At 37.1% G+C, this 124127-nt stretch overlaps 3 protein-coding genes and 1 pseudogene across 7 annotated transcripts; 2 read left to right on the top strand and 2 right to left on the bottom strand.

The window, feature by feature from the left end:
* Positions 1 to 5957: 5957 nt before the first annotated feature.
* Positions 5958 to 34095, bottom strand: GLYATL3 (glycine-N-acyltransferase like 3). Its single transcript, XM_004044163.3, has 6 exons — positions 33976 to 34095; positions 22016 to 22121; positions 18341 to 18448; positions 16486 to 16612; positions 12254 to 12380; positions 5958 to 7544 (listed from the first exon to the last, which is right to left on the bottom strand). The coding sequence occupies exons 2-6, from the start codon at positions 22091 to 22093 to the stop codon at positions 7118 to 7120; spliced, it is 867 nt and encodes a 288-aa protein (XP_004044211.2). The 5' UTR covers positions 22094 to 22121; positions 33976 to 34095; the 3' UTR covers positions 5958 to 7117.
* A 6815-nt stretch (positions 34096 to 40910) lies between these two features.
* Positions 40911 to 69466, bottom strand: CENPQ (centromere protein Q). Of its 3 annotated transcripts, none has more exons than XM_004044162.5 (9): positions 69320 to 69466; positions 62480 to 62599; positions 61737 to 61791; positions 60582 to 60702; positions 59906 to 59974; positions 51606 to 51735; positions 45544 to 45663; positions 45331 to 45408; positions 40911 to 41873 (listed from the first exon to the last, which is right to left on the bottom strand). In XM_004044162.5, the coding sequence occupies exons 2-9, from the start codon at positions 62579 to 62581 to the stop codon at positions 41742 to 41744; spliced, it is 807 nt and encodes a 268-aa protein (XP_004044210.3). In that variant the 5' UTR covers positions 62582 to 62599; positions 69320 to 69466; the 3' UTR covers positions 40911 to 41741. The 3 variants fall into 3 exon arrangements, with proteins under 3 accessions (XP_004044210.3, XP_030868130.1, XP_055248045.1); XM_031012270.3 differs by having other exon boundaries at positions 62480 to 62621; positions 69320 to 69401; XM_055392070.2 differs by lacking the exon at positions 69320 to 69466 and adding an exon at positions 68011 to 68098.
* On the top strand, positions 43296 to 45083 carry LOC129534185 (tigger transposable element-derived protein 1-like; annotated as a pseudogene).
* On the top strand, positions 69181 to 102400 carry MMUT (methylmalonyl-CoA mutase). Of its 3 annotated transcripts, none has more exons than XM_004044160.5 (13): positions 69181 to 69670; positions 73274 to 73697; positions 74722 to 75089; positions 76539 to 76696; positions 79018 to 79189; positions 81044 to 81292; positions 83826 to 83937; positions 84968 to 85083; positions 88003 to 88118; positions 90794 to 90925; positions 92406 to 92553; positions 97153 to 97320; positions 100914 to 102400. In XM_004044160.5, the coding sequence occupies exons 2-13, from the start codon at positions 73313 to 73315 to the stop codon at positions 101040 to 101042; spliced, it is 2253 nt and encodes a 750-aa protein (XP_004044208.2). In that variant the 5' UTR covers positions 69181 to 69670; positions 73274 to 73312; the 3' UTR covers positions 101043 to 102400. The 3 variants fall into 3 exon arrangements, with proteins under 3 accessions (XP_004044208.2, XP_055248043.1, XP_018885476.2); XM_055392068.2 differs by having other exon boundaries at positions 69445 to 69551; XM_019029931.4 differs by having other exon boundaries at positions 69469 to 69605.
* Positions 102401 to 124127: the final 21727 nt, after the last annotated feature.

The following is a 124127-nucleotide window of genomic DNA, read 5'->3' as shown; positions in this document are numbered from 1 at the left end:
CAGGGGGCAATGGCTCATGACTGTAATCCCAGCACTTTGGGAGGCTGAGGTGGGCGGATCATGAGCTCAGGAGTTCCAGGCCGTCCTGGCCAACATGGTGAAACCCTGTCTCTACTAAAAATACAAAATTAGCCGGGCATGGTGGCACATGCCTGTAATTCCAGCTACTCGGGAGGCTGAGGCAGGAGAATCCGGGAGGCGGAGGTTGCAGTGAGCTGAGATCGTGCTACTGCACTCCAGCCTGGCGCCAGAGCAAGACTCTGTCTCAAAAAAAAAAAAAAAAAAAAAAAAAAGGAAAAGAAAGAAAAACTGAATGGGGATCCAAAAGTAGGGAGAATGTGAGGAGGGATAATGTTGAAAATTTACCTATCAGATAAAATGTTCACTATTTGGGTATTGGGTACATTGGAAGCTCAATCCTCCCCAGTATGCAATATACTCATGTAACAAACAAGCATACGTAGCTCCTGAATCTAAAATAAAATAAGAAAAATCTGCATGAACTAACATGAGAAGATACTCAAGCTATATTGTTGAGTTGAAAACTAAGTTGCAAAGCAATATATGATGCGATTCCACTTTATAAGTGACAAAGTATATTTATGTGTTTTTATTATGTAATATGCACACACAAACACATATTGAGAGAATTCTAGATGGATATATGAACTATTAACAATTGTTATTCTTGGAAAGTAGCAGGCATGAGAGATGAGAGACTACAAACTCACTGTATACTTTATATGTATGTAGTTATATACTGTTCAATTTCAATTTTTGTAATAAAGATTTATTTCATGACATTTTAAAATAACTTTTTAAATTTTACAATAAAAGCAATGTAAAAATAAAAGTAAAAGATTGATAGAAATGTCAAATATTTAAAAGATTTAGAAGCATCATATCTAATATTCTATTACATGAATATTAGTCTATTACATGACTAAAAGTCTGAAATTTTTGAAGCAAATAACAAAGGGCCTTATATTCTCAATAGGTAAACAGTCTCTTGTAGTTAATCGTTTAAAAATACAGCAAGAATCTAGCAGGTATACAAAAATAATTTGTATCATTGCAAAAGAGTATTAAAAATGATGACAATAATCTTGCTAAAAATCGAAGACCCATAAATTCCAGTAAACATAAGTGCTCCCCTCCCAAACAAATTAGCAAGATCTTGTTATCCATCACTTACAATGTAAAACAACTGCTTGGCCAGGTGTGGTGGCTCACGCCTGTAATCCCAGCACTTAGGGAGGCCGAGGCGAGTGGATCACGAGGTCAGGAGATCGAGACCATCCTGACCAACATGGTGAAACCCCGTCTTTACTAAACCTACAAAAATCAGCTGGATGTGGTGGTGCATGCCTGTTATCTCAGCTACATGGGAGGCTGAGGCAGGAGAATCGCTTGAACCCAGGAGGTGGAGATTGCAGTGAGCCAAGATCGCGCCACTGTACTCCAGCCTGGCGACAGAGCGAGATTCTGCCTTAAAAAAGAAACAAACCAACAACAACAACAACCACCAAAAAAAAAAAAAAAAAAGAAAGAAAAAAAGAAAGAAAGAAAGAAAGAAAGAAAAAGAAAAAAGAACTACTCAGCTCTGGGACAGTGAGGTCAAATGGGATAGGTTGGCACAATCATTTGAAACAAATGTTACACATTATATGTTTAGATTTAAAAATGTTCATATCCTTTGATGTAGTAGTTAAGCTTATAGGAATCTGCTGAAAGGAAATAGTTCAAAATGCGGCAAAAATTCTAATGAAATGTTTAGAAACAATTCAAGTGCGCCCTCTATTGGGAAATAATCTGGAAGTAAAATCTGACATCTAGTGTTCACTGCAATAACTACATAGTATTAACTGAATGTCTCGTAGTCCTATCATAAGCAATGTCTTGTAACAAACAGTGTTTAAAACCTAAAGCATATTTTGCCTTGGAAACACATACACCTGTTGGTGGAAGGGAAAATTGCACATAAATTAGTAAGAGGAAAATTCAGACATCAGCTATGCGTTTTGTAATTTTTTAAGTCACTAGAGCAAGATTAAGAAGTGAACAAGTTGTCTCAAGGAAAAAATTTCCTCAAGTGGTGAACAAAATTGGGACAGTCCTGGGAACACATATGACACTAGAACCACTGAGGTGGGAGGGGGTAAGGAAAAAAGGAGACACTAGGAATGACTATCTTCCTTCTTTTATTCCATCCTTCAGGGCCAAGATCAGAAAAAGCAAAGTGTTATTAACGATTAGGTTTTATTGTTGGAGCTTGGATTGAGAACCCTGGGCTATGAGAAGCTTAGGAAATGTTAACTAGCCACACTGATGTAGAAAAAAAAATCTGTATTTTACGTTTCTACTATCTTCATTTTCCCCACTGAAACAAATAATTTTAATCCAACCATTTCAGGCAAGAAGGAAGAAATAATATTTGTACCCCATGTTTTGTTACTCCATCTGCTACCTTTTACTTTCATTGTCATTTTTTCCTTGCCCCTAGTATTTATTGAGGTTAGAAAAAGGATACAAAATTTGAGGTGTATCAAGGACAGCTTAAGGAAATTTAATATATATTTATATCATGTTCTTTCTGAAAATTCAAATCACTGAACAAAACTTAGTGACTAAAAAAATGCAGAATTAACAGAATCAAATCTTGTATTAATAAATGAGATTCTATTTTAGAGGCTGTATAAATGTTCCCCACAATTGCACTTCCCTCTCTTGCTCCCAAAGTTTGAGCAGTTTGAATTCTCAGTTATTCCCCTCTGTGTCTCTTCAGTGAATCTTAGGCAGACTGAATACTCATTCTTGCTAAAATATACAGATGCTTACAAAACCTAGTCAAGATTTATCCCAAACAGAGAAACACACGTCTCAGGAAGCTGAGCATGTTGCCTGTACTGACTCCCTTTATCATTATATCTAACCATAGCCACACCATAAAATACGTGCCACCATTTACCAACTTTTACCTTTAATAAAACCCATTAAACTGTCTTCAAAACTATTTACCTACATACTTGCTCCCTCTTTACCTTCAGAGTTGAATTTCAAATGGATTACACATATTTTCTGTAATTGTTTTTGCATTTAGTGTTATTATGTACATCTTTTCCGTATCACCAAACCTAGTTTTCTAGTATTCCATAAAATTTCATCGAATGCTTGTACTATATTTAACCAGTGAATTACTTAAAATATTTAGGTTTTTTCACCTTTACACACAATGCTGTAATAAACATCCTTTTATATAAATCTTTGCATACTTTTATATTATACCAATATGACAAATTTTAAAAAGTGGGATTTTTATGTAATGGAAATATGCATTTTTTTTCCAGATTTCAGGCCTGTGTTCTATTAACGAATATTCCTTATTGCAGTATAACATGCATACAGAAAAGTAGATATATCATAATTGTATAGCTTGATAATCATATGCTCTAGGCCCTGACTCACAGGGGGCGAGGAGGAGGTGGTTAATCATGCAGATTTGCCTATGGAAAGACTGAGCCCAGCAGGGAAGGGCCTGGCTAAGTCAGGGCTGGAGGGAACATACTTGTGTTACCAAGTGGAACACAGCTGTGTAACAAAGTGTTACAAAGTGAACACACCTTTGTAACCCACCCAAATCAAGAATCAGAATATTACTGGAAATCCAGAAGCCATTTCATGTCCAGTTTTACTTACTATCCTTCTGAAGGGTAATTCCTTCCTGACTTCTACAGATATAGATTCATTTTGTCTGGTTTTAAACTTTATAGAAACAGGATTATGCAATATGCAGATTCTGGCTTCTTTTTGGTACATATGTTTAAAATATTTGAGAGAAATATGGAATGAAGATGTTTCATTCCTAATGTGTTCTTGACCTCTCAGCATAATTTGACACCATTCACCATTCCTCCATTTTTAAATTTTTCTTCTTTCTCTTCCATGGGAGTCATCTCCTGGCTTTCCTCCTATCTTCTGGCTGCTCCTTCTCCTATTCCAGAGCCTTTCTTTTCCCTTGCCTTAAATAGTTGATGCATTTAAGGTTCAGTCCTAGACAACCTCAGCTAAATTCATGGCTTCTGTTATCATCTATATACTTCTAAATCAATACATCTATCCCAAATAAATTCTCTGAGATTTAGACTCAAATATCCAACTTGGTCCCATCACTTGCATGTTTCAAAACTCAACATCCCAAAACTGAACAAACAATTTTCCCTGCTACAAATTGCTCCAGATCTGGGATTTTTCCAGGGTTTCTGGTCTCAGTGAAAACTACCACCAGCTGTGGCTTTCACAACGTAGAAGCCCAGTAGTCATCCTTGACATTTCTCTCTCAGCATACCCTACAGCCACTAAATTATTAAGTTCTGACAACTCTTCCTTTTAAATAGTTTAAGTAACTGTTCACTTTTCACCATTATCATTGCTAGCATTCAGATCCAAGCTACCACCACCTTTTGCTTAGCTTATAGCCTCCCAACTAATTTCCAAACAGATTAATGCGCTGCTTAAGGCTTTTTTTTTTTTTGGTTTTTATATTACATTGAAGAATTTCCTTGAATCAACAAATAAAACCTATGTTAATCAAGCCTCTTCCTACTTCTTTTTGTTGAGACACAGTCTGGCTCTGTTGCCCAGGCTGGAGTGCAGTGGCGCTATCTTGGCTCACTGCAACCTCTGCTTCCTGGATTCAAGTGATTCTCATGCCTCAGCCACCCAAGCAGCTGGGCTTACAGGCATGTGCCACCATGCCCAGCTAATTTTTGTATTTTTTAATAGAGATGGGTTTTTGCCATGTTGGCCAGGATGTTCTCTAACTCCTGGTCTCAAGTGATCCATCTGCCTTGGCCTTCCAAAGTGCTGGAATTACAGGTGTGAGCCCCCACGCCTGGCCCCGTTTCTACTTCTTGAGTTTTTCTCTTCTCCTTGTCCTCTCCTTACTCCAGACTTTCTCTGCACATGCCTTAAAAGGGTCAGAAACAGTGTTAAAAGTTGAGCAATTATATCCAACATAGTTAGCTGGAAGATGAAAGTAAGAAAATAGTATAAGAGCAATTTGGTAGGAACAAAAATCTTTCAAATATGGGGTCTGTTTTGGAGGTGCGGGTGAAGGTAGAAAATTCAGAATGTAACGAGATAAGGCAATAATTATTTACAAACTGTTCCAAGCTGCTTAAGAGGCCAATTAGCATAATGACTAGTAGTATAGGCTTTGCAATCCAACAAACCCATGTTCTGATCATGATTTGGCCACTTAGAGCCTGCATGACTTTGGTGACTCATAACACCTCTAAGCAAGAATTCCCACAACAAAGCAATACCTTATCCCTCACCAGGATTAAGTTATATACATCTCATATTTGGTATAGTTATTAGCACATAGTTAAATGTTAAATGTCAGGCAAATTATCATTAGGAAGAAAATAAGGCTATAATAATATTGCCATATATCAAGCAGGAGTAACTCATGCTTAAGTGATGCTAAAGATAGTTAGCGTCCTTAGGGCATATTCTCCTAAGAGGTTTATGGACTCTGGTTATTTGGTGCTTTCCTCTCTGGATCCAAGGCTAGATAAGTTTCCAGGTAACCGTGGGCTCAGGATGAACTAAGCATATATTTACTCTTACTGAGTCCTATTTTTTTAATTAAAATGTGCTTTACTTCAGCCAGTTTTCTTCCTTTTCTCAAAATAAATGCCTAAAAGTTGGATTTTCCCTTATCTTTGTAGTCAGAATTTTGTGACCTCCTTGGGGATAAGAAACCAATATTTTCTATATAGCTAAGTCAACATTATCAAGACAAGGCAAATCCAACTAGTGTTAGTGCCTGCTTTTATTATAAATGGAGAACACAGCTGGTGATGCTTATCTCTTTCTTTACTGCCCTTGAAAGCTATACATACACAAGCAATTGGAACCCAAATTAAGAAATAATGACAAGAATAAAAGAAAACTAAAATTAATATTTTAATTATGTAAGCATTTTAATTTTCATTATAAAAAAGGATACATGATTTAGTGAAAATAACAGATTGGAATTAAAATGGCAGCATTCTGGCTTTGCCTCCAGTACTGATTATAAAGAATATAATCTTGACAAAGTCATTTCTTTTCTCTGGTCCTCAAATTTTTCACATGTAATCAGAGGGTTAAAATTTATTATCTTATCAAAATTCTATGAGTATATACCTATACCTATAGAAGAAATGAATAGAATGTATATATGTGTATGCATATATGTTATATATTCATTTGCATACCCCCAAACACCCCTATATATAAATCTTAGCTTTATATGGGAAAGTAGACTATAAATAAGGGGGCTGAAATAGATTATAGGTAAAGTCTAGTCCTATGGTAACAGCATTTGTTTATAGCATCAAAATGCCCATATTGTCATTCATCCAAGGCAAATAAGCAGTGGGAAGCTGTTAGAAATGCAAATTTTTGGGCCCTACCTCCTAGGAGAGGCATAGTGATGTGTGTTGCAACCTGCCCTCTGGGTGATTCTGATAAACACTAAAATGTAAGAACCACTACATTTGAACTTTCCCAGGGCAGTGAACTACAGGCTAGAGTCCTAGGCAGAAGTAAAGAGCAAGTAATTAAAGGGGAAAAAGGAGGTTACTCTACAGAGAACTTGGTGGCAGAGGTGTTAGGAACAGAGGTTGAAGAGACATAGCAGTGGGGACAGGGGAATATGATGGCAGCAGGGAAGCAGTGTGGCTTTAAGAATACAGAGCAGAGGTCCAAGCAGCAATCAAAAAGCAGTAGCCACGTGGTCCTCTGTTAAATCATTTGTTCTCATGCAGTAATTTCTCCTAGTACACTAAAACTGCTGGCTTTAGAACCTATTCTCCTACAGTGGATCCTACAGGAGGACAATCGTCCTCAGTCTTCAGCCACAGCTACTCTTCACCCCCACAGCTATTTACTGGAGAAACCTGAGATACGAAAAATTAAGGCTTCTCAAGTGGATCCTGTATATATTCTCCAGACCCTTTCCAACAACTCAAGAGTCCCCTGATTCCCATTTTAACTCTCCCCTCGTTGGCAGCCAAGAGTGTGTGTATGCTCAGGGAAAGTAAGAAAACCACTGCAGTTTTTCACTGGGCTAGAGGTGAGGCAGGCCAGAGAAAGTCGCAGGGGTGAGAATAAGCCTGTGGAAGCGACAAGGCAAGAACTCAGCATAGAGACTCTTCAGGAGGCTTATAGACGCCGTGTTGTCATCCAGGACGTTCCCCTGAGAGGGGAATCCCCGGCTTTGCAACTTCCTGGCCAGCGTGAGGGCCACCAGCCGGCTGTAACCTTTCCTGCGATGTTCTGGCAGGGTGTAGCCATGGCACATGGTGGCAAACTGGTCTGTGATGGACCAGGAGACCGGGTTTCCCTTCTCATCCCGGACACACACACTAGGGAAGCAGGAGATGAGGTTGGCGATGTACCGGAGACATTGTTCATTGCCTCCCCGCGACCAAGTCCGGTTGAGTAGATCCGCATCGGCAACACTCAGGTAGGTTAGTCGTGGGGAAGGCCCCTTGCTAGACCAGAATGACACAAGAACAAATAGGACCTCAGACTCATGTGGTTATACATAACTACACATTTTTTTTTTCGAGACACAGTCTTGCTCTGTCGCCCAGGCTGGAGTGCAGTGGCGTGATCTCTGCTCGCTGCAACCTCTGCCTCCTGGGTTCAAGCAATTCTCCTGCCTCAGCCTCCCAAGCAATTCTCCTGCCTCAGCCTCCCAAGTAGCTGGGATTACAGACACCCGTCACCATCCCAGCTAATTTTTGTATTTTTAGTAGAGACGGGATTTCACAATGTTGGCCAGGCTGTTCTCGAACTCCTGACCTCGTGATTCACCCCTCTCGGCCTCCCAAAGAGCTGAGATTATAGGCGTGAGCCACCATGCCCGACCTATAACTACTCTTTTCATATTGGTTCAAACTGAGAAACCATCCCTGAGAGGGCACCTAAGATTTTCAGTGAGTTAGAATCCACCATTCCCGATTTACAAACACCTTTCCGGGTTTCATTTCTGAGAAGACAAAACACTTATTACACCAAATTTAAGTCGTTGCTTCTAATTTTATGTTCACTTGCTTTTGCCTTCAGCACAGGTTAAGGAAAGTGTTTCTGTTGTTAAATGAATTAAGTTTGGCCTGCAGCTCCCTCCATACCTTGAGTCCCCATGTGTTGAACTGCAACCTAACTTGACACAAAACCAACCCTAGGACTATAATGAACGGCTGAGTTTGTTATATAAGCCAATCACAGGCAGGTAAGTGAGCAGACCATGGCCAAATATACCTAACTGTTGCCAATCAGAGGATTTACCTACTTTGCTTCTGTGTCTGGCGTATAAAATCTCCCACTGGTGGGTGTAACTCTCAACTTCTCATTCTGAGTGCTGCCAGATTCATGAACTGTTCTTTGCTCAAATAAACGTTGCTGATTTTTTTTTTTTTTTTTTTTGAGAGCCTTGCTCTGTCTCTCAGTTTGGAGTTGCGGTGGTGCAATCTCGGCTTACTGCAACCTCCACCTCCCCGGTTCAAGCGATTCTCCTATCTCAGCCTCACGTGTGTGTGGGATTACAGGTGTGCCACCACGCCTGGCTAATTTTTGTATTTTTAGTAGAGACAAGGTTCCACCATTTTGGCCAGGTTGGCCTCCAACTCCTGCACTCCAGTAATCCACCATCCTAGACCTCCCAAAGTGTTGGGATTATTACAGGTGTGAGCCACTGCACCCAGACTTACGTTGCTAAATTTAATCTGTCTAAAGTTTTTCTGTTAACACTTTCTGTAAACAACAACAACAACAACAAAAACCCTCAGAATTGCTTTTATTTAGTCCTGACTCTGCTGAAATCCTCTCTGAGGCCTTGGTAAGTCCAGATTCTTGAAGCCCTAATCTTTTGCTCAATTAAAAAAAAAAAAAATTTAGAAGAGAACTTCTGTGGTTATGCATCCATGGCCAAAAAAGAAATAAAATCTCTTAATATGCCAAGCATATCTGCATGCTTTAGAAATGTTTGTTCTTTTTTTTTTTTTTTTTTTTGAGAAGGAGTCTCGCATTGTTGCCCATGCTGGAGTGCAGTGGCTCACTGCAACCTCTGCCCCCTGAGTTCAAGCGATTCTCCTGCCTCAGCCTCCCAAGTAGCTGGGATGACAGGCGCGTGCCAACATGCCCAGCTAATTTTTTTATTTTCAGTAGAGATGGGGTTTTGCCATGTTGGCCAGGCTGGTCTCGAATTCCTGACCTCAGGGTGATCCACCCGCCTCAGCAAGTGCTGGGATTACAGGTGTGAGCCACTGCACCTGGCCATATTTGTTCTTTAAAACTGTCTCCTAGGCCTGCTGTTTTCTAGGTTAAATAGTACCAACCTTCAAATTTTCCATTGGCAGCATTTGTATAGGCCACTAGCTTTCACTGTATTTATTCTAATAGTATGAAAGTTTTTATTAATTTACTATATAAAGCCCCTGATATTAAGATAAAGAAAAACAATTGCTGCAATTTCTAAAAACTGAAATGGATTACTTAGTTGAAAGCCTATGAGGCTGACAGTGCGTCAGAATTTGCTCTCAGTCTTAAAGCTATTAATATCATAAGACTATCCCCAGTGACCGGTGAGAGATAATGTTCTTGTCATCATTTTTATAAAGTAAAAATTTGTGTTTTCTTTTAATTAGAGGTGTGTAGTGTTATTGCACATTTCAGGCATATTATCAGCTATGGAACTGGGCCAGTCATCTATCCACTAAGCAGGGGGAAAAAATTAGCTGGCCTAATGGAATTTTCAATTGAGTTTTTGAAAATGAACTTTAAAGCAAGAGCAAAGAAGCTTCAGGCAGAAATATCACTGCAAATAAAATCATTGCTAAGGCAAGTGTTTCAGGAGTAGTTGTGTTAGAGACTCTGACCTTGTTTCCAAAGGGCTGGGTGTTCAAAATAGAGTTCACGCAGTTGAGTAATGACTTAGGTGTTAAAGGCAAATTGTTTGCATCAGTGTTGTGTGGGAAGTTAAGAAAAAAAAAAGACAAAATGTCTAACTGTATGCAAAAGAGATCAAGTTAAAACCCCATTTCAAAAGGCTTGACTGGACAGAGGAAATTTTTAAATAATACCTCAGGCATACAATAGTAAACAGATTATGGGATGCTTCAAAGAACAAATAACCTGGTTTCTTCAACAGAAAAGTAGTGCAAAAAATAAAGATGAAGGGGAACTTATAAGTCAAAGGAAACTTCAGATGTATTAAAGAGGTCTATGTATGAACCTTGTTTAGATGTTGATTCAAAACAAACTTAAAAATATTACGACAATATCAGAAATATGAATACTGTTATTTTACTTTAAGGAAATGTGCAGAAAAGACTAACATAGAAGGCTTGAGGCCATCGCCCTTAAAAAGTCCTAATTGCAAGATTGACCCTTGGTTGGCGTCTGGGAATGTGGAGCTGGAGGGGGGCTACCATTTCCAGGACTCACATAAATGGCTCACTGTGATTAAGTTGTGCAAATAGTGTGGGTTTTGCTGAACATTGGCTTTCCTTCTGCGAGTCTAGGAAATCGGTCTGTGCTAGGCAGGGGATGCTGCCAATAAAATCCTGGGCACTGAGTGTCTAATAATAAGTTTCCGTGGTAGACAACTTTTAGCAGAGCACAGTGGCTCATGCCTGTAATCCCATCATCTGGGGAGACCCTGACAGGAGGATTGCTTGAGGCCAGGAGTTTGAAACATTTTACACATATCATTACAGGTCATTGCTTAGGGACTGAGCACATTCTGTGTGACTCCACTGAGAGAGAACTCTTGGAAGCTTGTGCCTGTCTTCCTCTGGACTTTACCCAATGCTCCCTTTCCCTTTGTTGATTTTGCATTTTATCTCTTCATTGTAATCAATCATAGCCATGAGTATATTTGCTGAGTCCTGTATGTCAACATAGTGAACCATAGAACCTGTGGGTGTTCTTGGGGACCTCGGACACAGGAGTAATATCCGTATAGTGGGTGTTTTTTTTTAAGACTCATTTTTTAGAGTTACATGTTAAAATACTTAAGGATAATGTCTGGGACATTTTCCTCAAAATAATCCAGGAAGTGGAAAGAATATATAGTTGTATGAATTAAATAAGGTCAGCTATGTATTGGTGGGAGGTTCTTTATACTATCCTTTAAACATTTATGTGTGTTTGAAATTTTCATAATTAGAAATACAATAAAAGAAAATCCAGTTGCTTTCCTATGACTTAAAATGTACATTCTTAAGGTTTAGTGCTGTTTTGCTCAACAATTTCTTCAACATTCACTGTAGGAGTAAAGAAAATTAACATTCATTGAGGTGGGTGATTTTTAATTATCTTGCTTCAGTCTCTTGCAAAACAACGTGTCAGGAAAATATTATAACAATTTTTTTAATATTAACTGGCTTGGTTTAATCATTCTACAGTATATACATTTATCAAGACATCACATTGTACCCCATGAATGTGTACAATTATTATGTGTTGATTTAAAATGATATTAATTTAAAAACCACTTAAAGGAACGAATTCAGAAGAAATTGAGACTCAGAAAGGTAATTAGTAAATGACAGAGCAGGGACTCCAAAAGAAGAATAAATGCAGATACAAACTAATCAGTGTTTTGAAAGATTGCATCTGGAGTTGGACTTGGGATTCTTTCTTGGCTCTATAATTTACCCTTGTGTGTTACTTCATCTCTGTTTAAAAAGGTGTGTGGGGGTGGGAGGGGCAATAATAATAGTCCTACTTCACAGGGTTGTGGAAAGAACTAATGGGATAATATATTTAAGATATGTAGTCCCTGACACATAAGAGCGCAACATAAGTCAGCTATATACCCCCATCCCTGAAACAGCAAAATCAATAACAACTTTGGACTCAGACAGTATAAATTATTTAGAATTATTTGAGGGATAAGGACACCAAGGAATGCTTTTTCCATGGATACTATGAAAACACAGGAATTCTGAGTTCATTTATAACTATGGACAAATATACTGATTTGATTTTCAATGAAATTATGAGCAGTCAAGCACAGGAGAGAGGAGAAGAGTAAACACACACACACACTCACACACACACCCCCGTTTGTGCTCAATGGTTGAAATCCAAAGTGCCTGGATATTCCATAGTGATACTAAGTACCCCAGTTACTGCTACGTGTACTTCTATAGCAGTAAGTCCTGCCCCAAATGCAAAAACTTGGTTTACATACAGGAAACTGGTATCTGGCAGAGTTGAAACAGGAGAAAAATGAACAGCCTTGAAGGAAGTTAGCTTTACATTCAACTGCTTTGAATCGGCAACCGCTTTGGAAACATCATATAACTCACTCTGCAGCCCTGTGTATAGAAAGACATAATTTAATATGTGGGCATTTTAGTTGAAAAAGCAAAAAGGAAATTTGTTGCAGTAATTTTATACTGAGAATCATCAATACTAGCAGTTTGCCACCTTGTATTATCCTAACCACTGTATATTTACATCTAAATTATTACAGCTATTGTCTAAGTTTCAAATTTTTGTAGGAGTTTCAAATTCCCATGATGTTGCCCATTGGGACCACTCATCACGATCTTCATAGAAACATATGACGGGAATATCTCACGGGACTTTAGAATTTCTTGGGAGAATAATGATACTTTGGACTCTCGGACTAACCTTAAGCTCCACGAAATAAAGGATGACATTTTAGAGCTCTAAAAGTCTATGAAGTATACAAGAGCTTAGATTTGTTTGGCGTGGCAAACCAACTTCAAAGACTCTCTATTACAGCTTGCCATTACAGAACGCAAGGTGTAACTCAGTGTTGGTGAGATTTACCCTGAACTTACCTCACCCAGATTCCACTTGTCATAGTTATTTGATAAATCTTGATTCAGTAGGTGTTGTATATATATAAAGCACTGTACTAGACAATGTTCATAGTGGTACACAAAAATGGTATGGTTTCTATTCTTTATTTTATTTAGAAACAGGGTCTTGCTCTCTTGCCCAGGTTAGAGTGCAGTGGAATGATCACAGCTTACTATAACCATGAACTCCTGGGCTCAAATGATCCCCCTCTTTCAGCCTCCTGAGTGTGTGCCACCACTTGGCTGATTTATTTTTTAAGTTTTTGTTTTGTTTTGTTTTTGTAGAGATGGGGTCTCCCTATAAGTCCAGGTTGTTCTCAAACCCCTGGCCTCAAGTGATCCTCCTGCCTTGGTCTCCCAAAGCGCTTGGATTACAGGCATAATCCACCATGCCTGGCCCTTCCTGGTCTTTGTTCTTAGAGAGGTTATAGTATGATTCCTTTCTCCACCTTTCCAAATCCCCATCTACTCTGTCCTTTCCAGTCTGTGTCCTGTTGGATTGAATTCTCTGCAAACTGACTTCCCCTCTTCCCATGACTAATGGCTTGTTTCTTCCCCTCTGGTAAGGCTCTTCAGTGTGGGCCTGGGACTTCTTGAAGAATGCATGAGTGGGAAGGTGTATTGAACACAGTGTGGTATCGGAGCCTTGGCTCCTCCCTCAGGGAGTTAAGCCTCAGAAAAGATAAGTAGGCTTTTGAGTTAATGTTATTAAAATTACAGATGCTGTGGCTAGTATCTCATATTATAACACTGAATTCCATCTAAGTAATTCAAAAGACTATGAGAAAAAAGGAGGCAGTGCCTACTTTTCAAATGTATGTTCTTAAACACATTATAGTTTAATTTTGGTCTCAAATTTTTTAATCTACCTGTTTTCCTTCAATCCCTACCCCCACTCTTTGATTCTTTCAGTTTATTTGTTTAAAACACCGAGGTGTTTGCTGTGCAGTTTTCACAGTCTTGGATTTTGTTGATTGCCTCTTCATGGTGTTCTTGATCATGTCCTTTTGTCTTCTTTACAAGTTACGACTTTTAACAAATGATTTTCTCCTTTCCCACAAGTGAAAGGAACTTCCCATCTTGCTCTGCCTCTTTCTACCTACCTTTCATGAGAAGAGTGGCTAACTGGATAAGCCAGAATTCAGGACATTTATTAGACTAGTTACCAATAAGCAGGCTTCTGAAACTCTCAGGTTAGTACACATGTAGATAATCTTTTTCACGTCAGTGCAACCAGTAGTAAGCAGAAGAGCCTGGCCTGTGTGGGTAGCTGTATACTTTTTCACTTCCTGCTTTCATATGGCAAACTAAAGGGATTTAGCTACTCTGGGTAGCTTGTTGGGTTAAACATGATTTAATATTGTTCATTAATGGCTCTCAGATTAAAAATGACAAAGGCATTCCTATGCAGGATATGTCATTCCTCTGGACATCAAGTCCTGAAGCAGCTCCACCACCTAATGCTTGATCTACCCAGTAGCCAAACTAGTATCTGTGACTGGAGCCTGCACTGTGGCAAATGTTGATCATGTATATGGCCCGCAGGTAGGCTTTTTGAATTGTGTTATGGAAACAGAGAGGATTTATGACATTTTTGGATACTCCAATTAAGAATAGTAAACATACCAATGACTTCTTAGAAGGTATTCAGTATTCCAAGAACATTACAGCTATTACCACAGAAGTCTGTAGTCAAAAGACCACAGGAGAAGCCAAAGGTAATATCCAGGCTGACTTATGTGCTAAATGAGGGACCGTTACTACTCCAGCTATATTAGGTGATACTAATTCACATTTGTCCCCACCAAACCTTCAGAAAGAATGATTGGGTCAATTTAGATGACTATAACTTACTCACAGCTATCAGCTCAGCCTTCTGAAAAGGATATTGGAAATTATATAACTTTTTTCTGTATAATGATGGATTGAGGTGACTTAGTGATAATAGGCCTCTAGCACCAAGATCCATCCAATTATTACCATGATTTTTCACACCAATGAGGAAATTTATTCATTTCCATGTTAGAGTAATACCGGTCAGAACATTTTTTCCTAAATTGGCTGTGGAAGTGATAGAATCATGTCTCATTTCTAACCAGCGTGACTGGGGCAAATCCGTAAAGGTGAGAGATAGTTTAGAGCTTCCTGCATAAGGTCTTTTTGCGCATTTATGAATAATTTTTTTTTTTTTTTGAGATGGAGTCTTGCTCTGTCGCCCAGGCTGGAGTGCAGTGGCGAGATCTCGGCTCACTGCAAGCTCCACCTCCTGGGTTCACTCCATTCTCCTGCCTCAGCCTCCTGAGTAGCTGGGACTACAGGCGCCCGCCACCACGCCTAGCTAATTTTTTTGTATTTTTAGTAGAGACGGGGTTTCACCGTGTTAGCCAGAATGGTCTCAATCTCCTGACCTCGCGATCTACCCACCTCGGCCTCCCAAAGTGCTGGAATTACAGGTGTGAGCCACCGCACCTGACTACGAATAAATTTTATATGACATCTGAAGTCTTTGGGTTATGACCTTGTGTTAATCATTACTTGTAAATTTTCCAGGTGGATAGAAGCTTTTCCTTATTGGAGGACCTCAGCTTTCTGTAGTTGAAAAAAAATACTAGACTTTAGATTTCCAATATGAGGTTCCCTACTTTCCTGTTAAATGATCAAGGAACTCATTTCACTGGAACAATCATAAACAACAACATTATTGCCTGTGCCAACACCTAATCATTATGAAAAGTTGGAAGAGTAAGTGTACACTGATGCGGAAACTATTCATCTAAACTATCAGAAACCCTTAATCTTCTTCTCTCCTGGCATAAAGTTCTGCCCCAAGCCCTGATGGCCATGCCGTTATCTCCTCACAGCTCATATAAACTCTTTCTGTATAAAATCATTTTAGCAGCTTAGTCAGTATGGTAAGATCCTGTCTCAACAACAACAACAACAACAACAACAACAACAACAACAAAGGGCCCTGTATGGTGCCACCTGTAGTCCTAGCTACTCAGGAAGCTGAGGAGAGAGGATCCTTGAGCCCAGGAGTCCAAGGCTGCAGTGAGCTATGATCACACCACTGCATCCAGCCTAGGTTGCAGAGCAAGACCTTGACTCAGAAAAAAAACAGTCATTTGAGGACATTTTTTGCAGATCAATCGATTATTTCTTTCCAGAATCATCTGCTTCAGAAAAAATAAAAGGCCTACCTATTGGCTAAGACCTAAATTATAGTTATTTTAAAAATGTGATAGAAAAGGATTAAAACCGATGAGGAAAAATATTCTCTGGTTCTCACTGATATCCATCCATATTACAGTAATAGTAGAAAAAACATGTCACCTAAGAACAGCTCCATTTAAATGGTCTCTTTTTACACTGAAGGCCATGCATGCCTCATTAGAAGTGACAAATGAGTGTTCTTACAACACTAGAATATAGAAATGGTAAATGCATAAAATGTATGTGTATGTATTTATACATACATGTGGGTATAGATAATTTATATATTTTCATATATATGAAATATCTATATCTATCTGGATATATGCTAAGGAGGAAAAAAAAGACTGTGTAATATAAGTCTTGCACTTGACCTCACCTTGTATTTGAAAAACTTGGTCCCAGTTAAAAACATCACATTCTTCCAATAGCTGTCGATAAGCCCTGACATCCTTGTAGAACACAGCATAGGCATTAGTATAATGATCAAGGTTATCTGTCTCAGCCTAGGACAGAAGACATAATCACAAAAACATAAGTGTATTATCTGGATAATCCAAATCTTAGGTAGATTAGGTACCGTTAGCTGGACATGTCTAGCTAATTTTTATAGGTGGCTAACAAAATTAGCCCCCTATAAAGCAAATGGCTAAATGGGAATGGGGCTAATATGCTGTAGTGAGGGGAAAATGAATTTGTGTAGCTTTTGCTTGATTCTTTCTTCTGGGATTAGGAAAGAGTTTTTCTTTTTCTTTCTTTCTTTTCTTCTTTTTTTTTTTTTTAGACGGAGTCTCACTCTGTTGCAAGGCTGGAGTGCAGGAGAATCACTTGAACTGGGGAGGCAGAGATTGCAGTGAGCCAGTTCAAGTGATTCTCCTGCTTCAGCCTCCTAAGTAGCTGGGATTACAGGTGCACACCACCACACCCAGATATTTTTTGTATTTTTAGTAGAGATGGGGTTTCACCGTGTTGGCCAGGATGGTCTTGATCTCCTGACCTCATGATCCGCCCGCCTAGGCCTCCCAAACTGTTGGCATTACAGGCATGAGCCACCACGCCCAGCTGATTTTTTCTTGATTCTTTCTTCTGGGATTAGGAAAGGTTTTGTTTTGTTTAAAAATTTTAAAAATTATTTTTTATTTTTTAGCAACAGGGTCTTGCTTTGTTGGCCAGGCTGGAGTGCAGTGGTGAAATCATAGCTGACTGTAGTCTCGGACTCCGGGGCTCAAGCAAACCCCCTGCCTCAGCCTCTCAAGTAGGTGGGACTATAGGCACGAGCCACCACATCTGGCTAGGAAGGTTTTAAGACATCTATTTCACATTTTTCTAGGATTTTGTTTATTTATAAAAATAAAGAGGGTATATAACTCAGTGGATTCACCTCCAAGAATTACAACTCTCAGAATCTTCCTAATGTGGTCAGGACGGTACCTCTTTGGCCACATGAGCTTCTCCTTGGTCTCGGGGCGGAATGGGGCAGATGTAGTCTTCACTCTTCTTCCAACTACCCACATGACCAAATTCATCAGTCATAAGGAATCATTCACCCAGGGAAAAAGCTAGTATCTATAAGTCAGCCATTTGTGCTTCATCCTTCTAGAGATCATGAAACACTAAGGAACCACTTTATTGAACATGTTTGGACTAGAGGTTTTTCAAGTTCCTGACACTCTGAAGCCAGTCAAATTAGAAACTAATGCTGAGGCTGGGCATGGTGACTCATGCCTGTAATCCCAGCACTTTGGGAGCCCGAGGTAGACGGATCACCTGAGGTCAGGAGTTTCAATTCAGCCTGGCCAACATGGTGAAATCCCATCTCTACTAAAGTGTCTACTAAAAATACAAAAATTAGCCAGGCATGGTGGTGGGTGCCTATAATCCCAACTACTCAGGAGGCGGAGGCAGGAGAATCGGTTCAACCTGGGAAGTGGAGATTACAATGAGCTGAGATCATGCCACTGCACTCCAGTCTGGGTGACAGAATGAGAGAGAGAGAGAGAGGGAGAGAGAGGGAGAGAGAGCGGGAGGGAGAGAGGAGGGAGAGAGGGAGGGAGAGAGGGAGGGGAGGGAGGGAGGGAAGGAAGGAAGGGAAAGAAAGAAAGAAAAGAAATGAATGGTGAAACAGATAGTGTTGTAAGCTAATGTAAATGGCTACTATGATTATAAAATACCATTACCTAGTTTTTCTTTCCAATTCTTATTATTTTTAAACTTTTTACCTTTCAAAACTGTACCTCTCTTTGTCGTCGGGTGATAACAGCTTTGAAATCCGGCCATGAATCCAACACCACTTCCTTTTGAAAGGGGTTCCCACGATTTATGTTCATCACCGCTCCATAAACCTGAGTCAGATAACCCAGAGACAAGCCAATCATACTATTAGCTGTTTCACTCACATATTATCTTCTTTACCTCTTGTTCTACTGTGTAATCATGTCCACGAGAGGGGAAATTATAAATATATGTATACATACATTCAGACACATAATAGACACGTATATTAATTTTTCTATTATTTTATCAGTGCACTTGAAAACTTGTAAAAAGTCTATGAAATCCTATAAAAATTCTTTCCAAACCTAGTTTTTTATAGGATAGCAGTGAGAGGTACCAAATTCATAGGCTTACTAGGTGGGTACTTGGCACATAGGTCAGCAGTAAATACTTGCTGAATGAATCAGGATAACATATGCACTTAGGGTTCATGCATATTTAAAAATTTCTGCAAATAATTTTGATGCTCAGCTTCTTTTCAAGCCCAGTATACTACTTGAAAATAACCTGTGAAATGCAACTACTTCTTCAACCCTAAATTACAATTAGACATCATTAGAGGGTGACACCAACTCAAATTAAAACAAACAAACAAACAAAAACTGCACTTTAGATTTGATGGAGCAAGGCTCTATAAGCATTCCCTGAGGGCTATAACGATGTCTCATTCATTATTATGTCCATGGAGCCTGACATAGATGATTGAATGCTTGGTGACTCAACCAAACTGGAATAATATTATAATTCTTTCTGTGGCCTTTCACATTTTTTCTTTTCTTTCTTTAAAGTTTGCCCTTCTTTTATTATTATTATTATTTTGCGACAGTATCTCACTCTGTCATCCAGGCTGGAGTGTTGTGGGGCAATCACAGATCACTGCAGCCTTGAACTCCTCAGTCTCGCTCTGTCACCCAGGCTGGAGTTCAGTGGCGCGATCTCTGCTCACTGCAACCTCCGCCTCCTGGGTTCAAACAATTCTCCCACCCCAGCCTCCTGAGTAGCTGGGACTAAGGCAAGCACCACCACACCTGGATAATTAAAAAAATTTTTTTTGTGGAGATGGAGTCTCATTATGTTGCCCAGGCTGGTCTCGAACTCCTGGGTTCCAGTGATCCTCCCACCTTGGCCTTCCAAAGTATTGAAATTACAGTCATGAGCCACCATATGCAGCCACATATTTTTCTCTACTAAGAAAGATGACTGTCCTACAAAATAGCTTGCATATGTCACATGTATGCTTGTAGAGGTTGGACAAAGTTGGTGGTAACAAAGACTGCTGAACTATAGGAATCCTTTTTACCACCATTCACATCAACAGTGAAATGAATAAGTACATTGTGGCACATTGGTACTGTAGATTACAAAACAGCAATGAAATTAATTTCACAAACATAATGTTGAGCAAAAGAAGTTAGATATGAAAAAGATACTTACTGTGTGATCCAATTTATGTTACATTCAAAACAGGCAAAACTAAATTATGGCTTTGGAAGTCAGGATAGTGGTCACTTTTAGGGAACAGGGAGAGGTCGTGGTTGGAAAGGGGCATTGCAGGTGGGAAGGAGTGACGTCAAAAGTAATTTTCTTTCTCTGTAGTAGTGGATGTTATGTAGGCATTTGCTTTATGAAAATTCATTGAGCTACATAATTAAATTGTGTGCACTTTGTAGCTAGCATGTGTTAGATTTCAATGGACTTTGTTTTGCTTTGTTTTGTTTATAAGGACATTGGAACCTACATTTACCTCCCTTATCACTTTTTTGTTTAATTAAAAACAACTTTTTTAAAGAAATGGGACCTTGCTGGCCTTGAACTCCTGGGCTCAAATGAACCTACTGCCTCTGCTTTCCAAGTAGATGGGACTACAAGCTTTCTACTGCACCTGACTTTATCACTATTGTAATCTAAATCACTCATTTTCTTCAATGCCTAGAATTGTACAACTTTCTTCTATATTACCCAATCTGGACCTCATTCACATATCCTCATAGAAGGAGTCTTTCCAAATTGGGTTCGGCTTATATTATTGTGTAACATGGATCACCCTTAGTGAAAATTCAAGATCTAAAGTAACCTGGAAGGGTCATGTTTGTTCTGTTAATCATTAAATTATGTGGCTGCTCATCTTGCATATACAGAGTAATGTTTATTAATATAGTTTCACATGAGGAAACTATACATTCTTATTCAAGAATGTAACCTAAATATGATTGGAATGCTCAGCATCTTAAAAGGCAAAAACCCTTTCAATATTCAGATTCAGAAAGAAAAAACATAACTTATTTGTATAGGATTTGGAACCAACTGAAATATTTGACACTGGTTAAATACAAACTCTTCCAATAGCTATTTATTCAAAGGGTGAATGTTGAGTTGAGGGGGTGTGGCTAGAAGGATGTCAATGTGTTGGGGGAATGAGACGAGAACTTATGAAGGAATTTTGGAAGGATATTTAATCACTTAAAAACTAAGCTGAGGTTACAAAATCCATAGCCAAAAACTCCAAAAAATAGAGGAAGTGTAAATAAATGAAACTATATTTTCTTTAATATTTTAATTCTCTAACACCTTTTATTATCCTGTAAAGGTCACTGAAATTTTTTTCATTATCTCTGGAAAAATAATTATTTGGACATATTATTAAAGCAAAGTAGCCTACCATTTCATTCCATTAATTCACTTCAGTGTCAGCACTGATCTTGGAAAAATTTGGGTCAGATTGTCAATTTGGTACATTTTATTTTTTAGCCAAATGATTCCAAATTATTATTCACATTTTCGTTACCACATACAGTTTAAGCACAATCAATAAGGCAAGATGGCCAGATTTAATTCACACAGTATAGTGCATTAGAGGACTCCTTCTAGATCACTTTTGTTCAAATTTTAATGTACATAAGGATTAAATAGGGTCTTTGGTAAAAATGCAAGTCTCTGTGTTCACAAATTCTTATTTGTTTTGTTATCTCATGGGTGATTTGCATGCCACTCACATTTGAAAACCAGGCATAGGGCAGTCTCCTTGCTCAAGAAATTCAGCTCTTAAAGGCAATTTCACTGCATTTATAACAAGATCTAAACCTCAGTTCTATTATTTTAACTAGATTGTGTTCTTAACTGCAGTGCCACCTAGTCCATACCCTTCTGCTATTTAAAATACTTTAGAACTCAAATTTATTTAGAAATAATCTAGAAATTACCTAAATTTCCTTAGGAGTCATCCAGGTGACTATGAAAAGTGTAGTTTCCAGGTGGTGAGAGGAAAGGGGAGGGAGAGCATTAGGACAAATACCTAATGCATGTAGGGCTTAAAACCTAGATGATAGGTTGATAGGTGCAGCAAACCAGCATGGCACATGTATACTTATGTAACAAATCTGCACATTCAGCACCTGCATCCCAGAACTTAAAGTTTAAAAAAAAAAAAGAAAGGAAAAAAAAAGTATAATTCCCTGGGCCTTATCCACAGTCTATTCAATCTGTCTCTAGCAGGAGGGAGCTGGGAAGCTGTATGTTTAACAAATGCTCCTAGAGAGTCTTATTATCAGAAAAAAAGGAAAATAGCCACAAGTTTGACATTATTTTACAGATTAACACAATAAAGAAATAAAATAAAATTATTAATTTTATGGTACCTTGAGTGATTCAGGAAAGCAACTCTTCAACATTTTCTCCAGTATCAGTAATTTGGTAGAACAGTTTAGCACCAACATCTTTTCCAGAGCTCTTGCAACTCCACACCTAATTAGAAACTTGAAGGTAGGCATTTAATTTTTGCCTGTTAATATTTGGATCTATTTAGGAGTATTCTTGTAATTCTATTTTCATTGGGTATAATTCTGACTGCCATTGCTCCCCCTGAAGAGGGAAAAGGGAAGATGGGGAGGCACTGGGATGGGTAAACCGGAGAATACATGGGAAGTGTTAATGACCTAATCCCAAACAGATGTGAGTATCTATCCTTGGTTAAGTCTATTATATACATTGATTGTACTCTAAACTCTGTCTTCAGAGCATGTATAACAGTTGTAATTTTGTATTTATTTGTGTTTTATTTGATCTAAATCCATCCTGAGTAACCTATAAGCTGTATGAAGGTAGGACCGATGCCTTCTTTGTGCTCCACTGTATCCACAGCACCTGCCAAAGGACCTGGCACACAGTAGGGACATTCTAAATAGTTGATGAATGGAAAATATGAAGCTCAGGGTAAGAACCTTGAGCTAAGTTGGAAAACATCTTTTTCACAATGTGGGGAAAAGACTAGAGAAAGACTTGAGTGGGTCGGGTCGTTATGAGGAAAAACTGGAGAGAAATACCTAGACTGAAGATGAAGAATCAGAAGTGGTCAAAGGCTGAGACTCATTTTAGCCTGATAAAATTAAAGAAAAAAGAAGGGCCTAAATATAATGCATGCAAAGTCATCTGTTCTCATGCAATTAGATTTTCTTTTAGATTTGGGGGCTTCACCTCGCCTGCTTTGTTCCCAAGAAAACTTTTTCTGGCATTCCAATCAGGGATGGACTGAATTAAAGAAAAAAAATATTTCCTACATTCAATGTAGCAGAGCTTATCAACTTACATCTGGCAGACAGGCACTAGGATGGCAAAGAGAACTCAGCTAGACAGGAGAACATGGTGCCTCTGGGGTTGTGGTGGAGAGCTGGGATCATTCCTTTACAACATATTTTCCAGGTAAAGAAAATTCTACTCAATTTCTCTATGTGGCATACCCCTGTGATTACAAGATACCCTGAATATTCAATTGTAATCTACCTAAAATCTGCTGTAAAATTCTATCATGAGGTTTATGTGAGCCTGAACTTCTGGAAAGCATATGATCAAGCCCTGTGGGCTCTAGTTCACTGAGTGGTACACTTGAGGTGTCTGTGCTGTCTGCAGGAGTCAGAAGAGATTGCAGGGGCCAGGGCAGCACCCGAACATTAAGAGGCTTTTGAATCCCAGTATGGACCAATATTAGAAACTTTGAAAAGATCTAGTTTCCAGACTTCAGGATGGCAAAGAAAGAAGTACAGCCATCATCTCTTCACTTTTTCATCTGCTTAACTTTTCACTCATTTGTGTCATCTCTAAATACAATTTTAACTTTGTAATAGATACTTATTTGAAATACATTTATTTATTCTAATTCAATATATCCTAATAGAAAATGAAACAAAATTATTTCAAAGGGCAGTGGAATGTGAACCTCTTAATCAGGTTTGATGTCTAGAGATCTTTTTATGCCTGAATACTGAAGTAGCTAATGCAAAGAGTAGGAATTAGAATATTTGTTGATAATTTGCTCCTTTATTACCTGGTTTGTTCCCTGAAGGATCTAAAGCCATTTATGAAAATACATAGGCTGGGCATGGTGGCTCATGCCTGTAATCCCAGCACTTTGGAAGTCCGAGGCGGGTGGATCACCTGAGATCAGGAGTTCGAGACCAGCCTGACCAACATGGAAAAACCCCGTCTCTACTAAAAATACAAAATTAGCCAGGTGTGGTGGCACGTGCCTGTAATCCCAGCTACTAGGGAGGCTGAGGCAGGAGAATCGCTTGAACCTGGGAGGCGGAGGTTGCAAGGTTGTGGTGAGCCAAGATCATGCCATTGCACTCCAGCCTGGGCAACAAGCGCAAAACTCCGTCAAAAAAATAAATAAAAAAAATAAAGGAAGGAAGGAAAGAAAGAGAAAGAAAGAAAGAAAGAAAGAAAGAAAGAAAGAAAGAAAGAAAGAAAGAAAGAAAGAAAAAGAGAAAGAAAACACATAAATATATATCAAGAAAAATAAGTTTAAATTAAAATTTGGCAAAGGAGAAATAGAGGGACAAAGTAATATGGAGTCAAAAGTGAGGTTAATATGCAAAGTATGGAGCATGGAACATAATCCTATGTATACAATTGATCATCCTTAATCATGAATTTCATATTTGAAAATTTACCTGCTCGCTAAAATTTATTTGTAATTCCCAATTCAATACTCGTGGCACTTTTACAGCCATTTGCAGTCATGCATAGAGCAGCAAAAAGAACTGGGTTTCCTAACTCACATGTTTCCAGCTAAGGTTGAACAGGGAATGCTCTGTCTTCTTGTTTGTTCTCATATTGTAAACAAGTGCCCTTTTCATGGTCTGTTTAGTGCTAAGTTTTTCAAGTTTTTGTGCTTTGTGTTGATTTTGCTGTTTAAAAATGGACCAAAAGCATAGCACTTATTGGTTGTACTGGTGTTTCTAAGTGCAAAAAGGCTGTGATGTGAATAATGGAGGAAATACACGTGTTAGGTAAGTTTTGTTTGGACATGAGTTACAATGCTCTTGAATCAACAATGTATATTAATGTGTCTTTCAACAAAAACACATATAAAACAAGGTTACTATTGACCTGCTGATGAAAATACCATAACCAGAGGCTGACAGGAACCTAACTGTATTTCTACTTGGAACAATGTTTCAGTATTGACTAAGTCAGTGTCTGGTATCATTTTATTGAGAATAACTACCACAATGAGAATCAATTGTACTTGCAGCAGGTGAGAGGCCACTTTTGACACTAAACTTTCTAACATAAAGAGAAACAAATATGATTAGTTTCATGATTCAATTTGCCCAGAAAATTATCCTCCTTACACTCTTTCTTCTAACATTTACTTGTTTTTTCACTTATGCCATCTCTAAAGTCCAATACTCTAGCTTATTTTTATTTATTATTAATTTATTATTATTATTATTGACACAGTCTCGCTCTGTTGCTCAGGTTGGAGTGCGGTGGCATGATCTTGGCTCACTGCAACCTCCACCTCCCAGGTTCAAGCAATTCTCCTGTCTCAGCCTCCTGAGTAGCTGGGATTACAAGCACACACCTGTAGGCAGACCTCCTGAAACTATTGCTATGGAACAAAAGATGAAATGCTCCTGATTATTGTAAATACAAAATTGCATGCAGGATTGTGTAAAGACAATGCCAGGTTGGACTGCCAGAATGAGCCAACAGCACGTGATGTGCTTCCCCTGCAGAGAGCCTATGAATGGACATGCATTCAGGGAGGTTTCATGTCACCAAGATTCCTATCCCAGAAAAGCAGATGTTCATAGCTCTGGGAAAGGAATGCAACCATTATGGAGAGCCTATAAACGGATGCATGAGGGGCGCCTGTCCATATGGATAAGATAGGGCTGTAACGCCCTCATCTTGCCACGGCTCTTCTAGGCCTCTTTAGGGTTAAGGCGTACTCCCTTCTGAAGATTTCTGGTCTAACCAGTTGTCTAGCTTCACATTCTGTTTCTATGGATTGTTTGTAACCAGCTTTTGCTTCAACTGTTACTGCTGATTAATATCTTGCTAATCATAGGTTATGGAAAGACTGTGTTTCTGGTTTTTGTTGTTGTTGTTGTTGTTTGAGAGGGAGTCTCGCTCTGTCACCCAGGCTGGAATGCAGTGGTGCGATCTCAGCTCAGTGCAAGCTCCGCCTCCTGGGTTCATGCCATTCTCCTGCTTCAGCCTCCCGAGTAGCTGGGACTACAGGTGCCCGCCACCACGCCTGGCTATTTTTTTTTATTTTTAGTAGAGATGGGGTTTCACCATGTTAGCCAGGATGGTCTCGATCTCCTGACCTTGTGATCCACCCGCCTCAGCCTCCCTGTGTTTCTGTTTTAAGGCTCTGTTAGAAATTACTGATGCACTCACTATTTTGTAAATTCTTATCTCTGTATACTGTACTTCTGCATACAGATGTTATGTTAAAGAATTACTTCATCCCCGTGTGACCATCTCACCTCATAATTAAATGACCCTAAATTCCTCACTAACCTACCCCCGCCCTCACTAAACTTAATAATAAATGCTGGTATATTCAGTGCATTGGTGGCACTGCAGGACCAGAAGGTGGTGACCCCCCTGGACCCAGCTTTCACTATCTTGTGTGTGTCTATTATTTTTCAACCTGCTGATCTGTCTGGGAACAAAGAGAGAGTCCCGTTGCATTGCAGGCTGCTAGCTAGATCCTGCACTATCTGGTGCCCAAGGTGGCCTTCTTTGTTCCTCGGCTCAGTGCACTCCGAATGCAGGTTCATGATGACTAGTCTTCAGTCTTGACAGTAAGGTCCCTGAGTATGCTTTTCCGACTCTCCCCTCTTTTCAGGTTTGTCGACGAGTATTATTCCAGGGTTATTATGCGACAATCACAGTCTAAACACCAGGCTTATCTGTCTTTTATTAAACTTCTTCTTAAACAGGGTGGAATCAAGGCTGATTCCAGTAACCTTATTCTTTTATTTCAGACTATTGAAAAATATTGTCCTTGGTTCCCTGACAAAGATTCCATGGACCTGTTAGACTGGGATAGAGTTGGTGCCACTCTCCACCAGCTCATGAGAGATGGTGTTTTACTTCCTATTTCTGTTTGGACTGACTGGGCTCTTATTCATGTTGCTTTACTTCCTTTTCCATCTGGTGATCCTCTTCAACTGCCACAAGTTAACGTGGATGATGAACTGCTCCCTTTACCTTGGGTAGCTGACCCCCCTACTAGTCCTCCTTTTGATGATGAGGAAGAATTTGATCTCTCCTTGGTTTCTCCCCAAAAGAAGGAACCTGTTGATGATCCCCACCCTCTGCCTCCTATCTTGGAACCTGTGTATATTAACTCTTCTTCTACTAAGCAGTTGCCCCCTCTGCCAGAGGAGGATGTGTGGCATTCATTTGAATGGCCTGTTTCTCGTTCCCATCATCCTTTTGGACCTCTCCCCTCTTCTAAGCCTACTGTTTCTTTCAACACTCCAGGACCCCTTCTTTCAGAGGCTTAGAATCCTGTTTTCCCCTAGTCCACGTCCTGGTGCCCTCACTCTCCTTCTTTTCCTCTGCCCCTTCACAATAGATGTGTGAGTCACCTGTTTGGGTAGAGCAGTGGCCACTTTCCAAACACAAATTGGAGGCTTTAATTTAAATTGTTAATGATTTACTACAAGCAAACACTATTGAGCCCTCCTTGTCTCCATGGAACTCGCCTGTGTTTGTTGTACAAAAAAAAGTCAGGAAAATGGAGGATGGTAACAGATTTAAGAGCTGTTAATGCAGTTATTAAATCTATGGGGCGTTACAATCTGGTATGCCCTCCCCCTCCAGGATTGCTAAGGAATGGCCTTTAATTATCATTGACCTAAAGACTGCTTTTTTCATATTCCTTTAGACAAGTCAGACTGTGAAAAATTTGCTTTCACTATACCTTCCATCAACAATTCAGCTCCTGCAGCTAGATATCAATGGAAAGTTTTACCACAAGGAATGATTAAGAGTCCTACTATTTGTCAGTTGTTTGTTGGTACTGTTACAACCTATCCGACAGACTTTTAAAAATAATTACATTCTTCATTATATGGATGATATACTAATTGCTGCCCCCACTAAAGATGAATTTTTTACCTCTTTAAAATTAGCTGTTGCCAATGCAGGACTCCACATTGCTCCTGATAAAATTCAACAAGCCACTCCTTTTCTGTACTTAGGAATGCAGCTAGAAGCTCACTCCATTAAGCCCCCAAAAGTCCAACTTTGTACTGACAATTTAAACACCTTAAATGATGTTCAAAAATTACTAGGTGACATCAATTATCTCAGACCAACCGTAGGCATCCCTGCTTATGCATTATCTCATCTATTTGCTACTTTATCAGGAAATACAGATCTAAACAGTCCTCATTCTCTAACTGAACCAGCAAAACAAGAGTTGTCTTTTGTAGAACAACGAGTGAGAGAGGCACAAGTCTCTCGTATTGACCCAAATTTGCCTTTACAATTTTTAGTTTTTCCTTCCATCCACTCTCCTATGGGACTTACAGTACAAAATAATTATCTAGTTGAATGGGTATTTCTTCCTAATTCAGCCTCTAAGACTCTTTCAATATATCTTGATCAAATGGCCACTTTGATTGGGTTAGGATGTCAATGTATCACTAAAATTTCTGGCTTTGATCCAAACATTATTGTGGTCCCTTTGACAAAAAATGAAGTTTAAAATGCCTTTTCTACATCTTTGTGCTGGCAGACTAATCTGGCTGACTTCTTTGGCACTACTGATAATCATTTGCCTAAGTCAAAATTCTTTCAATTTCTAGGAAATACTTCCTGGATTCTACCAAAAGTTACTCATTCATCACCATGAGAGGCAGCCGTTACCATTTTTACTGATGGATCCAGTAATGGAAAGGCAGGGTATGTAGGACCAAAAGATAAAGTCATTTCTACTCCATACACTTCTGCTCAAAAAGCCGAGTTGTTTGCTCTTATCTCTGTCTTACAGGATTTTAATCAGCCTCTTAATATTGTCTCTGACTCAGCTTATGTAGTCCATGCCACTAAGGCAATAGAAACAGCTACCATCAAAAATATTACTGACACTAATTTATTTTCCTTGTTCTCTTTGTTACAAAAAACTGCCAGAAACTGAAACCACCCTTTTTTCATCACCCACATTAGTTCTCATACTAATTTACCTGGACCTTTATCCAGTGGTAATCATAAAGTTGATACTCTAGTTTCTCTAGCCATTATAGATGCAGAAGAATTTCATCAACTCACTCATACTAATGCCTCAGGTCTTAAACATAAATATTCTGTCAGTTGGAAAAAAGCTAAACAAATTGTACAACACTGTTCTCAATGTCAGGTTCTTCTCTTACCCACACAATCTCCCGGAGTTAATCCCCGAGGCCTTTCTCCTAATGCTATTTGGCAAATGGATGTTACTCATGTTCCTTCTTTTAGAAAATTAGCTTATGTGCATGTCACAGTTGACACCTTTTCCAATTTCATCTGGGCTACCTGTCAAACTGGAGAAGCCACTTCTCATGTTAAAAAACATATGTTTTCATGTTTTGCAGTTATGGGAATTCTTAGTGATCTCAAAACAGACAATGATCCAGCCTATTGCAGTAAAGCTATTAAAAATTTTTTTCATCAGTGGCATATTAAACATATTACTGGTATTCCTTATAACCCACAAGGCCAAGCTATTGTAGAAAGAAGTAACAGAACTTTAAAATTACAATTACTTAAACAAAAACAGGGGGATAAGGAGTTGTCTACCCCTCACATACAATTAAACTTGGCATTGCTCACGTTAAATTTTCTTAATATTCCTAAATCTAGTTCTGTTACTGCTGCCGAAAAACATTTCTCTGGTAACTGTCCCACAGTAAACCAAGGAAGGGAAGTATGGTGGAAAGATGTTCAATCTAATATATGGTCAAAAGTCTCTATTTTAACGTGGGGTAGAGGCTATGCTTGTGTTTCCCCAGGTGAATATCAATCTCCTGTTTGGATTCCTGCTAGACACCTGAAATTTTGTCCTGAAGATGCATGCAACAACGAGACAGAGAAATTTGCTGAAAAAACACCACAGCAAAAACAACTAACACATCCAACCATCAAAAAAAGAAAAAAAGAAAAGAAAAAAATAACCATGCTAACTCCTTTACAACAGACAATCTAGTCAGCCATCCTGAACAACTTGCCTCCAGCGATCCAGGTCTGGCTCAACCTCTGCCTCCTCCTGATTACACTGATACCCTCTGTGACCCCACAGACTGTTAAAAACTATGAATATTGGGCCTATATTCCTTTTCTTCCTCTTATTCGAGCCATGACATGGATGGATGCTCCTATCAAGGTCTATGTTAATGATAGTATTTGGATACCTTGTTCTGTAGACGATTGTTGTCCTGCCCAACCTTCAGAAGAAGGAATTCCTTTCAATACCACTTTAGGTTTTAGGTATCCACTTTTGTGCCTGGGACCCACAAATGGATGTCTCTCATTAGATATTCAAATTTGGGCAGTCACACTACCATCTGGTCACTCTTTAGGACACTTGGTATCAGGGCTCTCATTAAAACCTCTAAGACAGATCAAAACAGGAATCTCTGATTATATTCACACATCCCAATATAAGCCTTTAGGACCTGCGTGTCCTCTCAACTTGTCTTCAGATGCTGACAAATTAATATGGAAGGATTGTGTTAGTTCAGAAGGAGTGTGTTATTTAATTCTTCTCACTACACCGTTGTTGATTGGGCTCCTAAAGGTCATATTACTAATGATTGCTCTCAAGGTCACAGAGATTGTCAACACTTTCTCTATGATATTACTTATCAAAAAAGTAGTGACAACCCTCCCCTATTATATCATAGATTTAACTCCTTTTTTCCTTTTAAGTGGAAAGGGGCAGGGGTTGCCCCTCCAAAGCCAAGGCTCATTGTTCCCCACTTAGGACGTGAACATTCAGAATTATGGAGATTAACCATAGCTATAACTGGTGTGAGAGTTTGGGCAGGAGAAAGTGTTATAAGTAAATCCACCTTGTCACCTTGAAAACTAAGACAACAGATTGATTTACACTACTATTTTCACACAGCCAAAAATATCACTATGGCAATCGTCAAAAGGTCAATTCAAAGATGGGACAGTAAAGATGATGAGGACTTATATCCCCCCCCTTTGCTAATGTCCCCCCACCACCTCTCATACAACCTATTCCCCCCACCATGCATTCACAAAAAGAGTACCATCCCAAAATAAATATACTATCTATATGGAGTCCAATAAAACTATACCACTTAAAAGTTGTGTTAAACCACCATATATGTTATTAGTAGGAAAAATGCATATTAGTTCAAAAACCAACGTAATTACATGTGTTAGTTGTTACTTGTATACTTGGATTGACTCATCCTTTAATCAATATCATAGTATTTTAATAGTCAGAGCCAGAGAAGGTATTTGGCTTCCCGTAGCCTTACATAGGCCTTGGGAATCTTCCCCTTCTATCCATGTTATTAATAATATTCTACAAAAAATTATTAAAAGGAGTAAATTATTTATTTTTACATTAATTGCAGTAATAATGGTTTGATTGCTGTTACTGCGACTGCTGCTACTGCTGGAGTTGCATTACATCAATCTATTCAAACTGTTCATTTTGTGGATAAATGGCAAAAAGATTCTACTTGGATGTGGAATTCTCAGTCAGGTATTGATCAAAAATTGGCCAATCAAATTAATAACCTGACAAACTGTTATGTGGATGGGAGATAGAATTATAAGTTTAGAACATAGATTTCAAATGCAATGTGATTGGAATACTTCTGATTTTCTATAAATCCGTTTCAATGTAATGAGTCTGTTCACAATTGGGAATCAGTAAAATGCCATTTATAAGGAAGTGAAGATAATTTAAGTTTAGACATAAGCAAGCTAAAAGCACAGATTTTTGAGGCCTCTCAAGCACACTTAACTGCTTTACCCAGTGCTGAAGTTTTAGACGGTATCTCTGAGGGGTTATCTAATCTTAACCCCATTCAATGGGTAAAATCCTTGGGAGGATCCACTATTGTTAATTTTGTTCTGTGTATAATTTGTGCTATTGGTTTATTGTTCATATGCAAAATTGGAAAAAATATTCTTCAATCCCATCATGATCAGTGCCAAGCTATGATTGCTATGGTTCATTTAAATCAGAGAAAAGGAGGAGATGTAGGGAGACCCCCTGAAGCTATTGCTATGGAATAAAAGATGAAATGCTCCTGATTATTGTAAATACAAAATTGCATGCAGGATTGTGTAAAGACAATGCCAGGTTGGACTGCCAGAATGAGCCAATAGCACGTGATGTGCTTCCCCCTGCAGAGAGCCTATGAATGGACGTGCATTCAGGGAGGTTTCACATCACCAAGATTCCTGTCCCAGAAAAGCAGATGTTCATAGCTCTGGGAATGGAATGCGACCCTTGTGGATGGCCTATAAATGGACGAATGAGGGGTGCCTGTCCACATGGATAAGATAGGGCTATAACACGCTCATCTTGCCACAGCTCTTCTAGGCCTCTTTAGGGTTAAGACATATTTCCTTCTGAGGATTTCTGGTCTAACCAGTTGTCTAGCTTCACATCCTGTTTCTACGGATTGTTTGTAACCAGCTTTTGCTGCAACTGTTACTGCTGATTAATATCCTGCTAATCATAGGTTATGGAAAGACTGTGTTTCTGTTTTAAGGCTCTGTTAGAAATTACTGATGCACACTATATTGTAAATTCTTATCTCTGTATACTGTACTTCTGCATACAGATATTATGTTAAAGAATTACTTCATCCCCATGTGACCATCTCACCTCATAATCAAATGACCCTAAATCCCTCACTAACCTACCGCTGCCCTCACTAAACTTAATAATACATGCTGGTATAGTCAGTGCATTAGCGGCACCGCAGGACCTGCTTTCACTATCTTGTGTGAGTCTCTTATTTCTTGACCTGCCAATCCACCTAGGAACAAAGAGAGAGCCCCGTTGCATTGAGGGCTGCTGGCCAGCTCCCGCGATACACACCACCACCACCTGGCTCGTTTTTTTTATATTTTTAGTAGAGATGGGGGTTTCACCATGTTGGCTAGGCTGATCTCAAACTCCTGACCTCATGTGATCCACCTGCCTTGGCCCCCCAAGGTGCTGGGATTACAGGTGTGAGCCACCCTGCCTGGCCTCCAGCTTCTTAATAGTAAAACCTCTACTTAATTGGCTTCAACTTACCCTTCTAGACTATACTCTTGCAACTCACAAATTACTCAGGGTGACAAACTAAAATCAGAGACATTCCCCCATGGGTTCATGCAGAGAGGACACTACAATTAATCTACATTTGACAATACCCTTTCAGTAAACAGTGATTCATTTCATAAGGCTCTTTCATTAAATAGAAATTTTTTTAATGCCACAAGGTAGAGCAGAAATTCTCATTGATGCAGAAAATATTTTCCACACATTTTTGTAACATGTTAGAGAGTCATAATGACAATTAACTCTGAAAGCTACAAGAGCAGAATGTCATATCCTTACCACTTGATTACTACTGTCCACAATCAGTATGTTCTGGAATTGGAAGTTAAAGGTTGGTAACTCCTTTAACCAAATTATAACCAATAGACTCACTGTTTGAAAGTATTTGTCAAGAAAAAGAATTATGCTCATGTAAGTTTTAGAAACTGAAGTTTCTTTGGGGGCATTTGAGTGTTTATAAGCACAGAGCAAGCATCTAAAATATTTTATTCATTAATATTTATCATAACAATGAAAGCATGGGAGACTTTTAAGTCTTATAAGCAATAAAACATAAGATCTCTGTTTTTGTAATGTAATACAATATTTACAATATAATGGTGGGCATTTGTTAATGAGGAAATACATTTTTTTAAGCACTTGGAATCCAATGCTAGTAATTATTTTTCATATGTTAGGATTTTTGTTCAGAGAGGTTGCTCTAGTTGTGCCCATATCACAATGCAAACAAATTTGTACTTGGTAATACTTATTTTCCTCACATCAAAATTTAAGAGTAAAAATTTTCCTCATATCAAAATTTAAGAATTAAAAAAACCCCAAACAAAAACAGGCCAAGAAACAAAACAAAATATATCTTTCCTTGAAACCTAATTACAATGTATTCGTTCTGTATAAGGTTGGATTTCATCTCTTCTCTATTTTTCCCATCCCTTTCTGCAATTATAAACTATGACTTGAAATGTATTATATTAGTGAATAAATGTTTACCTGCTGGGAGTTCAGTCCAGAACTGAGGGTTTTCAGCTGTGTATCAGTCCAGTAGCCCTTTTATATAAATGGCAAGTTTATTCTTCAAGGCTACCTCCCTAATTAGCCCTTAGTGGAAACAGGAGGGAGAGAAAAAAAAAAAGTGCCCACACCTGTAGAGGGGGAGGAGTTTATGATGTTGATCAGGTGAAAATCATCTCACATAGAGCACAGGCATTTCCACTCCATCTCTTCCTTTTTATCACATTTAGCCTTATGGTGTAAAAGCCAATGAATACTAATCTTGATTTAGAGATAGGTATTTTCTAGCCATAAAACCTGTCTATTAATCAGTATCTCATGAAGGAGAATAAAAAGAAAAGGAACCCAGGCAAATGGTAGTACGATAAGAAAGTAATATAAAGGTATTGACCCTTTAGTTATTTTTTATATATTCTGAAGAAAATGATTTTGCTGCCCTAAACTTCCAAGGCTGAAAGGGGGTAATCTCTACAGAGGATACATAAGTACATGAGATTAATTTCAAGAATTTTAATTACTTCAGCCTATTCTTTTAAATGAAAAGTCATTCAGAGTTTACTCACTTCTTTCAAAAGACTGCAATTTTAACCACCATGTAAGTATTTACTTGGACATCTCAGCACTCAATATCTACATCTTGAAATAATATGCAACACAAATGTCTCAACGGCATATGCAGAGTGCTTCAATTTGAATGTGGTCAGATGGGAGGATTCTGTTTACCACATTTAGGTCTCATAAAATGGTAAGGTAGGGCATTCTTCACTAGAGGACACTGAGCTTTGTAATACAATGGGCAGCTAGTAGTTGACAGCAAGTGGAGAAATTGTATTAGATGTCAATTACTAGATGTCAAAATAAGAGTTTTCGATCTTGCTGTATACATTGATAACTTCTTTTTTAAAAGATGTTACTGAGAACAAAGTATACCTACTCTTGGCCCTAAGGAGCCTATATAAATATAGTTTTCTAAATATTAACTGAGTAAAATAGATTTTTTAAAAGTTAAGCTTTTTTTTTATTTGCAAAACAGGAACTCCTTTAGACAGTAAGTGCAATATCCTAGGGGAAACTTTAAAAAGTTTGGGGTCTGGTTATTTATAAACTCTGAGACATGTAAAAGTCTCCCCAAATTTAGATTACGTCTTGTTTCCAAGTGCATTTAAAGCAGAAATTTGAGCTCTTTATTCTTTATAAAACATCAGAACTAATTGGAACTAATTTTTGCCTGAAGAAAAAAATAATAAAAAGGCAAAACATTCCTTTTCCTGGAAAGTATGGTTGAAGGTAATTAAATTTGAGATATTTATATATATTAGGCTAAGGCAAACTTTTAACTCTGAGATTAACGGAAAAAGGAGGAAAAAAGGAGATTCCCAATGTAAGATTAATTTAAAGGAATTGTCTTCTGAAAACCCAGGTGAACAAATCCGCAATACATATTATCACTTTACTCAGAAAAATACATCAGATTGTACTTTGCTGTAATAGGGGTTACTCATTAGATTCACCAGCCCCTTCTACTTGTAGTCTATCAGAAAACTCCCAAGAAGAGGTTCAATTATTTTTTCACTTCCTTGTTCTATCATTTACTATCTGTGTGATCTCAAGTTATTTAGCCTCCCTGTGCCGCAGTTTCTTCACCTGCAGGATGGAGATAATAATGAATGTTATGAGGTTTAATTCCCATAGGGTTGTCATTAAGATTAAACATTGGCATAAATACATGTATATAGGTAATGGGATTGGACTAGTACCTGGCATGTAGCAAGCACTCAATAAATGTCAGCCATTTTTCTCATTGCTTTTACTTTCTTATATCCCTGTTGTACGATTTGAAAACTTACAGTAATTTTAAGGACAACTCTAGGGGGTAGAAATGGGGCAAAATTGGCTAAGGCACATTTATTTCTATTAGTTTAAAAATGTATACATATGTAACAAACCTGCACGTTGTGCACATGTACCCTAGAACCTAAAGTATTAAAAAAAATGAACAACTTAATTTTAAAAATGTGCTCTATTGTAGTTCTAATGAATTCAGAAAATGTCCCTCTTTTATCTTCTTCTTTGTCTAGTTTTAACAACTACTATATCCAATTTTGGAGATGGTTGCTAAAGCAACTTCACAGCCCTGATAAGAACAGAGGCTACTTTAATAAGACAGCAAACACCTAAGTCAAGAAAAATTGGTTCTATGGTGGCTTAGTTGTGAAGAAACACATTTAGTAACAACTCTTAACCAAAATTGCGAATTAGAAAACAAAAATAGCTCACTTTTTGACATAATAAAACTCAACTGAGAAATTAAAATTTCTCTCTGCTTTTGCTTGCCTTCTTTCCCTTCTCTCTCTCAAAGCTAAATATTTCTTAACAATGAATGAAACATGAGAGGATTTAGACTTATGTTTAGAAACTAAGCCAACCCGTATAATTCAAATACTAATTTTGACAGGTGCAACTGCATATTTTTGGTAAACAGGGAATGCCAAGAAATTCTATCCAACCAAATAAACAAAAGTAAATCCTTTAATTTTAGGTTCCAGTGCAGGTGGCTCATATTTAAACAAAGCCTGTTTGTTGAACATATGCCCAACTGGGAGTTGGGGAAAATCAAAGGGCTCATATAAAGTAAGAATTTTAAGTGGCCGACATTACATTAAGGTTCTGCAACATATCTGTAAAGTCTGCCTCTCAAAACAGTTCTACCAATTCACCTTCCTTTAGCACAAGTACTCGGTGCCCATTTTTCAGTATGTTCAGCAATTTTCTTTCAGCTTTTTCCAGTCTTCGTCAATTTGATAGGTGAAAATATGTTTTAATTTGCGTTTAAATGGTGAAGTTAAGGTTGATCATCTTTCAGATACTTATGGATGTTTTCCTTTGAGAATTGCCCATTTTCCTATTTGTATTTAACCTATTTGTTAATGATATTTTAGAGCTCTTTATTTAAAAAAGTTTTATTTCTTTATTTATATTGTAGATATTTTCCTGTTTGTGATGTGTCTTTGGCTTGATTTGGTTTTATTTTTATTTTTTATTTTTTTGAGACAGTCTCACTCTGTTGCCCAAGCTGGAGTGCAGTGGCACGATCTCATCTCACTAAAACCTCTGCCTCCCAGGGTCAAGCGATTCTCCTGCCCCAGCCTCCTGAGTAGCTGGGATTACAGGCATGCACCATCATGCCTGGCTAATTTTTGTATTTTTAGTAGAGACGGGGTTTCACCATTTTGGCCAGGCTGGTCTCGAACTCCTGACCTCAGGTGATCCACCCACCTCGGCCTCCCAAAGTGCTGGGATTACAGGCATGAACTGCCATGCCCGGCCGGTTTTGTATTTTTAAAAATCTTATTTCAAAAAGTTCAAAATATTATGTAATAATCTTTCATGATTTTACTTTTGCTTATATGCATAATAGGGCATTTGCTACCCTGACATCCACTGTTCATTTCTTTCTTTTTAGCTTCTATTTTTATATTTAACTTTATTTACTGGGAATGTATTTAGGCATAAAGTAGGAATATTAAACATCCTCTCACCCTCCATTATGTAGTTAGCCAGTTTTATGAAGACCATTTATTGATTAATAAATATTTTTCTGTATTTCATTTGAAATGCCATCTTTATCATATGCTACATTTTAATACAATATATCCTCTATCTCAAAAGTGTATTTTTTTTGTTATTGTTTAAGTTTCTGGCATTGGCATTTATCAGTCACTAGAGAAGAGATGTATCATAGTTGGCATGGGCTGTGCATGGGAGAACTTAGATGGCTGAGGACACTACAGAGGAGGACTGTTATTTGAATTATTGGGACCATGTATAGTCAAAGTTTATTTATTTCTTCATTTTTATTTTTTTGAGATGGAGTCTCACTCTGTCACCTAGGCTGGAGTGTAGTGTCGCTATCTGGGCTAACTGCAATCTCTGCCTCCCGGGTTCACGCGAGTCTCTCCTGCCTCAGCCTCCTGATTAGAGGAGCCCGCCACTGCGCCTGGCTAATTTTGGTATTTTTAGTAGAGACGGGGTTTCACCATGTTGGCCAGGCTGGTCTCGAACTCCTGACCTCAGGTGATCTGCCCGCCTCAGCCTCCCAAAGTGCTGAGATTACAGGTGTGAGCCACTGCGCCCGGCAGTTTAATTTTATTTGGATCTTGTCTTGGGTCTCTTTAGTGTTGCCATAAAGGAATACCTGAGGCTGGGTATTTTATAAACAAAAGAGATTTATTTGGCTCATCGTTCTGTAGGCTGCACAAAAAGCACGGTGCCAGCATCTGCTTCTGGCCAGGGACTCAGGCTGCTTCTACTCATGGTGGAATGTGAAGGGGAGCTGGCATTTGCAGATCATGTGGTGAGAGAGAAAACAAGAAAGAGATGAGGAGATGCTAGGCTTTTTAACAAGCAGTTCTCATGGGAACCAAGAGAACTTATTTACTCCTGGGAGAATGTCACCAAGCCATTCATGGGGGATCTGTTCCCAAATTTCTCCCATCTGGCCCCACCTCCAATATTGGGCATCAAATTTCAACATAAGATTTGGTGGCATGAAAAACAAATCTCATGTCTTTCTCACATTGCAAAATACAATTATTCCATCCCCCAAAGTCTTAACTTGTTCCAGCATCAACTCAAAAGTCTAAAGTCTCATTTGAGACTCAAGGCAAGTTCCTTACAACTGTGAACCTGTAAAATAAAAAAACAAGTTATTTACTTCCAAGATACAGTGGTGGTGCAGACATTCCCATTCCAAAAGGGAGGAATAGGCCAAAAGAAAGGGGTAATAGGCCCCATGTGAGTCCCAAACCTATCAGGACAGATATTAAATATTAAAGCTCCAAAATAATCTGCTTTGACTCCATGTCCCGCATCCTAAGAACACTGGTTCAAGGGGTGGGTTCCAGAGCCTCCGGCATCCCCATCCCCATGGCTTTGCTGGGTGCAGCCCACATAGCTGCTCTCGTGGGTTGGAATCCAATACCTGCAGCTCTTCCAGGCTGAGACTGTAAGCTGTTGGTGGCTCTATCATTCTGAGGTCGGAGAGTGGTGCCCCTGCTCCATCTGCTTCACTAGGCACTTCTCTAGTAGAGGCTCTCAGCCCCTGTGGCAGCCTTCTTTCTGGGCACCCAGGCTTTCTAATACATCCTCTCAAATGTAAGTGGAAGCTGCCAAGTCTCCACTACTCTTGCATTCTGCATGCTTGCAGACTTAACACCACATGGAAGTCCCCAGGGCTTACTGGGTACACCTTCCAGAGCAGCAGCCTGAGGCCCTTTGAGCTGGTGCCGCTGGGGTGTGGGGAGCAGTATCACCTGCCCCATCAAAAAGGCATTCTTTCATTCTAAACTTCTTAATCTGTGATGGGAGGGGTGGCAAAGATTTCTGAAGTAGCTTTGAGACATTTTTTCCATAGTCTTATTAGCACCTGGCCCTTTTTAGTCATGCTCATCTCTTTAGCAAACTATTGCTGCTGCTTGGTCATACTCTTAGATTCCTCTCCTAAAAACACTCTTCTTTCCTTCTCTAACACAAGGCAAGGCTGCACATTTTCCAATTTTCCTCTGGTCTCTACTGTAAGCAGTTAGAAGTAACCATGCAGCAGCCTGAGCACTTTGCTGGTTAGAAATTTCTTTTCCCAGATACCCTAGGCCATCTCTTAAATGAAGCCTTCCATAAAGCCCTAGAGCATGGACACAATGCAGACAAGTTCTTTGCTACGGTGTAACAAGTGTGACTTTTGCTTCAGTAACTTATAAGTTCATCACTTCCATCTAAGGCTTCCTCAGTATGACCTTTGCTGTCTCTTTTTCTATAAGCATTTTGGTACACAACTACTTAACCAATCTCTAAGAAGTTCTACACTTTCCCTTGTCTTCCCTGTCTTCTCCTGAACCCTCCAAACTCTTCCAACCTCTGCCTATTACCCAGTTCAAAAGCTACTCCCACATTTTCAGGCATCTTTAGAGCAATGCCTCACTCCTGAATACCAATTTTCTTAGTATGTTTAGTGTTGCTATAAAGGAATATCTAAGGCTGGGTAATTTATTAATGAAGAGATTTGGCTCATGTTTCTGCAGGCTGTACAAGAAGCATGGCAACAGCATCTATGGCACCACGCCATTCATGAGCGATCCATGCCATGATCTAAACAACTCCCACCAGGCCCCGCCTCCAATGTTGGGGATCAAATTTCAACATGAGGTTGGTGGGGCCAAATAAACCCTAGGCAAATCATAACAGATCTGTAATTAATTCTTAAATTCTTTCCAAAGAGTACACCAAAATGCAGTCTTATTTAAAGAAAATACTGTGTATGTTTTGGATTGGATGCTACCTACCAGAAGATATTGTAGATCTCTTAAAGTTAGATTATAAACTCTTCAAAGCTACAAGAGTAGCATGGCCAGTTCACACAGGGTGAAGAACTGTATCACTCAGCAACAATGGTAAGTTAAAATCCCAGTTAACTATCAGTTATCTGTTAAACAGATGCCCTGAGAGAAACGGCATACATAATTCCTCCCTCCCCACCAAAAGCTACTATAACATTAGTGTTAAAAATCACTGAGTTAGGGCTCTACTACTCATTCTAAAAACATGAAGCTTTAAGTTTCCAAGTGAAGGGTTTTTAAGACATTTTGAAATAATCTTTACTTTTAGTCACTTTGCCAGGTTTTTCTTTGAGATTTCATTTTCCTCCAAAATCTATTAATAGGCCTTCTTTACCATTATTCCTATGAGGATATTGCTTGTGACCCTTTTCTTGAGCTGCCCCAGGGTCCTCATGTGTGATCTCCTCACTACACTAAAAACCCAACTTGTTTAACTACAGGTTTGTTCCCAGTGGTCTCTGCCTGAAGGGTGTTAACAGAATTATGGCATCTCCCAAATTAACTGATATTATAGGTCACATAAAAAAGTAATTGCAGTCATTTTATTTTACAGACTAAAAAAAAAAAAAACCCAAGACAGTATACTGTAGTTTGTTAGAAATAATTTTTTATACACTAGGTTATAATTTATTCACATATATAAGCTTATTACCATAATAAGAAAAGGTTTATACATTTTGGGTTTTTTTTGTTTTAATAAAATAAATGTGCTAAGGTTCCTTTTTAATACTTTTTGGGAATATGTTTTGATGACAGTAGAAAATATTCAACATTAATTCACCAAACAACCAAAGAAGTAAAATTTTGATACTACCTCCAAAGTTAAAGATAGCAGGCATATCTTAACTATTTCCCAAAAAGACTAGGGAGTTAGGTAAAAGAGTGAAGGCATTTGAGGATTTTTCAAGTTCCAGATGACCAGACAGAAACTGTAAGCCATTGGCTACAGAATGAATGATAGCAAACACTAAGGTTTTTATGCACTAGACAGTATATGTAAACACTTACTTATCACAGCTCCTGATATGAGCTGTTAACTAATAAATGAGTTCCATTCAGGCATTATAAACTATTAGATCCTTAAGGCGATTCCTATTTTATGGTTTTAGGCAAATACTTATAGATACAGCAATATAAACGTTAGTTTCCTAGATTCGGCAACTGCTAAAAACAGTCTTCAGAACTACATTAGATGCTAATGATAGAACTACAAAGACTAATTTTAAAGTGCATATCAGGAGATAATAAATCCTGCAGAAGCCTTAGCCTCTGTACATATAATCATAGGTTAACAGTTTTACAAATTCACGAACATTAAATTAATATGGAACAATCTAAAAAAAAAAACACTCCTTAAGATGCATCCAGTTTCTTATAGGCTTCTTCAATGAAGGTTGACATGCTCTTCATCTGTGATGAATTATGAAGAATATCCAAGTCCTTTAGAAGAGCATTCTGGTTTGGAATTAGCGCCAAAATTTCGTTCTGTGGGAAAGATAGTATTAAATGTAGTTGTTAACATTTTATTATGAGAAATCTCAAATGTATGTTAGAGAGAACAGTAAAATAAACCTTAAGTATCTATCATCCAACTTCAATAATTGTCAACGAATCACTATTCTTCTTTCAAATCTATCTCTCCCTCTCCCCATCCTGCTCCTTTCACCACTGGTAAATGATAGGATTTTTTTGTTTGTTTGTTTTTGTTTTTTTGAGGTGGAGTTTCGCTCTTGTTGCCCAGGCTGGAGTACAATGGCGCAATCCTGGCTCACTGCAATCTCCAGCTCCCAGGTTCAAGCAATTCTCCTGCCTCAGCCTCCCGAATAGCTGGGATTACAGGCATGCGCCACCACACCTGGCTAATTTTGTATTTTTAGTAGAGATGGGGTTTCTCCATGTTGCTCAGGCTGTTCTCGAACTCCCAACCTCAGGCAATCCGCCTGCCTTGGCCTCCCAAAGTGCTGGGATTACAGGTGTGAGCCACTGTGCCCGGCCAATAGGAAAATTTCAAATTACTTCTTGAGAAAACATGAAGACTTTCCAATGCTACAAACATTTACACTACAATGTCTACTAGAGCCCTTGGAAGAAATAGTTTACTACAAATAAGACAGTACTATTTTATAAGGAGTTACATGCTATTGTTAGAAGCATTAAAAAAACCAAACTGTCAGTATTTACTTCTAGAAATGTATCCTACAATTATGACTAAACAAATCAGTAAAGACATATGTACAAGGGTGTACCCAGTCTTACCTGTATTAAAAAAATTATGTATTTCCATCAGTAATTTACAAATTATATGACCTCCATGCAACGGAATGTTACATAGCTATCAACAAAAATGAGAGATCTACGTGACTGACAAGATGTTCAAACTATACAGTCAAATGAGAAAAGTAATTTGCCAAACAGTTTATATCAGGTTCCATTTGTTTAAAGAATGAAATAGGACATAATGTTTTCATATATGTAATGTATAACTGGTCTATGATATACCAGGATGCCTCATTTTACCGTGTTCCCAGACACTGCGTTTTTTACAAACTGAAGGTTTGTGGCAACTCTGTGCAAAGGAGGTCTATCAGCACCATTTTTCCAAAAGCGCATGCTCACTTTGTATCTCTACATCACATTTTGGTAATTCTTGTAATATTTCAAACTTTAAAAATTATTACGGTATCTGTTATGGTGATCTATGCCCAGTGTTCTTTGATGGAACTGCTGTAATTGTTCTGGGTGCCATAACTGCAACCATATCAAACAGTGAACTGAATTGGTAATTGTTATGTGTTTTGACGGCTCCACCAACCGGCCATTTATTTCCCAGTTTCTCTCCCTCTCCTTGGGCCTCCCTATTCCCTGTGACACAACGATATTGAAATTAGGCCAGTTAATAATGCTACAATGGCCTCTAAGTGTTCAGGTGAAAAGAAGAATCATGTCTCTTACTTTAAATCAAAAACTAGAGATTACTAAGTTTAGTGAGGAAGGCCTATCAAAAGCCACGCAAACCAAAAGCTAGGCCTCTTGTGCCAAACGCCCAAGTTGTGAATGCAAAGGAAAAGTTCTTGAAGAAAATTTAAAGTGCTACTTCAGTGAATACATGAATAATGAGAAAGCAAAACAGCCTTATTGTTGATATGGGAAGTCTGAGTGGTCTGGATGGAAGATCAAACCAGCCACGACATTCCCTTAAACCAAATCCTAATCCACAGCAAGGCCCTAACTGTTTTCAAGTCTATGAAGGCTGACAGAGGTGAGGAAGTTGCAGAAGAAAAGTTTGAAGCTAGCAGAAGTTAGTTCATAAGGTTTAAGGAAAGAAGCTGTGTTTATAACATAAAAAGTGCAAGGTGAAGCAGCAAGTGCTGATAGAAAAGTTACAGCTAGTTACCCAGAAGACCTAGCTAGCTAAGATCACTGGTGAAGGTGGCTATAGTAAACAACATATTTTCAATGTAAATAAAACAGCATTCTATTGGAAGAAGATGCTATCTCTAGGACTTTGATAGTTGGAAAAGAGAAGGCAATGCCTGGCTTCAAAGCTTTAAAGGAGATGCTTTTGTTAGGCTCTTGTTAGGGGCTAATGCAGCTGGTGACATGAAGTTGAAGCCAATGCTCACTGATCATTCTGAAAATCCCAGGGTCCTTAATTCTACTAAATCAACTACATCTGTGTTGTCTGTGCTCTGTAAATGGAACAACAAAGCCTGGATGACAGTACATCTGTTTAGAGCATGGCTTACTGAATATTTTAAGCCCACTGTTAAGAGCTACTGCTCAGAAAAGAAGATTCCTTTGAAAATATTACTGCTCATTGAAAATGTTCAGTTACCCAAGAGCTCTGATGAAGATATACAAGGAGATTAATGTTGTTTTCACATCTGCTAACACATCTGTTCTGCAGCCTATGAATCAAAGAGTCATTTCAACTTTCAAGTCTTATCACTTAAGAAATACATTTTATAAGGCTATAGCTGCCGTAGGTAGTGATTTCTCTGATGGATCTGGGCAAAATAAATTGTAAACATCTTAAAATAAATTTATCATTCTAGATGTCAGTAAGAGCATTCATGATTCACAAGAGGAAGTCAAAATACCAATAACAGGAGTTTAGAAAAAATGGATTCAATTTTGAATCCTCATGGATGACTTTGAGAAGTTCAAGACTTTAGTGGAGGAAGTGACTGAAGATGTGGTGGAAACAGCAAGAGAACCAGAATTAGAAGTGGAGCCTGAAGATGTACCTGAATTACTGCAATCTCATGATAAAAATTGGATGGACGAGGAGTTACTTCTTATGGATGAGCAAAGAAAGTGGTTTCTTGAGATGGAATCTATTCATGATGAAGATGTTATGAACATAGTTGAAATAACAATGAAGGATATAGAATATGACAAAAACTTAGCTGACAAAGCTGTGACAAGGAATGAGAGAACTGACTCCAATTTTGAAGGAGGTTCTACTGTGGGTAAAATGCTATGAAACAGCATCACATGCTACAGGGAAATCTTTCGTGAAAGGAAGAATCAACTGATGTGGCAAATTTCATTGTTTTCTTATTTTAAGAAATTGCCACATGCATCCCAACCTTCAGTAATCACCACGCTATCAGTCAGCAGCCATCAACATTGAGGCAAGACCCTCCACTGGCAAAAAGATTACGACCTGCTGAAGGTGCAGATGACTGTTAACATTTTTTAGCAGTAAAGCGTTTTCTAAATTAAGGTATGTCCCTTTTTAAAAAAAAAAAAATAATAATGCTTTTTCACACTTACTAGACTACAGTATAGTGTAAACATAACTTTCATATGCAGTGGGAAACCAAAACATTTGTGTGACTTGCGTTATTGCAGTATTTGCTTTTTTGCTGTGGTCTGAATCCAAATTTGCAACATCTCTAAAGTATGCCTGTAATCAATATGGTAAATAGGCACTTACCTGAAGTGTGGGTGCTTTGAGAGTTTTCTGAGAAAGTTCCGGAAGAGAGAGTACTCCACTACTATTTATTTGATGCATCTAAAGTAGAAGAAAGCTACAGATTATTTCAAAAAGCTGATTTCTCTCATCATATTATACTCGAAAGTTGTCTTGGCATAATTTAACCATTAAAAATTATATCCAAATTCCAATAATACAGTTTAAAATAATTACCTGTTTTACTCTCTCCTCTTCTTCTTCCACCTCACTTGCCAGAATCTGAATTTTGTTCTTTAGGCTCTGAATATTCTCAGTCATTAACTCTGTGGTCTCTACCATTTTATCTATTTCTTCCTGAGTCAGAAAGAGAAAAAAAAATTTTAACTTAAACACATTATTATATTAAATCCTAATAGATATTCTTATACATACACATTTTAAAAAACACCATATATATTTAAAACATTTTTAGAAGCAACTGGTGAATTTACTTTTGTTTCTTTCAAAAAAGAGACTTCTTGGAAAGCTGGTATATCAAGGTATTAATGTGTTATAAGGATATCTAATTTCCCTGGAATAAGGAGATGTACATGAACACTTCCTCAAAACTTACCAACGCTGGTAGGGTCAGAGATCCTGGAAGATCCAAGTGTAAATCTAGCAGAGCCCAGAACTGATGACAACAAATACAGCAACCTTCCTTAAGCAGCATAAAACTTCATGTAGTGGAGAAATTCTGAATTGTTTTCATTTATTTAGGAACATTTAAGAGCCTGCTATTTTAATTTGTCAAAAGGAAGTCATGTTGGGCATTAGAGCAGGGAGAATAAAAAAAAAAGAGTAACAGTTTCCCACATTAAAGGAATATATAATTTAGAGAGGAAGATGAAAAGAAAATAAGAAATGAATAAAACAAGCATGGGGACAACACATCAAGGATGTGTTGTGTGCAGGCTGAGTATAAAATTAAAATTAGCAAGACTCCAGGTTTCTAAAGGGTATTAAACGTGGCACTGCTTTCAAATATGGTCCTAGCAACAGTCAATGATAACATTGCCTGTATGCTTTGGGGAACAAGTAAATAAGCCACACAGAAAATATACATAAGTAATAACTCTTAGATCTTGTTCAGCAATAAAGTTGATGCTACATCTATGTCTTTTCCAAATACTGGATGCAGAACTGTTGCTGGGAGAGTAGTCTTCCTCAATAAATATATTTTGGCTTCTAAATGACCTTTTTTTTTTTTTTTTTTTTTTTTTGGAAAGGGTAGCTGCAGGGGTCAGCAATTGCCCATGGGATGTTTTTGTACAGTTCAAGAACTGTGAATTGTTTGTACATTTTAAAAGATTGGTCAAAACCTCAACAAAACAAAAGGATATGCAACAAAACAGTCAACCATATGTGGTCCAAAAAGGCTAAAATGTTGTCTGGCCCCTTACTGGGAATGTGCTGTTCCCTGAATGCCTAAGATTTTGGGACTGTGAGCTCTATTCACTTGAATCTAAACTCCATGGAGGAACAGACTCTGTTTTTATTTTTTATTATAGTAAATTTCAAACACATACAGTTAGAGAGAATGTTATCATGAACACCCATATACATATTGGCCAGTTTCAATTATCAACTCAGGACCATCTTTTTTTTTTTTTTTTTTTTTTTTTTGAGATGGAGTTTTGCTCTTGTTGCCCAGGCTAGAGTGCAATGGCACTATCTTGGCTCACTGCAACCTCTACCTCCCGGGTTCAAGTGATTCTCCTGCCTCAGCCTCCCAAGTAGCTGGGACTACAGGCACCTGCCACTATGCCCAGATAATTTTTTTTTCTGTATTATAAGTAGAGACAGGGTTTCACCATGTTGGCCAGGCTGGTCTTGAACTCCTGACCTCTGGTTATCCACCAGCCTCAGCCTCCAAAAGTGCTGGGATTACAGGCGTGAGCCACCACACCTGGCCCATGGCCATCCTGTCACACCTTTACATCTGCTTCTCTTGCTTCCCCTGTGCTATTTCAAATCCTAGATATCCTATCATTTTATCTATAAATATTTCAGTATACAGCTCTAAAGGATTTAAAGATACATAAGAGTACAATATCATTACTACACTTTAAAAAAATCTCAATAAATTCCTTAATATCAAACATATGGTTAGTGTTCACATTTTCAATTTTCTCATAAATTGGAGTTTTTTTTTTTTACATTTTGTTTTAATCAGGTTCCAAGCTGGTTGTGACTGGTTGATATGTCTAAGTCTCTTTTCATCCATAGGAGGCTTCCATTTCAATTTATTTGTGGAGATTAGATAGTTAACTCTGTGGAATTTCCCATGGGCTAAATTTTGTGAACTGTATTCCCTGGTGAAGTTTAACTGGTTCCTCAGCCCTGTGTTTTCTGTGAATTGGTTGTTGGATCTAACAGAGTGCTGTCCAATATAAATATAAAGCAAACCACATATATTAGTTTCCCGTGGCTGCTGTACCACCTACTTGGCTTAAAATAACAGAAATTCATTCTGTCATGGTTCTGGAGGACAGAAGTACAAAACCAAGGTGTTGGCAGGGCCACAATCCCTCTGAAGACAAGAGAGGAGAATGGTTTCTTGTCTTTTTCAGCTTTTGGTAGCTGTCAGCATTCTTTGTAGCCGCATTGCTCTAGTTTCTGCCTTTGCTTTCACGTGGCTTTTTATTTATGCCTTCTCTTGTGTTTCACGTGGCTTTTTCTTTGTCTTTGTGCCTTCTCTTGTCTTTTATAAGAACACTTGTCATTGGATTTAGGACATACCCATGACGATACAGGATGATTTCATCTTGAGATCCTTAATTATATCGGACAAGACCCTTTTCCTAGATTCAACCCACTACAAAGGGAATGTATAAGAGCACTGAATGAACAAAAGGGTTAAATATAACAAGGATTAAAATTTCTCATTATAAAATTTATTTTGTTCCATTGCTTTGGTTATCTTTGGGTATTACTACCATACTCATATGGTATCTTCTTTGAGGTTTTTTTTTCTCAATTCCTTTTAAAAATGTTTTTATGATTCTGAAAATTTTCTCTTTATCTTCTATTTATCATAAGCATTATCTGTTGTTTATTTGCTTTAGTGTTTCTTCTAATTTAGTCTACATATCTGAAAGGTTTTCTCTTTTATGTCTCATTCATTCCTGAATTCTCTACTTTCATTTATCAGTATTTCTAATTCCGATTTATAATTTTTCCCCTATACTTTCTATCATTTTTTCTGAATTTATTTCAGTTCACTTGATAAATTAGGTAAATGTTTATCTGTTCTAGGCACGTGTCTTTTTGGTATGCTTTCAGTGTATCAGGAATGTTATTTTTGGTCTTTATTGTCATATTTTCTTATGCTAACTCTGATTCTGAAATCCTATGGCTCCATTTTTATGACAAGATCAAGGGAGTCTAAAAAATTATGCTTCAGCTGTTCTAATGCCATCCTCCCAGAATCTCCGAGATGGTGTTCACCATTGTTGTTTCCCCAGCACCATTACTGAGTGAGAGCACGATGAAAATGTTAAATGAATAAAATTTCTGTTACTATTACAGGTTTTGGAAGATCATCACCAGCAATGACTCTAGGCTGCAGTGAGAAAAAGCAATGGTTCTAAGGCACAGAGGAGAAAACTAATGAATACAGATAGAGTTTACAAGCTGCTAGTCCAAAGATCTTCTTATGCCAATGGAGAACTCTCCTGCCCCAAATGCCAGCGGTGCTTCTTCTGAGTGACTAACAAGCAAATTATAGATTGTAATTATGCTTATGTCCCATGGAGGTCAAATTTCAGCTGGAGGCCAGAAATGCTTACCAGTAGCATAAAAATCACACTATCATTTATGACTTCAGAACACCCTTAACTGATGTGCATAAATACTAAATGTTAAAATTCTCCATGATTATACTCTCAAACCTTTTAAAATAACCTAAATAAACATCATCTAAGTGTTTAGGTGATGAAGCTAGTGCCAATACTGAAAAGATGCCCTAAAAAAGTAGGAACCTTGGGATGGAAATAAAATATAATAATCACAGTTTGAATAAAGTGAGGCAGCCACCAAAAAATGCCACCCTATTAACTAAAAATACGTATAGATTTGTGCTCAGAAATTGTTCCTTCAACTTTATTCTCAATCCTATGGAAAAATGGGAATGAATTGTTACCTTTGAATTATTATAAATTTTGGGAATATATTCCTTCAGAAACTACTACCACCTTGTACTTAATAAATTGCAACTAAAATCTATGCACCACATCTACAAACTACTTCAAAATGTCTAAGAGATACATGGTCTGATATGTGTTAGTTTTTATAATTATCTAATAAGCTCCTCAAGGTTGCTTGGTCTTAGTTGTTTGGATATCCATTCATTAAAAGCTGGAAGTTAACCATGATAGATAAGGTTACCTCCTATTATCTTCCACAGGATGCCATACAACACAGTGATCAAGAATCATGTGCTACTGTCAGAATGACAAAGTTAGCATCTCAACTTTAAGCAACTTGTCTAAGGTTCAGTTAGAAACAGCATTATGTCTTTTTATCACATTTATAAAAATAGAATAATTTAGGTCATACTCTAAGTCATTGTGAGGATTAAGGGATATAACTATAAAGTGCTTAGAACAGTGTCTAGAGTGTAGGAAGTCCCCAGTACATATTAACTCTAATGATAACTGTGTTTTCTTGCCATATACAGGTCAGAAAAATTTCCACGTTTTAAAATTCCACAGTATTTAGTGATAAGCTCCTCTAAATTAATAATTTAAAATACTAAGATAGTTCAGTTAAAATCTGATGAAAAAATAGGACTGCTACTGACAGGTGACAGCGTGCTGGCAGCCCTCGCTCACTCCCGGCGCCTCCTCTGCCTGGGCTCCCACTTTGGCGGCACTTGAGGAGCCCTTCAGCCCACTGCTGCACTGTGGGAGCCCCTTTCTGGGCTGGCCAAGGCTGGAGCTGGCTCCATCAGCTTGCAGGGAGGTGTGGAGGGAGAGGCGCGAGCGGGAACCGGGGCTGCGCCCGGTGCTTGCAGGTCAGCTGTAGTTCCGGGTGGGCGTGGGTTTGGCAGGCCCCACACTTGGAGCAGCTGGCTGGCCCTGCCAGCCCTGGGCAATGAGGGGCTTAGCACCTGGGCCAGTGGCTGCGGAGGGTGTACCGGGTCCCCCAGCAGTGCCGGCCCACCGGCGCTGCTCGATTTCTCGCCGGGCCTTAGCTGCCTCCCCGTGGGGCAGGGCTTGGGACCTGCAGCCCACAATGCCTGAGCCTCCCCACTCCGAGGGTTCCTGTGCAGCAGGAACCTCCCCGACGAGCGCCGCCCCCTGCTCCACAGTGCCCAGTCCCATCAACCACCCAAGGGCTGAGGAGTGCGGGTGCACGGCACAGGACTGGCAGGCAGCTCCACCTGCAGCCCCAGTGTGGGATCCACTGGGTGAAGCCAGCTGGGCTCCTGAGTCTGGTGGGGACTTGGAGAACCTTTATGTCTAGCTAAGGGATTGTAAATACACCAATCGGCACTCTGTATCTAGCTCAAGGTTTGTAAACACACCAATCAGCACCCTGTGTCTAGCTCAGGGTTTGTGAATGCACCAATCTACACTCTGTATCTAGCTACTCTGGTGGGGACGTGGAGAACCTTTGTGTCTAGCTCAGGGATTGTAAATACACCAATCAGCACCCTGTCAAAACAGACCACTCGGCTCTACCAATCAGCAGGATGTGGGTGGGGCCGGTTAAGAGAATAAAAGCAGGCTGCCTGAGCCAGCAGTGGCAACCCGCTTGGGTCCCCTTCCGTGCTGTGGAAGCTTTGTTCTTTTGCTCTTTGCAATAAATCTTGCTACTGCTCACTCTTTGGGTCCATGCTGCCTTTATGAGCTGTAACACTCACTGCGAAGGTCTGCAGCTTCACTCCTGAGCCAGTGAGACCAGAAACCCACCGGGAGGAACAAATTCCAGACACGCCACCTTTAAGAACTGTAACACTCACCACGAGGGTCCGCGGCTTCATTCTTGAAGTCAGTGAGACCAAGAACCCACCAATTCCGGACACACTACTTAACCACAAATATATTAGAAATACTTCAACTTTAGAGGCGCCAAGTTCAGACAAATTTTTGCTTTAATGAAAACAACAACAAAAAAAACAATTTAATGAAAAATCCTGGTTCAAGATCTAGTATTCACTACTGGAAGAACATCATGATAATTTTAAAAACTTTGGTCTTTTTCCCTTTCCCTAACTCTCTAATTATGGATTCCCTATTCAAATTTCATACCTGTAGTAATGCCAGACCTTCTTCATTAGCTTTGTCTCGTGCCCTTTCCATATTCAGTAGACTTGATACATTAGTTAAATCTTCCATCTTTTTGGGAGGGACTTTCAGAGTTTCACACAGTTGTAGCAATCTTAAGGATAAAATAAAAACAATTATTTTGTTTATTTTTGAGTACTATTATTATTTTAAAACAGTCCTCATTTTTTCTTGTCCTCATATTCTTAAGGGTACAATATTCTTTTATTTCCACTGGGTAACATTGCCAGTAAGTCTCCCCCTCTAAAAGCCCTGACAAATCATCATTTAGCCTTTCAATTTATTAAGATTTACCTCAAATTAAGGGACACTGGGGCTACTTTACTAAAAGAAAATTTTCTATCTTACACATTTGACAATTTATATACATTTTAAAACCAAAATTTCCTTTTATCATCCAGATGTTTTCTAGACGATTACACGACATGAGTCTATTATACATTGTGAATTGTTGGTTGAGAGACAGAACACTAGTCTAGAAGTCTTAACTATGACCCTGGACCCCAAATCTCAATTATTTTAGAGAATGTGATAAAAAATAGAGAAGATTTACATTAGTTATTCTAAATGATTTCAAAGAAAACTGAGTTCTATAGAGTTTAAGGCAAATAAAACACTAAGATTAAAGTGCATTGCTCGAAAATACTATAAACATGAATGGCATTTAATATTAAAGTTAAAAAATTCTTTTACAAATTTGAGTTGATTTGATCACCAGTAGAAACATCTATTTCTATCGTCACATCTGGCAGACTGCAAAATAGCTTTCCCAGATTTGGTTCTTGAATTTTATGAGGAGGAAAAGCTAAATTTGATTCCCTTTATAACAGCAGTATCTTTGGGTTCTAAAAAGTTCTACTACTTAAGATTTGAAGAAATCTGAACAATAGTGGAACCCACTATCCCACTTTTGAGATCTTGTTAAAAATCTTAATTAAAAAAAAATCTTTTATTTTAGATTCAGGAATACATATGCAGGTTATGTAGGCAAATGTTGTGGGGCTTTGGTGTACAGATTATTTTTTCACCCAGGTAATAAGCATAGTACCTGATAGGTAGTTTCTCAACCCTCACTCTCCTCCCTCAAGTAGGCCCTGGTATCTTTGTTCCCTTCTTTGTGTCCATATATATTCAATGTTTACCTCCCACTTGTGAGAAAATGCACTATGTGGTTTTCTGTTCCTGTGTTAGTTTGCTTAGGATAATGACCTCTGGCTCCAACCATGTTGCTGCAAAGGACATGATCTCATTGTTTTATGGCTGCATAGCATTCCAAGTTTTATATGCACCACATTTTCTTTAATCTACCACTGATAGGCCTTTAGGTTGATTCTAGGTCTTTGCAATTGTGAATAGTTCTGTGGTGAACATAAGTGTGCATGTGTCTTTGTAACAATTTATATTCCTTCAGGTATATACCCACTAATGGGATTGCTGGGTTGGATGGTAGTTCTAAGTTGAGAATCTGCCAAACTGCTTTCCACAATGGTTGAACCAATTTACATTCCCACTAGAAGTTTATAAGCATTCCCTTTTCTTGGCAACCTCCCAGCATCTGTTACTTTTTGACTTTTTAATAACAGCCATTCTGACTGGTTTAAGATGGTATCTCATTGTGGTTTTCATTTGCATTTCTCTAGTAATTAGTGATGTTGAGAGCGTTTTTTTCATGTTTGTTGGCCGCATGTATGTTTTCTTTTGAAAAGTGGCTGTTGATGTCCTTTGCCCACTTTTTAATAGGATTGTTGGTTTTTTGCTTGCTAATTTGTTTAAGTTTCTAATAGAGTCTTGATACAGACCTTTGTTCGATGCATTGTTTGCAAATAAAATTTTAATTTTTGTAAAGAAAAAAGTAGGCAGCAAAAACTCCACAAATCATAATTCTCATTAAACTGTTAAGACAAACTCTAGTTATTTAGAAAAATCATCATTAGGCTATCACATTTAAACACAAACTATCTGCCTAAGCTTTCCTAAGAGGAATAAGTTTTTTATTTTCTTAACAAAAATATTTTATTTATGAAGTTTCTTCTATATGTTTATTAAACCAATTATGTGGAAGGGTCATTCACTGCTCCAAATGTTCTAAATAGCAGTTAGATTTCCAAGAGTCTCACTAACTCTTAGAAACTAAAACCATGGCTTGAATATATCCTATTGTATCAGCAACATTTAATCACCACTTATACCACTGTTTCTATAGGGCAGACTTTCTGGAAGTATGTTCCTTTAGAATTGTAATGGCGAATAGGTTTGTTTGCCTAGCAAACTTGTCTGTGTAATCATGGGGCTAGGTATATAATCCAGTCTATATCAATCATATCCATGGTAGCTCTTGTCACAAAATCATGCCAAGAATAGGTGTATATCACCTAAGCTCAGCAAATCAGAAACAATCTCCTAGAATTTTCTAACTGAAGCTAAGGGGTAAGAATCGTCTTTTTCCTCTTTCTTCTCCAGGCTAAAATGATATACACAGGAAGCTGCCTATGACTATAGCTGTAATCTAGTAAGAACTGAAAACTAAAAAATGAAAATAATGAAGCTAACATTTAGTCAAAAGCAGAGATGAGACTAATATATGAAAATGAGTTCCCAGAAATATCAACTTGGGAGATGCTAGGTTAAAGAAAATGAAATAGATTTATATGAAAATGAGTTCCCAGAAATAGCAATTTGGGAGATGCTAGCTTAAAGAAAATGAAATAGATTTATTTACTGCAGGGCTTCTTACATGCTAAGGTACCCAAATATAATTCACCATAGGTTACTTTTATCCACAGAATATCTGTAAGACCAACTGTTTCAAATATACTTTGAGAAACACTGCTACAGAAAAATGTATTTAGAGTTCCAATTAGGATCAGTTTGCTAATGTTGTACTTTGTTGTATTGGTAGAAGTAACTGTATCTTGGGTATGGTGACTTCAGGAACTAAAGAAAGCAAGCTGTGAAAGTAAAAATAGGGAGGAAATAGGCCTTGAAATCTATGTACTCCATAGCCGTTACATGACAAAGAGACTGCCTACCTGTTGAATATAATCTTTTCCAATGAACCAAGGTGATCACTATGAACAGCAACTATTATGTAATAGTCACATTCATAAACTAAACATTAGTATTTGTTCTATATTAAAAAGATCCTAAACAGCTACATTTTCATTATACTTGTATTAGCTTATTTATTATCTTTTTAATATCTTCTTCCTTCTTTAATAATAGGCTGCTATACCTTTAAGCAATTTACAAGCCTGCTTCTAGCAGTTTTTAATTTGTTAAACCTTTCTCAGCAAACTCCCACCCCAACCCAACCCATCTGATTCATTCTTTCTACTTGGCTATTATGGGTTGAAAATTATATTTAAAGAAAAACTAAATAGAATTTGTACTCAAAAGAATTCCTTAAAATAGGTCACAAATATTTCTAGGCAAACTTGAAACTGAGAAGCAGAACATTTTCTTTCTTTCTTTTTTTTTTTATTATACTTTAAGTTCTAGGGTACATGTGCACAACTGTGCAGGTTTGTTACATATGTATACATGTGCCATGTGGTGTGCTGCACCCATTAACTCATCATTTAGCATTAGGTATATCTCCTAATGCTATCCCTCCCCCTCCCCCCACCCCATGACAGGCCCCGGTGTGTGATGATCCCCTTCCTGTGCCCAGGTGTTCTCATTGTTCAATTCACACCTATGAGTGAGAACATGCGGTGTTTGGTTTTTCGTCCTTGTGATAGTTTGCTGAGAATGATGGTTTCCAGCTTCATCCATGTCCCAAGAAAGGACATGAACTCATCCTTTCTTATGGCTGCATAGTATTCCATGGTGTATATGTGCCACATTTTCTTAATCCAGTCTATCAATGATGGACATTTGGGTTGGTTCCAAGTCTTTGCTATTGTGAATAGTGCTGCAATAAACACACATGTTCATGTGTCTTTATAGTAGCATGACTTATAATCCTTTGAGTATGTACCCAGTAATGGGATGGCTAGGTCAAATGGTATTTCTAGTTCTAGATCCTTGAGGAATTGCCACACTGTCTTCCACAATGGTTGAACTAGTTTACAGTCCCACCAACAGTGTAAAAGTGTTCCTATTTCTCCACGTCCTCTCCAGCACCTGTTGTTTCCTGACTTTTTAATGATCACCATTCTAACTGGTGTGAGATGGTATCTCATTGTGGTTTTGATTTGCGTTTCTCTGATGGCCAGTGATGATGAACATTTTTTCATGTGTCTGTTGGCTGCATAAATGTCTTCTTTTCAGAAGTGTCTGTTCATATCCTTGGCCCACTTTGTGATGGGGTTGTTTTTTTCTTGTAAATTTGTTTGAGTTCATTGTAGATTCTGGATATTAACACTTTGTCAGATGAGTAGATTGCAAAAATTTTCTCCCATTCTGTAGGTTGCCTGTTCACTCTGATGGTAGTTTCTTTTGCTGTGCAGAAGCTCTTTAGTTTAATTAGATCCCATTTGTCAATTTTGTCTTTTGTTGCCATTGCTTTTGGTGTTTCGGACATGAAATCCTTGCCCATGCCTATGTCCTGAATGGTAATGCCTAGGTTTTCTTCTAGGGTTTTTATGGTTTTAGGTCTAACATTTAAGTCTTTAATCCATCTTGAATTAATTTTTGTATAAGGTGTAAGGAAGGGATCCAGTTTCAGTTTTCTACATATGGCTAGCCAGTTTTCCCAGCACCATTTATTAAATAGGAATCTTTCCCCATTGCTTGTTTTTGTCAGGTTTGTCAAAGATCAGATGGTTGTAGATGTGTGGTATTATTTCTGAGGGCTCTGTTCTGTTCCATTGGTCTCTATCTCTGTTTTGGTACCAGTACCATGCTGTTTTGTTTACTATAGCCTTTTAGTATAGTTTGAAGTCAGGTAGTGTGATGCCTCCAGCTTTGTTCTTTTTGCTTAGGATTGTCTTGGCAATGTGTGCCCTTTTTTGGTTCCATATGAACTTTAGTTTTTTTTTCCAATTCTGTGAAGAAAGTCATTGGTAGCTTGATAGGGATGGCATTGAATCTATAAATTACCTTGGGCAGTATGGCCATTTTCACAATATTGATTCTTCCCATCCATGAGCATGGAATGTTCTTCCATTTGTTTGTGTCCTCTTTTATTTTGTTGAGCAGTGGTTTGTAGTTCTCCTTGAAGAGGTCCTTCATGTCCCTTGTAAGGTGGATTCCTAGGTATTTTATTCTCTTTGAAGCAATTGTGAATGGGAGTTCACTCATGATTTGGCTGTTTGTCTGTTATTGGTGTATAAGAACGCTTGTGATTGTTGCACATTGATTTTGTATCCTGAGATTTTGCTGAAGTTGCTTATGAGCTTAAGGAGATTTTGGGTTGAGACGATGGGGTTTTCTAGATATACAATCATGTCATCTGCAAACAGGGACAATTTGACTTCCTCTTTTCCTAATTGAATACTCTTTATTTCTTTTTCCTGCCTGATTGCCCTGGCCAGAACTTCCAACACTATGTTGAATAGGATTGGTGAGAGAGGGCATCCCTGTCTTGTGCCAGTTTTCAAAGGGAATGCTTCCAGTTTTTGCCCATTCAGTATGACATTGGCTGTGGATCTGTCATAAAAAGCTCTTATTATTTTCAGATACATCCCCTCAATACCTAATTTATTGAGAGTTTTTAGCATGAAGGGTTGTTGAATTTTGTCAAAGGCCTTTTCTGCATCTATTGAGATAATCATGTGGTTTTTGTCTTTGGTTCGGTTTATATGCTGGATTACGTTTATTGATGTTGAACCAGCCTTGCATCCCCAGGGATGAAGCCCACTTGATCATGGTGGATAAGCTTTTTGATGTGCTGCTGGATTCGGTTTGGCAGTATTTTATTGAGGATTTCTGCATCCATGTGCATCAGGGATATTGGTCTAAAATTCCTTTTTTTTTGTTGTTGTGTCTCTGCCAGGCTTTGATATCAGGATGATGCCAGCCTCATAAAATGAGTTAGGGAGGATCCCCTCCTTTTCTATTGATTGGAATAGTTTCAGAAGGTATGGTTCCAGCTCCTCCTTGTACCTCTGGTAGAATTCGGCTGTGAATCTGTCTGGTCCTGGACTTTTTTTGGTTGGTAGGCTATTAATTGTTGCCTCCATTTCAGAGCCTGTTATTGGTCTATTCAGGGATTCAACTTCTTCCCGGTTTAGTCTTGGGAGGTGTATGTGTCCAGGAATTTATCCATTTCTTCTAGATTTTCTATTTTATTTGCCTAGAGGTGTTTATAGTATTCTCTGATGGTAGTTTGTATCTCTTTGGGATCAGTGGTGATATCCCTTTTATCATTTTTTATTGCATCTATTTGATTCTTCTTTCTTTTCTTATTAGTCTTGCTAGTGGTCTATCAATTTTGTTGATCTTTTCAAAAAATCAGCTCCTGGATTCATTGATTTTTTGAAGGGTTTTTTGGGTCTCTATCTCCTTTAGTTCTGCTCTGATCTTAGTTATTTCTTGCCTTCTGCTAGCTTTTGAAAGTGTTTGCTCTTGCTTCTCTAGTTCTTTCAATTGTGATGTTAGGGTGTCAATTTTTCCTGCTTTCTCTTGTGGGCATTTAGTGCTATAAATTTCCCTCTACACACTGCTTTAAATGTGTCCCAGAGATTCTGGTACGTTGTGTCTTTGTCCTCGTTGGTTTCAAAGAACATCTTTATTTCTGCCTTCATTTCGTTATGTACCCAGTAGTCATTCAGGAGCAGGTTGTTCAGTTTCCATGTAGTTGAGCAGTTTTGAGTGAGTTTCTTAATCCTGAGTTCTAGTTTGATTGCACTGTGGTCTGAGAGACAGTTTGTTATAATTTCTGTTCTTTTACATTTGCTGAGGAGTGCTTCACTTCCAACTATGTGGTCAATTTTGGAATAAGTGCAATGTGGTGCTTAGAAGAATATATATTCTGTTGATTGGGGTGGAGAGTTCTTTAGATGTCTATTAGGTCCGCTTGGTGCAGAGCTGAGTTCAATTACTGTATATCCTTGTTAATTTTCTGTCTGATTGGTCTGTCTAATGTTGACAGTGGGGTGTTAAAGTCTCCCATTATTATTATGTGGGAGCCTAAGTCTCTTTGTAGGTCTCTAAGGACTTGCTTTATGAATCTGGGTGCTCCTGTATTAGGTGCATATATGTTTAGGATAGTTAGCTCTTCTTGTTGAATTGATCCCTTTACCATTATTAACGGTCTTCTTTGTCTCTTTTGATCTTTGTTGGTTTAAAGTCTGTTTTATCAGAGACTAGGATTGCAACCCCTGCCTTTTTTTGTTTTCCATTTGCTTGGTAGATCTTTCTCCATCCCTGTATTTTGAGCCTATGTGTATCTCTGCACATGAGATGGGTCTCCTGAATACAGCACACTGATGGGTTTTGACTCTATCCAATTAGCCAGTCTGTGTCTTTTAACTGGAGCATTTAGCCCATTTACATTTAAGGTTAATATTGTTATGTGTGAATTTGATCCTGTCATTATGATATTAGCTGGTTATTTTGCTCGTTAGTTGATGCAGTTTCTTCCTAGCATCGATGGTCTTTACAATTTGGCATGTTTTTGCAGTGGCTGGTACCGGTTTTTCCTTTCCATGTTTAGGGCTTCCTTCAGAAGCTCTTTTAGGGCAGGCCTGGTGGTGACAAAATCTCTCAGCATTTGCTTGTCTGTAAAGGATTTTATTTCTCCTTCACTTATGAAGCTTAGTTTCTTATAAAAAGAAAAAGTTGTGTAAATACTAGAGAAAAGTAATTATTGAAAATCACAGGCAGTGGTGTGCCTTTTAAGAACTCCTGAGAAGAAATCTCCATTGGTGATTTACCATAAGATGAAGAGCAATAACATCTTAGAAAATTATACTTGTTGCTCATGCAAATAATTTAAGACAATATGAAGTGGAAAAACACAGCAATAGGGTAAATATCAGATAGATAAGAGTGGTGAACTATTAACTTCAAATTATTAAAAATGAAGTTGAAGGGAGTTCAAGTTGACAAAACTGTTTTCAAATTCTGATATGGAAGAGTGAACCGTGGAAACAGAATTTCGTGATTTTCAGGGTTTTTTTTGTAAGTTCCCCTTAAACTTATTTGAGAAACATGTGGAGCAGCAGTTTAGAAAAAAGAGAAAATATACTTCCAAGTTGTTCACCTTCTTTAAAAAAAAAGAAAAACTTACATTCCACAAGTGTCTGTTTGGCAACATAGAAAGAAGTCAGGTTTTTAAAAATTATGTTTTAATCATTTTAATTATGCAATAGTATTACCTTTTCTTCAGGAAGTTGAGATGGTATTGTATTTCTTCTTTTTCTTTAATACTGTTACTCAAAATTGTCCTAGAAAAGAAAAAAAGATGGAATAAATAGTAGTCTGATGCACAAATCATACATTCTTTGTACTTTTTCTCTCTGATTTCTCTCAAGTGCCCCTCCCCACTAGCCAGGCAAAATCAATCACTTTTCCTTTCATATTAAAGACACTTTAAACAGAAGTACAATGAAAAAAATTCTTCTTATATATATATTTTGCCACACTGTACTGTAATAATTTATATGCCTGGCTCTTCTGATAGAATTTGCTCCACAATGGCAGAATTCTGTCTTATTTTCTCTGTATCCCCTCCAGTGTGGTAGCTTCTATGTAAAGTGTCACTTTGAACTCAACTTCTTCCTAAAGAATCTCTATTGACAAAAATTAAAATTTTATTGATAGCAAGTCAGGCCACAAACACTTGCTTTTATTTCACCAATGGAATTTCAGGTTTCTAAAATTAACAAAGACTTTTCTGCTGAAGGCAAATACCGTCACATTAATTTTATCTTCTTCCGAAATAGAAATATACTCTATTACCTTAAAATAGATAGCAATATTTAAAAGAATAATATCCATAGGAAACACCTAAATGGGAACCAAAAGAATGAAATGGAAAAATTTTATACTCACATTATTACTGATTCCATCATAGTTTGCAAATGGTCTCTGGTACTCTTTGACAGAGGTTGCCAGGTTTTTCTCTTGCTGGCTGCTATCTTTACATGTTTTAGGTTAGTGTGCTTTGTTTGTCCTGTCGTTAGTAATAGAAGAGGCTCTGATCAATCTAGATGTTTTACATGTTTTTGCTTAAAAACGGAATGTTTTCATCTAAAAAAGCTTATGAAATTAGCAGAACAAAATATTATAAAGCTGTATAAACTGTTTAATTTACTTTTTATCACACAGCTGTAACATCCCAGGTGTTGAATATGAATATGCTTTCTATTGATAAGTCAACAGAAATACTACCAAGTGATAATAGAAATAATTTTAAATGAAGAATCAAACTTTAATTATGAAAAGTTTCATTCTCAGAAATGGCCTAAATTCTTTAAACATTTCATTGAGAGGACCAGGAAACTATTTTCCAAATGTTGGATGGCAACTGGAACAAAACAGACTAATCAAACCACAAATAGATAGTGTCAACTATGCTGTTGGTACTGTTCTACTTATTAGGTATTAAAAAAAGGAAGAAATAGTACTGGATCTCATGAAAATGAGTGTTGGAGAGAAGGGATATTGAACACATTATAGGTGTGCAAAGCATACAAGAGGAAAAAAAAGTATTGTACACTATGGCAGTATAAAACCAGAGGACCTAACCTAGTGTTGGCTGAGGAGACGTAGAGAATCCTTCCATGAAACAGTGATGTTTAAGCAAAGGCAACTACTCTAAACTAGTTTACTCCAAACAAACTTATAATAATGGTTCCAAACTAATCTATACAGAACAGAAAGCATATTTGTCTTGAAGAAAAATTCATACGTTTGTATTTATATCACAGATCACTAATAATTCAGGCTGTGGGCCACTTTGATTTTCTCTATTTCCTATCAACTCAGTGGCATTGAAGCCTCTACAGTATTTCGTCAGAGGTGCTAAGTAAAATTTCAGTTGACCAAAATAACTAACCACTACTACATATTCTTACAAAAATGCAAATGTAGTTGTTTATTAGTATCTTTTGCAGAACTCATAAACAAGATGCTGAACATTTTTTCACGAATGTAGATATAGCTTGATATAGAAGCAGGTTAAACAAGGTAATAGAAAAGAAATACCTTCAGAAGACAGATCTTTCAGATGATTTTTATTTTTTTTCACTGTGTTTCTAACCTAGAGGGAAAAACACATGCATAAACATAAACAGAATTAAACATCAGATAAAAGGATCCTGCTTTTACAATAGATTTTTATACATGTCAAAGAGTATTCATATAATTTCTAGTACATAGAAAAAATGTATGTTGCTACTTCTAAAGAAAAATGGTGTATATTTATCACAGAGAGGACGTACTAAAGCAATTCTTGACAATGATGATAATAACAGAATTTTATACAGTGTCAAATTACTCACTTTGCCTATGAAATAATGTTATATACTTTACCTCCAAAACAAATATAGGCATTGCCTAATGAGTAGGGTAAAACCTGAAACTTTTTTTTTTTTTTTTTTTTTTTGAGACGGAGTCTCACTCTTTTCGCCCAGGCTGGAGTGCAGTGGCACAAACTCGGTTCACTGCAACCTCTGCCTCCTGGGTTCAAGCAATTCTGCTGCTTCAACCTCCTCCCGAGTAGCTGAGATTACAGGTGCGCACCACCACACCTGGCTAATTTTTTGTATTTTTTTTTTTTTTTTTTTAAGTAGAGACGGGGTTTCATCGTGTTAGCCAGGATGGTTTCGATCTCCTGACCTCATGATCCACGCACCTCGGCCTCCCAAAGTGCTGGGATTACAGTCATGAGCCATAGTGCTTGGCCACAGTCGAAGATTTCTAAATGAGAAACTTGATATTTTCATTACCTTATTCTCTGACAACACAACTTCCTCATTATCCTTTTTTCTCTTTGGATTTCTTTTTAACTGTTGAGCATTTTTCTTGGAAGCATTTGCTTTACCAGACATCTTGATCTAAACACAGTGCTTCGAAAAAAAAAAAGAAAATCTGTAAAGATGAAAATAATACAAAAAAAGCTAAAGCCTTGCACAATGCTTTGTTTAAAAAACTATCCTATAAATGTTCCACATTCTCTTTTTTTTTTTTTTTAAAGAAAAATCATAATAAAAGTTTGGGGATAGTATTGTATGCTTTTAAACAAGCATTTTTTAAAAGAAATAATTTTCACTCTTATCAGAATATGGATATCTAATTCAATTTCATTCCTAGAAATTAACTTCCATTTGTATGGATTTTAGAAAATCATTTAAAAATGCTTTTGTATCTCTTATTTTATACTCTATCGTATGATAACATCCTCTCCATGTTTAAGTCCAAGGAAATAGAAATATAAAGTAGTCACAGATAATGTCAGTTCAAGGAGTAAAGCCTAGGTCTTGTTATTTTAAGTAATAAATTTACCATTACCCAATTTTTGCCAAAAATGGAAGGAGACACTTTTTAGGATTATACCATCAATCTATGTGGAAATTCATGTGTTAGTCTGACACTATTAAGAATTTAAACTGCAATCCTATCTGGGCTATGTGCATTTTAACACGAGTACAGAAATGTACTGAATACCCTGCCCTCCCACAAATTACAAAACAGACATGGGATTGGAAATGGGGATGTTGATAAAATTTAGAGTAATTTTCCCTCTTTTATTACCAAACTCATTTCTGATAAAAGGAACAGAAGAATGAAATACTTATTCTTGCATTACACCATAAGAAGTGGATAGAAGTTAGGTGCAGTATACAAGGAAATATGTATATGCACATATTAGCTATATATGCCTAGAAAATATATATATACACATATAAACATATACACATATTAGCCATAGCTAGATATACAGATAAATTATTCATCATTTATTTTCTAAACATTCAGAATTATTATACTGATACAGTTTAAATATATGTGCAGATTTAGAGAAAGACAATGATAAATCTATCCTCTCAAACGTTAAAAGTTTCAAACTCCCCTCCACCCAAGACTGGAAAAAAAACTGGGAAAGAATTAACAGAAAGATCACAAACTACATTTAGCAACCACATATCACACCAGTTACAAAAAGCAGTGGAAGTCAAAATATCACTTTACCCTGCTCTTGAACAATGTGATACCTTACCAAACACTCATTCTCTATCTTGTGTTCAATTTCTAAAATGCCTAATTACCTCAACTTTACATCTACACCCTTATACTTCCCCTACTTAAAAACCCATCCACATGACAGAATTTCACTTGTAGATCTCTCCTGGAAGGGCTGACATGTACAATAGTTCAAGTTGTTCACTGAATAAGAGCATCCAGGTGAAGGGACAAGGAACAGCCGAGATTTTAGATTAAAAATGGTACACATTCCTTCTCACGATTGTTAATGAGCAGTGAGGTCTATGTTCCCTTGTCTTAAATCTTGGCAGACTCTGAAGCTGTTTGAGCAGTAGAATATAGTAGAAGTGATTCTGTTCTAGCTTACTGGCTTAGACATGAAGAGACTGGCAACTTTGACTTCTTCTTGCTTAGAAACACTTTGCTTTTTTTTTGAGAAGTCTTGCACTGTCGCTTGGGCTGGAGTGCAGTGGTGCGATCTCGGCTCACTGCTGCAACCTCTGCCTCCCAGGTTTAAGCGATTCTCCTGCCTCAGCCTTCCGAGTAGCTGGGACTACAGGCACCCGCCACCATGCCCAGCTAATTTTCTGTATTTTTAGTAGAGACGGGGTTTCACCATGCTGTTCAGGCCGGTCTCAAACTCCTGACCGCAAGTGATCCTCCTGCCTCGGCCTCCCAAAGCACTGAGATTACAGGCGTGAGCCACTGAGCCCGGCCAACACTTGCTCTTATAACCCAGCCACCACCATAGGAGGAAGGCCAACACCGAGAGGAACTGAAACCCCAGGAAAGTCTTAGCTGAGCTCCCAGCCAAGAGCCAGCACCAACTTGCCAGTCTGGTACATGTACCTAAGTCAATATGCTGCAGCCCACACTGCGTGGACAAGACATGAGCAAGCGCTGCCTAGTCCCTCCCAATCCCAAATTTTGGAACAAATTAATTGAGTAAAAAATTTACCCCAATACGTTCTGTGGAACATTCAAACTCTTTGCCATGCCATTTTTAGTCCTTAACAACCTAACTCTGCCTACCTTTTCATACTTCTCTCCTACTACTCCTTAATCAAATCTCCCTCTCTAGCTAGATTTGATGATTTCCTGAACACACTCTGAGTAATTCTGCCTCCCAAACATACACTGTACCTTCCACCTGAGCAGCTCTCTTCTGTCTCTGCCCACCCTCTCAGATAATGAGCCACCTTCTTTTCAAAATCTTCCTAACTATTCTACTTCATTTCTCTCTAAGTCTGTGGGTCTTTTGCTCTGTCTCATTTGGTACTTATTTATAGCTTGGGTCCATTAATCATTTTCTTCTTGATATTCTTTATTAAAATAACATGTAATTTAGTGCTACTCCAAATCTCATTCAAACTGTTTGCCATAATCCGTTCAAGTGTGGAAATTGAAGGTAATCATTTAGAAACTTTTATAGCAATTTGATAGAGTAATTTTATGCACATTGAACCTTATCATAAAATAATTAGCCTTGTCTTTGCCATATCATTTTCTAGTAATTAGTATTTTTTAAAAAAAGACTTTTTTCAGAACAGTTTTAGGTTTACAGAAAATTGAGCAAAACATACAGAAACTTCTTATATAATCCCTGCCCTTCCCCATTCCCTGCAACCTCTAGTATTAACATCACACACCAAACTGGTACATTTGCTGTAATTGTTGACACATCATATTACCCAAAATCCATTGTTTACATCAGAGTTCACTCCTGGTATTATACCACAAGGGAGTTTGACTAATAATTGATTTTTAATTGCATTTTACAAAAGTATCAGTTATGACTGATTAGAAATAAAAAGCAAAACTGGTCTAACAGAGTTTGAGAAGTACTGTTAACAATGAAACCTACTTGAGGCACTAGACTATAGCACAAAGTTTCTCAACCTCAGCACTATTAACATTTTAGATGGATCATTCTTTGTTGTGGAGACTGTGGTGTGTATTGTAGGATGTTTAGCAGCATGCTTGGGTCTACGTACACCGTCAGATGCTAGAATACTTCCAACCCCTGAGTAGAGCCAATTAAAATTGTTTCCAGACATTGCCAAATGTCTCCTGGGTCAAAATCAACCCAGGTTGAGAACACTACCATAATGGTTAAGAGCAGTCCTGCAACGAGGGTAAATTGTTCAAGCTCCAAATCTAGCCCTGCCACTTACTTAACTGTATATCTTTGGGCAAGTAAATTAACTCATTTTCCCCATTAGTAAAATGATTAATAAAAGTACTAACATTAAAGGCTTTTGTAAAGCAAAAATGATTTAACAAAGAATATATAAACCACCTAGAACAGTATTTGAGACACAGTAAGAATCCAATAAACAAAAGACATTGTTTCTACCACTTCTGGGCTACTCGCAGTGCATATAAAAATGAATAGGTATTTTGTCCCGTTCTTAGATCCAAGGGAAACCACAGCTTAGTGATAGTGCACAGGTAGAGACAGATATGAAAATAATTACTATGTATATTTATAAATGTTATAAAGAGGCAAGTGAGCGAATGACTGTCTTAAACTGGTTTGTGCTATGGGTAAGAATGTACAGGCATAACTCTTTTTATTGTGTTTCACTTTATTGAGCCTCGCAGACACTGTATTTTGTTGTTGTTGTCTTACAAACTAAAGGTTTGTGGCAAGCCTGCACTGAACAACTATATTGATGCCATTTTTCCAACAGATTGTGCTCACTCTTCATGTTTCTGTGTCATATTTTGATAACTCTCATAATATTTCAAACCTTTTCATTATTATATCTGTTATGGTGATTGATGTTACTCTGTAATTGTTTTGGGGCACTATGAACCATGCCAATATCAGACAGAGAACTTAATAGGTAAATGTTGCGTGTGTTCTGACTGCTCCACCAACTGGCTGTTCCCTGCCTCTCTCCCTCTCCTTAGGCCTCCCTATTCCCTGAGACACAATGATATTGAAATTAGGCCATTTAATAACCCTACAATGGCCTCTAAGTGTTCAAGTGAAAGCAAAAATCACACCTCTCTCACTTTAAATTAAAAGCTAGAAATGTTTAAGCAAGGTGAGGTAGGCACGTCAAAAGCCAAGATAGGCTGGAAACTACACCAGTTAGCCAAGCTGTGAATGCAAAGGAAAAGTTCTTGAATGAAATTTAAAGTGCTATTCCAGTGAAGACATGAATGATAAGAAAGCAAAAACAGCCTTATTACTGATAGGGAGAAAGTTTGAGTGGTCTGGGATTGAAGATCAAACTAGCCACAACACGCCCTTAAACCAAAGACGAATTCATGGCAAGGTCTTAACTCACTTCAATTCTATGAAAGCTGAGAGAGGTGAGAAAGTTGTAGCAAAAGAGCTTGAAGCTAGCAGAGGTTGGTTCCTGAGGTTTAAGGAAATAAGCTATCTGCATAACATGAAAGTACAAAGTGAAGCAGCAAGTGCTGATGCAGAAACTGCAGCAAGTTATCCAGTTCTAGGTAAGATAATTGATGAAGGGGCTACACTAAACAACAGATTTTCAATGAAGACAAAACAGCCTTCTATTGGAAGATACTGTCTAGGACTTTCATATCTAGAAAGAAGTCATTGCCTGGCTTCAAAGCTTCAAAAGACAGGCTGACTCTCTTGTAGGGGCTAATATGGGTGGTAACTTGAAGCCAATGCTCATTGACCATTCTGAAATATCCTAGAGCTCTTATTCTTTTAAATCTACTCTGTCTGTGCTCTGGAAATGGAAGAACAAAGCATGAGTGACAGCACATCTGTTTACAGCACGGTTTACTGAGTATTTTAAGCCCATCTTTGAGACCTACAGCTCACAAAAAGATTCCTTTCAAAATAATACTGCTCAGTGACCACGTACTTGGTCACCCAAGAGCTCTGATAGAGATGTACAAGGAGATTAATGCTGTTTTCATGTCTGCTAACACAACATCCATTCTGCAGCCCATGAATCAAAGAATAATTTTGACTTTCAAGTTATATTATTTAAGAAATACATTTTGTAAAGCTATAGCTGCCCTAGACAGTGATTCCTCTGATGGATCTGGGCAAAATAAATTGAAAACTTCTGGAAATGATTCACCATCCCAAATGCTAGTAAGAACATTCATGATTCATGGGAGGAGGTCAAAATATCAACATTAACAGAAGTTTGGAAAAAGTTTATTCCAACCCTCATGGATGACTTTGTAAAGGTCATGACTTTGTTCAAGACTTCAGTGGAGAAAGTGATGAAAGATCTGGTGGCAATAGCAAGAGAAATAGTGGAGCCTGAATATGTACCTGAATTGCTGCAATCTCATAAAACTAGTGGAAAAGAAGTTGCTTCTTATGAATGAGCGAAGTTCTTGAGATGGAATCTACTCCTGGTGAAGATGCTGTGAATATTCTTGAAATATCAACAAAGAATTCAGAATATAACAAAACCTTAGTTGCTAAAGCAATGGTAGGGGTTAAGAGGATTTACTCTAATTTTGAAAGAAGTTCTACAGTGGGTAAAATGCTTTCAAACAGCATCGCATGCTACAGAGAAATCTTTAGTGAATGGAAGAGTCAACTGCTGTACAAAATTCATTATTTTGTTATTTTAAGAAACTGCCACAGCAACTCCAATCTTCAGCAACCATCACCCTGACTGGTCAACAGCCATCAACATCAAGCAAGACCCTCCACCGGCAAAAAGATTAGGACTTGCTGAAGGCTGAGATGATTGGTAGCATTTTTTAGCAATAAAATATTTTAAAATTACAGCATGTAATTTTTTTTTACACATAATGCTATTGCACACTTAATAGGTTACAATACTGTGTAAATACTACTGTTATATGCACTGGGAAACCAAAAAATTCGTGTGACAGGCTTTATTGGTCTGGAACCGACCCCGCAATATCTCGGAAGTATGTTGGTACATTATTCATAGAAAAAGTATTAGTCTAATAACATGTTGAAATATTTAGCCAAAAAGTAGAAAAATGAAGCATCCAAGGGAAAACAGTAAAACTCGGACGGCGGAAAGCTCGGAAAAAAAAAACAAAAAACAAAAAACCTGGCGTGTTCAGGGACAGGAAAATCCAGCGAGGCTTTTAATGTGTATAAGAGAAGTGAAAAGAAATAAGGCTAGTACAGTAGTTTGCCGCCAGACTATATGCTTTAGGAGAGAGGGAGGCATTCTAGGTTGTCTTGTTTTCCTTACCAGCTTGTTGATACTCATGGGGCTCAATTATCTCAATTTAGACCTCTATGTGGGCACAAGAGTGAGTAGGACTCCTGGAGAAACACAGACACTAATGTCCAAGGCTGCACTTGACTTCACTAGTGCCCGCGGGAGAAATTTAGCAATGAGGATGAGCCATGAGGATGATTCGGGAGAAATAGGGAGGAAGTATTCATGGCTTTGCTCCCTCCCCCCTAATCAAACATCTCAATCTCAGGATCCTAAGGGCAGACCTTTTAGGACATCGGGCATTTCCGTGAGCAATCCCCCCTCGCTATCCTCAAATGCAAACTGCGGAGTCTGCCACAAACGCGTTGGCTTTAAAACTCATCCCTGAACTTTAGATCCACCCAGCCGGTTAAGGATATCACGACTCACCACTGATTCTTCTTGCACCCTTCTGGGAGCCGCGCTTAGAGTAATTCGCGCCCAAACATTCGTAAACAGAGGAGACCCGGAAGTGGGCGGGAAGAAAGCGGAAACGGGCATCTAACCCTACCCCTAAACGTCATCAGGAATGCGCCCATGAGAGCGCTATTAGATTGGCTGGAGGGAGGGCGGTGTCGGCCTACGCCCCCAGAGTCTTCCGGCTGACGCTGGCGGTGGAGCGGTTTGTGTGGGCTTGGTGAGGGCGGGGAGGCCTGGCTGTGTGGATGTGTGACAGGTGAGGCGGGGGACGCAGAAGTGCAGCCGCCCTCTCCCACAGCGGAGTCCAAAACAGGCCTACCAGTGAGTAGGACGTACACCTTTCAGATCGCTCCATTCTTCTGGCTCCTGTCCCTCCTCTACCCCTGTATTTTGAACTTTTGTCCTTTCTCTCCCGCTCTGTCCTTTACTTCTGTCTTCTTTACCTTCCTACTGTGACGGGATCCCACTCTCTGCCTTCTCCTTAGGTTTAGATTTTCACTTCGACAAACCTCTCGTTTTGGGGGAAGTCCCTGGCAATTCGGAGGTACTTCTGGAAAGAAGGTGCTTTTAATACTTTAGGGGCCATGTCGGTATCTTCTTTGGCCACTTAAGCACCCTGAACTGTTCCCGTTGGCAGAGGTCACTTTTTGTATGGTTCCAAAGGGATGCGCCTGCTTCATGGCTGCCTCCCTTCTAGGTTGTGGGTTATGTTATTGTCAGGGTTTTTCTAAGAGTTTTCGGGACTAAAAGTGATTTTCTGTGTGTAAACAGGCTTAAGAGTGTAAACAGTGTTAAGAGTGAGAAGTAGAATAGAAAAGACAGGTCTAAATTGACATAAGAGCTTACATTACTAACTCGTTCTCAGTTTTATCTAGAAAGAAGGTGGTCTTAGGGAAGCTCGAAGCCCTGGATAACGTATGTGTGTAAAGTTTTAAACCACTTGATGATTTTCTCCCAATATAATTTTGTGTTTAATGGTGTACTTATGCTAATATCAAATATAATTTTCATGCCCTATGTTTCCATCTCCAAACCCAACTGGTTGAACATCAAAGTACCTTCTTGAAGTATTAATGTGCAATCATACGTCAGCAGCCAAAGCTTGAAACTTACTGGTTCAAGAAATGTTTTTCTCACTGATTTGTTTTTGAGGTGTGGGGGTGGGATTAATCATTGCTCTTTAACTCATTTTAGTTGTCAGTAACATATTTGCTTTGCATGTTGTTTCTTTGAATGCTTGAGGCCTCTCTTGATGGTCTTCTGAGAAAATTCAGAGGTCGTATTGCCATCCGCAGTAGTTGTGTTTTTATCTAAAAATGGTGTCTGTTTCCAGCCTCCACCAATTCACATGTGATTTTCAGGAAGGCACTTAAACGGGGCTCTTTCGTATTAGTTGTTCAGATTTAGGAAAGCCCACGTGAAATGAGTGTGATATTTCCTGCCAACAGTTTAGTCTCAGGTGGTTTTCAAATTACCTTTTACAGGATTACTATTGAAACAGTTTAGTTGTAGCTTCATTATTTTTTCATCCACCTTTTAAGCTAGTAAATGTAGTGGATGGCTTGCAAAAAGATGGATGACAAGGACCCCATGGATTTAAAGAATAAAAATCGTGCTAGTATTAAAAAATGGAAGGTTTTTTTGTTTTGTTTTGAGACGGGGTCTCTCTCTGTTGCCCAGGTTGGAGTGCAGTGGCACGATCTCTGCTCACTGCAACCTCTGCTTCCCGGGTTGAAGTGATTCTCATGCCTCAGCCTCCTGAGTACCTGGGATTACTGGCGTGCGCCACCATGCCCAGCTAATTTTTGTATTTTTAGTAGAGACTGGGTTTCACCGTGTTGGCCAGGCTGGTCTTGAACCCCTGACCTCAAATGATCCACCCGCCTCGGCCTCCTGAAGCGCCGGGATTCCAGGCGTGAACCACCATGCCCAGCCTCTTTTTTGTTATGTTTCCATTTAGACTTTGTTCTATGTACTTTTTACATAGTTGAACCTATTGCACTTACAATTATGTGTCTTGAGTCTTTTACTTACTACTTTTTGAGTTTGTTTCTCTTTTTTTGGGAAACTATGCATAACACATTTTTAACTTTTTACTTATACATATATTTACAGAAACTGCATAAAACATAACTGTATAATTTGATGAATTTCCACAAACAGAATATATCTATGTAAGTGGCAATCAGATCAAGACCATTACCCCCAAAAGCCCCTCTCTTGGTCCTGTCGTATTCTAGCAACCATTAAGTAACCATTCTTCTGACTTCTGACATCAAAGATTAGTTTTGCCAGCTTTCTAAACATATTTTAATAACTACATGAAATTCTATCATTTGTATATGCTGTAATTCACTTATTCATATGTTATGAGATACTTATGATTTTCCTAAGTTTTCTCTATTACAAATAAAACTATAGGAAACATCTATTTTATATATTACTACAGAAGCTTTCCCAGGAGTGATGTTCCTCAGTGGAATGGCATAAACATTTCTGAAGCATTTCATTTCATGTATATTGACAATTTACTTTCCAAAGTAGTTAAAATAGTTAATACTGTCACCAGTGGTTTATGTCTCTTGTTTAACGACCCCATAATAAGTGTTGAGTATTGATTTCATTTAAGCTTTACTAAACTGATAGGTAAGAAGTGGTATGGAAAATAAAACTTAAAACTCCCTTTACTTGTTGCCTTATCCAGTATAAAACACATAGTATAGTGAATATATTAATGTTTGTATCTCAATATCTTTTTAAACAATGGGCTCTATATATTTAGGCTGTATGACTCTGACAAGTTTTAGTAATGCAGGTAAACAGTTTACGGCTTTTTGAGGTGGGATTTTGATCAAGCGACTTTATTTCTCTGAGCCTCAGTTTCTACATCTGGAAAATGATGACGCTGAACCCAGCAACCTAGTATAAAAGTCTATGCTAGTTATCCAGAATATGCAGCTCTAATGTTGGAGCAGTTTATGAACTAGCACAGAAGTAGATTACTGAAGAGGCCATTTAGCTCACCTTATGGGTTCTGGGATGAGTTGTGAGCGTATTAGTTAAATGCAAGGACTTTGAAACAGGCTGCATAGGTTACCAATCAATGCTGGCTCTTCTGTGCCTCAGTTTCCTAATCTGTAAAATAAGGATAATAATAGTACCTACCTCTTAGGGGTATTGTAAAGATTAAAATTGCTACTCTCTGTGATGTCTTTATAGCCTTCTATGTTACTGGCACATAGAAACGATGCAAATTGGAGATAATGCCTTAGCTGAATTAGCCAGAGAAGAACATTTTAGGCAGAAGGAAGAGCAAGAACAAATTCAGAAAACTTTGACATATGTGCAGCCAACTGTAGGTAATCCAGTATTTCTAGTGCACAAAATGCATAAAGAGAACAAAGACAGAGATGGGTCTGAGGGGGAAACAGAGACCAGTTCATGAAGGCCTTGAATGCCTGTTTGTCTTATTCATCACTTTTTTCTCCATTACCCAACATAATGTCGGTCATAAACTGATATTTAATAAAAGCACTTTGAATGAAAAAATTAATTAGGAGGCTGTAGTATATCTTCCACATGATACAGAGTCTTTGAAAAATTCCATGAGGAGTGTGACATAGTCATATTTACATTGATGTCATTGTATGGAAGGGATTCGTATAGAATGGAGTAGAAGGGGGGTAAGACTGGTCAGTAAGACCAGCTAAGAGGCTACTGAGGAAAAAGACTGGAACTACAGGACTGATAGTAATTGTGAAGAAGAGGGGCCAAAGTTATAAAATATCAGGTGCAGGAAGCAGAAAAGGGGAAGAAATGAAATCAGACTAATACATCCTCTTTGTTTTCTGTTCCTTTCTTATGAGTAGCTCCTATTTCCCACCCCCTCTTCTAAATGTTTTTACTCTATGTTTCTTTTTCTAGGTCAGTTCTTATTTCTGTTGGGTGTTTCCATGCTCCACCATGTTAAGAGCTAAGAATCAGCTTTTTTTACTTTCACCTCACTACCTGAGGCAGGTAAAAGAATCATCAGGCTCCAGGCTCATACGGCAACGACTTCTACACCAGCAACAGCCCCTTCACCCAGAATGGGCTGCCCTGGCTAAAAAGCAGCTGAAAGGCAAAAACCCAGAAGACCTAATATGGCACACCCCGGAAGGGATCTCTATAAAACCCTTGTATTCCAAGAGAGATACTATGGACTTACCTGAAGAACTTCCAGGAGTGAAGCCATTCACACGTGGACCATATCCTACCATGTATACCTTTAGGCCCTGGACCATCCGCCAGTATGCTGGTTTTAGTACTGTGGAAGAAAGCAATAAGTTCTATAAGGACAACATTAAGGGTGAGATTTTAATGTGAGACATAATATTTATGATAAGTCATATACCTCCTAGTTTTTTTATTTTTTGGGGGTTAATCTCTGTAAAGATGATATTCACTCTATAATTTTGTAGTTAAAGACTATACTCTGAAAAAAGTGGATTTTTTTTAACTTCTGTGGTCAAAAAGATAAGTGAATTAGAATAAGGTGCTAAATTTTTGAAAGAAAACAACACATGCACGTTGTTTAAAAGGAATTAGATGAGGTAAAGTTGCATGAAGAAAAGAACACATTAGCTTTGCCTTCGAAAAATGTTCAATTAACATTGTTGGGATAGCGATTGGAGAGGAAGATAGTTTAGATGATGCCCAAAGAAAGTGTAAATGTGATAACGTGGTACAAACATATTCAGTGCAACCTGGCATTCATTCACTGAAAATTATCTTAACTATTATTTCTTCTTTCTGAGCTGTAATAAAATTGTACTGTTTGAATACTAAACTTGTAGATTTATAAGTTTGTATTGCCCATGGAAGGTTGAACTTACATTTAGTATAGACTATTTTAGTTATTTAAAAATTTTGTACGATGGTCATAATTCTGTTTTCCAGAATATTTGAATAGCCAGGAATCCTTTGTGACCATATTAGATAAAAGAACAAAATAGTAAGCAAGCATACAAATGCTAAGTTATTTTTACCATATATGAACAGCCAGATCTTTTCATGAATTTTAGAAATATTTCAATCAAGTACCATATCTTCAGATAGACACGAGATGATTGAGATTTGTTGTTTCTTCCATTCTTTCCTTTAGTGAGGTCTGGAACTAAATTTGTGCATTTTGGCACAAGGGAAACAACTGACTCTCTTAAGAAGTGAAGTATCTTTATTTAAGTTGGTTTTGACATGTATGAGCATGAAAATAGTTGTTATAAAAGTATACTGTTATGAGATGAATCAACATTTTTAGTAGTGTTAAAGTAAATCATTTTACCTTGATTCCAGACTCTTGAATCTTACATTATTTTTCTTTATGTATTTAGCTGGTCAGCAGGGATTATCAGTTGCCTTTGATCTGGCGACACATCGTGGCTATGATTCAGACAACCCTCGAGTTCGTGGTGATGTTGGAATGGCTGGAGTTGCTATTGACACTGTGGAAGATACCAAAATTCTTTTTGATGGAATTCCTTTAGAAAAAATGTCAGTTTCCATGACTATGAATGGGGCAGTTATTCCAGTTCTTGCAAATTTTATAGTAACTGGAGAAGAACAAGGTGTACCTAAAGAGACACTTACTGGTACCATCCAAAATGATATACTAAAGGAATTTATGGTTCGAAATACATACATTTTTCCTCCAGAACCATCCATGAAAATTATTGCTGACATCTTTGAATATACAGCAAAGGTATACTTCATGGTTATTATAGGTTTTTCTATAGTTCCTTGAATGTAGGAATTTTTACAACATGCTATAACTGAATTTAAAAATTTAGTCTGAGTAATATAAATTTAGAATGTTTTGTTATTGTTACTTTTTGTTTTTAATGTACTAATTTTATGTTCTGTGATTACTTGCAGGAATCTGGGCAACAGATCTTTATTGTGTTTTCTTTATTCCTAAAATTTAACTCTGATAATTGTTAGATTCAAGGAGGTCTTCTACTTACATTTTTAAATTTCCCTCCAAAATTCAGATGCAGTTGTGAAGTAGACACTGGTATTAGACAAATGGGGATTGGAATATCAGCTTTATTTCTGCTAATAGCTGAATTGGAAGATATCACTTATCACTCATATCTGCAACCTCAAGGAGGTCCCTAATATTCGCCCCGAATTAGGCTCATCTTTCCCAATAAGAATGATGGGAAAAGTCCTTCCATAGGGACACATTTTCCTCCTTCATTTTCCTGTGAGCAATTTGTTTATATTTCCCCCCGTTATTCACACTTTGCTTCTTACCAGCAATGCGCTGCTTCTCCTTACCTACGTTAAAGTTAGATCATTATTTCATGGCACAGAGAAAATCGTCATCAACCCTTTTTATCTCTATCAACCCTTGTAATTACTGTTATCTCCAAACTCTAGCAAGCATTGCGTAGCAAGCCTTGTATGTTTGGTTAACTCTTGGTAAAGATAGTTTTTCTTGGCTGTGCAGGATATGTGTGATGTACTCTACCTAACATCAAATTTTAGGGGAATAGTGGAAATACAGTTTTTGTAGTGATTGTGGTGGAAAGAACCTGTCTGGGATATGCTTAGTATTAAATGTCACAGTAAATCAAACTGAAATATTTGATTTTTAAAGCCATGCATTTTATCCCATTTTGTTTCAACATATAGTACTAAGAATCAAATCATTTTATTTTTTTTCCTACTATGTACTTATTCATGTTTGATGCCTTCATTCAAATTAGAAAAGTAATAACTAGTAAATAATAATAAATTTATACATCTTAAGCAGATTAACCCAAGGTTTGGGTCTACAACCTCTTATGAGGTCCCAGTCATTGGTTTGGAATTATAAATGCCTCATTTAGTTCTCAGGCCAAAGGTTACATTCCTAACCTCAGCTAGCTAATTCCACAATTTAAACTTTCAGAATGGTTAGTATAAATTCTTGTCCACCAGAAAAATAAAGTAGGTACAGTCCTGATGATGGTTCATGGACGAACCATTTAAATTGGAAAGCAAATTAAATGTAACAAATAAGCATTAAATATTTTGTTAACATTATGAACTACCAAGTTTGAGTTTAACATCATTTTAAAATAATATTTATGCTTAGAAAGTGGATTTAATAGAACTTTTTAATATTTTTACTTATTCACTGTTAAAATTTTTTTTTTTTATGTAGCACATGCCAAAATTTAATTCAATTTCAATTAGTGGATACCATATGCAGGAAGCAGGGGCTGATGCCATTCTGGAGCTGGCCTATACTTTAGCAGATGGATTGGAGTACTCTAGAACTGGACTCCAGGCTGGCCTGACAATTGATGAATTTGCACCAAGGTGAGTAAATTAAACCTAGATATTGTTTCAACATTAAGAAATGCATAGGACCATTTTATATATTGATAAAATGAATTTATAAATATAAATGTCAGGCTAGATTTAGATTTTCTTGTATTTTATCTGAGTGATAATGAGAGAAAAAGCCAATATTTCTAATAAAAAATAGAATTAAATTTGGCTGTACTTCTTTGTAAATTCGAGGAATATCTTGTCTCCAGCTATTTAGAGAACACAATTAAGTTGCATGTTTTAACAAATTACATTAAAATGTAAACATAATGTTGAGACAGTTTTTTCTAATTTTTCCATTTTAGAATATAGAACTCATCTATTATTATTTTTTTTCTGTTGCACTATCTAATGTAATGTTTTGGGATCCACTGTGCTGTTGAAACATTTGTTTCACAACAGTTTCTTAATAATGTTGTATGAAAAATATGGGAAAACTTAAATGAAGTTTATGAAATATTTAAATTTGGAAGTCGAAAGTCATTCAGTGGTTCAATCAGTACAGCAATCACTTGCTAAGCTTTGCTGTGCCAAACACTAGCCTATATGCTGACAATACAACATGTAGAAAACATAGCTTCTGCCTTTAGTGTTTATAGACTAATGAAATGCTCCTTTGTACCAGGGATTTGTGTACTTACTGTGACAGCAGTTCCCAAAGTGTGGTCTAAGAACAGTTGGGCATTGCTAAGACTCTTTCTGGGATATTTGAGATCAAAACTGTTTTTATGCTTATATTAGAGCTTTATTTGCCTTTTTCACTTTCATTTTCTCAAGAATTTATAGTGATGTTTTTCAGAAGCTACACGATATGTGATATTGCAACAGATTGCAGAAACAGATATGAGACTCCAGCTGTTTTCTCTTAAGCCATACATTGAAGAGATTTGCAAAAATGTAAAACAATGATGATTTTATTTTATATATATATATTTTTTAAGAAGCATACTTATTTTTCATAAGAAATGTTACTAATGTTAACATGTTGTGGGTTTATTTTTATTTGATTTGATGATTATTGAGATAGGATCTTGCTCTGTTGCACATGCTGGAGTGCAATGGCATGATCACTGCTCATTGCAGCCTCAGCCTGCCAGGCTTAAGCGTTCCTCCCACCTCAGGCTCCCAAGTAGCTGTGACTACAGGTGTGTGCCACCATACCTGGCTAATTTTTAAGTTTTCTGGTAGAGATGGGGTTTCCCTGTGTTGCCCAGCTGGTATCAAACTCCTGGGCTCAAGCTATCCTCCTGCCTTGGCCTCCTAAAGTGCTGAGATTCTAGGCAGTAGCCTCTGTGCCCTTCCTTATTGTTACTTTTGAATGAACTAGTAAATAAAATATTGATAGATATTATACAAATAAAGAAATAAATTCTTTGGAATTTTCAGTAAGTTTTAAGAGTAAAAAGGGAACCTGAGATCAAAATATTTGAAAACTGCTGTGTTAAGAACTTCTTTCAAGGCTGGGTGTGGTAGCTCATGCCTGTAATCCCAGTGCTTCGGGTGACCGAGGCGGGCAGATCACATCAGGCCAGGAATTCAAGACCAGTCTGGCCAACATGGCAAAACCCAGTCTCTATTAAAAATACAAAAATTAGCTGGGCATGGTGGTGCTTGTCTGTAATTCCAGCTACTTGGGAGGGTGAGGCACAAGAATCGCTTGAACCTGGGAAGTGGAGGTTGCAGTGACCCGACATTGCTTCGTTGCACTCCAGCCTGTGCAATAGAAGAAGACTCTGTCTGAAAAAAAGAACTTCCAAAAATGTGTCAGAAGTAGATTTGCAAGCTTTGTGCCTTTAGAGACAGGCAAGTAACCTAAATGTTTAAATCAGCACAGAATATAAGATAAAAGGGAGAGATGAAGGGCACAAATTGGAGAAGTATATGCCTAGACCAGTGCACAATCATTCTTTTACAAAACACTTTTCTGGCTAAACAAAGCAAATTTGCTGTTTTATTTCATTCATAGGTGACTCCTGTCTTACATATTGAGTATTCCTAAAATATATATTTTTTAAATAAATTGAATCTTTATTTAATGAAGGGCATAGGAGGAGATTCTTTCATTAAGAAAACCAATTACAAAGTGAATAATTCTTACCTGAAACAAAATTTCTTCCATATGCATAAAACTGTAATTTTATGTTAGATTTAAAGTTACATAAATGTACGTGTACTGATCTTAATTCAAATTAAGTTGTTTGAAATTAAAATATAGACCTTGATTTTCTAGTGTGTGATACAATTAGTTTTATTTTCTGCTCTATATTGTTAAGTTTAATTAAATTCTGGACCTAACGTTACTATTTTAGGTTGTCTTTCTTCTGGGGAATTGGAATGAATTTCTATATGGAAATAGCAAAGATGAGAGCTGGTAGAAGACTCTGGGCTCACTTAATAGAGAAAATGTTTCAGCCTAAAAACTCAAAATCTCTTCTTCTAAGAGCACATTGTCAGACATCTGGATGGTCACTTACTGAGCAGGTATGTATATAATTTAAAATGTAGAATTTTAATAAAGTTATATATATTTTTTTCTGAGCAATGTGGCACAAGCAGGAAATAGATTTAAGAAGCTATCTGTTAATATTTGAAATAATAAATATTCTGAAGCATAATGTATACTTAGGTTTGCAATTATACATAATATAATAAATAAATAAATAAAAATTGTCTCCCTCTAGTGGTTAACAATATAAAATCACTTACATCCTAGCTTCCCTGTAGTGCTGAAACACTTGTAAAAGTAAACAAGGCCGGGCGAGGTGGCTCACATCAGTAATTCCAACATTTTGGGAGGCCGAGGCACCCAGCCTGGCCAACCTGGCAAAACCCTACCTCTACTAAAAATACAAAATTAGTTGGGCGTGGTGGTGCATGCCTATAATCCCAGCTACTTGGGAAGCTGAGGCAGGAGAATCACTTGAACCTGGGAGGCGGAGGTTGCAGTGAACCAAGATGACGCCACTGCACTCCAGCCTGGGCAACAAGAGCACAACTACGTCTCAAAAAAAAAAAAAAAAAAAAAAAAAGAAAACAGAATTTGATGATGAGAAAGAAGCAAAAGACATAAGTTAATATTCTCATATAATTGTAAGAGTTATAATTCTTAACATAAAACTGCCTATTTAAAATTAATTATATATACATACATATTTTATGTGTTAAAGTTATGTATTTAAGCAAGCATGCAAGCAGACTGTTTAAAGACTATTTTTACTTGGTAATTTAATTTGTTCTCTTAAAAATTGTATAGTTATGGCCTTGTTTTTATACATGTTCTCTTCACATATGAAATTATTTTGGTACATTTAAAAATAATTTATATGTGCAAAGTTACATTGCTTTTATACATTTAAATGTTGAATAATAACTATTATACTCTGTATGAAATAAAACTTCAGGTTCTTATAAATGGAGAAATAGACCTGGCACAGTGGCTTACGCCTGTAAATCCCAGCACTTTGGGAGCCAAGGCGGGCAGATCACAAGGTCAGGAGATCACGACCATCCTGGCTAACACGGTGAAACCCCGTCTCTACTAAAAATACAAAAAAATTAGCCGGGTGTGGTGGCAGGCGCCTATAGTCCCAGCTACTCAGGAGGCTGAGGCAAGAGAATGGAGTGTACCCGGGAGGCGGAGCTTACAGTGAGCCGAGATTGCGCCACTGCACTCCAGCCTGAGCAACAGAGCGAGACTTTGTCTCAAAATAAATAAGTAAATAAAATAAAAATAAATAAATACATGGAGAAATAAGAGATTTTTAGGGTTGGAAGGAACTTTAATAATCATTTTTATTTTAACCTGCTTATTTTTTCAGCTAAAGAAACTGAAGTTCAGAGAGATCCAATGACTTTCCCAAATCACAATTAGGCATACAATAAACTAGAACTCAAATTTCCGATATCTCAGTTCATTGTTCATCTATTTTATTAACATTTATTCAGTGCCTGTTTTGTACACATCATTGTGGTAGATACTGTGAGGTAGACAAAATAATCAGCAGAGAGTGAATTATGAAATGAAGGACTATATAATCTTAACTAGAAAAAGAATGCATTGTTGATATACTTATAGAAAAGTATTTAGGCAATATAAAAGTAAGCACAACAATATCTGATATTTCAGAGGATTATAAGAGGCACTAAACACTGACTCTGACTCTTCTAATTTTGGCTTCTAAACTAATTTGTCTGAATTTATTTGCTATTCTGAAGCTTAATATGGAAATTGACATAGAAAATATGTAACAGTTGCTGTTTAATCATGTTGCTGTTTATAGTTGCAATATCTATCACCTGTTTCTTTGAGTTTTTGTTTTTTATCAAATATTTTAGGATCCTTACAATAATATTGTCCGTACTGCAATAGAAGCAATGGCAGCAGTATTTGGAGGGACTCAGTCTTTGCACACAAATTCTTTTGATGAAGCTTTGGGTTTGCCAACTGTGAAAAGTGCTCGAATTGCCAGGAACACACAAATCATCATTCAAGAAGAATCTGGGATTCCCAAAGTGGCTGATCCTTGGGGAGGTTCTTACATGATGGAATGTCTCACAAATGATGTTTATGATGCTGCTTTAAAGGTAAGTTTTTCCACTTTGCAACTTTGTTTTCAGAATTTACAGATTTGTAAAGATTTATAGATTTTAAAACTTACAAGTCAAGATTTATAGATTTTAAATTTATAAATCAAATCACTTACAGATTTATATAATAATTTAAATGATGTTTGCAAAAAAAATTCAGATTTGATTTTATAGTTTTCAAAACAGTCCATTTAAAAATACATTTCTATTAAAGTATTTTATTAAAATAATTAAAAAGACAGCTAGTATTAAAAAGCTCATACAAAGAACAGCAGTTTTTGATCATCCACTTGTTTTTTCCTGCTTCCTGGAGTAAGATACATACTTCTTTGCTTATTTTTGTTTTTATCTGCGTAGTTTAAAATCACATGTATACTGTTTCGTCTAATTTTATCAACTGTAGACATTACACGTGAGACCTTAGACACTATCTATTGCTTTCCTAGTAGGATAGTTTAGATTTTGGCTGATTCATACCCCTACTTTTCCTCCTCCCTTACTACCAATATAATTATATCTCAATGTAATCTTTTCTGAATTCTTCTAATGTTCTCATTTGACTTAAATTGTTTTTTCTCTATTTCTGCTCACTATTGCTGTTCTTTGACTCCTCTTTGCCATTATAGTAGGAATATATTTTCATTTCTCCTCTGTTTAATTCTGAATCTTGAATCCCATGTCTATCTCTTGGTTATTTGGAAGTACATCTCATAGAAACCTGCTAAAAATGGTGCATGGGAGATAAATTATTTGAAACTTTTCCTGTTTGGGAATGTCTTTATTCTATTTTTATAATTGATTAATAGCCTGATTAAGCTTGACATTATTTCCATTCAGGAAATTCATAAGCAAGTTTATAAGCATTGATCTGTTTTTTATTCTAGATTTTTATTCTGGCTTTCAATATTTCTGATCAGAAATTTGATGCCATTCTCATTCAGGATCTTTCTTTCTGAAAGTATTGGGACCTCTTCTTTATTTTTTGTATTGATGTATAACTTGGTGTATTTTTTCCTACATGGTACTGAACCTTTATTGGGTCTTTTTCATCTCACCTTTTTTAAAAAAATATTTTTATAGCTCTAGGAAATTTTCTTGTATTATTTCTTTGACAGTATTTTTCTTGTCATTTTCATATGGTTTCTCTTTCTAGAACTCCTAGTCATAAGCTACGGACCTCCTTAAATAATATTCTGATGTGCTGATGTTCTTATCTTTTTTTTTTTTTTAAGACAAAGTCTTACTCTGTCACCAGGCTGGAGTGCAGTGGCGTGATCTCGGCTTACTGCAACTTTTGACTCCCTAGTTCAAGCGATTCTCCTGTCTCAGCCTCCCGAGTAGCTGGGATTACAGGCACACACCACCACACCCGGATAATTTTTGTATTTTTAATGGAGACGGGGGTTCACCGTGTTGGTCAGGCTGATCTCAAACTCCTGACCTCGTGATCCGCCCACCTCGGCCTCCCAAAGAGCTGGGATTACAGGCGTGAGCCACTGCTCCCTGCCTGTTCTTATCTTTTCTATAGTATATCTGTTTGCCTTTTTTTCTGTGTTCTTAAAGATTTGTCAACTTTATATTTCTACTTATTTTTACATTCATGTATTATATTTTTGATTCGTAGAGCTCATTTTTGTTTTCTAATTTCCCCCTTATAATTAATGTCATCTTCATTTGTTTCATTAGTACAGAATCCATTTATATTCCGAATTCATGATATTTTCTGAAGTTTTCTTTTGCATCCTGTATTGTCTCTGTTTTCTCTCTGTGCTTTTTGTTTTTAGTCTTTAGTCAGAGTACAGGCTTTTATTTCAGTAAGACATCTTACCCTTACTTCTCTCTGTATTTGGTATTTGATAGTTCATTGCGTCTCGAGTTCATTTTCTGTAGACAGTAAACTTTGGTTCTCCTGACAGAATGAGAGAGGGGTGGTCGCAGACTCTCAAATTGTCTTCTTCTTTTTAGCTTCTCATTTTACACTTACGTAGAATCCAATATAGATTCTTCTTTCTTGAATTCATCAGGGAAAAGCAGGTTGACCTTGATCCTTTCTGCTAAGTCATATATCATTCCACTGTCTGTTTTCTGCCTTCATATATGAAGCTATGATTGAAGGTTTAAATGTTTCCTGATTTCATTAAAGATGAGGTTACATTGTTTCTCTGCAGCTCAAATCAAAAGTAAATTGCATTTTAAAATATATTTTTCTTACAGACTTTATGTAGTTATGAAAACTTTATGTACCTAAAAATAAAGATTAGAGAATTGATGTTGCTTTAATTTTCTCCCAAGACTTAAGAGGTTTTGTGTTTTTTGGAATATACTTGTTAGTTGTCTTTTCAAGTAACTATAAACACACAAATTCTAATTAATGCCTTTGATGTTTATTTAATTCTGTTCTTATGAAACATCAACATTTAGCTTATAATTTTATTAATATTAGTAATTATATAACACTCATAACAAATTTATATAGTTTACACACATTTTTAGTATTCTCTTTTAGTTTTGTTAATGTTTTTCTTTTTAGCTCATTAATGAAATTGAAGAAATGGGTGGAATGGCCAAAGCTGTAGCTGAGGGAATACCTAAACTTCGAATTGAAGAATGTGCTGCCCGAAGACAAGCTAGAATAGATTCTGGTAAGATAGTGAGAAAGTTCATATATGAAATCCAGTAGTTAAAAAGAAATTCATTTCTGTTTGAAGATAACATGTATAGTTAATAAAACAAAAATAATGAAAAATGGAACTTGGGTAAATTTTTTCTCATATACTTTTATCTATCTATATATGTATTTTCGCATACATGGATGCACACAGGCAAGCATATGTACAAAGTGTGTGTGGATGTCTAACCATTGTATATATGTACATGTTTGTGGGTAGATGTCATTAACATTTTGAAGATGACACTGTTGATGATCACAGTGTTCTCTGCATTGGAGTATTCATTCATTCAATGAATACTTTTTTAGTTTATTTTGTTTGAGGCACTTGCTATGTCTGGGCATATAACTGTGAACAGGACAGACATGACCTCTATGACCTCTATGCACAAAAATCTTACATTCTAGTAAAAGAGAGGAAAATGAACAAGTAAATAAAGAATTATAGATCATGATAAGTGCTATGAAGGAAATATGAAGGAGTATAACCAGGGATAGGGGTTGTGGGAAGTTTTATATAAGGGTAATAATCTGGTAGTTTGAGGTAAAATATATTCTTTATCATGTAAGGAAGTATCTTTGTAATTTTAATTTACTAATAGATTATAGAAGGGTTCTTTTTTTGTTTAAAAGTGACTGGCTGAATTCAAAAAAATATTAGAAAAGCTACTGGGTATTCATTCTCTACCTTATAAATCTTAGATGGCAGCTTCTCTGATTGTTATTTTGAAGTGTTAAAAGATTTATTAGAAACCGTGGGAAAGTGTATATTAATAGTTTGGTAGAATAATGAAAGTCCTTCCTTACAGAGACTCTGACATATACCTCTACTTTCCTCTCACACCCCCTTCTCAGATTGGGATTTGCTGATCTATATTGAAGTTGCATTAAGAATTAAGAATACTACTTAAAGATATTAAATTTATAAGGAAAATACATCATAACCAGAGCATTACAATTAGGTAATTATTTGTGAATAAAATTTTTCTTTGGGAAATTACCAGGTTCTGAAGTAATTGTTGGAGTAAATAAGTACCAGTTGGAAAAAGAAGACGCTGTAGAAGTTCTGGCAATTGATAATACTTCAGTGCGAAACAGGCAGATTGAAAAACTTAAGAAGGTATTAATAGCTTGCTTTTTTGTTTTTTTAAGTATTTTCTGTGTTCTGGGCTCTGGCTAAGCTCTTAAACTGTCCTGCTTAAATTAATCCTTACAACAGCATGAGGTGTGTATTAATTTCCATCATTTCAAATGTAAGGGAACTAAAAATAAGGCATTGAGAAACTTGCTCAGGATAAATAATTAGACAACCAGGACTCAGTCTTAGTCTGTTGACACCAAAAACTTGTTTTAAACCATGATATCTACCTCTGTGAAACTTATAAGTTGTTATTAAAAACCACACTACAATAATAATACCTTCCATAATTTATAGATTAAAACCAAGGCTTAGATGATTATGTAACTTACTAAAAATTAAAAACAGAATAAAGTTTAGAGTTATTATTTGAACCCAGGGCTTCTTATTGTAATTTCTTTCACCAGAATGATGGCATCTGATACTACTTTGAAATAATTACTTGCTTTTTGATTTTTAAAATTCAACTATATTTGGTAGTGCTTTAGTAAGGTACAGTTTACAATAACCTTTATTTGTTTTGATTGAAACTAGAGTATCGTATTCCCTTCTTATTGTTAGTTTGTCACTGAGTTGATCCAGAGCATATGAAATACTGAAATAGATAAATCAAATTAATTGTCACTGTTGTAACCTATATATTTTTGTTGTATGAAGCTACTTTGGCCTCTTAATCTTTGGCATTTGTAAGTACTGCTTTTTCCAAGGTAGGAAGCTTAAACATTTAATGGTTTTTCTTTGTTTACTTTTCCTGAGATTGTTTAATGTATGGCTTTTTTTTTAGTTCAATCTATAAAAATCTAATAGTATTTATTTTTGGAAAACCCTTTCTTCTCTGTTATACTTTAGGTTATTAACTTTATATCTTCATAGCCTGAGGGATTTCATTTATCATAAATAATGATAAACCTTATTTTGGGCAACAGAGAGAAATTCATTAATGACAATATAGCAATAATAGTTAACATTTATTGAGCACTTACTGTGTACCCATACTGTACTAAATCCTTTTCTTGAATTGTTGTTTTTGTGTATTATTTTATTTAACAGGTAGTTACTATTTTTATTTCCATTTACAGATGAGGGAACTAATGATTGGAGAGTCTCATTTCGTTGCTCAAGTTTATAGTATAAGTGACAAAGCTGGGATTTGAATGCAGGCTTTTTGACTCTAGAGCCAGTTTAGGAGAAATGGATATTCTGATGTAACTTTTTCCTAGTTTTGAACTTTCTTAGGACCATGACCAAATTAAAGTTCTTCTATTATAAAAATTAATTTTCATAGCTAGAATCAGATATTTTTATAGCAAAATATATTTCTGCTGCAATACTCTGAGCTCTCTTTAGTGATGAACTCAAGTTTATATTTTCTTATGCTTTCCTTTTACCTATGGTTTTAACAATATTTTACCTGTGGTGGTAATTTTTAAAAAAATGTGAACTATCTCAACAGTAATTTTATATTAAATTATTTTTCTGTAACCCTCAGCCCTAATTAATTTTAGCATGTGTTTTCACTCCCTGAATTTTAGTAATCTGTTGTTGAGATAATTATAGCAAACTACCTAATCTAAGGATGACTAGTTTTCTAGTAAACCAGAAAAGGTGTACTTCTTAAGTCTTTGCTCAAATGTCAGCTTATCTAAGAAGCTTACAGTGATCCAATATCTACAATAGCACCCTACTACCTTGTGCCAAATCACTTCGTTATTTACTCGATTTACTTTATTTTTCTCTTAAATTGTATGTGTTTATTGTTTCTTTCTCCAATAAAAGATAAAGAAAAATGGGCATTTTTATGGAGAATTTGGAGTTTTTTCTTGCTCTAAATATAGTTGGACCTCCATATCTGTGGGTTCTACATCTATAGATTTAACCAATAATGAATTGAAGATATTTGAGAAAAAAAGAATGGATGTGTCTGTACTGAATATGTACAGACTTTTTTCTTGTTATTTCCTAAACCATACAGTATAACAACTATTTATATAGTATTTACATTGTATTAGGAATTATAAGTAATCTAGAGATGATTTAAAGTATACAAGAAAATGTACATAGGTTATATGCAAATACTACATCATTTTATATAAGGGCCTTGAACATCCCTGAATTTTGGTATCTGTGGATAGGGTGGGCAGTGGGTCATGAAACCAATCACTCACAGATACTGAGGGATGACTGTATAAATTTTCTGTACAACCTCTGCTTATATATGCTATATAATACTAGTGGCATCTTGAGCAGTATATTTTAGACTCTTTTACAGGTGGTACAATTTGTAAAAAAATGGATTTATGCAACTTTATTTTGACAAATTATTGGCAGAGCAGAGTTAGGACCCAGGGAAAACGTTTTTTACTGTGCTTTTCGTTGTATATCTTTTTCTTAGTCCCTCTTTCTCTCTTGAGATTATTTTTAAATAAAAGTATAGCAATATGCATATTATTATCAATACATTGTTATTTATCTAAAGGAAACTTAAAATATAACTAAAATATTCTCTAAGTTTTGATTTTTTTTCTTGTCGCTATTAATCTTTAGTGTTCCTTCAAAATACTTCATATGAAAGACCCACTTGTTTACAATGTCTTGGTACTTTAGAAAAGCCTAAGTAACATGTGCTACTTGGGAAGGTCAGCACTATTATTGCCCTTCATGTTTCTGATTTGTTAGGATTATACCAAATGTAATATTATTTTAGGAAATCCTGAGTGAATGAATGAATTGAATGAATAAAATTCCTAGGTTATATATTATTCTTTTCAATTTTTTCCTCTTACATTTGGAGTTAGGATTATGGAAAAAAATGCCATATGGTATGCATCAGCGTCTAATCTCTTGATCTCTGTTTTATTCTCTCTTCATGTAAATTGTCCCTTTCCTTGACTTTTTCCATAGATCAAATCCAGCAGAGATCAAGCTTTGGCTGAACGTTGTCTTGCTGCACTAACCAAATGTGCTGCTAGCGGAGATGGAAATATCCTGGCTCTTGCAGTGGATGCATCTCGGGCAAGGTAAAGATATATAAGTTTGGAGGTTTCCAAAGACTAAAAGTTGACCAGTTTAGCTTTTCAGAGTATACTTAAATAAAAGGTTGATCCCGTAAACCAAGTGAGCCCAAAAGAAAATAATGGCATCCATAATAAATTTAATTCTTATCATTTTAAAATTTCTGTATTTAAAACATTCATATGTTTTGAGTGAACTGTATTAATAATTGTGTATTTTACTGTGGCTGAGGAATTTTGAAACTATTGAAATGAATCCATTTCACTGATTCGCAGGTTGAAATGTGTTGGACTCTCAAGTATATCACCAGGTTTATGCCTATTACCTTGGTATTTTACCAGTTAAAATGGCTGTGGGGTGGGGAGGGGAACATTAATCTGAGAATTTACAGGAAAAACTTGTCATCCCATTGCTTTTGAATTAGTTTTAACCATGAAGCAACCGGAAGAGCAACCAACTTCCCCACACCCCCTTCCCAGTCCTTCTTCCCTTGTTATTAGAGCCATGTGTTCCTTTAGGAGTAGAATACTTATTAATTGTTACTAGTCTTTTATCTCCTGTTGACATTTTGGTCTACTGCATTTGATTTTCTACTGTAATATAATTGCTCTTACTAAGTTCACTAGAGACCTCCTCTTTGTCTGATATTGTGGATAATTTTTAGTCCTTATCTTGAATTCTCTACAGTATTTAACATTATTGACCACCTCTTCCTTCTTGAAACGTTTTGCCTTTGTAACCCTTAACATGCTCCTTTGTCTCCTAACTTTTGTCATCCTGCATTTAAAAAAGGCTGAGTGAAAAACAGAATCTAATCTCATGTTACATCTGCTTCTGTGTTCCCATAAACACGATATTTGGCAAGGTAAAGTTTTTTGTACTTGCTACCTAATAGGATTTTTGTGAGAAGACAGTAAGTCATTAAAAATAGTTCCTGGAACAGAATATGGCACTTAATGTGTTAATTTTTATTATTTTTCTATTTGTTGTTATTTAAAAATTATCTCATTATATGTATCAATATATAAATAAATTTGTTATATTAAGAACCAGAAGGAGTCTAAAATATTACCCTTCTTGCAAGCTAACAAGTTATCCTGTATAGTGGGATGTTGGTTGATGATATGAGATCCCTGGATCAGAACCTAATGACAGTTTGTTACTACCATACTAATAGCCATAACATCAGCAGGTTTTGGGCTAGTTCCTTTGATGCCCAATTGATGTGAGTGATGTGAAAAGGACTGCTAGATGATACCTCATGTACAGTGCATTGGGTTACATTCAAGGAGAGGAAGCCTGAGCTTAGGGATTCGGAATCTTTTGTAATGGGTAATAAGCATGGCCTCCGTTGTTCTAGAGGAAGACATTATTATATTGGACAGAAAGCATACCTACTCTTTGCTCTGGAGGTAGCCAATATTTCTGTCTTCTAAGGCGATTCACTATACAGACATCTTTGAAAAGATAGTCCAGAATAAAAAGCTGTCAGTGCTTTGCTCCACAGGATGTGCAGAAAAGCAAGTGACCCATGGAAAATTTTCTCCCAATATATGGCAGTATCATTAAATGATTACTTTTGCTTTTAAGTGTTTATTTCTTAATATAATGAAGTTTTAAAAAAAATGTTGCTTTAACTGGTTAAGGTATAGTATAACTAGTATGTGCTGTTTTTTTCTACTACTAATTTCATTAAAAAAAATTAGATGACTTTTATTAAAGTCCTTTGATGGTTGCCCATTCCTTTTAGATTAAAACCTAATCTTCCGATAGTCTGCAAGATGTGCTAGATGTGACTCTTGCCCATCTCTCTGACCTCATCTTATACCACTTTCCTCACTATGCCGTGTTCCTAATGCCCTTCTTTCTATTTTTAGAACATAGAACATATTTTCCTACATCTCAGAGCCTTTGCTTTTAGTGCTTCCTTTTTCAAACACTCTTACTGTTTTATGTTCCCTTGGGATCCCCCTTTTTATAATTTATATCTTAGTTCAAAAGTCATATCTTCACATCTTCAATAACTTTAAAATGGTTCTTCCAGACACCCCATTCCATCTTTGCGTGGTTTAAGTGTCTTTGTAGTACTTATTACCCTATGAAATTGTCTTACTAGTTTATTTATTTAGTTGTTTATCATCTGCATCCTCTGACTAGATGTTACAGATGTTAATGTCTATAAGAACAAGTACTTTTTCTTTGGTCTCATTTATTACTGTATTGCTATAGTAGATATAGAGATATAGTAATATCTGGCACACATTAGGCACACAGCTAATGTTGGATGAGTTAGTGAACAAATGGATGGAATATGCTAAAAGATTTACTTCTTATCAAAAAATATTTATGGGAGTGTTGCTGTTTATCCATTTGTGTTAAGTGGTGAATTATTCAGCAACCTTCAGGTACTTGTCTATATATATAATTATTAGGTCATTCAGTCATTTCTTGGTTGACAAATGTTGAAAAGAGAATTGGATGCATAAAGGCATCCAGAATAAATTTTTCTTAAGTATTTTCAGAAGAGATGCTTTCATAATGCATTAAAAACATTCTTATTTTACATTTTTACAGTCGTTTACTTATGTAATAAAATGTTTAATTATATTGAATATTATGGTAAACAGATATCTTTATCACAAAATAATGAAGTTAATGGAACCACCATTTCATGTTGCAGATGTACAGTGGGAGAAATCACAGATGCCCTGAAAAAGGTATTTGGTGAACATAAAGCGAATGATCGAATGGTGAGTGGAGCATATCGCCAGGAATTTGGAGAAAGTAAAGAGATAACATCTGCTATCAAGAGGTAATATGTAAGGTTTCTTAGGCCAGAATTTCATCTTTTCTGTTAACACAATCCCTTGAATCTACTGGGAGCTTAATTTCCTTACATACAACTGAGAAAATTTTTGAATTTTATAATAATAAATAGTAAATTAAATATTAATTATTTAGACTATATATAGACTATATAATATATAATTTATTCATTACATATAATATATAATTAGAAATATACATGATACATATTATATATCTATACTATCATTTTAATATGTACATGATAATATTTAATAATAAATATCAAATGTTGAAACTAATATTAGTTTTCATATAATTAATACCATTTTGAACTTTCACCATAGTCCCCTTCAGGAATTTCTCATGTCAAACAGATGTTTAGCTAACAATAATATTGCTTCATATCCTCCAGGTATTTATATTTCAATCTGCTTACTATGGTAGAGTTTCATATTTTTTGAAGTTGTTTACATTTTTCATTGCTTGAATAATTATAAAATCTTAATTTTCGTAATTGAAAGTAAACATTTAGTTGGCATCTATGCATACATTGCAATCAGTATTTATTGAACTGATAATAACTTACATTTATTTCCACAGCATGACTTGGAAATATATATTAATGTGATCATATTTCTCAAGTGTAAAAACTAGCTTTTTGATAATTGGTCTTTCCAACCTCTGTAACAAGCTTCCAATTAAAAACTGAATTTCCATACTTGTACACTAGATAAATATCAAAACAGCCAAGGTGAAAGTCATCAAAATGGAACTTTTTTCTTTTAACAAAGATAAGTGCTTTTTTGTGTTGGAAGTAAATTTGTCAGTGGAGCAAGCAAGCATTTTGATTTATATAGCATGATAAGAAACCATATTGCTGTTACCTTGGGAGAGTTCACACTTATGAAGGGTAGATGAGATATGGACAATTCAAAGCAGCCAGTCTATCACATATATGTATAAATGACTGTGAAGTCACTTTTTAGTTTATATTTAAATCTTTCTGCATGTTGTACTCTGTACCCTGGCTCACGAAGGTGGGAGGTTGTCATTTTTTGTCTTAGTTCACCGTGATGTTCTCAATGTTATGTGCTTACAGTCTGTGCCATCTTTCAGACTTTCCTCTAAGGGGGAGATGGCTTTAATGGAGCTCTCAATGTAAAATAGATGTATTAACAAAATATGGATGAGAGTAGGGAGATCATCACAAAGAATAGCTAATGGATGCTGGGCTTAATACCTAGGTGATGGGGTGACCTATGCAGCTGTTTACCATGGCACGTGTTTAACTATGTAACAAACCTGCACATTAACCCCTGAATGTAAAATAACAATTGGAAAAAAAAAAAAAACCCAAAATACAAGTAAACAAATTAGGTGTTTTTAAATAAACTTGAAAGATTTGCTGTGAATAAATTAGTTTTTATATCTTACCTTTGGAAAATTAATATCTAACTACTGATATATTTGTAAATGTTTTTCAGGGTTCATAAATTCATGGAACGTGAAGGTCGCAGACCTCGTCTTCTTGTAGCAAAAATGGGACAAGATGGCCATGACAGAGGAGCAAAAGTTATTGCTACAGGATTTGCTGATCTTGGTTTTGATGTGGACATAGGCCCTCTTTTCCAGGTACTAAAAACTGTTGGGGGGAATTTCAAAAGTATTTACTAGTCACTTACATTTAGAAAATGTAGTAAAATGATGACAGACATTGAGCAAATTAATACATCTCCTGGTAACTGGTATGTAGCCACTGACTTGGCAAATGCCTTTCTCTCCATTCCTGCCCATAAGGCCCACCAGAAACAATTTGCCTTCAGCTGGCAAGGCCAGCAATATACCTTTACTGTCCTGCTGCAGGGGTTTATTAACTCTCTGGCTTTGTCATAATCTTATTCAGAGAGAACTTGATCACTTTTCACTTCGGCAAGATATCACACTGGTCCATTAATTGATGACATTATGCTGATTAAATCCAGTGCGCAAGAAGTAGAAAACAAACTGGACTTATTGGTGAGACATTTGCATGCCAGAGGATGGGAAATAAATCTGACTAAAATTCAGGGACCTTCTCCCTCAGTAAGGGGTCCAGTGGTGTGGGACTTGTTGAGATATTCCTTCTAAGGATAATCTTAGAAGGATAAATTAATGAATTTGTCTCCTACTAAAACCAAGAAAGAGGAACAATGCCTAGTGGGCCTATTTGGATTTTTGGAAGCAACACGTTCCTCATTTGGAATGTGTTACTCTGTGTTACTCTGGCCTATTTATCGAGTGACCCGAAAGACTGCCAGTTTTGAGTGGGGTCCAGAATAGGAGAAGGCTCTGCAACAGGTCCAGGCTGCTGTGCAAGCTGCTCTGCCACTTGGGCCGTATGACCCAGCAGATCCAATGGTGCTTGAGGTGTCAGTGGCAGATAGCAATGACGTTTGGAGCCTTTGGCAGGCCCCCATAGGTGAGTCACAGCAGAGGCCTCTAGGATTTTGGAGGAAAGCCCTGCCGTCTTCTGCAGATAACTACTCTCCTTTTGAGAGACAGCTCTTAGCCCGTTACTGGGCTTTGGTGGAAACTGAATGTTTGACTGTGGGTCATCAAGTCACCATGCGACCAGAACTGCCTATCATGAACTGGGTGCTTTCTGACCCATCTAACTATAAAGTGGGTCTTGCCCAGCAGCATTCCATCATCAAATGGAAGTGGTATATATGTGGTCCAGCTTGAGCAGGTCCTGAAGGCACAAGTAAGTTACATGAGAAAGTAGCTCAAATGCCCACGGTCTCCACTCCTGCCACCCTGCCTTCTCTCCCTCAGCCTTTATATATATATATATATATATATATATATATATATATGTAAGGGGGAGTTTATTAAGTGTTAACTCACATGATCACAAGGTCCCACAATAGGTCTTCTGCAGGCTGAGGAGCAAGGACAGCCAGTCTGAGTTCCCAAACTGAAGTATTTGGAGTCCAATGTTCAAGGGCAGGAAGCATCCACCACGGGAGAAAGATGTAGGCTTGGAGGTTAGGTCAGTCTCTCTATTCACATTTTTTTGCCTGCTTATATTCTAGCCACGCCTGGCAGCTGATTAGATGGTGCCCACCCAGATTAAGGGTGGGTCTAGCCCTTTCCTAGCCCACTGATTCAAATGTTAATCTCCTTTGACATCACCCTCATAGACACACTCAGGGTCAATACTTTGTATCCTTCAACCAAGTTGACACTGAGTATTAACCATAACACATATAGTCCAATTAATTATGATAGAAATAAAAATAAAATATAATTAATCTTTCAGACTTTTAAAAGTGTCAATTCAGAACTAAAACTGATTATGCCTCTGGAACTATGAAGATTACTTTCAAAGATCTTATTGTACTCTTTATTGAGATTTGACTAATATTTTGTGGGAAAGATAGCCCACATGGGATTGGTGAAAAGTGTTTTGAAAAAGAAATCAAATAGCAATATAAACTCAATTCATAAGTAAGGTTATTTTCATTTATTTTTGTTGTTGTTTTTTTAACTCTCTACTAATATGTTACTTAGTCACAGAATATTAGACTTAGACAGGAAAATAGTTTGCAGGAGATAAATTACACTGACATTTTCCATAGAATGATAATACAAAAAAATTTGACTAGAAAGTACATTGTAATAATTTTATATGAAAAGCCTTCTCTACTACATATGTATTGATCATCTACCAGATGCTAGGCTCTGAGTTGAGTAGGATACAATTTTGTCCTCAAGGAGGTTACAATCTCCTAACAAAGAGAGATTTACTTACTTGTAATTACATCGTATGAAATTTACTATTTCGTACATAGTATGAAAATTACTATAACTAAATTACTATAACTTTATACTATACTATAACTATAGTATAAAATTACTATAACTAAAATATGGACAAGGAGGGCACCTCACTTGTTACAAGAAACCCAGAAACTTATATTTGTTGATCCTTAAAACTTATGTTTGTTTCAGAAGCACAGTGCCATTCACTTTCTAGTAAAATCACTCTCTGAAGTGGATGGAGGAGAGCTGCAACTAGATGCAAGGAGTACGGTGAAGAAAAACAATGAGAAACAATGAAGACCTTAACTAGGGCAATGTCAGGATCTCAAGAGAAACCAAATCTCAGCTAGGATTTTGAAGAAAATTTAATGGAGGGACTGCTTACAGATATGTAGGCAGGATTGATAGAACCACTAAGGAATAATGAGGCCTCCAGGAATTAAATTTTTAAGAATTTCAAAAGCCAGTTGTTTTTCATGGTGTGAAACGGTGTCTCATTTGTTTAAGTTCCTTGTAGATTCTAGAGATTAGACCTTTTACTATTGCCTAAAACCAAAGGTGATAAGTACTAAAAACTTATCACTCCCTATACTTATATATTTTATTATCTGCTTTTTAGGTTATTTCCATCTATTTTATCTATATGGTAGTGATACTGTATAATTGTGTGGCTATTGTGCATCTTTTTTTCTGCTTTGCATTTAGTAATGTCATGTTAATAGGGTGAAATTGGCTATGGTTGGAATATTCACAACATAAAAATCAGCAAACACTAAAAATTAGGGATTGAGTTATTGTTTTCAGAAAATTTGATGAAAAATGTAAATAATCAGAACAAAGTTCTCTGAGGGAAATAATGTAACAATGAATATTAAATTTAAAAGTTTCTGATATCTGTAGGCATTACATTAGGAAGACCCCCAACATTTGAGGAAACATTCTTTTAGTATTCAAAAAAATATTATTTTTTGTTTGTTTTTTTAACTTTTATTTTAAGTTCAGGGGTACATGTGTAGGTTTGTTATATAGGTAAACTTGTGTTGTTAAGCCTAGTACCCATTAGTTATTTTTCCGACCTCCCTCCTCCTGCTCCTCTACCCTCTGATAGGCCCCAGTGTGTGTTGTTTCCCTCTTTGCCTTCTTTGTGTCCATGTGTTCTCATAATTTAGCTCCCACTTATAAGAAAGAACATGTGGTATTTGGTTTTCTGTTCCTGTATTAGTTTGCTAAGGGTAATGGCTTCCAGCTTCATCCATGTTCCTGCAAAGGACACGATCTCACTTTTTTTTCTGGCTGCATAGTATTCTTTAGTGTGTATGTATCACATTTTCTTTATCCAGTCTATCATTGATGGGCATTTAGGTTGATTCCATGTCTTTGCTGTGGTGAATAGTGCTACAATGAACATACATGTGAATCTGTATTTTTTTTTTTTTTTTTTGAAACAGAATCTCGCTCTTTCATCCATGCTGGAGTGCAGTGGTATGATCTTGGCTCACTACAACCTCCACCTCCTGGGTTCAAGTGAGTCTTCTGCCTCAGCCATATGAGTATCTGGTACTACAGGCACGTGCCACCATACCTGGCCAATTTTTGTATTTTTAGTAGAGATGGGTTTCACCATGTTGGCCAGGCTGGTCTTGAACTCATGACCTCAAGTGATCCACCCGCCTCTGCCTCCAAAAGTGCTAGAATTACAGGCGTGAACCACCGCGCCCAGCTGCAAGCGTGTGTTTTTATAATAGAAAGATTTCTATTCATTTGGGTATATGTACGGTAATGGGATTGCTGGGTTGGGAGGTATTTCTGTTTTGAGGTCTGTGCGGAATCACCACACTGTCGTCTACAATGTTTGAACTAATTTATACTCTCACCAACAGTGTATAAACGTTCCGTTTTCTCCACAACCTTGCTAGCATCTGTTATTTTTTGACTTTTTAATAATAGCCATTCTGACTGGTGTGAAATGGTGTCTCATTGGGGTTTTTATTTGCATTTCTCTAACAATCAGTGATTTGGAGCTTTTTAAAAATACGATTGTTGGCCACATGTATGTCTTTTTTGGAAAGTGTCTGTTCATGTCTTTTGCCTGCTTTTTAATGTTTTTTTTTTTTTTTGTAAATTTGTTTTTTTATAGATGCAGGTATTAGACCTTTGTCAGATTCACAGTTTGCAAAAATTTTCTCCCATTCTGTAGGTTATCTGTTTACTCTGTTGATAGTATCCTTTTCAGTACAGATGCTTTTTAGTTTAATTATATCTCATTTGTCAATTTTTGCTTTTGTTGTAATTGCTTTTGGTATCTTCATCATGAAGTCTTTGCCCATTAGTATGTTCTGAATGGTATTGTCTAGATTGTCTTCCAGGGTTTTTATAGTCATTATCTAGTAATAAACAATGATTTATCTTTACTTTCTGACTGTTTAGACTCCTCGTGAAGTGGCCCAGCAGGCTGTGGATGCAGATGTGCATGCTGTGGGCGTAAGCACCCTCGCTGCTGGTCATAAAACCCTAGTTCCTGAACTCATCAAAGAACTTAACTCCCTTGGACGGCCAGATATTCTTGTCATGTGTGGAGGGGTGATACCACCTCAGGTATTTTTCATCTCTATTTTTCTAGTACTGTGATGGGAATCTTGAGTAATGATAGCTTATTTGTGGTTCTAAAGATAAACTTGTAGATTTAGGAACATATTATTTCCTGGTGATTTCACTAAATAAATTCTACAAGGTCTAAAAGTGGACAGTGTTGTTTTGCATTCAAGTTATATTGCAATTTATTATGTATAATTTAACACTTTACAAAGCTTCAATGAGAGAACTACCTCCTTGCAAACCAGTAACCTATGCTAGATGTTTACCTTCATTCTCAATAAACAGTTATGGAGAAGGAACAGGATAAAAGTAATAAAACTCGTAAGTGGAGTAGAGAACAGTGGTAGTAAATACACAGTGAATATATCAAAACCTAGCCAGAGATATAGTGAGTACTCCTTGTCCTGGGGGGTGAAATGAGTCCTTTAGTTTGCTTGCTTCTATTTAGAAGGAGCTACCTTGTGCTTTTCCTCCAGGATGGTCCCATCCCTAAATGTTATCTTACCTCAGAGCTATATCATTTACATGGTCCTATAAAACCCTTTATTATTTAAGCTAATCTGATTAGGGCATGGTATTTCGGGAGCCAAAAATATCCTATTGCAGACATAAACGGAATCAGCTTGTCTTGAAAATTATAGGCTGATTGGGGAGGAGGTGAATACATGAACAAAACTGCGAGTCCTCTTAGGAGAGGAGAAACAGATGTTACCTACAATGATATCAGTTAATTTATTAATGAGGTAGGGAGACACCTTCCACATATGACATTACTGGCCAGTTAAAATAGTTATTTAAGATACAAATAGGTTCTGTTTCCAATCCAGTTCTCAATTATATCAAGATTTTCTTTTTTACTGAGAATGGAAAAAATGTCAAGTTAGAAGAACTGTATATGAAGCTGTCGTAAGTAAATGACTCATAGATGCTAGCTGCAAAGGCCCCATCACGATAGCAGGAATCCATCAGTAAAATGTGACCTTGTTTCCAGCTCTACAGTTTTTTTTTCCTCCATTAATACTCAGAATATAGAATAGGACATTCATATACTACTTGTGAAAGGAGAAAATTCATATGAATAAAGTTGTGAGATTCGTAATAAAGTGGGGCTACTGAACAAACTACATATTTATTTTCTTTCCAACAACGCATTATTTAATGTGATATAATCAACACAAAATTCTTTTTGTTAATATGCTTGCCTATTATATTCATAAAATAGGTCATTATTTGAGAAAATAAAGGGTAGTTATTCTTTATTGCAGTCTGTCTACAGAACGCTTCTATCAGCGTTGCAGTTTTAGAGTCTGTGATACCTAGGCATGATATTAAAATGTAAGGACCAAAATAATTAGCCAGTAGAAAACATTGGAATTGGAATTCATGTTGAGAAAAAAAAAATGCCTGTTATATAAGTGAGCTGACATTTTCAAGAATTATATTTCAAATAAGTTGTATTAATTCTCTGGATATTTAAATTACTTAGAACATCTTTAGGTGTTTGCCATGTGATTTTTCCCATGAATTTAACAACTAAGGATAAGGACCATTTTCTGTGTTATACTTTTGTGTGAATATGGGTATTATATAATTATAGCAGTTAACACCCTTGTATTTTCTCACTATTTGTTTGCAGTGAATATGTAAAATGTTGCTATTATTCAATTAAAGGTCACTTAGTTTTAAATTAGAAGGCACTAATATCTAGTGGCTAATCAAACAGATACAGCTTCTGCCATGTGGAGCTTAACAGTTTCTGCAGTCTGATTAAATGAATAAATGCGGTCTTTCCTCATCAGTATGTTACTACGATCAGCATTTTCTCACTCTCTTAGCAGCAGTCGCCTCCAAGTTTTTTCAGCAAGTTGAGTAGACTCACAATGCCTGCTTCCATCATGAAGCAGGCACTGTGCTATCCCTGGCCCAGCTAAGTGGAGGACATTCAAACATATATTTTTATTTGGAAATAATTTCAAACTAACAGATAAGTTGCAAAAATAAAAATAGTACAAAAAATATCTGTATACAACCCCCTCACAAAGGTATATTTTACAAGGCTTATGTAAGAAAGAGTTAGATAAGTCACATACCCTTTTTTCAGTTGCAACATCTTGCAGTTCTCTTCCAGCTGAATCCTCCATTCTAAATCCATAACTCAGATGTCAGGACAAATGGTACACGGGATTTTTAGGAAGGAGAGAAGTACAAGACCTATTAATCTGACATCTCCAATTTACAGATGATTATTATTACATGTTTCATTCAGTTCCCTTATGAGCTCTTAAACTCTGTATCATCTGCTCAAGAACAATGACATGTTTTGAGCACTTTTATGTGTCAAGTACTGGGGAAACAGATTGGACATGATCTCTACTCTCAGAATTTCACAGACTAGAAAGAGACAAGTTCAATGAGATGTGTTAAGTTCTGTTGCAATATTATAGTATTATAAGAATATTACAAGTATATAATAGAGACAGAAAAGTAGTAGTTGGGGAGTAATCAGCATGACCATATAATTTATCACTTGAGAATAGAAATGGGTGCTCTTAAAAAGGGTGCTGCAACAATAAACAAAAATCAGACTGTCCTGTCATATATGATCACCCTACTGGATAATGATCAGGTTCTTGTAGCACATCCTAACCTCAATCGATATTGCAGCTACAAATGTTCAGATGTTATAACAGTCTAAATCCTGCAGTATTATTTGTGCCCTTGATATCTTTTCCCTCATACTTTGACTGTTAAAATAAACTAAAAAGGCCAGGCACGGTGGCTCATGCCTGTAATCCCAGCACTTTGGGAGGCCGAGGTGGGCGGATCACAAGGTCAGGAGATTGAGACCATCCTGGCTAACGTGGTGAAACCCCGTGTCTACTAAAAATATAAGAAATTAGCCGGGCATGGTGGCGGGCGCCTGTAGTCCCAGCTACTCGGGAGGCTGAGGCAGGAGAATGGCGTGAACTCGGGAGGCAGAGCTTGCAGTGAGCCGAGATAGCGCCACTGCACTCCAGCCTGGGCAACAGAGCGAGACTCCATCTCAAAAATAAATAAGTAAATAAAACAAATAAATAAACTAAAAAAACAGCAACAGCAACAGAGAATGAAAAAAAAAGGGCTTATTTTCATTTATAGAAAATCTATCAGTTGTCCAAATTCAAAGTGCCATCATTCACTAACTGCAGACAAAATACCTAGGAGAAAATAGTTTTTTAAGCTCAAACTTATCATATCATACTAAATTTAACACACATAATGACAACTAGTGAAAATTTAGGTGAGAGAAAATTATGGCTTAAGGCTCAGAAGTTCTCAGTCAGGATATTCAGCTTCCTACCACAAGCAACACATAGAGGCATTTAGAAAATGGGCGGAGTGTTTTGTTTTTTAAATAACTTGGGCTGGGAGGCTGGTGCTGATGGCTATTAGTAGCACTCCCAATCAAGGAAGAATTTTTTAGCCCCAAATGCCAGTAGTATACCAGTTGAGAAGGTTTTGGGCAATTGAGTGACAAAGAAGAAAGGATAGGGTTTTATTTCTGTGAAAATGGAAATAGTGGCTCTTATTAATTAAACACATTCTTTCAACAGGATTATGAATTTCTGTTTGAAGTTGGTGTTTCCAATGTATTTGGTCCTGGGACTCGAATTCCAAAGGCTGCCATTCAGGTGCTTGATGATATTGAGAAGTGTTTGGAAAAGAAGCAGCAATCTGTATAATATCCTCTTTTTGTTTTAGCTTTTGTCTAAAATATTATTTTAGTTATGATCAAAGAAGAGAGTAAAGCTATGTCTTCAATTTAATTTCAATACCTGATTTGTACTTTCCTTGAAAGCTTTACTTTAAAATACCTTACTTATAGGCCTGGTGTCATGCTATAAGTATGTACATACAGTTTCACTTCAAAAATTAAAAAAAATCCCTAAAAACTCTCTATAACAATACTTTATCAAGAACTCTGGACAATGGTATTATTTTTAAAAATCATGGTGATGTATTTATTAGAATGTTTCTTATAAATCTGTTTACTTTTTATATTAAGAATTAAACTGTACCTAAAAAAACTCTGACTATTCCCATTTGTCAGTTTAGCATTACATTGTCTTGAGCGCCAGAAAATAAAATCCATATATTAATAAAACCCTATCTTGAAAAACTAGTGGAGTGTATTTACGTGGCAAAAGAGATTTTGGGAGGAGTCCTCAGCCAAATTCTACCAGAATCACCTTAATAAAAGAAGTATTAAAATCAAGCACAGCAGGTTGGAGTATGGGGAATTTGACAGTATATTTCTTCAAGTCTGAGTTTACTTTCTTCCTGATCATGGCCATCTGACCTTGTTATTTCTGGGCTTGGCTCAAGACCAAGGAGAGTGGATGTTTATGAACATTCCTTTAAATAAAAGTGCTTAGGTTGTAGTTATGGCTTTGTCTAGAATGGTGATGTCAACTGTGAGTGTAGGTCTATGATATAGAAAGAATTCAACTTTCCAGATCTAGAAAGATGCTACCTTGCATAGATTTGCTCCTTAAACATAGATTGCAAAAATAAAAATATCACAGAGAACACCTGTACTTTGCTTACTGAAAGATTTGCTCACTAAAGAAGGAAAGTTGCCATTTACCTGTTTAACAAATCTGCACATCCTGCACATGTTCCCCAGAATGTAAAATAAATAAAATTTAAATAAAAAAGGAAAGTTGTCCTTTATTGTTAACATGATCCATTACATGAATATAACATAAATAATTATCTTTTTAAATAAATTTCTATTGTATTAGATGAGAGAGCAGTCTTTTGGAAAGTATTATAGATACATTACTGTAGAATTTACAAACTCATTGTAATACAATATATTTAATTTTCAGAATATGATTCTCTGAATGGTATTGTCATGATTATTGTTCCCATTTTCAGATGAACACTGACTTCAAGTCCAATGATATATTCACTATGCCATTTTATTGACTTTTCCTTGTAAAGCAATGCACACTAATTTAGTAAGTATTTGGTTTCTGTGATGTGTTCAGTTGCGTGCTGGGTGACATGTGAAATAAACTCATCCTTGAGGAATTTACAGCTCTTGACAGTATCTTTTGAGTAGACTACTTTGGGAGGAAGAATAGCAGCCACTTGCTACCAAATTTCACATCCATTGTGTGTGTGTGTGTGTGTGTTTGTGTGTGTGTGTTTACCCGAAGTCAGAAGTACTGGCTCCAATAACCTTACTATTGAAAACCTATTTTCTGAAATATCCAGTGGCATAACTCATAGAAATGAAATCTGGCCTGACTCTAAGATTAAATTTTCTCATTATTATTAAATCGAGAAAGTGTTAAAACTTAAACACTTTAGTGTTATTTAGATTCCAAAAGATTCCAAAAGAAATTTCATCTGACTTTTATTACTATCCTTATTTTTGGATGAAAACTTGTATGCCCAACAATGAGCTGACTTTTGGAAATGATCAGGAAAATAACCAAGTATATTAAAAAAGTGGATAGATATTTTATACAGATAAGCTATCCCATATTCACCAAATAGTACAAGAAAATAATTAATGGATCAGGAAGACAACTACTTTCCTCATTTCCTTTCATCGAAAACATCTGATTCAAAATAGAAGATTCCAGCACAACCAAAACATACTGCACAAAGCAATTTAACTTATATGTGTTGTTTCACAGGTGAGCACTTCATCAATCTAATAGTGCCCAATCTTAGTTACAGCTATTTCATCTTTGATAAGATTATATTTATGATGCATGATGCCAGTGAGGCAACTGACAGAGATAGGAAGAAGATTTTGCGTTCATAGCCAGTGTGATCTAGATACCTTTGCTTTGTTTATAGGCTAATGAAGAATCAAGAGTTCATCTGTGAGAAACACATCACATACACATATCCACACCTGAACTGAAGAAATAGGGAACTCAGGCATTAACTAACTTAAACTCTTACCAATCAGGGTTCAGAGAAGAAGAATCAGTAGGAGAAATGTGTGTGAGTGTGTGTGTGTGTGTGTGTGCGTGTGTGTGTATGTGTGTGTGTGTTTATGAGCCGGCTGGAACCCCACAGGCATAAGCTGAAGCTTGTTTTCTTCAGGGAACCAGTCAGGAAGGAAGATAATAGACGGAAGGGAGAGCAATTGTTGATTCAATGACTGGAGTCTGGGCTCAGGAAAGGTTCAAACCCTTTTTATTATTTTTATTTTGTATTTTTTAATTATACTTTAAGTTCTGGGATGCATGTGCAGAACATGCAGGTTTGTTACATAGATATACATGTGGCATGGCGGTTTGCTGCACCCATCAACCCATCATCTAAGTTTTTTAAGCCCTGCATGCATTAGGTATTTGTCCTGATGTTCTCCCTTGCCTTGCCTCCCAACTCCCCAACAGGCCACTGTATGTGATGTTCCCCTCCCTGTGTCCACGTGTTCAACTCTCATTTAGGAGTGAGAACATGCGGTGTTTGGTTTGCTGTTCCTGTGTTAGTTTGCTGAGAATGATGGTTTCCAGCTTCATCCATGTCCCTGCAAAGGACATGAACTCATTCTTTATTATGGCTGCATAGTATTCCATGGTGTATGTGTGCCACATTTTATTTATCTAGTGAGCTTTTATCTGATTAAGTCAGATGGCTTGCTCAGGATAATCTCTATTTTGATTAAAGCCAATTGTTTAGGGGCTTTAATTATATCTACAAAATTTCTTTCCAGCATTATTCAGAGATTAGTGTTTGATCAACTGGGGGAATGTGTTTGTGTGTGTGCTACAGAAGGATTGTCTCCTTTCCATCCTCCAATCCACAGAAGAGAGGGAATATCTTATCCGTTGTATCTCATTCTAACTGGAGATATACTAGAAAGGGAATTTTGGAGACTGTAGTTCATTCTAGCTAAATTGACACATTACACATTACAAAATCATCATATCCCCTCACTTTATGTATAGGCAACTGATGCAGAGAAAAGAAGAAGATTTAACCAAGATGGCATGATATTTATAGTATGTCTAGAGCCTGGTTTGCTGGCTCCAGACTCAGCAGTTTTCATATTCATATCTGAGGAAAACCACATTATCAAGATTTATAACTACCCATATTTGCTATTCATTATTCTGCAGAAAGGTCCAAAATTTAGAGTCAGTACATATATAGTTGGTGACAAAAAATTTGAAGAAGAATCACTTTTGTATTGAATCAAACATTTGCATCAAAGGTATCTGAGGATGTACTTTCTCAAAACCAGTCTTTAAAAAAATTATTCTCAGAGCTTCTTCTGTTATTAATGAATATGTCAACTGGGATTAGTAAATATGTAAGACTTTTCCAAGACTGTAACAACTAACAGTAATTGTTATACAAAGCAGGCACTACTTTTCCTTTACTGTAAAGACTGCTCTGATTATAGACACTATTGACTCTTCTTCCCAAATGAGTCAGGAGTAAATAGACTCAAGTGGAACTTCTGGCTATAATAGGTGGAGTTCCATAACTACAGCGAAGGCAAACAAAGTATTTCTAGCAATATTATAAGTAGGCTAGTGGCATCACATCTTATCTATGTGCAGTGTTCTATCAAAAAGCTAATCTGGAGAAGGGAAGTTCATTTGTTTAGCCTTGGACTCTTTCAAAGTCTTGCACAAAGTGTTGTTGAAAAACATATAGAAAATATATATAAAATATAGAAAAAAAGAACTCCAGACTGGATAATCCAGAAAATATGTTTCCAATTAATAGTCTTCTGATAATAGAGTGCTAGTTAAGTCATTCAAAAATTCTGTATCATATGTTTCCTAAGTAAAAGTGAGGAGGCTGTTCGCCTAACAATAGTGACATATTTTTCATTTGGATACTGTGTTTGTCAACTCTAGAAGTTACATTTGGTTTTTTTTTTTGTAGCTTTCTATTTCTCTTATTTGTCACATTTTTCTTTACATTTTTGAACATATTTGTAATATATTAGCTATGCTAAGGTTTTTGCATGACAATTCTATTATTTCTGTCATTTTGGAGTATGCATTCATTTTTTTTTCTTTCTGGTTGTGGGTTATGTTGCTTTTTTGTAGACCTGGTAATTGATCATTAGATGACATATTGTAAGTTTTGTGTTAGTTTGCTGTGTTAGTCCATTTTCACATGGCTAGAAAGAACTACCTGAGACTGGGTAATTTATAAAGAGGAGAGGTTTAATTGACTTACAGTTCTGCATAGCTAGGGAGGCCTCAGGAAGCTTACAGTCATGGCAGAAAGTGAAGGGAAAGCAAGGCATGTCTTACATGGCAGCAGGGCAGAGAGAAAGAGAGGAAGTGCCACATTTTTAAACCATCGGATCTCGTGAGAACTCATTCCCTATCATGAGTACAGCATGGGGGAAATCACCCCCAAGATCCAGTCACCTTCCAGCAGGTCCCTCCAATAAGTGGGGATTACAATTCAAGATGAGATTTGAGTGGGGACACAGCGCCAAACCATATCAGTTGCATTCCTTCAAAGAGTATTGAACTATGTCCTTGCAGAAAGTTAAACTACTTGCAGTTCATTTTTATTTTTTCTATGCTTGCTTTTAAGCTCTGTTAGTCTGGGTCAAGAACAGCCTTTACAGTAGGGCTAATTTAGTGCCTTTCTTTTTCTTTTTTCTTTTTTTTTTTTTTTTTGAGATAGGGTCTCACTCTGTTGCCCAGGCTGGAGTGCAGTGGCATGATCTTGGCTCACTGCAACCTCCACCTCCCGGGTTCAAGCAATTCTCTTGCCTCAGCCTCCCTAGTAGCTTGGATTACAGGTACGTGCCACCACACCCAGCTAATTTTTAATATTTTTGGTAGAGACGGGGGTTTCATCATGTTGGCCAGGCTGGTCTCGAGCTCCTGACCTTGTTATCCTAGTGCCATTTTTAAAGTTCTGATGTCACATGATCTAGTAATTCCATTTCTGGATATATACTCAAAAGAAGTTAAAGCAGGACTCAAACAGATTTATACACTAATTGCTATGAACTGAATGTTTGTGACTACCCAAACTTTTATTCTGAAGTGCTTACCCCTAGTGTAATGGTATTTGGAGATAGGATCTTTGGGAGGTAATTAGGTTTGGATGCCGTCATGAGGATGGGATCCTCATGATGGAATTAGTGCCCTTGTAAGAAGAGACCAGAGTTTTCCTGGTCAGGTGAAGATACAGTACAAAGGCAGCCATCTTCAAGAGAATCCTTACCAGGAGCTGAACTGGTTAGCATCTTGATCTTCTACTTCCCAGCCTCCAGAACTGCCTGTTCTGGAATAACAGAAATAAATGCCTGTTGTTTAAGCCATGCAGTCGATGGTAATTTGTTAACAAAGACACAAATGTTCATAGCACATAGCAGCATTACTCATAATAACCAAAAGGTAGAAACAACCCAAGTGTCCATGATAAAATGTGGTATATACTTACAATGAATATTATTCAGCCTTAACAAGGAAGAAAATTTGACACATGCTACAATATGCACATGCGTCCCTGAAGACATTTTGCTAAACGAAATGAGCCAGTTAAAAAAAAAAACAAAACAAGTATTGTATGATTCCAATTGTATGAGGTTTCTATAGTTGCCAAATTCACAGAGAAAAAAGTAGAATGGTGGTCACCTGGAGCTGGGAGGGGAGGGGAAAAGGGGAAGTTATTCTTTAGTGGCTACCGAGTTTCAGTTTTGCAAGAGAAAAAGAGTTCTGGAGATGGATGTCAGTGATGGTTGCAAGTCAATGGGAATGCACTTAAGTCCACAGAACTCTACACTGAAATATGGTTAATATGATTAATTGTATGTTATATAAATATTTTATCAAAATAAAAACAATATATTTAGGACAGTGGTTGGCACATAATACAGGCTTTGTAAATATTAGTTATTATATTGTTATTATTGTATTAGTGTTCCTATTATTATTATTTTATAGAAATAATGAATGTTAAGGTGTGAAACCAAGCAGGTGGGCGAAGAACAGATTATTTAGAGGCTTATGCCGTTAAGAAATTTGGATTGTTATCCTGAAGATTATAGAGAGCCATATAAGAGTTTTAACCAGAGAAATAATCTGATTGTTTCAGCACAGCAGATAGAATATGGCTTTTTATGTAGGCAATGACGGAGAAAAGAATTAAAAGGCTGTTATAGTGATATAATAAAGAATTCAAAGTATCTAAGCTTATCTGCTTAGGTGCTGATGAGAGACGTCAGAAATGGAGAGGATATGATTTTATTTTGGAAGATTGGCTTGACAGAAACTAGATTTTATCTTTTTTAAAAAAGTCTCTAGATCCTTAGGTATTGCTGTGTGGAATCTGCTATATCCCCTCACCCATTTTGGTTGTTTTCTGTGGACCTCTTTTGATGTGCAGTGATTTCATGACTGAATACACTGGTATAATGTCAAAATCAGGAAAAGGTAAAATGATGGGAATTTTTTCTCAGTGATAATTTGTGTCCATACTAGAGCTCTCTGAGCTTTTCTGGCATCAGAAGGGCACCAGAATGATGTGTTTAGGGGGCACTGAAGGCATGAAAATTCTCTTCCTGTAACGTAATGAAAATTTAACTATTGTATAAATATTTTAAGTACAGGAAGTGAAGCAGAGCTTTGGAGAGGTGTCCTTTCTGAGCAAAATCTGCATGGAACTGGAGGTTTAAATTAAAGTAACAGAAAACAACAAAAAAATTTGGATGATTACTCCTTCCTTTGATTTTCATCTCACAGAATGGGAATTCATATAATGGGGGGTGGGTGGTGAGGGGAGAAGCTTTTAAAAAGCTCTAGATCTGTCTATTTGCTAACAAAATTATGCCGCATGTCACTGCCACCCTCCAGTCTCATCCTTAAACTCCTCTGCACTTCATACTAGTCAAAAACCTATTCTTAAAAATGAATCTAATAAAACCATATATGTTATGGTGATAATGTCTATTAATGCAAAATATGTTTATTCTACCAGAAATATTTTTATTTTAACTGAAGAAAAAACTTACCAAAGTGATTAATATCTAAATATACTTATTGCTGCTTGGTAGACACTCAGTAAAAATGATAATGAAGATGATGATGATGATAATGACAATGATGACAACTAATGTTATTTCTACCAATAAGTAAATCCTAACTCACTTTCAAAGAACTGTGGGTCATCTTTTAGGCCATTAGACAAAGTTTGATTTTAGAAGTAGCCTAAAGTTGAGAGATAAAATTGAAAAACCATATATTTGCTGTTAAGATATCCTTGTATATGTTGTGCTTATCATTATGAAAAATGCTCTAAGCATTCAAAAATGTTTTCAAGGAAGAACTATTTTGGTTTTCCTAATTAAACACAATGCTATTGTTTTCTGGTTCTCAGATCCTCGTTTTATTATTTTTTTTTCTACTGTACCTGTAGGTGTCTCCCTAAGTTCAGGATTATTCTATTTTCCTGACACTGTATTTGAAATGATGCCCATCCAAGAAACCCTTAGGTGCTATAAACACTCTGAGAAAAAGCATGTCTGTTTAATAATTTACTTAGATGCTCCTAAGGTCACCCTTTGTGATTCTGATCTGTGGTCAATAAAATTAAATGTTGATAATTGTTTATGAACTGTGCTGCATGTCATACTAGAATAATATGAGATTAATACTGAATTATATTCTGTGAATCCATCCCTAACTCACATAGACTCCTTTTTAAGTTACTAATTCTCCATGAACTGTTTCCTCCATTTACATTCAAACCTCTTATTGTTATACTGAGCTCTTCTTACTATTTACCATAATTCCCCTGAAGTCCTGAAAAACAGGGAAAGGCAGAATTTAATAACTTCTGGCAGGATTATTCCAATACCCTTTTGATTCTGAAACCATGGGCAAAATATTAATTCAGACAAATGCTATGAATTCATGATACCATATACTTTTAATGGTTGACTATCATTTGCCAAATTTTAATATGCTATTACTTTTAGAAAATAAAAACAAAGATTTTCCTGTGATTTTGCAGAGCTACACATGCCCAGTAAACGCTATATGTCTCTTTAGTAAAGAGACATTTTTGCTGTTCAATTCCTTCTGTGAATGGAAAGCTGAGCCCTGAGCTTGCTTAAGGGGATAGAAAAGTAGAGCCACACTGATGACATTCTCAGGTTTTCTGAACCATCTTGACTTGACTTTAAGCATTCTGTCCTATTGCCTTTTTTTTTAGTTTTGTCATTCTCATCAGACCATATGGTCATCAGAGCAATATTAGTGGCAATTTTTTGTCAAACAGAATAAGATGGTTATATAGACATCAAGAATTGAAGGACAGTAGGCAGATGGCCCTCTTTGCCTGTAACATATTCTCATTGGTTTAGGGTACCTATGCCTATAAAAATATTATTTGAAAAAATTGCAAATACACTGAGAAAGCTTAATATTAAGTTGAACATTTAATTTTTTTTTTTTTGAGATGGTGTCTTGCTCTGTCACCTAGGCTGGAGTGCAGTGGTATGATCTCAGCTCACTACAACCTCTGCTTCCTGGGTTCAAGCAGTTCTTGTGCCTCAGCTTCCCGAGTAGCTGGAATTTCAGGCACACACCACCAGGCCTAGCAAATTTTTGCATTTTTAGTACAGACAGGGTTTCACCATGTTGGCCAGGTTGGTCTTGAACTCCTGAGCTTAAGTGATCCATCCCTCTCAGCCTCCCAAAGTGCTGGGACTATAGGCTTGAGCCACTGTGCCGGGCCAGAACATTTAAATTTAATTCTAAAAACATTGACTGCAAGGGCCATTGCTAATTGTGCATGGGTCATACACTGTCCAACCCCAGAGAGAGCCATTTACTTTGTCGACATGCACTGTTGTAGTCCTGCATATTTAGTGCTGCAGTTTTTTGTCTTAAAAAAGGGATAATAATAGAGCTCAAATGTTTGTTACAAGAATTAAATGAGACAATGCATGTAACTTTTTGGAACTGTGCACCATGTGGTAAAAACCACAATAAATGTTTGCTATAGAAATTATTATTATACTTTGTAACAGTCTCACGTCTAACCCTTGAAAACAAAATTTTGCTTACCACGTGATTCTTTTCCTTGAGGAGAAGATAAAACAGGTTCCTAATTTTCTTCTGTGAGAGAAATAAAACCTTCAAAAACAGACAATATATGGAGCCTAAATAATGACAGGGATTAAATGGACAGAGCATGAAATTCACAAAAGGAGATAAGATTGAAAATATAGGGTATGAATTTTATCATTTATTAACATGTTACTGTGATATCTTTTTTAAAAAACTGAATTAGCTTACTAACTTCAAGTTGCATTTCTTTTTTGCCTAGGATTGGCCAAGGCCTCTGTGATTAGAGAGATACTTCCTAAGTCACGGCATATGGTTGATCTGCTTTGAAATCCTTTAGGATTGCTTATTAAAAGCATAAGTTAGCTCACAATAGACCCCTTACTTTCAATCCATTTTGTAAAATCCTTACTCAGACCCAGGGTGGTTGTACTAAATATGTTATTGGTCACAAAAGAATCTGATAACTAGACTACTGGCAAACGATTTTATGATTTGGGGGAGTAAAACTTTTCAGACATGCCTTATATGTATCTAGATTGACAGCATCATTAATATAAAGTGGATCATAGAGATGATGTTTGCAATAGGCTAAATAATTGAGATAAACTGTGTTTACTGCCTTTTTTAGGTGAGAAAATTTAATCACTTCCTATTTGGCACAGAAAGCTACTTCTCCCAAAGAACTAAGCTCTTTGACTAAGATTTATTTTGATCATAAGGTGAATAATCCAGGAAAAGAAAGAATTTTTTTGTGCCAAAATTCAAAATGATTTTCTTCTATCCTCCCAAATGTCATACTTTACTATAGAAGGCATTTGGGATAATTCTACACTTCCATTTGCTAAGAATCCAGCTAAGGGTTCTTTAAACATCCAATTGTTAGTCAATCTGTGCATATGAACCATTCTTGAGCAGAGTAAAAATAGTATGTGAAATACCTTTCCTCTATTGTTTTTTCTGAAGATGTGACTGCTTGAGATTACCATAATAGACATGATATTAAATAGCAGTTTTACTAGTTTAAAATTTCTGAAACTCTTCAAAGTCACTATTCAGTGGGACAATAAATTGTAGAACAACAACAAAAAATCAACTCATATGATTTCAGAGATGCTGCCCCAAAATAGTTTCCTGCATCCTACATTGTGCTGGACATTTCTTTAACAGTAGACATCTTTAATTTCAGTTAGAACTCAGAGTAAACTAAATAGCTCTGATAGAGATGTTAACAGATCTTCCATATTAGGTCATTTACACACATACATTTTGATCTAGGAGAGATTATATAGGAGGTGATAATGTGAAAAGGGGATTTGTGTGAGTAATGGAATGGGGAAAGGAATAGGGAAGAGGAAATGATGTTAAGGCACGTTCTTGCAATGGGTTTTCCTAAACAATAGGAAATTGGCAGCAAAAATATTTTTTAGTTACTTGTGTGCAATGTAGGCTGTCATTCACTCTACTACCCTACTGTTTATCTTCCATGCAAATATGGCTTTACTGAGGTCAAACTTAATTCAAGAATCAGGAAATATCAATATATGTGTGATAGTATACTTCCTAGGATAATGTCAGTAGGAACTCTGCACTCCATAGGTAATCAAGAGTGGAAAGAAAGCAGGGTGCTAAGAAATGCTGCATGCACACCTCTTGGTATAGACACATTTCCTCTCTCAGTTTATTTGTATTCAATAATTGGAGTATTTTTAACACAGATGCATGTGAATATTTGTGTGTGTGTGTGTGCGTGTGCTTGCGCATGTGCACATGTGTGTGTGTGCAGATGATGTGGAAGTAATCTAATCATGGGTATTGACGGGTATAATGCCTTCCATTTCTAAGATTCTGACTTCAGTTTGAAAACAAATTTCTCTTTCTTTGTGTCGCATTGATCAAGTTTCCTCTGTAGGCTTTTATTATTCTACATCTAGGACTTTGTATCTCAGCTGAATTCTGTGAACATACTGAGTTTTGGAAAGAACATGGACTTGGGCAATAGGCTGACCTGGGTTGTACCTCTATTTCAGCCCCTTCCCAGCTGTTGGATTCTGGGCAAGTTTTTTTTTTTTATTTGTCCTGCTTAGCCTCAGGTTTCTTAATACCTTAATACTTTCCTTAAATGCTCTTTGCATGAATGTGTGTCTCAGACAGAGTAAACTGAAGACATGCTCATTTTACTTCCCTTAGGGAGAGAGAAAACAAATGTATGAGTTATCTAATAATACAATGGGCAAAATTTTTACTCCATTAAGACTGGAAGGAAAACAAAATCTGACCTTCTATTTTACATTGACTACCAAAGATATCAGAGGACACTAGTAAGGTGTGATATTTATTTAGTCAGTTTTCAAGGTGTGGATTTTTGATATATAGAAATCTACAGCAGCCCATTCAAAGTAAGTCCTGCAAATAGATTTGATTTGAGTCACCTTGTCAGTTTAGAAACAATATCATAAATATAAATGACAAACTCCCAAGGAAAAGCAATGGCCATGCCACTTTGCTAGCTTTCAAAAAACCTAATTTTCCATGCAGTCTCTGGTGCATTAAAAAAATAAAATGTAACATCAGTGTTGAAAGGTGTTTCCAGATGGCATTTTATTAGCTACTGAGAAGGCTATTTCTATTCTCTATCAACTGCACACATCACAGCAACAATTTTCACTTTTCTATATGATAAGTTCTCATTGTTGCATGAGATGCTAAATAACACTTGGAGGACTGGTCCATAAAATATTTTTTGAAAATGCCATGTTCATGGCATAGTTCATAGGATCACAAATGCAGATTTGCTTTATTTGCCTGAAGGTCAGACAATGTCAGTAATATTCCTTCACCCTTTTAGAAATTATTTCTGCTTTTGACCTCTCTTATAAAAGTTCCACTGAATGTTGTATATCTCAGAATAACTTTAAGTAGGAAAAAGAAATTGTTTGAGAGTTTATTCAACTGAGCACATTCCAAATGTTTAAGACTAGAAGTTCCTTTGTGAAAGCAGGTCAAGTTAATTTTATTAAAAAATAGTGAACATAGGGGCAACTCCTAAGCTCTTACATGGCATTATGTAAATAGAAATCTTTGTCTATTTTCCATGAAATTCCCTGTCATTTTCCTCTCTACTTTTCTACTTGCATCTTTTTCATAAGGAATTTCTGGAACAAATTCACTCAGCATTCCCTAAAAGTATAGATTAAAAGAAAACCAAACACAAAAGAAGAACCAAACCAGATTTAGGGTTTAATAAATATATTTTAGGCTGAACTCTGGATGGACCTTATATCTTAACGTGTTGATTTCCATGGTTATTAAGAACATGAGAACTGGGTCATAAAAAACCCTTGATCTGAATAGGAGAAATAAAGGATTATAGAGGAAAAAAAAATCTTACCAAATGGAAGTCAAGGACTCTCCTGACCTGCTCATTATTGTCTTCCAAGGGATTTACCTGAAACCATGGAATGTGGTTCTCCTAACAAATGTTCTTACCAAAAGTACTTGGAGCATTAAAAAGAAGGCACACTGATTGGTTAGTGTTCATGTCAAATGATCTGGGCATCAAAATAGTTATGTGGTAAGAGTGTAAATTTCCATTAGCAATGAACATCCAATATGGAGGGAGAAGAAAGCTGAATAAAAGACTGTGGTATCCTGTAAAGATGAAGTCCTCAGTTAAAAAAGGAAAGGAAAGGTGTGGAGGAAACAGGATGAATCGGATCAGAGGTAAGACAAGTGACATCTGCACAGACTGTGCTGGCCACTTCACATTTAACTATCACAATCACCCTGAAAAGAACGTGTCATGATTCCCAATGAGAAATGGGCCCAGAGTACTAAAATGGCTTTTCAGTCAAGTGGTGGAGACAAGAATTTATACCAGGGATATCACCAAAGTCTGCTCCATTTCTGTAGCTGACAGCTTCATTCTCATGCAACTCCCATGCTCTTCCTGAGAAGCATCCATGGCCCCAGCCAGGCTATTTCAGCAGAAGCCGGAGACACTTGTCCCTTTGCCGTTTTTGCTACTTCTGCTCAATTTAGATTTTTATTGTTATTAATTTTTAATTTTTATCAGTACATAATTGGTGTACATACTTATGGGGTACATGTGATATTTTATACAAGCATACAATGTGTAATGATCAAATCAGAGTAATTGTGATACCCATCACCTCAACTGCCCATTTGCCTCTGGTACATAAGGACTGCTCAGCTGCTGCCCTCTCTTGTTACCTGCTCCAGATGACTTAGACCAAAAGCCCTTTATCCCAAACTAAAAATTATTTCCTGTTTAGAGGCAAAAAAAGAATAAAGCATTTATTCACCGATTCAGTTGCCTAAATGGAATTGGTAGAAGTCCCTCAGGAGATAGGGGAAGAAGAGACACAAGAAACTGACTGAAGCACTGTGAAAGGCCAGGATACTATGAAAAATTTTAGAAAGGAGGAAGTTCTAGTTGTTTTTTCAGGGTGATGTGAATGTTATGCATCAATGTTATAGCACTAAGTTGTACTAAATGTTGACCAAAGCAGTTCTATAGTCCAGTGTGGCAGACAGCAGACATAATGTTAATAGGTGGCACTGGGATGAGGGTGTGGAGACAAAAACATTAGATTGGCCAGAAAAGTCCTTTTAGAGGAGGTGGCTTGGGGAAAAGGGATAAGGGGGAGAAGTGCAGGAAACTATGAAACATTAAACAATCTGACTAATTTTTGCTTTTAGACAGTTGCATTTTTGGAATTCCTACTGATAATCTCACTCTTATTTTAGTGAGTGGATATTTGTCTAAATCATCTACCAGCACTTCCACGCTGACATTCCTAATATTCTACTCTCCTGCAAGATCAATGTCATATTTGCTATTTTTCAAGTCTGATTTCTTATGGCTAACACTCCAAAATTCTAGGTCTAATCTTACTCCACTAATATTAAGAGCCTATCCAAAATTTCCATTTTGGATTCCAATTTCCATTCCAAATTACCGTTTCCAAAAAAATCACTGTATATGAAACCAGACATTATTTTAGCTTCCAAACAAATTATTTATCTCACTGCTGTCATTTCTGTTAGTGACATCAACATTGTTTTAGTATGTCAGGCTAGAATATTTGGAAATTTCTTTCACTTTTCTTTAATCCCCCATATTTCTTTTGTCATCTGATTTTGTCTTTTTTTTTTTTTTCCTTCTGACATATTTATCAGAGGCACACATCTATTCAATTTCCAGTCCTTCTACCATCTTTGCTCTTAGGCATTGTGTCATAGTGACCATTGCCATGGCCTCTCATCTGGACTCACCCTTCCCAGCACAAGCTGCATCTTTCAGCCAGGTTCATTATTTTTGGATAATACATTGATCATGACATTTCTCCACTCAGAACTACTGTGTCTTATGAATGCTCACTTACTTATATGTGGATCTCCTCTTTCCCCCATTACCTGGCCCCTTAAGGCCCATTCAGCCTCATTCCCACAGCTCCTCCATGTGGCCCTCAGGCATTCACGGTGCCATCCAGGCTCCCTGCCACATGCCGGCCTCCTTGCCTCCTCGTTTTGCTTACGCTTGCACTTTACTTATTTTTTTCCATAAAGAAAAGAAAATATATTTACTATTCATTAAGTGAAAGTGGTTCATTATAAAGGTCTTTTTAAAAAGTTTTTTTTTTTAGGTTCAAGGGGTACATGTGCAGGTTTGCTACATGGGTAAATTGCATGTAGTGGGGATTTTGTGTACAGATAATTTTGTCACTCAGGTAATGAGAAAATAACTAATAGGTAGTTTTTCAAGCCTCACCATACTCCCACCCTCCACCCTCAAGTAGGTCCCAGTGTTTATTGTTTCCTTCTTTGTGTCTATCTGTAACACAATGTTTAGCTACTACTTATAAGTGAGAACATGTGGTATTTGGTTTTCTGCTCTTGCATTAATTCACATACAATAATGGCTTCCAGTTCCATCCATGTTGCTGTAAAGGCCATCATCTCATTATTTTTCATGGCTGCATAGTATTCTGTGGTGTATATGTATTATATTTTCTTTATCCAGCCTACCACTATGGGCATCTAGGTTGAGTCTTTGCTATTTTGAATAGTGCTGTGATGAATATATATGTGTTCATGTGTCTTTATGGTAGAACAATTCATATTGCTTTGGGTATATACCCAATAATAACGTTGCTGTTTCAAATAAATTGTAGTTCTATTTTAAGTTCTTTAAGAAACCTCCAGACTGCTTTCCACATTGGCTGAATTAATTTACATCCTCATCAGCAGTGTATAAGTATTCTCTTTTCTCTGCAACCTAGCCAACATCTGCTATTTTTTAACTTTTTAATAATGGCCATTCTGATTAAGGTGAGATGATGACTCATCATGGTTTTGATTTGCATTTCTCTAGTGATTAGTGATAATGAGCATTTTTTCATATGCCTGCTGGCTAGTCATATGCAGAAGATTGAAACTGGACCCCTACTTTTTGCAATATACAAAAATCATCTCAAGATGGATTAAAGACTGAAATGTGAAACCTAAAACTATAAATACCCTAGAAGAAAACCTAGGAAATACTATTCTGGACGTCAATCCAGGCAAAGACTTTATGATGAGGGCTCCAAAATCAATTGCAACAAAAGCAAAAATTGACCAATGGGACCTAATTAAACTAACAAGCTTCTGCCCAGCAAAAGAAACTATCGACAGAGTAACCTAAAGAATGGGAGAAATTATTTGCAAACTATGTACCCAACAAAGGTCTAATGTCCAGAATCTATAAGGAACTTAAATTGACAAGTAAAAAACAGCCCCGTTAAAAAATGGGCAAAGGGCATGAATGGACACTTCTCAAACACTTGCACTTCAGATGCCATTCTTCATCCTTTCTCACTCATCGATTCCCACCTATCCCAACATTCTACCTGCTCTGTTAGGCTCCCTTCTTTACCCTTCTAAACACGCACTCAATATTACTGCTTTTGCTAATGTTTGCCTCCACCTGTAATGCACTCTCTCCTCATCTCAATCCTTTCTTTAATGTTAAGTGACATGCCACCTCCTCTCTAAAATCTGCCTGTGTTTTTCCATCTTTCTCCATGTGCCCATGGAATACTGGGATTCATATTCCTATTAGAGCATTTATGAATTGGTGTTCTATTAGACTGTGCTCTTTGAGGGCAAAGACTAAGTCTAATTTAGCCTGACTTTCTCCACAGGCTAACTCTTGCACAAAGTAGGTGCCCAATAAATTCTGTGGGACTAAACTTCTTGGCTGATCTTGCATTTATAGCCCCTGTCTTTGAGTTTAGATGCTCATTTGGTGCTAATTTTTTCTTGTTTGCTAATGTCCTCCTCGATGATTAGCTAATTTTTGGTGGTGATTCTGCTGTGTAGCACGTGGTTTTCTTGACTCAGTCTCCAGTCTTAAATGTCCACTCTAGTTCTAACTGTTGTCTGTGATTTCTAAATTTGTATACTACTAGACTTACAAAGTTGAAGAAAGCTTCATTTGTGCTACATTGCTAGTCTTTTTCATTACCAAGATTAACTTCTCTTGTTAAAAAAATATGAAAAAGGTAATTTACTTTGCAAGGTAATGTAAAGATTAAGTGATATAATTTATTTGAAAGTGCTTTATGAATTGTCAATCACCATACATCATAGTGTTATTAGTAATAGTAAATTGTAAGCCTCTTGAGAGTAAAATATACCTTTTTTTATTATACTTTAAGTTTTAGGGTACATGTGCACATTGTGCAGGTTAGTTACATATGTATACATGTGCCATGCTGGTGTGCTGCACCCACTAACTCGTCATCTAGCATTAGGTATATCTCCCGATGCTATCCCTCCCCCCTCCCCCCACCCCACAACAGTCCCCAGAGTGTGATATTCCCCTTCCTGTGTCCATGTGATCTCATTGTTCAATTCCCACCTATGAGTGAGAATATGCGGTGTTTGGTTTTTTGTTCTTGCGATAGTTTACTGAGAATGATGATTTCCAATTTCATCCATGTCCCTACAAAGGACATGAACTCATCATTTTTTATGGCTGCATAGTATTCCATGGTGTATATGTGCCACATTTTCTTAATCCAGTCTATCATTGTTGGACATTTGGGTTGGTTCCAAGTCTTTGCTATTGTGAATAATGCCGCAATAAACATACGTGTGCATGTGTCTTTATAGCAGCGTGATTTATAGTCCTTTGGGTATATACCCCATAATGGGATGGCTGGGTCAAATGGTATTTCTAGTTCTAGATCCCTGAGGAATCGCCACACTGACTTCCACAATGGTTGAACTAGTTTACAGTCCCACCAACAGTGTAAAAGTGTTCCTATTTCTCCACATCCTCTCCAGCACCTGTTGTTTCCTGACTTTTTAATGATTGCCATTCTAACTGGTGTGAGATGGTATCTCATAGTGGTTTTGATTTGCATTTCTCTGATGGCCAGTGATGATGAGCATTTTTTCATGTGTTTTTTGGCTGCATAAATGTCTTCGTTTGAGAAGTGTCTGTTCATGTCCTTCGCCCACTTTTTGATGGGGTTGTTTGTTTTTTTCTTGTAAATTTGTTTGAGTTCATTGTAGATTCTGGATATTAGCCCTTTGTCAGATGAGTAGGTTGCGAAAATTTTCTCCCATTTTGTAGGTTGCCTGTTCACTCTGATGGTAGTTTCTTTTGCTGTGCAGAAGCTCTTTAGTTTAATTAGATCCCATTTGTCAATTTTGGCTTTTGTTGCCATTGCTTTTGGTGTTTTGGACATGAAGTCCTTGCCCATGCCTATGTCCTGAATGGTAAAGCCTAGGTTTTCTTCTAGGGTTTTTATTGTTTTAGGTCTAACATTTAAATCTTTAATCCATCTTGAATTGATTTTTGTATAAGGTGTAAGGAAGGGATCCAGTTTCAGCTTCCTACATATGGCTAGCCAGTTTTCCCAGCACCATTTATTAAATAGGGAATCCTTTCCCCATTGCTTGTTTTTCTCAGGTTTGTCAAAGATCAGATAGTTGTAGGTATGCAGCGTTATTTCTGAGGGCTCTGTTCTGTTCCATTGATCTATCTCTCTGTTTTGGTACCAGTACCATGCTGTTTTGGTACCAGTACCATGCTGTTTTGGTTACTGTAGCCTTGTAGTATAGTTTGAAGTCAGGTAGTGTGATGCCTCCAGCTTTGTTCTTTTGGCTTAGGATTGACTTGGCAATGCGGGCTCTTTTTTGGTTCCATATGAACTTTAAAGTAGCTTTTTCCAATTCTGTGAAGAAAGTCATTGGTAGCTTGATGGGGATGGCATTGAATCTGTAAATTACCTTGGGCAGTATGGCCATTTTCACGATATTGATTGTTCCTACCCATGAGCATGGAATGTTCTTCCATTTGTTTGTATCCTCTTTTATTTCCTTGAGCAGTGGTTTGTAGTTCTCCTTGAAGAGGTCCTTCACATCCCTTGTAAGTTGGATTCCTAGGTATTTTATTCTCTTTGAAGCAATTGTGAATGGGAGTTCACTCATGATTTGGCTCTCTGTTTGTCTGTTGTTGGTGTATAAGAATGCTTGTGATTTTTGTACATTGATTTTGTATCCTGAGACTTTGCTGAAGTTGCTTATCAGCTTAAGGAGATTTTGGGCTGAGACAATGGGGTTTTCTAGATACACAATCATGTCGTCTGCAAACAGGGACAATTTGACTTCCTCTTTTCCTAATTGAATACCCTTTATTTCCTTCTCCTGCCTAATTGCCCTGGCCAGAACTTCCAACACTATGTTGAATAGGAGTGGTGAGAGAGGGCATCCCTGTCTTGTACCACTTTTCAAAGGGAATGCTTCCAGTTTTTGCCCATTCAGTATGATATTGGCTGTGGGTTTGTCATAGATAGCTCTTATTATTTTGAAATACGTCCCATCAATACCTAATTTATTGAGAGTTTTTAGCATGAAGGGTTGTTGAATTTTGTCAAAGGCTTTTTCTGCATCTATTGAGATAATCATGTGGTTTTTGTCTTTGGCTCTGTTCATATGCTGGATTACATTTATTGATTTGCGTACATTGAACCAGCCTTGCATCCCAGGGATGAAGCCCACTTGATCATGGTGGATAAGCTTTTTGATGTGCTGCTGGATTTGGTTTGCCAGCATTTTATTGAGGATTTTTGCATCAATGTTCATCAAGGATATTGGTCTAAAATTCTCTTTTTTGGTTGTGTCTCTGCCCGGCTTTGGTATCAGAATGATGCTGGCCTCATAAAATGAGTTAGGGAGGATTCCCTGTTTTTCTATTGATTGGAATAGTTTCAGAAGGAAGGGTACCAGTTCCTCCTTGTACCTCTGGTAGAATTCGGCTGTGAATCCATCTGGTCCTGGACTCTTTTTGGTTGGTAAACTATTGATTATTGCCACAATTTCAGCTCCTGTTATTGGTCTATTCAGAGATTCAACTTCTTCCTGGTTTAGTCTTGGGAGAGTGTATGTGTCGAGGAATTTATCCATTTCTTCTAGATTTTCTAGTTTATTTGTGTAGAGGTGTTTGTAGTATTCTCTGATGGTAGTTTGTATTTCTGTGGGATCAGTGGTGATATCCCCTTTATCATTTTTTATTGTGTCTATTTGATTCTTCTCTCTTTTTTTCTTTATTAGTCTTGCTAGTGGTCTATCAATTTTGTTGATCCTTTCAAAAAACCAGCTCCTGGGCCGGGCGCGGTGGATCACGCCTGTAATCCCAGCACTTTGGGAGGCCGAGGCGGGCGGATCACGAGGTCAGGAGATTGAGACCATCCTGGCTAACACAGTGAAACCCCGTCTCTACTAAAAAATACAAAAAATTAGCTGGGTGTGGTGGCGGGCACCTGTAGTCCCAGCTATGCGGGAGGCTGAGGCAGGAGAATGGCGTGAACCCGGGAGGCGGAGCTTGCAGTGAGCCGAGATCGCGCCACTGCACTCCAGCCTCGGTGACAGAGCGAGACTCCGTCTCAAAAAAAACAAAACAAAACAAAACAAAACAAAACAAAAAAACCAGCTCCTGGATTCATTGATTTTTGAAGGGTTTTTTGTGTCTCTATTTCCTTCAGTTCTGCTCTGATTTTAGTTATTTCTTGCCTTCTGCTAGCTTTTGAATGTGTTTGCTCTTGCTTTTCTAGTTCTTTTAATTGTGATGTTAGGGTGTCAATTTTCGATCTTTCCTGCTTTCTCTTGTGGGCATTTAGTGCTATAAATTTCCCTCTACACACTGCTTTGAATGCGTCCCAGAGATTCTGGTATGTTGTGTCTTTTTTCTCGTTGGTTTCAAAGAACATCTTTATTTCTGCCTTCATTTTGTTATGTACCCAGTAGTCATTCAGGAGCAGGTTGTTCAGTTTCCATGTAGTTGAGCGGCTTTGAGTGAGATTCTTAATCCTGAGTTCTAGTTTGATTGCACTGTGGTCTGAGAGATAGTTTGTTATAATTTCTGTTCTTTTACATTTGCTGAGGAGAGCTTTACTTCCAACTATGTGGTCAATTTTGGAATAGGTGTGGTGTGATGCTGAGAAAAATCTATATTCTGTTGATTTGGGGTGGAGAGTTCTGTAGATGTCTATTAGGTCCGCTTGGTGCAGAGTTGAGTTCAATTCCTGGGTATCCTTGTTGACTTTCTGTCTCGTTGATCTGTCTAATGTTGACAGTGGGGTGTTAAAGTCTCCCATTATTAATGTGTGGGAGTCTAAGTCTCTTTGTAGGTCACTCAGGACTTGCTTTATGAATCTGGGTGCTCCTGTATTGGGTGCATATATATTTAGGATAGTTAGCTCTTCTTGTTGAATTGATCCCTTTACCATTATGTAATGGCCTTCTTTGTCTCTTTTGATCTTTGTTGGTTTGAAGTCTGTTTTATCAGAGACTAGGATTGCAACCCCTGCCTTTTTTTGTTTTCCATTTGCTTGGTAGATCTTCCTCCATCCTTTTATTTTGAGCCTATGTGAGTCTCTGCAGGTGAGATGGGTTTCCTGAATACAGCACACTGATGGGTCTTGACTCTTTATCCAATTTGCCAGTCTATGTCTTTTAGTTGGAGAATTTAGTCCATTTACATTTAAAGTTAATATTGTTATGTGTGAAGTTGATCCTGTCATTATGATGTTAGCTGGTGATTTTGCTCGTCAGTTGATGCGGTTTCTTCCTAGTCTCGATGGTCTTTACATTTTGGCATGATTTTGCAGCGGCTGGTACTGGTTGTTCCTTTCCATGTTTAGTGCTTCCTTCAGGAGCTCTTGTAAGGCAGGCCTGGTGGTGACAAAATCTCTCAGCATTTGCTTGTCTGTACAGTATTTTATTTCTCCTTCACTTATGAAGCTTAGTTTGGCTGGATATGAAATTCTGGGTTGAAAAATCTTTTCTTTAAGAATGTTGAATATTGGCCCCCACTCTCTTCTGGCTTGTAGGGTTTCTGCTGAGAGATCCGCTGTTAGTCTGATGGGCTTCCCTTTGAGGGTAACCCGACCTTTCTCTCTGGCTGCCCTTAACATTTTTTCCTTCATTTCAACTTTGGTGTATCTGACAATTATGTGTCTTGGTGTTGCTCTTCTCGAGGAGTGTCTTTGTGGTGTTCTCTGTATTTCTTGAATCTGAATGTTGGCCTGCCTTGCTAGATTGGGGAAGTTCTCCTGGATAATATCCTGCAGAGTGTTTTCCAACTTGTTTCCATTCTCCCCGTCACTTTCAGGTACACCAATCAGACGTAGATTTGGTCTTTTCACATAGTCCCATATTTCTTGGAGGCTCTGCTCATTTCTTTTTATTCTTTTTTCTCTAAACTTCCCTTCTCACTTCATTTCATTCATTTCATCTTCCATTGCTGATACCCTTTCTTCCAGTTGATCGCATCGTCTCCTGAGGCTTCTGCATTCTTCATGTAGTTCTCGAGCCTTGGTTTTCAGCTCCATCAGCTCCTTTAAGCACTTCTCTGTATTGGTTATTCTAGTTATACATTCTTCTAAATTTTTTTCAAAGTTTTCAACTTCTTTGCCTTTGGTTTGAATGTCCTCCCGTAGCTCAGAGTAATTTGATCGTCTGAAGCCTTCTTCTATCAGCTTGTCAAAGTCATTCTCCATCCAGCTTTGTTCCGTTGCTGGTGAGGAACTGCGTTCCTTTGGAGGAGGAGAGATGCTCTGCATTTTAGAGTTTCCAGTTTTTCTGTTCTGTTTCTTCCCCATCTTTGTGGTTTTATCTACTTTTGGTCTTTGATGATGGTGATGTACAGATGGGTTTTCAGCGTGGATGTCCTTTCTGTTTGTTAGTTTTCCTTCTAACAGGCAGGACCCTCAGCTGCAGGTCTGTTGGAATACCCTGCCATGTGAGGTGTCAGTGTGCCCCTGCTGGGGGGTGCCTCCCAGTTAGGCTGCTCGGGGGTCAGGGGTCGGGGGTCAGGGACCCACTTGAGGAGGCAGTCTGCCCGTTCTCAGATCTCCAGCTGCGTGCTGGGAGAACCACTGCTCTCTTCAAAGCTGTCAGACAGGGACATTTAAGTCTGCAGAGGTTACTGCTGTCTTTTTGTTTGTCTGTGCCCTGCCCCCAGAGGAGGAGCCTACAGTGGCTGGCAGGCCTCCTTGAGCTGTGGTGGGCTCCACCCAGTTGGAGCTTCCCGGCTGCTTTGTTTACCTAAGCAAGCCTGGGCAATGGCGGGCGCCCCTCCCTCAGCCTCAATGCCGCCTTGCAGTTTGATCTCAGACTGCTGTGCTAGCAATCAGCGAGACTCCGTGGGCGTAGGACCCTCCG

This window comes from Gorilla gorilla, chromosome 5, assembly GCF_029281585.2.
Source record: "Gorilla gorilla gorilla isolate KB3781 chromosome 5, NHGRI_mGorGor1-v2.1_pri, whole genome shotgun sequence".
Lineage (NCBI taxonomy): Eukaryota > Metazoa > Chordata > Mammalia > Primates > Hominidae > Gorilla > Gorilla gorilla.
This window is presented reverse-complemented; position numbering and strand designations above follow the sequence as displayed.

Coding starts and splice junctions, on each gene's coding strand:
- GLYATL3 (XM_004044163.3), bottom strand. CDS start 22,093: ATGTTGGTGCTAAACTGTTCTACCAAATTACTGATACTGGAGAAAATG. Junction 18,449..22,015: donor GCTTTCCTGAATCACTCAAG/GTACCATAAAAT, acceptor TATCTGACTCAG/GTTTATGGAGCGGTGATGAA. Junction 12,381..16,485: donor CCAAGTTTTTCAAATACAAG/GTGAGGTCAAGT, acceptor TTCTATACACAG/GGCTGCAGAGTGAGTTATAT.
- CENPQ (XM_004044162.5), bottom strand. CDS start 62,581: ATGTCTGGTAAAGCAAATGCTTCCAAGAAAAATGCTCAACAGTTAAAA. Junction 61,792..62,479: donor TTGTGTTGTCAGAGAATAAG/GTAATGAAAATA, acceptor TTTTCCCTCTAG/GTTAGAAACACAGTGAAAAA. Junction 45,664..51,605: donor AAGGTCTGGCATTACTACAG/GTATGAAATTTG, acceptor TTTCTGACTCAG/GAAGAAATAGATAAAATGGT.
- MMUT (XM_004044160.5), top strand. CDS start 73,313: ATGTTAAGAGCTAAGAATCAGCTTTTTTTACTTTCACCTCACTACCTG. Junction 79,190..81,043: donor GATGGTCACTTACTGAGCAG/GTATGTATATAA, acceptor CAAATATTTTAG/GATCCTTACAATAATATTGT. Junction 88,119..90,793: donor GTGGATGCATCTCGGGCAAG/GTAAAGATATAT, acceptor TTCATGTTGCAG/ATGTACAGTGGGAGAAATCA.